This window comes from Rhinolophus hipposideros, assembly GCF_964194185.1.
Source record: "Rhinolophus hipposideros genome assembly, chromosome: 15".
Lineage (NCBI taxonomy): Eukaryota > Metazoa > Chordata > Mammalia > Chiroptera > Rhinolophidae > Rhinolophus > Rhinolophus hipposideros.
Window position 1 is genome coordinate 23,742,318 of NC_138061.1, and position 143,463 is coordinate 23,885,780.

Here is a 143,463-nt window from a genome sequence, read left to right on the forward strand (position 1 = left end):
AGCAATCATGCCTCCTGCAATCTCTGAGCAACCCTTATCTCCTCATGACTTTCTTCTCCCCAGCAGAATTCTCTAGTTCCTCCTCACCCAAACGCCATGCCTCCATCCTGTTTTCTCAGGCCTCCTTCCATAAGCCCCTCACGTCCATCTCTGAACAGCTTCTCTTCACTCCCTCTGCCTCCCACCCTTTGCCTTAACCAGCAGGCTTGTCCACAGCACTTTGCCTGAAAAAACCTTCCCTTTCGCTCACTGACCACATCATCTTCTGGCCCTTCTTGCATTCCCTTCTCTTCCAAACCTTTCAAAAGAATGATTTACACTCTGCCTCCTTCTATTTCCTCAGATCTTAGCCACCCCTCCCCTCTAACTCCCAGAAGCCCTCCTTCCATCCTTCCACTTTCAAAAATCACTAGCTTTCAGGTCACCAAGTACACCCTGTTCAGCAACTCCAATGGTCTTTCTCTCAGTCGTATAACAAAACCAGTAAAATTTGGTTTATTCATTAAATAATTACGCTTGTATGTGTCAAGGATATGATTATCTTTCATCTCTCTACGTTTTTTAATTTAGATTTCATTTTTCAATAAACTCAAAATTACATTAAGAAAATATACTCACAGAAATCTCAGTCTTACCTGGTCTCCATCCACACTGTTCCTGGCTCAGAGAAACCATTTTCATTGGATTGTTGTTTATCTTTTCAATGTTTATGTAAATATAAGCAAATGTGATAAAATTCTGATTTCTTATACAATGTGTCCACTTTTCTGCACTTTTTTCCCCACTTAAGAATATAACCTTGCCATGTCTCCATGTCAGTGTCCTTCCTGAGCTATTCCTCAGTGTAGACGCCACCATTTCTAGCCTGGACCCCTGTAGTGGCCTCATACACGGCTCCCTGCACCCATTGTCTCTCTTTGTATCCCATTCCTCACATTATGGACACAAATGTCCTCCAAAACTGCAGATCCATTACACCATTCTCTCTGCTCAAACACTTTCCACGGCTCTCACCGCCTTGAGAAAAAAAGCCAAAGTCTTTAACAGGGCATGCACGCCCTCCACAAATGTTTAAGTCAGAAACTTTTTGGTTGCAATGGACAGACATTCAACACATTTGCTTAAGTGAAAAGAAGAATGTACTGGCTTATGACCCTGGAAGTCCAAATGTGATCTTGTTTCAGGCCTAGCTGGCTCCAGAGGTTCAAATAATACAACCAAAGCTCTTTCTCTATCTCTTAGCTCTGCATGTCCCTGCCAGACTTCGCATATGACTGCACTCTCCACATGGTGAGGGGGACTCCTTAGGGGCCCGGAGCCTTCATCATTGCAGATCACAGTCCAAAAGAAGAGAAGACCCTCTCACTTCCTGTACTCAATAACAAGCCTTCTGAGAAGACTCTGATTGTTTCTAACTTGAGGTCTATGTGCTTTGGACAGGGACATGGGGTCCCCATTGGCCAGTTGTGGGTCTCAGGCCCACATCTATGGTTGAGAGCTGATGGCTCTTCTGATTGATGTAGTACTCTGATTGACAGTCCTACAAGGACTACATAGGATGGTGGGGGGACAGTTTCTCAGTGGAAGGAAGGTGCACACTTGATGACCCCATGGAGACTACGGTAGGTGCTTTGGGGTATAAGGAATAGAGAGTCACCCCAGGTAATGGTGGAGTTAGTCAAGGAGTTCTGTGCTCGTGATCTCGAACCACTGGGCTGCAGCAGAAGTAGGAACAGCATTTGCCCTCTTTCTTCTCGTTAGTGACTCAGCTACTCTCTGTGGGTCATCCACTTCTTCCACGTGTTTTCTCTGCTCTGCCACAGCCTCTGGCTTATTCATTATTTCTTCTTTCTCATCACTCCATTTTTTTTTGCTTGGTCTATCATATATTTGTTGAACATCTTCTGTGTGACAGCCACTGACCCAGGCAATGGGGACACAGCAGCAAACAGAACAGAAAAACAATCTGTCCTCATGGAGCTCAGATTCTAATGGCAGAAGACAAGACATAAACCAATAAAACATAATCTGTCAGGTGGTGGTAAAGTGTGGAGAAGCAAGGGTAGGGAACAGAGAGTGGTGAGATGTATGCTATTTTATTTAAGTTGATGAGGGAAAGCCTTCTTGATAAGGTAACACTGGAGCAGAGACCTTAAGGAAGTGGGGATCCAGTTACAGGGGTGTCTGGGGGGAAAAGCACATGAAGTGCAAATGTCTTGGGAAGACTTGTGGAAGGTCATTCTGCTGGTATAACTGAAGCACAGAGGCCAGTGGGCTCAGCACAGTGAACTGGGGGAGGTAATGGGAGCTAAGAGTGGTAGTGGGAAGCAAGGAGAGTGGGGATGGTAGGGCAGATAGCCAAAACATGTAGGACTTTGTAGATTAGTTTTGGCATTTTGACTTTGAGGGGGAAGGGGAGCCACTGGGGGGCTGTGAGCAGGGGACAGACATGATGTGCTGGACATGTTGGAGGGTCACTGCTGCTGGGGGGAGAATAGACTGGGATGGGTGGGGCAAAGGTGGAGACAGGAAGACCAATTAGAACTTTTGCAAATCCAGGTGAAGGATCATAGTGGCTTGGACTGAGATGGTATAGTGCAGGTCGTCAGAAGTGGTTATATTCGGAAACTGTTTTAAAAGTAGAGCTGTCTAGTTTTGCTGGTGGATCAGAGGTGGGATGGGTAAGACAGGAAGAGTCAAAGAGGATTTGGGGTTTTGGGTCCAGAGACTGGTAGACGGGACTGCCCTTGTCTGAGATGAAGAAAACTGGGGGATCCCTTCAGGGTCTCCATTGGGCTTTGCCTACCACGGTTAATGGCCTCATTCTCTCCATACTTCTTAGTGCTGTGTCCTGAGAAAGGCGGACTGATTGGCTCAGATTGGAGTCATGGGCATAAATGTGGTGGTTACATGGGCAGGAGGGGCTATGAGTGGAACAGCTTCCTTAAAGGAGCTATGTAATTGGTAAATCCCATTTTGACATTTCCAGCACTCTGTCATGGCTCTCAGCTACTTTTAAGCTTGATCTCCTGCTACCTCCCCCCATCCCCTCTGTCTCTCCCCAGGCACTTGATGCTCTAGCCACATTTTATCTGGTCTATTTCCATGTCTCCATGTCTTTGTTCCTGCTGTTCCTTCAACCCAGGACACCTTTCTTTACCTATTTCTAACTGTCAAACTTGGTGTACCTCAGCTGTGGGGGGTGGGGTGGGGACAGGACTAGCAGAGTCAGAATTCGGTGACTTCTGGAGAACATTGAAGCTGGAGAACAGGCCTTATTTGTGTTTGGGGTATGTATCTGGGGCTGCAGTTAGAACAGGCAATTGGCCAAGGACTACAACAAGCCAATTCCAAGCAGAGACCAGCACCCCAGGAAGGATAGAGCATGAAAGCTTCTGGACAGAGGTGGTCACTGTCAACAGTGGGACCTATGCTGTTCAAATCAGTACGAAGTAGACCAGAAACAGAACAGATGGTAAGGAGCTCTGGTGAGAGGCCCTGGCTCTCAATTTGATGTATTGAGAAGAGCAATTCTCCCAGTCTGGGGGCACCTGGAAGCAAAGCGAGGCAATGGGGCCAAGTAGCCTGCTACATATGATGACGGCAGCATTGACTAGGCCAACCTAGTTGCCCTTACAACTTGCAAGAACATACCTGGGCATGAGGCAATAGTCAGATGTTCTGCTATGCGGGGTTTTGATGGGTTCTGAGCAGGATCTCCAATGGGGAGTGTACATCTTCTGGGGGTGGGGGCAAGATAATCCATTTAGGCATGAGAAGAGAACTTTAGAATTTCTATGTTTATGCATTCCTCATTCATTCTTTTTCTATTTTATGTCTTAAAAATTAATAATATGTTAGTTCAATAGCACATTTATGCAATTTATAAATATTTAACTATATAAATAAATACATAAATATTATATTGAGAGTACACATTAAGAATTCTTTTTACTACCATGTTTCCCTGAAAATAAGATCTAGCCAGACAATCAGCTCTCATATGTCTTTTGGAGCAAAAATTATTATAAGACCTGGTCTTATCTTATCTTATCTTATCAAGATTCTGTCTTATTTTAGTATAAGACCCGGTCTTATATTAATTTTTGCTCCAAAAGATGCATTAGAGCTGATTGTCCGGCTAGGTCTTATTTTCAGGGAAACATGGTAGGAGACTGATGTTCAAGAGGGGGAGCACTGTGCAGGGTGGAAGCTGAAGGTGGGACTGTCATTTACTGAGATGGGGAATGGGGAGGGGACACAGGTGGGGAAGAAGGAGGAAGGGGATGGGCTTCACTAGGGGCTTGCTGATTCATTGGAGATGCTGGTATCCTCCTGCAGTGACATGATGGGGGTGAAGCTGGGCAAATAGGCTTGGGGAAAGAAAAGCCTCTGGGATCCTGGTGGGAAGGAGGTGTCTGGGACAGACTGGCCCCAGCCAAGACAGAAGGTCACTCCTTAGTCAGCCTGCAGGTCCTGTTTGCAGCCCCCCATCCCCAGCCATCCCTGACAGCTCAGAGCGCCAAGAGTCTTCCCAGTGGAAGGAGGCTGAGCTGGAAAATGAGCTGGGAAGTTTTCCCAGGGGCAGAAAAGGAAAGTCTCCTAGGGCAGAGACTAGGTGGAGGCTACGGCCTTTTGGGGAGGGCTGGAGTTGGGAAGTGAAGGGATAGAGAGGGGACCCCTTCCAAGTATCTCAGATGCCGCCTGGACAATCCTGGACAATCACTCCATTCCTCCCAAACAGGAACAGAGACACAGGACATACAAAAATCCTTCACTGAACACGTGGGCACAAGAACAGTAAGAGTGTCTGAAAAAGCAAACAGTTCCCCAGTTCCCCACCCCCAGAACCACCCAGGGACATATAGACCTTGAACCAGTAGAAATGGAAGCACCGACTGACTCAAAGACAGGTTCCTGCTCTGCCTCTCGAGGACACACCCAAACCCACCAATCCTAGCTGCTGCTCTCCGGGGCGCCGGACTCCGCAAGACACAGGGGGCGCGCGAGGTCTCGGGAACCCGCAGGTTCTCCCCGGGGCTCCGCGGGGCAGGGCACGGTCCGAGCCCGGAACAACATGCGCGGCGAGGGAACTAGTGACAAGCGTTTGCGGTTTCCGCGGTCTCTTTGCGGACTTGGGGGATAAAATTGCGGCTGCGCGGGAAGCGGAGGAAAGAGACAGGACAGCAAACAACCCCCCACCTACCCGGAGAGGGCCTCCGAAGTCGTCCCGAGAGCCTGAACCTGAATCTGGGTGCGGGTGGAGAGGCAGGGCGACCCATCGGCCTGGTGTAGACATGTAATTCGAAGTTACTCTGAAGTTTTGGAAAGCTCGTTGCCTCAAATGAGAGGCAGGTGGGGGAGGGTGGTTTACTCATCTCGACCTTCGCCTGGTTTCAGCTGCCCCCAAGAGGATCTTGGAGAAGGGTTGGGATGGGGGTCGCAGTGGGAAAGCAGTTGGGAAGCTCATTGAAGGGGTTATTTGGGATCGACCAGTGTGAGGGGAGGCCTGTCCCAGAGACAGGGAGAGACAAACCTGGAGCCATGGGGAGTGACATACAAAATTTTATTATTATTATTATTTATTATTATTTATTATTTATTTATTATTATTATTTATTTATCATGTGCACAAAAAAAAAAGAAAGAAAAAGAAAGAAAAGAATAAAAACGAACCGACGCGCTCAAAGTGGCCAAGGAGACCAAAGCTGCCAGGGGCTCTCTCGAGGGTTCGCTGGGTCCTGGCTCTGAGAACTCTGACCCGCCAGCCCTGCGAGGCTGGGATGGGCTGGCCCTCGGAGTTCGAACCTCGGCGCCCTGCCGTCTAGCTCGGGCCACTGGAGCCTGGCTGGGCGCCGACAGTTCCCTTAAACTATTCTCTTTTCTCGTTTTCCTTTTCAAATAAAAAGGCTCGAAGGGGAGAGAGATCTGGGCGAGGACTCCAAGCCTTTTCGCATTTGTTCAAGGATTTTTATTTATTTATTTATTTATTTATTTTCACTTTTATTGAGTTTGTTTCTGTTATTTCGAGTCGTCACGATCCACGGGTGAGGAGACATGCAGGGCGCATCGCCGCTACCAAGAGAGCAACTACGGGACGGGGCTGCCCGGCCGCCGGCGGCCCAGGGGCGCGTGGCACGGCCGCAAGGGGACAAGCCCGGGGGTGGAGCTGCCACCTCTGATCTAGGCTGCGAGGGCAAGGCGGCCGGGGCAGAGCTGAGAGAGGGACAGAGACAGAGGGACAAAGACCGAGAGACATAGAGATAGACGGGGAAAGAGAAATGGAGAGAGGGGAGAGATGCGCAAGAGAGAGATGCGGAGGAGAGCGAAAACACGGAATCAGAGAGAAATAGCCAACAAAACAGAGGCGAGAGGAGTACAGGACCATGTTCGTCATTTTGCATAGAGATTTCTTTTGTAATTTTTTTTGTAACATAAAAAATGCCACCCTCCCCCAGGACGTGCTGTGCTTTAGTGTGTGTATAGCTGTGTCCCCCCCTCCCCCCCAGCGAGCGGCGACTCTCACAGCACAGACAGCGGGGCGCATCTACAGGCAGGGCTGGCGGGCAGCGGGACTCTACCGGGCAGGGCGGGGCGGACGGGGCGGGGTTATATACACGGGTTCGCCTTCACACGACACACACCGTCTTTCTACAAAGCAGCAGCCTGTTGGGTTTTTGTTTGTTCCTTTTTGCAAAGACCATCATATTAAATAAATGTAGACTTTTTTGCGGTTCTGTTCAGTTTCTGCGGGAGGAGGAGGCTGGGGGGGGAGTGGGCGACCTCCACTTCCACCCCGCCGCAGCTCAGACGCCAGCTCAGAAAGAACCTGCTCCTACCACCCGCAGATGGAGAGTCTGTGTCGGGGGAGGGACAGCAAGTAACTGCTGGGGAAGACCAGTGCCCCATGGCCTGGGGGAACCGGTCCTGCGGCAGGCACCGGACAGCCTCGGATTGGGCAGCGAGTTAGGGAGGAGAGATGCAGAGCGATGGGAAAAGGACCGGCATGAGGGGAGACTGGGAGGTCAGCAGATGGCTGAGACGCTGAGGTAGGGGCCAGGGGGATTGAGAGTCTGGTCACTAGAAGGAAGTGCCTGGGCAGTTCAGATGGAGTAGGGAAGAGCCAAGAGTCGGGCTCGGTGGCTGCGGGGTGCTGGGGCCTCCTTGCCTCGGGTCCCAACCTTGGAAAGACCTGAAAAACCCAACCTTTGTCCCTAGAGCCCAGTCCCCACGCCCCCATTCCCTTCCACCTCCTGCCTGGGCCTGGGCACACTCGGAAGGTGGTGGCAGTCCAGTGGCGCGGGGGTAAGGACTTTTCCCCGAGGGTTCGGCAGGAGGCTCTTACTCCTTCTGCAGAAAATCGGTTTGTTCTTTTAATTCCCTGTGCCCAGTCCCTCCAGCGAGGCCTCCTGGCGCCGGAGCGTCGGAGGCGGGATGCTCCGGGCTGGGCCGCGCTGCAGGCCGCGCTGATTGTGTGTCACAGAAACGTGTCCCGCACGCAGCGGGCCTGGCCAGAGTCCTACGCTGTGGATGGTGCTCCGGGCCGGCTCTGACGAGGCCGAGGAGCTGGGTCGGGCCCTCCTCGCTGCGCCGCGCAGTCCAGGCAGGCGGGGAGGGGCGGCGGGCGGGGTTGCGGGCGGTGGGCCCAGGCCTGAGGGTCCCGCCCGCGGCTCCACTCGTCCTGTCCGGCCTTCGATGGGGTGACGTGAAGGGCTGCAGGCTTCCTGGGTGGGGATGGGGCTGGGGCGGTGGCGAGAGGCTTCGCGTCGCATCGGTCCTCCCTCTCTCCGGGACGGGCGGTCAGACAGGGACGATGTGGAGGCCGAAGCTATCGGCCTGAAGCTTGATGTGGTCCCCGCGGTAACTAGTGGCGGTCATAGGCAGCGGCAGCAGCGGCAGGGGCGGAGCCCCGGGGGGCGGCACTATAATAATAAGGGGAACCTGGAAGTTAACACAGGAGAAGAATGGGCTGGGTGAGAGGACAAACAGGAGAACAAAAAAGGAAAGAAAAGCAAAGCAAAGACCTCCCGGGCCAGGGGTCTGGCGGGATCCCGGCAGGGAGACTTTGGCTGGGCTGCAGGCCGCTCGTCTCCTGGAGAGCTGCATCACTGGGTGGGAGGGGGACTCAATCGGCGACCGCCGCCGCCCTACTGTGGACCTCCCAGGAGGGTGGGGGCGGCGCAGGGCCTCCCCGGGAGCTGGGAGGGAAGGGAGGAGGGGGGGAGGGGAGGGGAGGGCAGGGCGGGAGGCGTGGGCATCCTCCAGGGGTCCTGGCCCTCAGTGATGCACTAACGAGCCCGCCCGGCCAGCACCCAAAGGTCGGATGGCGGGGAGTCGGACGTGTCCGGAAGCAGCCCCGCGGAGCCCGCCGGCGGGCGGACGCGCTGAGCCGCAGGCCAGCCAGGTGGCGTACTCACTTAGTAAGGCGGGGTTGCTGAATCTCCAAGCCTCGTTGTAGGCGGTGTACTGGGGGTGGCTGTAAGGGTTGCCGGAGAACTCGCTCCCTGCGAGAGGGTGGGGGAGTGCGGATCAGACACCAGCAACACTGGGACAGACCCGACACCCCGACCCGGGTCAGGGGCTACCCCGGGTCCAAGGTGCAGGTGCAGCGGGCAGGGCAATGCCTGCTACCGACGTGCGGGCCGGGCGGAGGTGGAGCAATCCACTGAGTCCACGTGGGGAGAGCCTGTGGTGTGTGTGTGTGGGGGGGGCTGATGCGGAAACACACACGCGCCTCGCATAGTCGCACGGAGGCAACTGCAGGGCAGTGCCCGCCGGGAGCTCCTCTGTGGAAGCGCTCCGGGCCACCCAGGAAGGGTTTGTTTCAGGTCTAGGCTCCCTGCCCCGTTTCATTCGAGGGCCAGAGCCTTTTTAGTGGAGATTCTGGTTCTGGGAGCCATAGCACCAAGGGGTGGAAGAGGGGGAGGGTGGCGAAGAAAGGCCCTCGGGACACTTTGTCCCAGAAAGTCCTAAGAATAGCATCTCAGCACGGTGCCAAAACAAGGGTGGGGGCTCTGCTGGGAAACACCCTCTCCTGCCTTGCCCTCTAGAGATTCAATTCTTGGGCCACGCAGCAGGGGAAGGAGGCGGCGGGGAGCAGGTGGACTGCCTGCTGGTCCTCGAGCTGTAAGAGAAGGGCCTCGTGGGCTGGAAGCCGTCGGAAGCGGCTTCACTCCCTCCGCGGGAGAAAGGCCAGGCCTCCGGGTTTCCCCCTCGCCCTTTCTCCTGTGTGATGACCCCAGACTGTTTACAGTGATCCCTAACCGCGGGTTAAGTAGAGGAGAAGGGGCCCCTCTCAGAGAGAGAGCTGGGGTGGGGGTGGGGGATGCAGCCACTGGAAAGCCTGTTTATTGACGAGGAGGGAAAGCATGCGTGCAGCAGGATAATGAGCTTCTGAGCTCAACTGTGACCAAGAGGAACTGAGCTATCTCCTTCCCCATCGCTAATGAAACAAGTGTAATTTCCTCATCAGCACTAGATTCTGTTTAACGACTCCCCCCTTGCCACCGTGAGCTCTCTGCGGCTCCCCTCATCCCCACCTCCTTGCAGACTCCCCCTTCCCTCACCCCCACCTTTCTAAGACCTTCTTCAGCCTCCACCTGCTCACTGCTGGGACCTTCCTGGAAGAATCTTCTTGCCCCCAATCCTTCTACTCCCTCTACCCCACATCTGGGTAGGACTCCCCTCACCCTCACCTCTCCTTACCCAGTTCCTCTAACTCCCTTCAGCCCCTATTCTACCACACCCTGCAGCAATGCCCTCTTTATCATGCTCTCCTCCCCAACTCTGTTTATCCAGGGCTGTCCCTAGTTGGACAGTCCAGGAATGGGGCCAGTCACCTCATCTATGACCCCCCACCCCATGAGAGTTGAACTTCAGGGAAGGGGCACACAAAAAAGCAGCCAGCAGAAGTGGGTGTAGGCCCAATGAGTCTCACTCTCTTTAAGACAAGAGGTTTTTTTTGGTGTTTATGTGAATAGGAGCTTCTACTCTCTTTGGCTTCATGTCTGGCTCCCACTCTGGGAGCCAGGGTTTGGGAAGAGTACAAGCTCCAGCTGCCATCACCAGAGCCTAAATGCGGCCTCTGCCTCTCTGATCCACTCAGCCCAACCCAGCTCCTGTCAGACCGTGGGTGGAGCAAGGAGAGCCTGATTCCTCTGAGGAGATGTGGCAGTGCTCTATCTCATCTCTCTGAGGTCAGCCTCTCTGGTTCCTGCTATAGCCTTCCTCTGTTCCTCTTCCTTAGGGACTAGCTTCCTCCTGTCTCTGGGGTGAGGTGGGTTCTCAACACTGGTCTTCCCTGTGGGTTGGTGTGGACCAGGCTTTGTCTGAGTGACTGACATGCCCCTGGAAATGGTTCTTGGCTCCAAGTTTCCATGGAAACCAGGGCAACTTCTTCCAAGCAGTGTCAGCTGGCTGGGGGTGGGCTGGGGCACTGAAAGCAGAGCTGAGGCTGAGAGCTCCCTGGGCACAGGCTTAGGTGGGTGGACTTTGTGGAAGGGCCATGACATACAGCGGGGTGCACGTAGGAGCACTTCCGCAAGCTCCCTCTCTGGGTTGCTTATGAGGGAGGATAGGGGACCTATTGCAGGCTTTAGGGAGAGGGATAGAATAGCAATGGTTTGGGGGAAGGGATGTTGGGCCTCCCCGCACCCCCAGCCTCAGACTATAGATCACTCAGCAGCTCACCCACAATTTCGTTACCCCACCTAAATTAGGCAGCTGCAACATTGTCACCTACCAGGCACCATTCCTGCCAGGGTGGAGGTGGGGTAGCTTCCCTGGCCAGTGGGGGGCACGTGAGGGGGGTAACCAGGCAGAGTGGTGCTCGCCATGTCACGACCTGGAAAAACACAAAGGGGAAGGGGTGAGGCCTAGAAGAGAGGGGGCTGCCTCTACTCATTTCATGGAAAGAGAACCCCTAAGAGAGGAAAGAGCCGTGTGCAGACACATGGGGTATGGATGATGAGCAGGTCCAGGTATGCCTTTACAAGTACCTAAGTTCGTTACCCAAATATCTGTCCTATGATAGCTGTGCGTGTGCACCTCTGTTCTGCTAGCTCTCTCTGCATGTATGTGCATATGTGTTTGCCTTTGCTTGTGTCTCTGTGTAACCCAAACCCAGAGGGGGTGACCTGGTTTTACTCCTTTCCAGCAAGACATTTGGCTGTGGTCTCTCCAGTAGCCAAATGGACCTCTATTACCGTACTTGCTGACCTCCCCCCTCCCTAACACTCCATCTTTCCCTTCAGCTTGGAAGACACCCCACCACCATCCACACAGGCTGATGGGTCTTCCTTGTCCTTTCCAAGTGGTGCTGCAGGTGCCGGATCTGGCAGGTGTGGAGAGCAGGGGGCCAGCCAGTGGGCTATTTTGCTGTTAGTGTTTATGGCATTTAAATAGAAAACCACCCCTGAAGCGAACCAGGAGCTTTCGAGCCAACAGTGCAAGTGGATCAGATCAAGTTCCAACGAGCAAAATCTGCTCCCCGCACTAACTGCTGGACTTCTATCCTGGGAGGCCTCTATTAGCGAGAGCCTGGAGGGTGGGAGACAGGGATTTCCTAGTTGCCTGGAGTGAAGGCAAAGCCAGTCAATATTAGGAAACACCCATAATCCATAGACATCTCTGGAACACAGCTGCACCCGAGTGGCCTCCCTTCCTTGCCTGTCCCCTCCATCACCATGAAGGGGTCACCACCTCCTTTTGCATTTTAGCATGCTCCATTCTCTAACGACAATAATTTGACCTCCTTCCTCTCCCACACTTCCATGCCCTAGAGACTACTTTATGCTCTCCTGGGTCCCATTCATCCTCTCCAGATTCCTCTTATCCTCCTCTTCAGCCAGTGCCACTCTCCCACTCTAGTGCCTCTGTCCAAACCTGGGAGGGCAAGGTGTGGCGGGAGGAAGCCATACAACTATGCATATCTGGCCCAGTTCAGTTTCCTTTTATCAATCACACTAATCCTCATCCTCCTGATGGCTAGTCCAAAGTACCTGTCCCTCTCTGTCCTTGCCACTCTCCCCTTGGAATTGACCTCACCTCCTCCTTTTCTGAGACATGTGAGTTTCCTCACCCTCACCTTAACACATCTGAGGGATTCATCCTTCCTTCCCTCAGTCTACAGAGATACAGCTCCGATTTCTGTATTTCCAGTTGCCTGCTGAACATTTTCATTAGGTGTCCCACTGTCACCTCAAACCTGACAGGAATAAAAGCTGATTCATCTTCCCCACAATCAGTTCTACTGAAGAACCCCTTGAAAACCATCAGACCAAAAATATTGGAGTCCTTTCCTGACAGCCTTTTTCCTCTGCCTCTGTATGAAGTCAGTCACCAAGTGTGGTCAGTTCCTCTTAGCAATGTCTGTCACGTCTGTCCCTTCTCATTTCCGCTACCACATCCATAGCTCAGCTCCTAAGACCTGCCCTCAGTTTCTCACAACAGTTTTCTTGCTTATATTCTGTGTCTCCACATTCTTCCCCCTCTGGTGTCTCCCACATGTGACTGCTTGGCTAGACCTCGTGACACCTTGCTCTCATCACATCACTTCCCTTGTGAAAACCATCATTGATTCTCTGTAGGCTACAGTTTGAATCTAAACACTGCCAGGCTTTCACAACCCCCCCGGTACTCTTCCCCACCCAGCTTTCTCAGCTCTGATTTGCACCCCCCTTAGTTTAGTTTGACTGTTTTCACTGACTTGTGTGCTGTGAAACCTCTATGCTTTTGCCATATAGTTTTCATCTTCTTACTCATAGTTCCCCTCTCCTTCAGGCTGAAGTCTTACAACCCCTACTATTCTACTTATCAGAGAAGTTACTCTCTTCTAAATTTCTATAGTATCTCTGCTCCATGGTTTATCACGTCATTATATTTCATAATGGACCAGCCCTGTTGTTTCATATCATGGCTTGCTTCCTCAAATAAATCAGAATCAAACTGAGGGCAGGACCCTGTCTTCTGTGTTATCTTGCACAGTTGAGAATATGGTAGATGCTAAATAAATACTTGTTACTTAATTTTCTATCACCGTTGCTTTTATAGCCAACTCCAGGTGGGTTATATTGTTGTTTAATTGTTTCCTATGTGTTGGTCTCCTTTGAAGTGGTAAAGGCTGGGGCAAAATGTAAATGTGTGAATCTTTTTCTCTAAAAATAATTTGAACAATGGATTATGAATTTTTATAGGATCGTGAAAGATTTACAGTGAGGGACTCATCTTGTGACTTAGCTTTATCATGCAATAAAATGATTTTCCTCTACATTTATCTGATATAGCTAATATCTTACATTTTAAAACTCAAGAATAAACAACAGAGTAGACCTGTAAACAAGAGATCACAGAGAGACAGAAGAAGCTGTGTTTGCTGGGTTTGTGGGTTTTCTTTCATTCTATTATCAATAAAAGGTACACTCCTTCTGACCACCTCTCATAGGAGTAGACATGAAGTGGACGATGACAGCAATGTCTATGAATTCCTAGAGAGATTAATAATATGGCACTTACTGGTTAAAACAACAACAAAAAAAAGGCCCATGACAGGAGAGTTAGGGAGGATGTAGAAGTTTTGAAATTAGAAAGACATAGAAACCTAGTTCCGCTTGGCCCCGCGATCTTAATATCTACAAAGCAGCCAGGAAAACGCTTCTTTCTTAATAAATAGGAATTTAAATGCATCTGAATTCTGATTTTCAGCTGCATGGTTTCCACAACCTGTCACACATGAATTCCTTGTAATCTAAGGTTTTGTCACACAATCCTCTACCTAGCTTCAGGGGAGAGGAAGAAAGGCTGGACGACTGGAAAGGCGTTTCCGGGTAACCTGCAGGTACGTCTGCTGCAATGTTTATTTTCACTTGCTTTTCCTCTTGCAAAATGGTAAGTCCAACTTATGGAAAATTTGCATGCTGAAAGTCACCCACAGAATTGTTGATTGAAAGACACATTTCCAAATTCCATGGATTTTTCTTATGAAGGTAACATTGGCTTATAACATTATGTAAGTTTCAGGTGTACAGCATTATAATTTGATATCTGTATTTATCCAAAAAATATGAAAACACTAATTCAAAAAGATATATGAACCTCTGTTCATTGCAATATTATTTAAAATAGCCAAGGTATGGAAACATCCTAAGTGCTCATCAACTGATAAATGGATAAAGATGTGTTATTATCTATGTAATGGAATACCACACAGCCATAAAAAGATGAAATACTGCCATTTGCAACAACGTGGATGGACCTTGAGGGTATTATGCTAAGTGAAATAAATCAGACAGAGAAAGACAAACTGTATGATTTCACTCATATATGGAATATTTTTTTAAAAAGAAAAGAAACAATGAACAGAACAAAACAAAAACAAACTCATAGATACAGACAACATATTGGTGGTTACCAGACATTTTTAAAATGTGAGAGAAGAGACCCACGGTGAGGAAAAAGCATGCAAGCTTCCTAATATTCAGCTACTCATATGGCTGTGCTTCTGCTGCTGCAGATTCTGGAACACGGGTATCACCACAAAAAGGTGTCTGTTCAGGACCCCTAAGCCAACAAAGGTGCAAGCCACTGCATACAAAGCACTCTCAATGGCTTCATTAGTACACAGGTGACACCTGATGAGCAGGAAAAAAATTGACCAAACTCTTGCCAGAGTCATATATTCTCTAGAACACCATTGTCAATAATGGAAAACACATACTACAGGAAGTTTTCAAATTACTAAGACCATCATACCATTTGCCCGGCAGCATTCTTTGAGCAAGCCTCTTTTAGTGAGAGAATATGAATGGATAATGGAATCTGTGCAAGGAAGAATCGACAGAGCACTGGGCCTTGCATTACTATAGACAGATGGACATGGGAGCGGAGACGAACTCTAAAACTGTAAGCACAGCCATGTCCTCAAAGAAAGCAAAAGTGCAGAAAGAGAAGAAAACGGCTATACAGCAGAAAACACCAGTTATAAAATATGTGCCATCCAACATGAGATAGTAAGCGCTCAAGTATTTGCTTTGCTCACTGACAATGCCACTAACATGAAAACAGCACCAAGAATCACAAATGGATAAAACCCCACATATTACAAGAGGATGGGCATTTCATGTTGGATACTTGCTTCCTAAGGTTACAAAGTTTTCAAAAGTAGAAGGGCCTTTGAGATGATCAGCCTAACTTGCTTGTTTTGAAGTTGAGAAAATGGAGGCACGGAAAGCCCTAATGACCTTCCTATGGCTACAGAACTAGTAAATGATAGAGCCAAAGTTTGAAGCTATGTCTATGCCACACTGCCTTTTAATGATAACACAAAGCCAGGTATTTGCCAAAAGAGCCAAAGAAAAGGAAAATAAGTCATCCAACAAGCAAAATCTCATATTGTCACTGCCATCGTTAAAATGAGGCAAGAAAAACAGGTACAAAGAATAAAATTCCGACACCAAAAGTCTGTAGTAAAACTCCATGGGGTGGAGTATTAATCTCCTTTGAGAGTTTTCTGAAAAACAAAGAGGCTCTTCAAGACACAGTAGTAGCTGAGAATCTTAAAGTACCCAGAAGTGTTAGACGCACTGTACTTGATGAGGATATCTTCTCAGTTGAACTGCAGAAGTCCCTGAAGATTCTAAAGCCAATTTCTACAGCAATCACTACATCTGAATCAGACAGTGCACTTTTGTCAGACATTCCTTACCAAATGGGCCAGATCGAATCAACTGTTCTGGAGAATCTAAGTGCAGTGCCTCTTACAAGTACAGAGAAAAGCAAAGGGAAAGACTATTAAGAAATTGGAAAATTTCAGTCACCAGATAATTTACGCTATTTTTGTCAGGTCTAAGAATCAAGGATAAAGTTGTGTTTCTGCTTGCACCTAGACTAGCTAGCACCTATTATATGGTAGGCACTGTCCTAAATATTTTCTATGCGTTAGCTCATTTAATCCTCATCTCAGCCTATGATGTTGATCTGTTTTTAATCACCGTTTTATAGATGAGAAATTGAAACTCAGAGGGGCTAACTAAGTATTATGTCCAAGATTTCACAGCTAGTAGATGGCAGAACCTGGACTACAGAACAAGCAGTATACTGGGTGATTCTAGAATGACATTCTCAAATACTGTAGACCCAGAAATAGATAGGTATTTGGTCCAGGAAAGTGACCTGGGTCTAAGCTAAGTGAATCCCTCCTATAACAGAACATCTTGTACTTTCTTCTTTCTTGCATGTTTCAGGTTCTTCCATTTTCTACTGCAAGAGGATTAAAATGGGGTTCACTGGTCCTGTAGGACTCCACAGATGTGCTTCAGGGAGTCCGTATAAAGCCATACCTAAAATATTATAGGTACACATAAATAATATCTAGATGGCTTTCATCATATTCTCAAAGGTATTCATGACCCAAAGATTAATAAGCACTGTTTATAAAAAGCAAAAAGAACCTCTGTTCTTTGGCCTAAGAGACACTGATTTGTTTGAAACCACTTGAATTGTACCAATAAATAAGATCATACAAAGACTAGCAAAATAACATGTGAAAGAGCAGAGCAGCTTATCTCAAGTCAGGAAAATGTCAACATTCAGAAGACCAAGGAAATAATAAAAAGGAGCAGAGATGCTTTGGCTCAGTGATGGCTCAGACAACAAGACTTATTAGACATAGATTTATACAGCAAAAGTTATATTCAATGAGTTTAGAGATGCTTTTCCTCAGCATCTTTCTCTGAAAATGAGCACTTTCGGTATCCACTTGACACTGTGGAGGACCCTAAGGCCAGAAAACATAACTCTTGTTTTACTATCCTACCCTCAAGTTTGTCTGCTTCTCATAAGGTAGCGAAAATGAAGACATTAGATTGCTTCAAGGTTGGCAGTCTGTGGCTGCATTTGACACAAGCATTTATATACTACTTCCAAGAATACACAGTTATTAAATTTGTAATTACTGCCTAAATATACTGTACACTTACATTTACTGTACCAATTATGATCACTTTATGACCAATCCAAGTTACATAATAACCTAAAGTAACACACTTGAAATCTGTAAACAATGCTTTAAAAGGAGAGGGGAAGAGTTTTTTTGCATGTTTCATTTTGTTTCTTATTCCACAGGTTTCCAAATCCTCCCCAAGGTTTCTACTCTAAGGCAGAGGTACCTGTGTGAGGGCCCCCAGCCTTAGGCCGGTCTTGGCCCCATAGCTACTCATCCTGAGGTTTGCCTTCTCTGGGCTCCAGCAGAGGGGGCTGTGGCTGCTCTCCTAGCTGATCTTGCTTCCCACTGACAGTTGGCCCTTTCATCTAGTCCCTGGTATGTCCTAGGCAGGGACGCTGCCCAGATCTGTGTGGTCTCAGTGAGGTCTGCACCTCCACAGCCAACCAGCTGGACACAACCAGTTATACTGTTGCGTCCCTTCCCACAGCACACAGCCTTCATCTGAGCATGGTAATCTGCTGACCTAGGGCCCCACAAGAGCAGACTTCCAATTCTAACGTGGCTGGACCATGGATGGAGCTGCAGCCTCAAGGTCCTGGAATATGGCTAGGAGGTACTGGGGAGAATCACGTTTTCAAAGGGCCGATAGGGAACTTGGTTATCTTCTAGTTCAACTTTCTCAGTTTACAGAGGAGGAAACTGAGGCTCAAAGAGAGGAAGACATCCTAGCCCTCTCCTCTTTTCACTTCCCCACGCTGCCTTCTCTGGCTCCATTAGCAAACCATAAGTGAAGATGGGAGTTGGGCAGCTGCTGGCACTCTGGAGGCTGGGCTCAGGCTCACTTATGGGCTCAGAGTAAGAGAGGCCCTCATGCTGGGTGGGCAGAGGTTAAGCCTGTTTGCACAGTTTCCCGGTACTCCAGCTCTCCAGTTCCTCTCTGGCTTTATTTTGTTCTCGGAGAGCACTGAATTGTCAGCTCTAATCCTTCTGAAAGCGCAGCGTTTTTCAGGCGCTCTGTGTAAGTGAAACCCTAATCCCAAGGAAAACGGCCACTTAAGCTGCTGGAGCATTAGGCTGCTCTCTGAGCCTGCCCAGGATTTCCTCCCTCCCTGCCTGCCAGCCCCTCCGCCACCAGAGAGGAGAGGGGGGGATTCCAGGCTGAAAGCGCTCAAAGCCTTCTTAGAAGTAACAATAGTGGCAGGGCTTGCCTTCCAAAGCTCAGGGCTGAAAAAGTGCTGGCATGTTTGTCCTGAGGCTACAGCTAATGGGAGGGAAGGCAAGATTCTGATCACCCTGGGGAGGGAGTATGAGGGTCTTCCTGTCACCTGTGGGGTGGGGGGGCTGGCTATCTGGGGGAACAAGCTTTCAGGTCTTGCCTAGGTGGCTTTGAGGCCACCTGGACATTTCTGAGCCCTTGGTCCCAATGCATACCTGTAACATTCATTGGGATACCACTATTTACAATTTCTGGTCATTCAGAAAAGGTTAGGTTGACTGTCTTTACTTTTACTTAGCCGAACTTTACTTCGTAGGAAGTGCCAAATAAGGGAGCAAACAAGCTTAGGGCTGGGGTATTCCCTCCTATGGAGGACTCTTTTTTGGGACAAACCAAGCATCTCTAAACATCTACAGCAACCAGAATGTTCCCTATAACCCAGGTAATCATGAAAGCAGTGCCCAGTGTTTTCTTTTAGGCAACCCTTTGTTAGCCTGACTTGGCTACTATATGCACTTCAAATACAGATCCTTGATTTCTTGAAAATATTGTCACTAAGATTCAAACCGGCCTCTCTCTGAGTTCCAAATGAATTGGTGAGACCAGGCTGTGGAGGGCCAAGCACAGACCAGAGAGCGTGGGTCTTCTGGATGCAGGGCAAAGATGAAGGGAGGAGTCAAGAATAAAGGCCTGGGGCAATGGGTCAAATTTGAACTCAGCTTAGAAAGACCATAGAATTACATCTTTGCTAAAATGCCTGGGAACCGTCCATACCGTCTTCATCTTCCCCAGGGACTCTCCTCCCCTTTGCAGCTCCATTAGCACCCCATGTGCTTCTGCCTAAGGCACCCTGCTGGGGAGGGCAGCAGATCACCCCTGGGAGGGCTGGTGGGCACAGACATGGGCGTGGGATTGCGGCTGGAGACTGAGGTGGTACAGCTTTTATTCTGCTCAGATTTGACCTGATTCTCCCAGTCCTGGAGTAGACAAATGCTCTTCTTTTCAATATCCTTTCCCTCTAGAGCTGGATGGGGTAAAGGAGGAAGAGAAAGAGCCCTGATCCAACGATTCCCTAGGCTGCAGGCCCAGGGCCCCCGCCTTATCTGTCAATGTCTCATTGCTATGGAAATGCCCCCATAATTAAATCAGAACTGAGGTCTGGTGGCTGGAGGTCCTGGGGGATGTGACTGGAGGCCTCAGGGATTTGGGGAGGAAGCTAGACTCTTTCCATGGGGCCTTCTCAGCTCACATGAAGGGTGTAGGGCCTAGGGGTGCTGAGGAGAAGCCCTCGGGCTTGGTTCAGCCTCCACAGTAAAAGGCTCTCTGACTTGCAGCATGTTGATGTTGCCCTAGTCTTCTCCTTTCAAGGTTGGAGAGAAAATCTGATGTCTGTGCCCTAAATTCCTCTAGCTAATCAGAGGCTTTGAGCCGACAGACAAGGCTAGGAGACTCCCAGCCTCCTTCAGAAACATTTCTCAGCTTTTATTGCCCTCTCCTCCCCCAGGGGCTGGCCAAGGGCTAAGCTGTTTGTTTTATGGAGGGAAATGCAGTCGCATTGGAAGGGGGTTGTTAACTACAGGAAAAGAGCAGTTCCTGCAGGCCCTCAGGACTCCCCGAGTAGTAGGAGGGCTTCCCAGGGTCCACACCGCTATCTGCTAAAAGGCCACTTCTCTGACCATCCCAGATGTGGGCAAGGAGTCTGAGCTTCTAAGGATTTGCAATCCTTTCTCAGAAGTTGAGCCCACACTGCTCTCCCTGGCCTCCAGGCCCGAGGGGTGGGGGTGGGGGGCAGCCCATTGCTTTTTTTGAACTTTGCCTTACTGGCACCCCCCCCCATCTCTGCTCAAATTTGCTGTCTTCCAGGAAACCAGCATCTCTGGCTCCCTCTCCCTGTCCTGGGTGCAGCCCTCTTGGGCAACATGCACTTCTCCTCCTTGCTCTTAGCTATCGGTTCCTTCAGAGCTGCAGTGTCCAGGCATCAAGAGAAGTTTCTCTCAAGCTTTTGAATCAAACCACCTCCTCTCCACCAGGGTGGAGAAGCTAACAAGGCTTTTTATTTTTTAACCACCACCCCCTCCTCGTTGGGAGGAATGTACTGCCCTTGTCATAGTTCTCCAATGTTCTGACATTTTTCCAAGGTAAAGGGAAGATTCTCTACTGAGACTTAGCCATCTGGGAGCTTGGAAAAGCAGGGACAGGCTCTACTTTCAGGGCTGCCTGAGTCTTATCTCTTTCCATGGCTCCAGAACCCCAAAACAATAAGCTATAGGTATGGTCTTCATTCTTTAGCCTTTATTATCTCCATTATCTTACAATTTGCTCAGCCGTGGTGGGGAAGGGGAGGTGGGGTCTGGATCTGTGATAAACACAAAACTATACTTCTCTTTATCTTGTTTAGAATATTAAACATGCATCTTTCATAGTTGCTTTTGGATTGTTCTATGATCTCCAGTTCTTGGGGGTGTTAATTGTCCTATTTATTACTTCTGCCAACTCTCCCTCATGACAGTTTGTGTTCATATGAGGTGCGTAATTTTTTATAGTGAGCTCATCTTTAGTAGTGGATTTTTTTTTCCCCTGTGGGAGTCCCAGTGCCCTGGATTGTGGGATGTCTCTTCAGAGAAGGTCTGCTCTTGTTCCTGCTGGGGTTTCTGAGTGGATTACTATCCTGGACACATTTTTATGTAAGTTCTCGGCTGGGGGTTCCTGTCATATATTCATGGTATAAATTCGAACTCTGAACCAGGGTCAGGGTTGGAGTCTCCATTTCTCCTGGAGATTCCCCTCCCTACCCTCACTTGTTTCCCTGGGCCACTGGGATGAGTTTCTTGTGTGTCCCTTTCATGAATAGTTGTCCTGCTCTGTTCCTGGCTTTATGAAGGGTAGTACTCTATTCTAGCTTCCTGCTTCTCTTGGGCCCAAAGTCACGTCTCCCGTCTGGTGGGTTCCAACCTCAGCCTCCCCCAGTTAGGGTTTACCTTCAGCGTGATCCCAGCAGTCTCTCACACACTCTGGCTTGGAGTTTCCCTCTATTTCTGGCACCAGAGAATGAGGTTTAGTTGTATATTAACAATTCTTGTTATATTTTACACAGCTATGTTTTGGTGAGTTTGATCTGCCTTGTTTCTGGACCTCAATTTCATTCCTCCAATAGCTGTCTGGGACTAAAGTGAGGGTGGCGAGAGCTGCACTTGCATGAAGCTCGCCCAGTGTGTGGCAGAGATGCCGCTCGAGGCCAGGGAAGCCTGTTTGGCGCAGCGGCTCTGGGGGCTGGTGTATTCTTCTGCTTCTGGAGTGAGCCCAGAGAGCCTCTGCACACTGTCTGACTTCTTCTAGCATCATCTCACTCCATTCAGGCTCCAGGGTAGGGAACCTGCTCTCACCTTTAAGGTGGACTTTCACCAGGTCAGGGGACTCTCTAATTGCTCCAAAACATCTCCAAAGGACTTTGGGAATCCTGCAACTAGTACTCATCTTCCCCTCCCAGAGCAACATTACTGCCAATGTCCCCTTATGTTCTTCCATGGCTGCAGACCTGGCCAGACACAAGAAGGGAGGGGCTGAAGGGAGGAGGTCATGGGGAAGAGGGGCTCTTTTCTACCAGTGATGGGAGACTTGAAGGAATGAAGGCACTAACTCGCTGAAGAGGCCCTGACCCAAGCGGTCCCTAGACTACTGAGGGCTTGATGGAGGCCCCCTGTGGGGTCCTTTGGAAGGGTAAGAAGTTGCTAGAAGGTACCAGCCACAGCCAGCCAACCTGAGGAAGCCTGCGGCCAGAGTGCCACCAACCCACTCTCTCATCTAACTGGTCCCTTTTTCCTTATCACTTAGGAGCGACTCGGCTCCGTTCCAGACCAGCAGCCTAGAGCAGTGGGCTGGAGAGAAGGGATGCCGCTGAGCTAGAGCAGCCCAGCAGCGGAAGGGAAAGTGGGTGATAAATTTAAATAACCAGCTTGACTTGGCAGCTTGCTGAGTTGTGATGCAGTGAAATTAAAATCTCGGCAGAACTTGCAAACACTACCCAGAAAAATCGGTCTCTCTCCTTGGTTCCATGATGGAAGGTGGAGAGAGGAAGCTATCGGCCGAGCTCCAGCCTCTGGCAGCCACCCTTCCTTGCAATGTGATTAGCTACGTCCTGGCCCACTGGGCCCCACACTCCCCTCCACACAATAGTCCAAGCTCCTCTCTCCTCTCAGTCTTGACCTTGTGGAACAGATGTATCAAGTGGCTGGTGAAGTTTGAAATCAGCCTCTAGTGCCAGGAGATGGCAGGAATATCAATAAGGTCAGCTCTTCAAGTTAGGCTAGGGCATTCCTGGGCTGGTTTCCTCAGGACTCATCCCTGGAGGTTTGCAACCTCAGCTGCCTGTCCCCAGAGAAGAGGATAAGCTGCGTGCCTGAAATGTAGGGGATGAAGAGGGCTCTTTGAACCGCTGGGAACACCTAAGCCAGGCTGTGGGCACAGGATGACCCCCTTGCACTCTCACTTGGAGTACACACCTGGCCAGCATCATCTACCTGAAAGGGCCTTCCTGGTTTTTCCTCTAGCAAAGCCCTTCCTATTTTCCAACAAAATCACCTTTTTAAGAATCTTTGAGGGAAATTTCTACAAATACACCAAAAGCCTTTAGCACACGGCAGCCATGCTTAGAGCCTGATTCTCACAGATGCCCACATCTTTCTAGAAGAACTCTTGTGTCTGTTCTCCTTGCATCACTGTTCACTGCTCCCCAAAAAGTCCTGGCCTAAAGGCCAACATGCTGGCCCCACTCCTGAGATGGCCCATGAAGTCTCTGGGCACTGCCCCATTTCTCACCTTGACAGTACCTCCAGCAAATTCTGTTTGTCCCCATAATAAACACATCATGAATCATTCATCTTTAATAGATTATGCAAATTAGGAGGACATAAAATCAACAAAGATCAATAACTGCAGCCGTTTAATTGCCAGCAAAAACATTTTAAGAATGAGCAGCCCTTTCTCGAGTAATGGCACCATTCATCCAAACATTGGATCTTGGCCTAAGTGTAGAAAAATCATTTCGTGCTCCCGCCCCCCACTTCCCCTCCCCCACCTCTCCACACACTTCTCTCTTTTTTGGTAATTTCCAGTTTCTGAGCGAGTTTCCCCGTCATTACCACTGGTGAACAGCTCCGAATGTTAATGGTTCTGCTTTTGTTACTCCTCGCTTGATTGAAATGTCGCATACAGATTGAGATGTTAGTGCTAACTTGCCACCTGGGAATGTCAAGCTGGGTCTGAAATGAACTTTTCTCACACTTGGATCCAGATGGATCAGCCGGAGATGTTCCCAGGCTGAGCTGGGACCGTTCCAGGGCCATGGGGGGGAGGCGGGCGGGGGAGGCGCAAGGTGGAAGGACTTTTCTGCGCCAGTCCAAGTTCTCCTGCAGCAGAAGCTCTGCCCCAAAGTTCCATCTCTTCACCCCAGGAAGCCCCTCTGCCTTCTGGACTGGACCCAGGGATGGACAGCTGGGATTAGAGAAAAGCCTCCTGGGCTCTCTTTAGGAAGAGACCACTGTCACTCTCTGCAGGTCAGGAGAAGGGTAGCCTGGCCTAGGCCATCTCTCTGTCTTGGGTCAGAATACTCAGAGAGCTTCCAAGGTGGGATAAAGTGGGCTCATGCCAAGGGCCAGTTGATAATAGTCAGTGTCCTGATCCAGCTAAGGTTGTCACTCCCAGAACTGGTCCATCTGACACTTCCAGTTCTCTGACACTTCCAGAACTCAACCTCTGATTGTCTAGCCAAAGAGCTCTACTCTGTCCAAGCCAGAAACAGTTGTATCAAGACACTCCTTGAGAAGATTCTGGGAAAGCTAACGCAGGGCTCTCCAAAGACCCGAGGTGGAGGCTGGGTGGCCACTTGCATCTACCTCAGACCTGAACCAGACTTGGATCAGCGTCAAGTCAGAAGCAAGGCCCTATCCTACAGCAAGGCCAGGTCTGCTGCCAGTCTTTGCCACTGGCTGTGATGCTGGCTGCTTGCAGCCTTGCTGCGAGGTCCCTAGGCCGCCTCCGCTTGCCTTGCTCTGCAGGTAACGCCTCAGTGTCTCCCAATCCCCACCGAGACCCTTCTCAATCATTCTGTCTCCCAAGGAACAAACGGCACATTGGCTTTAGTGTCTCTAGAATAATTAGGTGAATTTTAATAACACCTCAATGTGTGTCTCTCCCACTTGGGCACTTTCCTGGCCTGGAAACCCTTCTGCAGTGCCAGGCGCCTTCCACAACCGGGCAGATCGGAGGCCTAGAGCTTCCTCGGCTGGGCTCTTCACTGAGCCACACCTCGGCGTTCTTCCACTCTAGCTGCCTCTGCTGCTCCTAATCCATGGGAGCACCGGGATTAGGTGCCCCCTCCCCCTGCGTTTGACTGTGGGACAGGCCAGACCCTGCCTGGCCTTGAAATCAAGTCTTGGTCTCTGTGATTTTTCTGGGAAGCAGAAGGGCTGGGATCATTGTACTTAACTATAACCACAGAGCTGGATGCCATGTCCTGAAGCCCAAAGCCACAGCGACCCAAACTGCCCAGAAGGAAAGGAAAGCAGGTTCCCACCAGCCTTGAGGAAACAAGGGCATGGAGACTGGACACTGGGCATTCATGCTCCCTTCTTGCCATTCTGGCCTCTTTACCCTCTGAGTTCTCTCACAACAAGTCCTAGCAACAGGCTTACAATTCTGGGTCTTGATGGAGGCAAGAAAAAAATGCAAAGAGAGAGGCAAGAGGATTTTTGCTGGGCAAAAAGAGCCAGCAATAACCCCCTTTTCAGGCTGAAGTACCCAGAGACCCTGACCACAATTTTTCCTGCTCACATCTGTACACATCTATTTGGGAAGCACCCTGGTTTTTAGGGGCTCACTCTCTCTGCAGATATCATGGCAGGGGGCCCACTTGTCACACTGGGCCCCAGATGGCATGGGCTGAGGCACCTGCATTGAAAGCTGTGCCCCCACCCTCCTGGAAGCCCCCTTACCGGTCACAACGGGGTATGTCTGCGTGCCTGACACGTTGCTGCCCAGCTCGGGGTTGGTGGACGCAGATAGACTCGATTTGACTTCATCAAGCCCAGGGGTCAGGGCTGGGAGGGAGTACTCGTTCCCCTGGGAGGAGAGAGAAAAGCGACAGCTCTCTATTGATGCGCACACGGAGAAAGGGCTCAGTGCGCAGATGGGGAGGAGGACCGAGGAGCCCTCCCAGAGGGGGTGGAAGGAGATGGCCAGGCAGACGGAGGGGAGAGAGGGAGTGGCGGGCCCCACAGATGATGCAGAGCTTTGTGTGGGTGGGGAGAGCTGACCTGTGAAGCTGAGGTGCGGCCTAGACTTTATCAGTGGTCATCTAGCACCCTTTACATTTCTGTAACAGTTCCTGCCTAAGAAGCCCCAAGAGTGGAGTGTAGCAGTGAGGATCCCACTGCTGAGAGGCAAGGGGAGTTTTAAGGTCCCCCTGGGGTGGGGAACCTTGAGGAGGAGGGGCGACCATGACATGATGGCAGAAGCAGTAGCTGGGGGGAGGGCCTAGTGGGGCCTCCAGCCTGGCACTGCTGGGCCAGCTGAAAGGGTGCTGGCGCCCCTTTTTAAAAAACAAACAAAGACAGCCCCACAGGCCCCTTGCTCTCTGCCTGTGCACTGGGGTATGAAATTGGGGAGGGGGAGAGTCCACATGGCTAACAGAAGGGTGGGAGGGGGCCAGTCATTGACTCTGAAAGGGTGTCCTGCCCGAAACACTCGGGTAATTGCCTTTTTATTGCAGCCACCGCCAAGCCAGACCCCAGAGCTGGGCAGGCCAGGAGCCTGCACAAAGCAGGAAAAGTTGCTCTGATTAATATTACGTTAAATTAAAACTGATTTTCTGCTCTTTCGGGTCCGTTTTTTTCCCTTCCGCTTCCTGGCCCCCCCAGAGAACCCCCTCCCCTCCCTGGCTGGACGGGATTGCCTCGTCATTTCCAATTCCTTCTTGTATTGATCTTCCTGTAGAAATCAGTTTTGTAATTAGCTGCAAATTAGGCCTTCTACTGGGGGTGAAGCTGCCCCCTGATTTATCACCAGAGTAATTCGCTGTGATCGGAGAGAAATTAAAATGAACTCAATTAGGCTTCGGATTTGCTTTATGGGCCCTGCTCCGAGTTTCAGGGGGAAAAATGACTGTGCTGGTGTTTAATAGTCTAATGAAAGTAAATAAAGGTTATTCATTGTAATACAGCCGGGGACTCGGGGAGGGTGCACCAAGCCGCCCGCCTCAGCCAGCTCCTCCTTTGTTGGTTTATGGCTCAGGGCACCTTAAAAAGACTTTTGATTTTTGTTTTATGAAGACAAACAGCTTATGGGATAAAAGGACGGGCGGGGAGAAAGGCGAGTAGCTGCAAGCTGTTGGAGTCCTAGAGCCGAACTGTGCTGTGTGGAGCCACGGTAGCTGTGCTCGCCTGTGTGTGCTTGTATGTGCATGCACACGCTTGCATGTATGCACTGTGTGTGTGCGGGTGCGTGTGCAAGCAGTGTGTGGTGCTGCGGTTGTGGGCCTGGCCTACGCCATAGATCTAAGAGGAATGGGGGTGTGCTCCTGTGTTTGAGCACGTGCACTACAGGCTGCACTGAGGTGAGGGTAGAGGTGAGTGCTGGAAGGTGCTGATCTGGTGGTCTGGGGAGTACTATGGGCTGTGGGGGGGGAGCAGGTGGGTGGTGGTGGTGTGTAAACATGTGCCCTGGGGTAAAGGTGAGGACTTAGGAGATGTGTTTCTATGCTGCATAGTGTAGAAATGTGCTGTGGGATACGTCCCATGCTGTGTGTTCTGAACTGTTCTGCATCTGTAGGACTCATTAAATGCCAGTATTGGGTCTGAGAGGTAGGCAGTCAGCCTGCCTGGGGTCACTTTGTACAGTTGGGAGCAAGAGGCAGACAGCTGGGCAAGAAGAGTGCCACAGGCTTGCACAGACTTTCTGTGGGACCCTGGGGGGCATTTAGGTAAGGGACACAGCAAGAGGACATTTCCCAGTACTCTATGCCGGAAGCAGGGAATGGCAGGGCCAGAGGAGACCTGTTAGATCATACATCTTAGCCCTTTATTCTGTAGACAGGGAAACTGAAGCTCTGAAAGGGATAAGACTTACTCAAGGCCATACTCGCACCAAGAACTCACCATTTCTAACTAGCACATATCATAATGATTTGTCCTAACTCTACTATCATGTCCTATGTGAGCCCATTCACATGGCCCACACACGGTACGCCCATATGCAATGCTGGGTGCACATTCTCCAGAGGCCTGTTCTACCCAATTCCTTTCTACTTGTGCACGCAGAAAGCGCCTTCCTCACCTGTTCTGATTTGATGTGCTCTGATGCCTGGAAGACGTCAGGGTAGGAAGGACGCTCAAAGACCCGATCCAAAGCTTCCAGCTGCTGCTGGGTGAAGGTGTCAGCTCGCAAGTGCTTCCGCAAACTGTCCACGCCACTCTGGGAGTCTCCATTGGGGACTGAGCCCTCGGACACATCTGGAGGACACATGGACACTTGGGGCATCAGTGTAGGCCAGCAGAGGCACAGAGTAGTGCAATGGGCGAAGGGGGGGGGCACCTGGCTTGATCCCTAGGGCTTTGTGCCTCTGCTAGGACACCTTACCCCCAGCTTTGAGGCTGGAGGGGCTGGCCCAGGAGCTGGCCATGCCTCAGAGATCTGGCTGATGAAGCCAGAGCCTCTGAAAGACCTAGGAAGAGACAGGGAAGTTGTCCCAGCATGGATGGCGGGGGGCAGAAGGACTAGACAGAGGTAGAGCCGGAGGGGCTCCCAGGGGCCATCTCCCCTGCACCCGTGCTGTCCCCTGGCCTGGGTCAGCCTGGGGGAGGAGCTGGGTGTCTCAGACCGGTATTACCCAGCCTGTGGAGAATTGAACTTGGCTCTGAGATGAATTTCAGTTCCACTGACTCCAAGGGTGGAAAATCATCAAATCTCCGAGGCTGAGTGTAACAGAGAGACTGAGTGAAGTAATTAACTTCACCACCAAGGGAGGAGGGACTTGAAGCCAAGCTGAGGCATTCTGTTTGCATTAGGCCAGGACTGAGACCAGAGCAGGACAGCAGGTGGCAGGTGAGCAGTAAAACGCTAACTTGGGCAGAGACTGAAGACAGTGTCTTTGTGGATGCTGTCGTGCCCAGTCCACCCTCTCAGCCTCTGTGCCTGGCCTGGACTCTGGCTAGGCCTCGATCACAGGCCAGTTCCTCAGCCACCTGGGTCCTCCTGCAGGTCCCCGTAGGAAGCTGAGACTTGCTCCATGAAGGAAAGGCCATGGGGGTGCCACACTCGTGCCCCTCCCTGGGCCGCAGGCCAATCCTGTCCACGTCCTGCCCTAACCAGTCTCTCTCACCATTCTGTTCCCCTCCCGCCCCAGCACTGCCCTTCTGCATCGGGTCCACTGTAGTTTCATACTATACAGTGGGCCGTCCTGCCACTTCTCACTGAACCCCCCCAACAACTCCCCTGGACTAAAGCTGGATGGGTCTTTCCTAGACACAGCTTGGCCAAGACCAGCTGGGGAGGCTTAGGCCTGCGGCCAGCTCATGCCTAGAGTGTTTCTCTGTAACTGTTATATATATCAGTTTATAGGTGATTATACGATATGATATAATCAATATTGCATTATATACAGTAACACCATACAGTATCATTCGGGAGACCATAGAAAATATTACATATTGATTAACCTCAACCTGCAGCCATCCTCTCTTGCTGGCCTCTCAGACGAAGCATGGGGGTCTGCTTTTCTAATGGGACCTCTTGTCTTCCCTCCACTGTAGTCTGGAGGGGGTGGGAAAGCAAAGAAAGTGTGCGCGCGCCTGTGTGTGTATGTGTGTGTGTGTGTGTGTGTGTGTGTGTGTGTGTGAGAGAGAGAGAGAGAGAGAGAGAGAGAGAGAGAGAGACAGAGAGAGAGAGACAGAGACAGAGACAGAGAGAGAGAGAGAGAGAAATGAAAATCAGGATCAAGTCTGAGGAGGACAGAGAGAGACACGGGGACAGTCTCAATGGTATTTCTGTTCTCTGTTCCTATGGACACAAAACTTGGTGGTTGTGTATTTTTCTGTGTAAGCCTCTGCAGTGATTTTCTGTCTGAATCACTCCATATGAGTGATATACGCATCTCCCCATATGAGTTTGAGTTAGGGTGTGGCATATTTATTTTTCCCTTTTGTGTGAGTATTGTCTGTGTAGATACATTTCCACACACATAAATATTCAGATAAGTAAGTGTCTGGGCATGTATAAGTGATAGAGAAAGAACTTTTTTGAACAGATGTGTGTGATTACATGAGGAGCAGGCGCCCACGTCTCCCATGTTTCTCCTGTGCTTGCTCCTCTTTCAAGGATTTGCCATCATCTCGATTCCACCCCTTATATCTATTTGCCCATTTCATTGTGTCTAATTCTCTCTTGCTGGATTCCTCCTACCTTTCTGGGAAGCCCTGCTGTCAGGGTGGAGAAAGGCAGTGAGTGTCGTTGTGTGTGGTTATTGTCGTGTCACCAGTGGGTTCTGGGGAGTAAAGTGTGCATTTATCTGTGAGTGTGTGCTCACAAACATATTATGTACACGGGTGTAGGCTTGTGTGGCGAGACTCATACCATACCTCTGTGTAGATTTGTGTATATGCCTGTGTGTGCCTTGGCTCAGCCTGTGCATGTGTGTGTGTGTGCGTGTGTGCGCGTGCATGCGTAGGGACTGAACTGAAGCTTTGTCCTCAGGTCACTGGCTGGAGGAGTCTCTTTTCCTTCATTTATTCAGGGGCCCTTCAGATCTTGACAAATCTGTCACTCTAAATTTGCGAGAGATTATGGTGCTCTCTCCCCAGCCCGCAGAGAGGTGATATATGATATCTGCTGCCCCTATTGATTGCCTGATCTGGTGGCAGAGGCCGGCGAAATGAACTTGAAATGAACACCATGCCTCAACTCATTGTGCGTATAATACACTACTTAATCCCACATTTTTCAGCCGCTATGGAATTCAATTGATCAATCATGTTCCACTGATAGTACTGTTTTAGGGGTTATTGCTGCTCCCTCCACTCACTGACCTTTTTATTTATTTATTTTTGTGTGTACTCAGGCCCTGGTGATAAGACAGGTTACAGAGGCAGCAATGGAGAGAAACAGGGCGGGAGGAAGGAAAGGCAAAAGGAATCCTGCTACTGGAAGAGGTGGCAGATGGAGGCGGGGAAAGGGAAAAAGAGAAGGAAGGGGGTGGGAGAGAAGAAGAGAAAGAAGGTGCTAGAGGAGCAGCAAAGCAAACGGGTGTGATGAAAGCATGCAGAGAACACCCGAGAGAGGTTATGGAAAGCTTGAGGGAACTCCCAAAGGAGAAAGAAGGTGATAAGGAGGCGGGAAAGGTGGCAGCAATGATGAATGGTGAAGGAGCACAAAGAAAGTTCTGGGAGAACAGGGAGAAGAACCACAGGGGCAAGGAGAGGGCAGTGACATGATTGGTGGGGGACAGGGAGGCAGGCCTCCCAAATCAGGCAACAGCCCATGGGCTCTCCCAGGCTCTATCCAGAGGACCAGATGGCACAATTCCTTCAGCTAGAGAAGGAAGAGAGGAATGAAGGTAAGGAGGAAGGGTGGGAAAGGAGTGAGGAAAGGAGGTTGGGAGACGCCTGAGGAAGGGCAGAAAGCAAGAGGAAGGAAGGGAAGAATATTTCCATGCTAGGAGCCCAGGGCAGCATTGGCTGGGGAGAGAGCACTTGCCACAAGAATAAAATCAGCTGGCTCTGCTTCCCGGGAAGCCTGGGTATCCAGCTAAGGAGGGCAGCCCAGAGTCTGGACGGGGGTGGGTTTGGAAAGTAGGGGATAGAGGAGGAAAAGGAGACGAGAAAAGACAAGAGAACACAGAAAAAAAGAAAGAAAAAATGAAGTAGTTGACAGTGCCAACCACTTGGAGGGACCTCCTCAGGACAGTGGAGAGAGAGCTCAGAGTGGGATTTCTCAAGGGTGGAGTCTCAGAGGTGACAGGCAGAGGGTGGAACTGCGCTGTGACACCCCTGAAAGGCTTTTGTTAGAGGAGGAGGCAGAAGCAGGACTTCGTAGAGGCTTCTGAGTGAGCAGGGAAGGAAAGTGTGTGAGTAATTGGATAACATCTTCCCCTCGTGAGCTCCTTGTGGGCAGGGACCATGACAGACGCATCTCCGGGGTCCTAGTGCCAGGCACAGAGCTGGGCATACAGTAGGTACTCAATGAATGAATGAATGAGGCTCTCTGGGGAGCATTCAAAGCCAGACCCCTGGCAGAAGTTCTCTGGACTGGCCCCTGACTGGCTTGGCATCCCAGGACACCCTTTCACTTGTCAGGCAAGTCCCATGCATCCCTAGCTATCAGAGGACATGGGAAGACCCACAGAAGGCCCCTGGGTAGACCTAAGCTCCTCTTCACTCACCCCCACTGCTTGTCAGCTTCTGGAAGCATTGACTCTGGTCCACAGGAAAAAAAGACCATCCTGCCCACCTATAGTGCCTCTACCGAAGGGACGGAGAATATTGTGTTCCCAGTTAAGAGCAGAACTTAACCTTGGAGTTCAGAACTGCCATCCAAAGCAGCTGGGAGAGGTTGCTTGAGAACAAGGTCCAGATGACCTTTGCATTGGACCCCCCACACCAAGGCTCCAGTCAGAGAGAGCAGGGTTAGGGTAAAACAGGCCTATTTGCCTATGGTGGGAGCTGGTTCCAGGGAAGACCTTTCTTAACTGATCGGAGGAGAACCTTGGCCTTCACCTTGATGGGATAAGAAGCCCACTCCTTGCCAAGGCTCCAGGAAGAGGCTGGAGTATGGTGGTCATATGCCCTGGGCTTTCCGGAACAATTCTAATTTCCAATATCCTTTCCTACTCTCAGGCCACGTTTTTTGACTGAGGTTGGAAAATGTGGTTCTGTAGGTTTAATAAGACCGCACAGAGCAAGGAGCAAACCGTGTGCTAGTTGGTCTCCATATGTGGAAAGTACAGCCTTGTTTTCCTGCTGTCCCCAGCCTCCGTCCATTAGCAGCTCACAGTACTAAGAGCTTATTACATGCCACTGCTGTACTTTGTACAGCTCTTTTTTAATCCTGCCCCCAACAACCCTGGGAGATAAATACTGATTTAAGATACCTATTTTAAAGATAAGGAAACTGAGGAAAGAGAAAGTAAGTAGCTTATCCAAGGCCATGCCGCTGGTAAATACAGTCAGGATTTCAATTCAGGTCTTTCTGATTCCAGACCTGCCCCCTACATCATTTCACTTTGCTGCTTGGGTGCCAAACACAGGGTCCCAGCTGAGGGCCACTTGGCGCCATCTGAGCCACGGTTTTCAGCATCCCCATTTCTCTGTCTTGTACCTCTCCCTATACTGATGCTGCAGCCCCTGAACTGACTGCCCAGAGTGTTTAGAGGACACCTGGTCCGAAGTCTTCATTTTACAGTAATGAAAACTAGTGGGGTGGGCAATGAGGTGGAGGAGGGGAGGTGACAAGTTCAAGGTCACACAACTAGGTAGTAGACTCCAAGGACTGGAGCCCATTCCAGAAGCTTTGTCCACTACAGCATGGAATGAGGCAGATATAAGTAAATTAAATTAAACAAACTGCTGAGTTAAAACTTTGCCGTACATTACTCTTCCAAGGGGAACAAAGGTTCATATTGTCTTCCCCTCTAATTGCTTCATATTTGTTTAGCAGTTAATAAAAAGCTTTCAAAAACCTTGGGTTATTTGGGTGGGGATTATAATCCCTTTTTTACTGATGAGAAAACTGAGGCTTGGAGTAAATGAGCTGCAGCTTAAATGAGAAGTGGCTAGCTCAAGGACATGTCCACCAGGGAGCGTGGCACAGGGAAGGTGTCCTGTAATCAGCTGTGGATTAAACCAGTGAGCAGCAGCAGCTGCCTGCCCAGCCAACGTCCTGAGCATGGGCTCCAGCAGCAGGGCCCCAATCTCCATGCAAATGAAGACAGCTGCAAAACCAAAGATCATCTTGACCGGCAGGAGAGCCACCCACATGGTAACAGTGGTTACTTCCTGATCATGAGCAAATTATTTTCTTCTCATCTAAGTTTTTTCATATCATCCAGGCTTTGTACAAAAAGCACGTACTACTTCTAGAATCATTAATAAAAATGTCTTTTACTCCTCAATAAAAAGATCTGATCTCCTCATTCACTTAGCCTTGTCACTCCCCATCTATTTATTCCTGGGCTTCTCTGGAGCAGAGCTCTACCTTCTACTTCTCTGACCCCAGACTAGAACCTCTCTATGGCCAATCACAAGTAAGGCTGTCCAGTGAGGTCTCAGTAGCTTGGAAATGGGGAAGTCACTGAACGCCATGTTTAAAGGATGAGAGCTAGGGATGAGGGACAAAATAGAAGTGTTCTGTCCTCTTCATGTGCGGATCTTCTGCCCAAATTCCCAAAGCTGTGACTGCGAGGGGCAAGAGAAATTCTCCTGCACTGACCAAAAGGTAGGTGGGGGTGATGGTAATAGGCAGAATGAAATAATGCCATTCCTTGGTCAGAAAGTGCCAAAGTCATCAAAGTCTACAAAACCAAGATGGGATGTGCAGGAGCCGCCCACCAAACCCAGGCAGTAGGAATGAGGCATTTGAGGGGACTTTTTAAAAGTATCGTAAAAAAACTTAACTTCAGTTTCATAAATCCAAATACAAATATTTACCTGTCTATGGGGAAACTGATGATATTAGGGCTTTTGCATAAGCTAATTAAACCCATTCAAATTTACAAAATTATTATTATTGATATTATTCTCATTTTTCAGATGAGAGGCAAAATTATTTGTTCAATATCATCCAACTAGTAAGTAGCAAAGACTGGATATTTGAATTCAGGGATGTCTGAATCCAAAGCGGTCTCCACTCTATCAAATTTGCCTTCTTTGTCAAAGATTGTCATTATCATCATTTATTGAGCACTAACTAGGTACTAGGGAGACTTGAGATGCTTTACACACGCTCTCTCTAATCCTTACAGAACACATGCAAAACAGATACCATTAGTTCAATTTTACCACAGAGGAAACAAGCTCAGGGAGAGTTAAAAGCATGTGCAAGATCACATAGCTGACAGAAAGCAAGTTTGGGGAAAGTAAGTCTTATTTCATCCACAGACAGAAAATGACCTGAAAGAGTGATACAGGAAGAAAAGAGAAAAGCGTGGAGGAAGTGGGAGCAGTGGGTGATGGGCGGCAGGCCTCTGGGGGGCTGGAGGGAGCAGGAAGGATCAGCTGTGGTTGGCGTTGGGGGCTCTGTGTAAATGTTTATTCCATACCATTCTGACCAATGGCCTCTGCCCCCCTCTCTCTCCTCCTTAGCTCCTCTAACACCCCTTTCCCCTTCTGAGGGGTTCACACCCAGGCTGTCCCCCAGTCTCCCCAGCTGCCAGTTGTTGCAGTTTCAAACTCAATTGTTCTCCTCGGTACTGAGGCAAATGGAGTCATTAATTACCTTCTATCGGCTGGGCTGAGTTCAGAATGCGATCAATATCTCCGCTTGTCATTCAGGGCAGCCCGCCTGTGCAGCCCCAGCCCCACCCCCACGGCGGCAGGATGAATGAGGTCTGGGCTGCCACCCTGGCCCTCCCATCTGATTGAGAACAGGGAGTGAGGTTTGGGACCAGGAATGGGGCTGCTTTCCCGACTGGGAGAAGAGAAAGGATTCATGGAATGGGGAGAGGATGGGGAGAAGGGGAGAGGGAAGTAGAAAAGAAAGGGAAAGAGCGTGAGGGAATGAGGAGAGAAGGGCAGGTGACAGGAAAGGGGGAGGGGAGAGGAAAGAAGTGAGGAAGAGAGGGTGAGGGGAAGCATGATGGAAAGGAGAAATAGATACGAAATGGAGGAGAGAGCAGGAAAGCAGGTGCTGCAGTGTGCTAGGAAGAGGCTGGGCTGGAGACCATGCTGGCGGAAACACTGTCTAAGGAGCTGGGGTAACATATCCCATGGCCTCCCATCCTTAAACTGGACAATCTGTGAGGCTGCCCTGGCCAGGAAACCCAAGACAAGCTGAAGCAGAGGCTATGAAGAAGCCCTTGGAAATCTGGCCCCAAAAGAAGGTTCTGGTCAGCCTTTCAGCCCTGGCAACCCATCACCAAGGGGCTCTCCTAGACCAAGCCCAGCTTCAAGCACTCCATGAATTCACGATAGAGTGAAAGGTGGGCATTGGCATGACTATGTTCCTGTGCCTCTGTGGGCACCAACTGCATCAGTGACCCTAACTTAAATGCTGGATTGTCAGTACTATCTACTGGGTTGAAATCCTAGTTTTGTTGCTCATGTGCCATATGACCTTGGCCAAGTCCCTTGAGCTTTTCTGGATTGAGTTTCCTCAGATGTACACTAGAGGGTCGCTAGTTCCTCCTTCAGCATTACTAATTTCTCCTTTCTCTGTGTTCCAATAGCCATCTATCCAAACCTCTATTGTAGAAATAATAATAATAACTAAAATCGATCCAGTTTCTATTATGGTGCCAGACACTCTGCTTAATGTACATCCTTACAATAACAGCAGCTAACATTAAGTGCTTACTATATATTAGGCACCTATCTAAGAATTTTACATATATTAACTCATTTAATTTTCACAAGAACTTAAGCAGGGAGCTTCTATTATCATGCCCATTTTGAAGGCAGGGACCCACCTCTTTCATCTTTCTAAGCGTAACATTGGGTATGACACATAGTAGGTGATAAAAAATGTTGGCTGATTTGTTGAATAGGACTGCAAAAGCAAAGACTAATAAACTCTTAACTTGCCTTACTCAATGTTTTACCTTTTAAAAGGAAAAAGAAGCAACAAAGGAAATTGCTCTTCTGGAGTCAGTGTCATCACATTTTACAGCTGGAAAGTATAGAGATCACTTAATCCATTCCCTCTTAGAGATTAAAAAAACAAAGAGGCCCGGAAAGGTTAAGTAATTTCTCCATGTCACACAGCTAGTCATTGTTAGGATGGGAACAGAGGTTCTCACCCCAGAGCCCTTTCCATTATTTCAAATTGCTTAATTTTGACCAAGATAGAAAAACTGATAAAAGGGAAGTGATGAGGAGAAAGCAACCATGTCTAGAGTTGACAGTAGCAAAGGAAGGGGCACTGGACAGAATCCGATTGAGGAAAGCAAACTGCTATGTGTTAAGGGAAGGAATGGTCATGTGATCCCATGGCAAGAGATTCTAGAAGGGAACATAATTCCAGAAAGATAGGATGCTCTAAACATGAAATTCCTCCTTTACAAGCTCAAAGAATCAACCTGACAAAGTAGAGAGAGGAAGAGTGGGGGAGGGGCGGAAAGAGAGGACATTTAAGGAAAATCACTGTTGTTGCACACGAATAAGCTTTAAAATATGATGAGCCTAGATTTTAAAAGGACATGTACACCGAACAGTGGAAGATTATGCGGCCATTAAAAAATCATGTTTTCAAAGAATATTTAATGATATGTGAAAATGGTCCTATATAATGTTAAGTGAAAATAGCAAGACAAGCTGTATATACAATATCATTCCAATTTTGATAAAAAATTATATGTATAAAATTATACATGCATAGACAAAAAAGACTGTAAAAGAATATACCAAATTCCAACAGTGGTTATCTCTCAGTGATGAGATTATGGGTGATTTTTTAAAAAATTTACTGTATCTTCCAAATATTTTATAATGAGCACATATCACACTTTTTATCAGACAAAACTTATTTTTTTTCCTCTTGTAAAGGACACACAACCGATAGATGGAAGGAGGAGACCATAACCAAGGTGGGTATAAGAGTAGCATGAGCCTGTCAGGAAGACAAAAGCTGAGACAACAAAAAAGGGCCTTGGTAGCTCTCTTTGGAGAAAGAACAAAAACGAAGGCAGGTGTAGGCTCAGTGCTGGGGAAGAGGATGTAATACTGAGAGAAAAGAGAGAAGGCAGAACTTCTCCAACCTCCAGCTTGCCTTTGTCTTGTCCACCAAAGAAAAGAATCTTCAAAATGGGACCAGGAGGAGCTGCCCAGGTCAGGAAGGGGCAGGCAGGTACTCCTAACCATTTGAGTTCACTTTCCTAGGTCCAGATAAATCATATAGCAGGACCCTAGGGACAAAGGTAAATAGGATCCTAAGATTTTTGTTGATAATCCTTGAGAAGTCACAATGAAAAGGTGAGGCAGTGACAAAGCCCAGTGCTATCCTGCCTTGCAAAAAAAGGTAAGCTTACACAAATAACACTCTGATAAATTTAATGGTAAGGTCTGGAAATCTTTTAGAAGAAATTGTTATAATTTATGGGCACTAGAAAAGAAAATGGTGATACCCTGGAGCCTGCGTGTATTCACTAAGAATAAGTTACGTCACATTAACTAGAGATCAGTGCTTAGATCAAGTGCCATCCCCGCTAAGACTTCAAGGGCCCTGGTTGGAAGCAACTGCCCTTTAAAAAACAAAAACAAAAACAGAAACATTCATCATAGCATTTTATAACTGGATCATAGCGCCTATCACATTCTGCTTGTATAATGATGTGTACATCTATCTTCCTACTAGATTAGAAGCTTCATGAGGTCAAGTACTGTGTCCTGTTTACCTTTGTAAATCAGCCCTGCCATGCTTCATACACAGTAGGCACTCAATCTGCATACTGACTTCAACTGGAGTTTTTTATCGATTGACTAAAGAAATGCTGTGAATGTAGTGAATGTTAACATTTGACAAAGAATCTCCTTCCTAACTTTATGGACAATATGAAGAAAAGTGACATGGTTATGGCTGCTGGACTCAGTAGCACCTAAAGCATTCATGTATCGCAACAAGGAAGGAGGTCTCCACCAGTGGGCCCTGCGGCTCTCCTTTACTTTAAAGGAAAATAACTCTTTTAAAAAACTACTAGGACGGTGATAGAGAAGACATGCTTACGATTTTAATCGGGTGGAATTAAGAGCCAAACCAACGAGATGAAATGGAATACCCTATGTGTAGGTTTTAAAAAAATCAATCACACAAGCGCAGAACGGGGTAGACCTGGCTTGATAGCAATTGACGTGGAAAAGATCTCAAGGTTTTAGTTGACCACGAACTCAATATGAGTTTGAGTCTGACATGGCTGCTAAAAAAACACACAAAAAATCAGATGTCATATTGTAAGTTTGTGGAGATTCACATCCTGGTTCTTTGCTCCTATCATACCTTCTAACACAGTGGACACTGGGGCCCACATGATACAAATATCCCCCAAGAAGTAAATGTAAGTTTTCTCAATAGTTCACCTATTTACACACCAAAGCAAAATCACAGACTTTCAGTTTATAGGAAATCTTCCCAAGGACAGAGTGATAGGTTGAATAATCATGTAGGGTCCTCGTAGTTCCTAACGAACCAAGATAGAAGAGGGAGGTATGGGGGAGCCCTAGAACCCCAGAGAATTATACCAGTACAGTTCCTTTCCCTGTTTTGAATGTTAGCTCCCTCCCTTCTCCCGAACCCCTAGGTTACCTAGGAAAGAAGGGCATGGGCAACCCACTGCCAACACGACCAGCCTGAGTGTGCACCACCCATACTGGAAGAAATACAAAGCAGATGAGCAAGTACAGAGGAGGGAGGAGGAGAGGAGGCCAGAGGCAACACAACGGCAAGGGGGCGAACAGGTAGTGGCAACAAGACAAATGCACAGAGAGAGGGGAGGAGTGAGCAGTGGGTGGGTTTAGGTGAATTCCCCAGAGTGATCAACTTTCCTGCCTGAGAGCATGCGCAGTGTCTTCCCGCTGGCCTGCTGGCAGGCCACTCCAGCCACTGGCCGCTGGTGAGGAAGAAGGGCTGGCTGAGGGTCTGTCTGTGTAGGACCTGAGTCCTCCTTCAGCCCTCTGTGAGCTCTCAGGGATGGGCTGGAGCCTTCTGCAAGGTCCTGGACTCCAGCTGGGGCCAGAACCAGTTAGAAACCTCTCTGGAGCCAGAAGGAAAGGGGGCTTTGTTAACTCAGAGGACACAAGCAAGACGAAAAATTACATACCAGGCCGCTCTAAGTATGCTTGTTTAGAGAAACTGCTTGCATTTATGAAGTCTTTGGTGCGGAAAGCAGGGTTGCAAATGACTGCATCAGAGCGACAGTAAAGGCCATTAATTTCCTGTTATGTTTTCCTGTGTTGGGGGCTTTATTAATTTAATTTTACACTGTCGAACAACAGCGAGAGCTGACACTGCCACACCGCCAAGGCTGGGGTTTTCTTTTTGTGTGTGTAGCAAGGCTTTGCCTGGCATGTAAATCAACGCTATTACCGGAACCAATAAAGATGTGTGGAGGGAAGAAGGGAGGGATAAGGAGGGGAAGGAAAAGAGGGGAAAGGAGAGAGAAGGGAAGAAAAGGGCAAAAGCCATCCCTGGCCAGTTTCAGCTGCCCTCCATGCCGAGCATTTCCTGGCTTCCCAGAGTAGCCTCCACAGTGGGCAATATCTGCCCTTCCTTCACTTTCCCTTCTGTTCTCTTCTTCCCTCCAATCTCTGCCTTCGGATGACTCTACCTCTGTTGCCCTCCTCTGTTCCAGCTCCTCGCAGAACTTGAAAAGGGACAAGAAGTTCCCAGGAAGAGGCGGGAGATCGAGTTCTCCCACTGCCCATCCCCAGCGAAGGCAGGTCTCGGAAGCACAGGGGCAGGAGACCAGATGTTGCCTACCCGACAGGCCTGAGCAAAGGCCTTTGCTACATCTTACTGCCCTCTCCAGCCATTTTTCTCCTCCATACAACCCTTTCCTCTAAAGTCAAGGATCCTTATCGCCCATTTAAGAATTATTGGTACACATACACATGAATCCATGTGCTTGTGCACAGGAAGAAGAATCTAGAAAGCTTCTTCCAGCTTGCTTATAAGTCCCTCTAAGAGCTCCCATATCCTAACGTTCTCAACCATTTATTTCTTTTGAATTTCCAGGAAAGAAAAATACTGTCTCTTATTGTTTCTCCTGAAGAGAGTCCAGCAGCTGTCTTCAGCAGCTGTAAGGTATCTACTCGGTCTAGTCCAAGGTGCCAGAGAAAAATGGATGCCCAGCATCAGAAAAAAGGCAGGTTTCTGGCAGACCACGTCCTGATGTCTTTTATTCCCTAGACCTCATACCCACCACCCCAAGAGCACCCATACTGCCCCTCATCCAGAGTACTTCCACAAGCTTGTTGCCCCAGTGGTCCACACTGCCCTCGGCCCAGCTTACCACACCAATAGTCCACCAGGTGTCCACACTGCCCATGTATCTGGGTTGGCCACACTACCAAAGGAGATGGGGGTAGGGGTGGGAAGGGAAGTGGGAGAGAAAGGGAAGCTCCTGGAGTCACTCCTATCACACTGTCTGCGTCCCTCCATCCCAGTCTTCGAAGTCTGTGGGGCCTAGGGAGATCTGTGTGAGCCAGTGAAAGAGAGAGAGAGAGAGACAGAGAGAGACAGAGAGAGAGAGACAGAGAGAGAAAGACACAGAGAGAGAGAGAGACAGAGAGAGAGAGAGAGAGAGAGAGAGAGAGAGAGAGAGAGGTGTGTGCCCGCACACACGTGTGTGTATGTAGGTAAGCACACGTGTCCATGCATCTCTCCCTCTGTCGCTGGCTTGCCCACGCTCCTGCCTGCACTTACTGCTTCAGGAGCCGTTTGGCAGGCTCTGGGAGGCTGTTGGATAGAATCCAACTCTCCCTGGGAGGAAAGCATAAACTTCATAAACTACATTTACTTTAATGCAGATTGCTGGGGCAGCTTTCCTTAGGCTTTTCCTCCCTCCCTCCTCTGCTGTGTCTCGATCACATTTTATCCCAGCCCCTGTGTGCACTCAGACCACACACACACACACACACACACACACACACACGTGCAAATAAGCACACACGCGCGCACACACACACACTCTGTAGCCAGTACTGAAAAAGGTGAAGCCTGGGGCAGGAGGAGCCTGGGCAAGATGTACAAGCTCTGTTTAAAGGAGAAAGCCTCCGCTGACCCTGGAAAGGCCCCTGTGAGATGCCCACGCACTTGTCTCCGGGTGGAGATGAGCACAAAGGGTGCTGCTGTGAGGCAGGTGCCTCGGGGAGGGAGGGATGCTGACATTTCCCGGGGATGGCCAAATTAGAAGACACCTGGAGGCTGGGCTACAGGGCTCCAAGAAAGGGAGGGAGAGAAGGCGAGGCCTCCAGGAAGGTGGAGGTTTGTGAGGCCTCCCTTGTCTAGTGCTGTCAAGGTCAGCAGGTTCGGGTTCACTGAAGGGTCAGGATGGTTTGAATTACTGGCTCTGCTGCAACTCAGCTCTGAGGCTCGAGCTGTCTCCCAGCCCTCCCCCAACTCTTTCCCAACCCTCCTTGCCTTTCTACCTCCAAGGGGCAAAATGGGGAGGGTCCTGGAGAGCCCTCCAGCCACCATGGCCCTGGGGAAGGCAGGCAGGGGAAGCGTCCTTCCCTGGGCTTCAGGGCTCCTTGTGCAGCCACAATGGTCAGTGAGGCTGCTGAGACCCGGTCCCCTGGTAGGCAGCACTCCTGGGTCTCCCCAGCCTCCCTTCTCTCCAAACCCTTTCCCTGAGGGGTCCCCCATGCCCTTGCCCTTCTCAGCTGCCTGCTGGCCTGCAGAGGAGGAGGTGCCCAGGGAGGCCAGTCCACAAGCAGCAGCAGGGCCTGGGGGACAGCCTCAGAGCCTGGCTCCTCCCTCCTGTCCACGGCCTGCACTTGGGGGAGAAGGGCAGTGCTGAGGCAGCGGATTTCTCGCTTGGTGCCCTTGCCGGGTGGGGGAAGGAGAATGATGCCTACCTGCAGGGCTGGAAAGTAGATGCCAAGTGGAAGACTAGGATTGGAGACGTAGTGTGACAAGATGGTGTGCATACAGGTGCGCAGGCGCGTATGGATGCGGTGGGGAGGAGGACCTGAGGCCTTTGCGGAGAAAGTTGTAATACTGTGCTACACCCACCTCAATTTCCAGTGGTAGAGGGGCACACATAGCCCTCTCTATGGCAACTCTATACGTCTCTCCTGGGCTGTGGGGTCGACTATTTATTCTGACTTTTGGGCACTTCATGAAAAAAAAATTATTTTGTGCTAAATCACAACATATTTCTTCATACAAGCAAATATAACTCTTTATCCACAACAGCACGAACTGGCTGGGAACCTGAGGTAGTTAATGATTTAGCTATCGTCTCTGGTATAAACGCAGGGATTTATGGACAAATTCATGCACCCATGTCAGCTACCCACCACCATGGCTAACCCCTGGTCCTTCCCCACAGAAAAAAGTAAATCCACGTATACACAGGGCCCAAACGAAAGGTCTTAATAAAACATTGACATTAACCTACACCTACCTCTGCATAACGACACGGTCAGTGTTTCACAGGCTCACTGCCAACAGTGCCCAGAGTTTGGCTAAAATATGCGATCCAACTAAGATAGAAAAATTCTCCCCTCAGTATGAACGGTCTGATTTCCCAGGTTACTGGGAAGATATAATCATAACAATGAATGTGTGTTCATAAGTGGATTTTTTTTTGGTGTCTTAGCAAATGCTGACCTTTGAACCTTAGCTCTTTCTTGGACTGGAGTGGACATTAGCCAGAGTTTGAAAATTTGTTGGAGAATGAACATAGGTTGAGCTTTGTTAATGTAGTTAAACTCAGGCACTTGTCTAGACAGACGATTACCTTCCTGTAGATTTAGTTTCTGGGCTTTCATAGGACCTGCCTCATGAGGGGCAGTCTAGTATGTGAGAAATCATATACTTCTAGCAATAATCCACAGAGCACCTCTCCTTAGAGAAACTCAAACTCTGCTCGGCTTCCCTTTGCCAATATGTCTTCTTATAGAGCCTGGCCAGGGCCTGGAGGAGAGTGAAAGTAAAAAGAGGCTCTGCGATTCCCTGCCCAGGACGTGAGCTCACTTCACAGCTCTGAGGGCAAGTGACCCCAGGTCTACACTCCTGGGTGGGGGTTCTCTAAGAAGGGAATCGGATGGCTCTGTGTGTGTGTGTGTGTGTGTGTGTGTGTGTGTGTGTGTAAGGATTAGGCAGTGACCAGATAGAATGGTGCCCAAGTGCTAGAATCAGTGCAACCTCGTTCTGGTTACCCAACATGGTGCAACCTCACTGTGTCTTCTGGGCCCTCCATGGCACCCCTCCTAGGTCCTTCAGGCTGAATCTTGTCCCACTAAAATGGTGTGTACTCAGCGAAACCTCCCTAAGCTCTTCCCATGCAGGCAGCACTCAGATCCCTCTCTGCTTCTGCCATCCCCTGCATCTGGACCAAAAAGTCACAGAGGTCAGGCGCTGTGGGCCTGAGAGAGTCAGTCTCCAGCTCCTCTCTGTCTCTAAATGTCTGCCCATGCAAACCTACCAGGGAGCCCTCACCTGCAGACTTCCTCCATCAGCCTCCTCTGGGACCGCAGGCTGTGTCCAAAGTCCCCAGGCCTGGCAGTGGGGCCTGGAGCAATCTCTCCTCTACCCTGGGGTCCTCCCTTTTCTGCCACCAGCACTGCTCCCAATTCCTCTCCAGAAAGAGAGCGGGAAGAGAGACTGGTGACCAGGGCATGCCTGGTTTACATTAATGAGATGCCCCGTGTGTAATCCAGCACGGATGCAGCCTACAAAAGGAGGCGATCCCGGGCGGCCAGGAGCAGAGCTGCTCAGGTAATTGGTTTATCTATCTGGAAGCAGGGGGAGCAATCTCAGCACAGACAGACTAGCAGTAAAGTCTCTTCCTTAAGGCTATTTCCTTTGTCTTTTCAATTGCTTGCACATCCATGTGAGAGAGGGAGAGAGTGTTAAAGAGAGAGGGAGAGGGAGAAATGTTAATTTGTGAATTAATGGCTTTTCTCAGCGGAATTGTAAATTCAAATGTCACCTCACACGGTGACACCACGGCTGGTCTGCTGAAGAAGCAATGATAAGATCCCCCACCTCCCTCAGTGCCCCTCCCTCCCCAAAGATAGCTGTGGAGTGGAACATGCTACTTTTAATTTGCAATAACAACACAACAGAGGTATGCAGTAATGACTGCCTTCTTCCACCCTCCTCCTGGTTTCCTTCCCCCAGTCCAGTTGGCTCTCCATTTCGTCCCTCCCCACCCTTTTTGCTCTTCTGAAACAACACCTCACCCCACCCTGGCTGCCCCACCTCCCCACTGCACCCCAGCCACGGCCTGATCACATGGGGGGGGTGCCTTTGGAATTGACGATGCTGTAACCCTCTCTTCTCCTTCAATAATCAGGGAATTAATGACCCTGAAGTTAAAGTGAGGCTGATACCAAGGCCCTACCCAGCGTTGGGAAAAAGCCTTCATTGTTTTCAAGCAGGAGGCGGGCAGCAGTGAGGGAGATTCATGGATGGAGATTGAATATGCAATTTTCTTTCACCTTGCCAAGAGCTGCCCCTGGGCTGTGCCTGGCCTAAATTTTTCCTTTTACCATCTCTGCCTTATCCGGCCCTCCCACCTCCCTTCCATTCTTTCCAGAAAATTACCTTCAAAATTGATTTCCACTTTTACAAACAAATATAATGGGAACACAGGAAAAAACTTGGGCCGTGATGAATTAGGGCTGTCAGGTGCTTCCAGGTCTCCTTTGCTTTTGTTTTACTACCCGATCTACTCTTTGTTTTTCCAAGAGCTAGAAAAAGTGCCCCCTTCCACTGAGTGCCTGACCCTCCATGCCACGGGGCCTCAGCCCCCAAACCCAGCAGTGGCCCGTGGTGGAAGTGATCCAGGCTCTGAGACTCTTGTTAGCCTCTTGGTTTCCCATTGGAAGCCTGAGCCACCTCCTCCTTTTCCGCTCGCTGGCCCTTAGGAACCCACTCTCTGAATAGTCTCTAACCGCCACCCCCCAGCTATTTCCCCTGACCCCCACACCATGTTCCCTCTGGCCCCCATACCTCTTAAAGTCCAGACCAGATGCAAACCTCCACCTCCTCTAATGTGGGCAGGATCAGTGTATACCTCGACTAGAGCAAATGAGAGACAGACAGACACTGAGAGATCCCGCAAGACAGGCAGGTAGAAGACGGGGGCAAGACTCCAAGATTGGGAGTCCAGGCTCCTCTTCAAAGGGCGTGTGAGGGTTCTGAGTGGCAACTCCCACACAGCCTGAGGGCGTAAGGGCTCCCAGCCTCAGTCTCCCTCGCCTTGGACCCAGGCCACCCGTGGAGGCAGGTTCAGTACAGTCCATCCATTTGCCAACAGAGTGCAGGGTGATGCCTATGGGGCCCTTTGGGCGAAAGTCTATATACACACCTGTGCCTCAGGACCATGGATCCTAACACACTCAGGCCTGGCTTGAGTTCTCCCTGCTCACGGGCACGGGTGGACACGTACCTGCTCACATCTGATCACTTCTTCAAGTATATACACTACCTAGAAGACGGAATACCTGCCCGATGCATGGCATTCCACATCCCCTTTCACCCAAAGACCTCAGGATGGCAGAAAACACACATATACACACATTTTCATAAACCATGCAAAATTACATATGTGTCCGTAAACAAACATACGTTTCCCAAGTAAAAAATAAACTTGCCCTTGGGAGTGGAAATGCACAGCAGTAGATAGAAAGATGCCTCCATGTTAGAGAAGAAGGAGGCCTTATATTTATTTACATGCAACCAAAATGCTTGCAGATGCTAAGGGAGGATATGTGGCCCAACCGGGTAATTGCAGAGCAAATGAGTAAGCAGAGATGGCCCAAGGTCCTCCCAATCCCACATGGGAGGTTGACATCTTTCCCCCACTGCCCTGGGCCCTCCAGGCTAGCTTATCCCAGAATCAGCTTCCCTCGGCTGCCCTACTTAAAAGGGGCCACACCAAGATTAGGGAGCCTATGCCCAAATAAGTTTCTTTCTGACACAACTCCATTTCCCCTCAAAATATGAACTTGCCAGTTAGGCCTTCCACCCCAGACACACAGCAACCCATCTTCCAAGACAGAGTTGGCTCAGCACCCTACATCCATGAGCTTGTTAGTCCTCTCCACACTCCCTGCGAAGTGAGTGCTGTTACCATCTCCACTTTTCAGACAAGACTGAGCTGATGAAGGTTAAGTGACTTGCCCAAGGCACTAGAGTGCAAACCTGGCTATGCCTGACTCCAGAGCCCACACTCTTCCCCACTGGGCCGCACTACCCATTCATGCCATACTCCAGGGACTGCCTGCTGGCCCCCAACCCGAATTCTCCTTCCTGATGGAGGTCTGCAGCCTTCTCTTGTCTGAAGCCAGGGCTCCTGGACAGGGTAGGTGCCACTCATTTCCACAGTCTCGTCCCCTTATTTGCTCCAAGTCTAACCTGAGCAACACACTTAGAGACCTCTAGGAGTGCGACTAACTGAGGAAATAAACCACTTCTTCCAGTTATGGCTCCATCTAAAGCAGAAGGGAGCTATTGAAGGCAGGACTCGGCCATTTGCAGCCTTGCAACCTGCCCTGCCTGCAAACGCACAACTGCACCAGTTTGGCACCACTCAACTGCACAACTCATTGTGCACCTAATTAATGGAATGCAAAATCACAGCCCCCTGCAATCTCACACATCAAAGGATGCGACCAACACACCTCCCTTCCGCAGATCAACAGACTCAGACCATATGACTTCATTTAGATTTTTGGACAAGTTACGTAATTGCTCTGTGTATCAACAACACCAATGGGCAGCAGTGCTTTGGGCCACGGCTGAAAGCAACTTAGGTGAAGCCAAAGGACTTTGGTTTTTCAGCTTGAAAAAAAATACAAGCATCTCTATCCTCCAGCCATATAAGCCAGGGCAAGCAACATTTAGGGAAGCACTATCCCTTCAAAGGACCCCAATATACTCACCCATACTTGTAGCCAAAAAGATATGAAGCTTTTAGCAGGGTCCTGAACCGGGGTCTACCCTCTCAGACAGCCTTTCGGGTGCTTCGTGACATAATTTCCTCATTTATCCCTGGTCTGCCTATGTGTCTCATTCTGGGAGCTCCTGGACTCTTGGGAGTTAGGGGTCAAAGCTTCCTGACTAGCACATTTCTCAGAGGAAAGTCTGGGGATTCTTCCATAACTTCCAAAGGCCAAGGCATGAGACGGCATCTCAGGCCAGCTCACAGTCACTGTCAGGTTCCTTTCTTCCCAGAGTCACAGCTGATCAGCCCTGTACTAATATCCCCACAGATATGATTGCTGCAGATACTAATAACACTGTCCATATTCCGAGTGCCAGTGCCAATACTGCTCTGGGTATTATCCCTGTGAACACCAATAACTACTGCTGAGATTGTCTCCAATAACGCCAGCACACGGTGCAGTGATTGTCCTCGCTAATGCCCACCACCATGACATTGTTAGAGCTGAAGAATAGGCCGAACTGTACCCAAAGGCAGAAGCGGGAGTGGCTTCCTTGAGGACACAGAGGCTCACAGCTTGCCCTTGGGGTATGACACTTCTAGGTAGATACCACAGTACATGGGGCTGAAGGAAAGCCAGCCAGGCAGGGCATCAGAGCTCTCCTGGAGGAGATGTGCCCCTCGAGGTCTAGGCCCTGGACACATACACCTGTTCTCATCCCAACATACCCCTCCCCACCCCAGTATCCCACTCCAGTATCCCACTCCAGTTTTCTCCTTTGCCTGCAGTGCTGGCCCAGTAGCTAAAGGACACACCTGGGTGTCTGTGCAGCCCCTGCCCGAGGCTGCCTCCTGCGACCAGCCTGCCAGCTGCTGTGCTACCTTGGCCCGACGGCAGAGTTGGGCTACATCATCTTGACACATAATTATCTCCCCTGTTCTTAATCATCTGAGCTGCTCCTTAATGCAAACTGGGCCTGGCTGCTTGGAGGCACCCAGAGTGGGGGACGGGGGAGGGGCTATGAAAGGTCTGCCTTTGGTCTTGCCTTTCTTTTCCTCTCCTTTCCCACCTGGGTCTGATGGATCAAGTGTGTGTGGTGTGGGTATGAGGTGTCAGAGAGAACAGGCCTCCCTCATAGGTTCTGGCCTCTACTAGGGAAAGGACGGCATCATCTGATCTGTGGTTGGTCAATAGGAGGGGAGTCCAGGGCCAGAGAACCCTCCCACCTCCCAAACTGAAGTAAGGCTTCTGATCCTTGTTGCTGCCTGGCGAGGCCCAGGAAGTAAGTATTCAGCAGTAAGAGGAAACTTAGAGACCCCCCACTGTCCCTTACCTAGAAGACTTCAACTGCTTCCTGAGACATCTATCTCCCTGCTAATGACTGATCTTTCCAAAGCCAGCGTCCTTCTCCCTTCCTGCTCAGACACTTTCAGTGGCTACTCATGCCTGCAGAAAACAGTCCAAACTCTTTATATGGTCTGGTCTTGACCTGATCTCCTGTGACCCTCACCCATCTGCTTAGCCTGAGTTCCCACGATGTGCCCTCCTGTCCATTCATCCCAGCCAAAGCACCCCTGCATTTTCTCATCACAGTACCTTCTGGCCATAAGGCTGGCTCCATCAGCTAGAACTTCACACCACCATTGTCTTTGAACATGCCCCTCGTCCATCCCTCGGGCCCCCCCCTCACAGAGCAGCCCTTCCTGGGGTTTATTCCCTCCCCACTCTAAGTCGTCATGGTCAGCAGCCCAGACCTCCACCACAACACAGATATCTGATGGGACTTTCTGCTCTCTGGGCTCACATGTTTTATACACCCCACTAGAGTGTAAGCTCCTTAAGGACAAGAATCATGTCTTGTTCTGCTTTGGGATCCAACAGCATGAAGTCTTTCTTGTGAATGACGTCTAAGAATGGTTCACTGAATGGAACTGAATTGAAACAATGAATGGGATCAATTGCTTAGAGAAGAGAGCACTCTGTTCTGGACCAGTTGGGCCCAACCTGGGGGGAGGCACAGCCTCACACCAGTGCGTCCCCATGCCCAGCCTCCTTTCATGGCCCACAGTAGCTCAGGAATCAGAGGGCATTCTTGTCCCCAACCTCAGACCAATGGGGAAGGGTAGAAAGGGGGTCCTGTGGCCTCCCTTGAGCCCCTGGACATCTCCCACTCTAAAAAATGCAGGGGCTGGTAGTTAAAAGAGAAACCCTTAGAGTTTGAGGCCAAATCTTCCAAACCATTCAGGGTGACAGGAAGCTTGGCTAAGGCCTCAGTGTGGGAAACCCCCAGGGAGAATTGGGACTTAGGGCCTTTCATTCAGCCTCCCCCTGCCCATCAGGGGCTGCCGCCAAAACAACCACAATGAAATTTAGTGAGTGGCAAAGGCCGTGGCAGCCAAATGGGTTTGGATATTTTGGAAGAAGGAGAAATAGAGCCAGACAAGCTGTTTCCCTGTGAAACGAGGCCATTAGGGCTTCTGGAAGGAGGCCAGCACCAGGTCATCACTGTCTTGCCAGGCCCAGGCCTCTCCTACTCTGTCCCTTCCACTGGAGGCCAGGGTTCCGCACTCTTTTTCCCTCAGCCTGGGTCCAGGGAATCTCAGCTTTGTCCCCTTTCTCTGTTCCTTACCCTCTAAAGCTGCCCCAATCAAGGGCTTATCTAGGCTTCGGATGATCATATACTTTATTGTCTAAATAGGACATTTTTGAGAGAAAAAGGAGATGTTAACTGGCCAAGATGCAGGGACAAAAGGCATAAATCGGGACCGTCTGGGCTAATGGGATATATGGTCACCCCCTTTATGCTTATCTTTAGAGGATTCTATATCATACTATATGCCCTTAAAATCATACACCCTCCCTAAACCAGGAGATTCCTGCTTCCCCAGCAGACACCATGAGCTTGGGGCAGGAAGCAGGCTCCAGGCATGGGGTCTCTGTTTGTCTGGGCCTGCCAGCCCTGTAGCCTGGCCTCATGCATCAGAAGAAAACCAGATGGTCACCAAGGGACATTTAATGCCATACGTCTGAAAAACACCTTCTCCCAAGCTCATCACTACCACTCTTTTCTCTTACTGCCTTTCCCCTCTCCTCCTCCGCTTCACTCCCCTCTCTCTTTACCTCTCTGCCTAACAGCTGGCTGCACATTGAGGTATTACAGGGAACGAGAGGAAGGCCAGAGAGGAGGCTCCCATGAGGGAGCACAAAGAGGGGCCCATATCCAGCTCCCTGAGTGGTTTTAATGGGGCCAGTGTCCACGTGTCACAGAGAAAGGACACCAGGGTCAGCTGCATGTGACATCACTTCCTTATCTCCTGATGGGTTGGGATCAGGTAAGGACAAGGCAGGTTGGCCTTTCATCCTCAGGTCAGAGACCAGATGTCCCCCAAGCTCCAAAATCTTCCCAAGATACATAGTTCATGCTTCTCTTCCTGGCATCCCACAGGGATATTGGGGGTGAGTCCCAGTGGAAGGTAAGGCGGTCGGGGCTACAGAGCAGATGGTGAAGCTGATGGCCCCACCAGCAGCCTGCCTGCCTCTCTCCAGGAGCCAGCAGGGCAGTGGGGGGACCTGGGCTTTGCGACTAAAACTGATCTCATAGCAGAGCAGCTGCGAGGCCAGGCCGAAACCGGAGCTCTGAGTCCAAGGACAAAGCATGCACAGGGAAGCCAAGCCTCTTCCCTCCTCCCTACCTTCATCACGTTTCCTCTTCTCACCATTGGAGCGAGGGATCCCCAATATCCCGTTGATGGAGTAGGATCCCACTGGATCATTGGAGGCGCTGGAAACAGGAGGGGAGGCCGTACTAGGAACTGGATGAGAGTAAGGAGGAAATGCCATCAGGATAGCAATTGTGATCACAGGTCAAAGCCCCAAGGCTGGGGGCAGAGAGAAGCAGAGGAAGTAAGGAAGGATGGGAAGCCCTTATTCCCCTTCTTCCTCTGAGGTTTAAGGGGGAAAGCATTGCTACATACAAAGCAGGCTATTCTCTTCTGTCCATTCCTGGGCTGAGTGGTGACCAGTCAACCCCAGGCCTTCTCTGAAGACCTATAGATTTCACTGGAGCCCCTGAAGATGGATGGAAACACCAAAGCTGACTCAATCTAGGAAGTGACTCAGCAGTCCTTTAGCGAGTACAGCTCCTAGGACGCCTCCTTGCACAGCTCGTCCAATCCCTCGGGCCAGGAAAATCCTTCTAAACAAACCCCAGCTCACTATCTCTCCGTCTCTTGGGCTGAGTCTTTACCAGTCTTGATTTAGAGTCTGCTGGTTTCTAAGATCTGTCTCTGCATCTCTGGGAGACACAAGAATGGTCCTAATATTCCCCAGGAATGCATAGCTCCTCTTTTCTAGTTGCTTCTGGTCTTGAAATCACTTGAGAAGTTCCTAATTTCCCCCTCAAGGCACAGACTAGTGAACACATTCACTCTGTAATGATCTACTCAGGTACAGCCAGGCCCAGTCCTCCTTCCCAGCACACACTGTAACACAGGCCTAGTAAACAACAGCCTCTGCCAAGTCCAGGAGGACTGGGACAGGCCATTCTACTTCCTGCTGGTCAAAAGAGAAGGGGACAGCTGCCAAGAGGGGAGAGGAAAAGTCTGACCACATCCCAGCCCCTTAAGCACTAGTATCAAACATGGTTGGGCCAAAGGGAAGACTATATGTGGGGGGTTAGGGGGCTTGTTAGAAGGTATTCTGGTAGACCTGGGTCAGGTCTCTGGAAGGCCAAGAGCAAGTGTACATAAGGAAGCTGGAGAGAGGCAGAGAGTTACCAAGTGGATGAGAAAGAGACAAAAGGATCAAGAGAGATAGGCCAAGAAGAAAGAGGCCGTGAAGAGGGAGGGAGAGAGACAGAAGAACAGACCTACAGCCATACATACAGAGAGGAGAAAAGAGAAAGGGGAAGGCAGAGAGAGGAGTGAAGAGGAGAGCAGGGAAGAAGAGAGAATGATCATTTTAAAAATTAAAAAAAAAATGGAGTAAGAAAGTAGATATGAAACAAAGAGGGATAGGTAGGGAGACAGGATCAGATAAAAACAAAAGATAGAGAAGAGGGAGAAGGGAAGGAGAAGAAAGGCTAAAGGGAAAATACTGATGGGAGAGAGGTGGGGGGAGGGAGAGAGGGAGAGGGAAAGGGAGAGGGAGAGGGAGAGAGAGAAGTCCTAGTGAGCTAGTCTCTCTTTAAGAGACCCCTGAGCCTCTAGGAACTCAGAGAGAACACAAATTGGGGGAAAATCCCTAGGGTGGAGCTATACATCTGGCTCTTCCAGGTGGGACGCCGCTTCCCCCTTCCTTGAGCCCCCTTACCAATGGTGTGGCCAGGGGCAGTCACGCCGGTCCCAGCCCCATCCGGTGTTGGGTGAAAAGGCTGCTGAACTTTGGTCCGGATGATCCTGCAACAACATCACAACAGCATCACACATCACAGGCCCCCTCCTGCCCCACCAACTCCAGCCCAGGCCAGCCAGGTTTTCCCCAACCCAGCAGCGACTTCCTCCTCCAACTGTTCCCTGCACCCCTGCCCTCACTGGCTGCTCCAAGTTACTAGCTTTCCCTCCTGTTTGCTCTGCAGATCATGCCTCGTGCAGTTCTGGGCAGAGGCCGTCTGCCTTCTGTCCTGCCGTGGGCATCTTCCAAATTGCAGCCTGATTTTTTTTTTATTAGTTTCAGGTGTTCAATTAATGTGAGACATCACATTAACAAAATGAAAAATAAAAATCATATAGTCATATCAATAGATGCAGAAAAAGCGATTGACACAATCTAACAGTGATTTATAATAAAAAACTCTTAGCAAAGTGAGAATAGAGGGGTCATATCTCAATATAACAAAGGCCATATATGATAAACCCAAAACAAACATCATTCTCAATGGGGAAAAGCTAAAAGCATTCCCCCTGCAATCAGGAATAAAACAAGGTTGCCCACTTTTGCCACTTTTATTCAACATAGTTCTGGAAGTTCTAACCACAGCAATCAGACAAGAAAAAAAATAAGTAAAAGGCATCCAGATTGGAAAGGAGGAAGTAAAATTGTCACTATATGCAGATGACATAATACTATATGTAGAGGACCCCAAAGACTCCACAAAAAAACTGTTAGAACTGATAAATGAATTTAGTAAAGCAGCAGGATACAAAATTAATATTCAGAAATCAGGTGCATTTGTATACACCAATAACAAACTATCAGAAAGAGAAATTAAGAAAACCCATTTACAATTGCTTCAAAAGCAGCTTGATTTTTTAATTTTTTGATTGTTTTCTTTTTTTAAGGAGAGCGTAGCTCACAGTGGCCCATGTGGGGATCGAACTGCAACCTTCTACCAGCACCACGCTCTAAGCAACTGAGCTAACCAGTCGCCCCCGAGCAGCTTAATTTTTGATAGCAAGGATTGGGGCAGCAGAGTGAAGGGAGCACAGCATCCTTCCCCTTTCTGGGGGTGGGGACTGTCTGGTGGCTTGCTGGCCACCCCCCTCTCCTCAGCCACGTGCAAATCTCCTCATGGGAACAGAACTCCCTGGGTGTAGAGGTCATTTTGAAGCTGACTTTCCTATTGGGACTGTGTCACACACCTCCAAAGTCGAGGGAGGGGGCAAGATTTCCCTATTTCCTGAGCTAAGGAGAAGGAGCCAGGGAAGGGCTGGGTCACAGGTGACCCTCTTGTCCCCAGGATTCCAATGCAGCAAGACATGGTGCTTTGGCAGATGTCAGGCCCTGAGCAATTTCTTGAGTCTATATACTGCTTTCAAACCACTCAAAGCCCTATCTCTGTCCAGCTCACTGGCCCGACAGCCTCCTTTTCTAAGGCCCTACTTGAATCACGGCTTCTTTTCCAGCCTAGTTGAAAAGCCTGGTGTGCCCCCCACCATGCACTGGAGTGGGGGGAGTCAAACAGCTCAGGGCTGAGTATGAGCTGGCTTGCCAGTGATCCAAAGGAACCAGGGCTCAGCGATACAAAAGGTCAACCCAGGGACCAGGACCAAGCAATGCTCCTCTCCACCCACTGGACACAGTAGATGCCCTTGGAAGCAATTTTTCCAACAGCATTACTCCTCCCTGCAGAGACGCGAGAGACGTGTGTGAACCACGTTCACTTCAGCCAGCAGTTGCGTCACAAGCCATGAGTGGACTCTGCTCTAACCAGCTTTTACTGAGCGCTGCCAGGCAATAGAAAGAAGGCCCCTGCCTCACAGTGCTAGAAATAAAGTTGGGGAGGAAAGACACCCCCCCAGACAAACCTAAGTAACCCCAAGGGAACCAGGCCGTAAGTGCCAGAAGGAGGCAGAGGAGGAATCATTCCCCTTGTAGGTAGGGGAATTGGGAGAGAAGTCACTGAGGAAGTGGAACTTGATAGAGCTCTTCAAAGCAGAGTAGGGCTGAACATATAGATATATATATGTAGGAACCAGAGGCATGGAGGACGGTGGACAGGGCACTGGGCTACATGGCAGGGGCCCTGAGTCCTGCTTCTGACTCTGCCTTTAAGCGGCCACATAGCTTTGGGCTCAGCATTCTATTTCTCCAGGCCTCAGTTTCTTCAGCTGTAATGTATAGAGATTGGACTACAGGATCTCTAAGATTTATTTCCCCAATAAATAACATAATTGTAAGATGGACAAAGAAGTGGAGGCAGGGCTTTCTACTCAGGTACTGGAGGAAGGTAGAAGCAAAGCATGGAAGCTGAATAGACATGATGTTTTAGGGGCTTGTGCCCAGACCACTCAGCCAGAACAGGAGGTGTATGTAGGGAATGAGAGGAAATAAGGCTGCAAACTTGGAAGCAATGATGATAATCGTGATATTCCCATTTAGTAAGCATCTATTATGTGCCAAATTATACGCAGTTTATACCACTTACATATACTACTGTTGATTCTCACAATGTCTCCAAAGTAGATACAATTATCCTCATTTTGCAGATTGAAAACCAAAGCTGACAGAGGTTAAGTGGCTTACTTGAGATTACACTGCCAGTTAGGGCAGAGTTACAATTCAATCTCTAAAACGTGTGCTTTCGTTATTTTGTCACACTTCCCCCAATATATGAGAAACAGGCTTAGAGGGTCTTGAGCCATGAGCGATTTCTAAACTAGAGGGGACATGTACAAACTGATTCTGGTAAATCAATATACATAGGCACAAGGCAAGAAGGGGTTGGTCTCAGGAAAGGAAAGAATTTGCAAGACATTGTGAAGGCAGAATGGCCAGGATTTAGCAACTAACTTGAGTCAACCATGGCTCTAAAACCCCAAATCTGTGTAACTGGAAAGCCGGTGGTTTGTACCACTATCAGGAAGAGGGATGCAGGGAGGGGACTGGTTTTAGAGGGAGGTGGCAGTGTTGGTCCCAGACACGCAGCATTTGAGGTGGTTGAGGAGTGTCCAGGTGGACATGCCCATGCACCAGCTGGCACAGCAGGTACGGATTTAGGGGACTGTCAAGGAAAGGAGTGTTGAAAAGTTCAAGAGGCCTGAGGAGTGGATACCAGAAGACCCACTTTCAGAGACTGGGGAAAAGAACCTGACCTTGTAGAGGGGTCAGAATTGGTCACACAGGAAATGGCATGTTCACCTAACTCAACCAAGAGCAATGTTTCCAGAAGGAAAACATAATCCAGTGTCAATAGCGACATAAAGACTGAAGGGAATTGGGAATAAGATTTGGGAGTTCTGGTGACCATGAGTGACCTTGGGAGAGCAGTATCAACAAAGGGAAGGAGCCAGACAGAAAGAGGTTAGGAAGTACACAGGAGGAAAGAGAGGCACTGAAAGTGTTTTCAGAAGTTTGTAGAGAAGGAAAAGAGAGAAAAGTGTGGAAGCCAGGAGACAGAACTGGCAGCTGAGTGGACGGAAGTCTTTTTAAGGTAGGGAAGACCTGAATAAGTTTATAGGCTAAGGAGGAAGAACCACGGAAGAGGGAGCGACGGAAGTTGCCTGAGAGAATGTGGGTGACTGTGAGAGCAAGACGAAACAGAGAACAGAACGGTGGGGGGGGGGGACACGGGGGAAGAGTTAGGGGGAAACGGCATATTCTGAGGTGGCCAAATGCTTTGAAAAGGAGTTTTTATGGCTTTTATCTCTCAGCAAAGCAGAAGTCAAGGGAATCTCCCAAGAGTTGGGGAGGGGCAGAGGTTTGGAGCATAGTCACAACAGGGAAGTGTGGCCAGTAGCTAAGGGTAGTATAGACTGGTCTACAGGAAAAGTCTAGGAGGCTGAGCAGTTCAGAGCAGCTGCTCCTAATTCATTGCATCGGAAGCTTCTGGGTTCTCCCTGACATGCGGGTGGCTCTGGCTAGAGGGCTGACGGGCTCTGAATTAAGGAAGCCCCAGAGCTGGGGCTGGGTGAGATGGCCTTGTGGAGTTTCTGTCTTTGTTACCCAGAGCCTTTGACCCTTGGGGCACTGGTGCAGATTTAGCTGAGACAGCAAGTGATGGAAAACCACTACTCCCTGACAGTCGCTCGGTGGTACCTAGGAGAGGAGCTGGGCAGGGTGCCTGCTGCAAGTTACGAACGCTCTTGGTGTCCATCCATGCCTCCCTGGGTGGTGGGAACTTGCCAGTCCCTAGAGCTGATCTCAGGGAATTTAAGAACTGGGATTATAGAAACCTGATGGTCATCCATTGCCTTCCTGAATCCTGCATACAACCCAACAACTCATGAAAATATCACTAGGGGTTGAAAGAAGAAAGGCAGTTGCTTTGGGAGATTTCCCGATACTATTTCCCCCAGTTCCACCTCCAGTTCTTTTTCATTCTTGGCCCTACAGACAGCCAAACATATCTATAGCCTCCATAGTCACAGGCAGGTTTGGCCTAGAAAGTGAAGTCAGGCATATACATTCTTGGAGGGTGCAGTTGGGAGCCCTGGAGGGCACATCTCTATTTGGGGGCTGGGAGGTGCCATTTCCTGTTTCCAGAAAGACTGTCCTGTCAGGGTGTCTGCTTACCAGTTCTCTTTCCAGCATGCTTGCTTCCACAAGGATGTTCTTTTCCCCCCAACTTTCCTGGGAACCTCCAGAGCTTTGCTTGGGCCCAGCATGGGGACTTCAGGTACTTAACTTCTCTCACACCGACAAGGGTGTGACTAAAGACAAGGGAAAAAGGGCTCCGTCTGAGCCCCAGCTCTGTTACTTATTGTCTGTGAAATCCTTGGCAGTTGCTCATTCCCTCATCTATACAATAAGATAATACTACTATTTACTTCGTAGGACTGTTTTGAGGTAATCCATGGAAAATGATTAGGATGACTGTTGGCTCCATAAATGCTAGCCATAATAATAATAACAACTAGCAGTCATATTATTGCTAGGGGTGACCTGGCTGCTTTCTATTTAGGGGCTAAGCCAGGCACAGCCAGGAGGTCTCTCAGCCCAACATGCCCCAACCTGGTCAATGCAGCTGCTATGGAGACCCTGGGAAGAGCATGGAGAAGACAGGAAACAGCAGCAGCAGCAGGTGTTACAGCCTGACCCCAAAAGAGGCTGCATCGGAGAAGACAGACTGGGGCTCCCTGCCTGGAGGCCCTGGGAAGGATCTGCAGACAGTATGAGCAACAGCTCTGCCTGGAAGGGAGAGATACCAGGGAGCGTAGCAGAGTTTCAGAGTAAAGGATGACAAGGCAGGTGGAGTCACTCCCTCATTGGTTAAATCCCCAGGAGGCCTTCACCTCCCACCAAGCTGGAGAGGAAAACAGTCTTGTGGCTCTGTGAGTTAGAATGAAAGCATGTAATGAGTCTCCTAGTAATAGTTTGTTAAACTCCTGAGGAAACAGAACCCCTCAACTTTCTAAGAAAGCACTGGGGACATTCTTACTCCTCTGGGTCTATGCCCTCTCCCTCTTCTTCCTTCTCTCATTCCATCCTTCGTGTTTCATTCTCTGTCTTTCCTGCCTCTCTCTCTGTCTCCCTCTTTGTCTGTCTGTCTGTCTCCTTGCACCCTGAAGTCCCACTGTGGCCGCGTGAGTTTATCGATTCCTGGGAGCTGGGGAAAAGCGGGAGGCAGGGCTGGGGTGCAGGCTCAGGGATGGAAATAGAAGGCTATAAATTATTTGTGACAGGAAAGCAATAGTGGCAGAGTGCTGAGCACAAGTCCTGTGTCACTATTAGATTCCTTTTAGCCTGATGACACTGTAAAAAAGGTTAAGTGTCTGCTGGAATCGTACACCTGGGGGGCCGGGGCAGCCTGGGAGCAGAACAAGCCAGTGAGAGCAGGTATATCAATTCTCCAGGCCAATAATATTCCTCTCATTGATCGCCACGCAAAGTTCAAAAATCTCATTACAGCCAGGCAGACCGGGAACTTTTTACAAATCAATAGAATGATATAATGTATGTATACTTAGTACAAATGTATCTATTCATCTATCCATCCATCCACGGTCAGCCTCAGGGTTTCCAAGTTAACCTACCCATCATATTATGTTATGTTATGTATGATATTATATTGCATTATATTATATGATAATAAATGGTGTGCAAAAACTCCCCCTGAGGTGGAGACAAGAGGTCCTATTAGCATTGAGGTGACCTCAGACAGCTCACCTTGGAGGGAGTGAGGTAGCAGCATTTCCAGGACTAGGCTGGTCAGGATTTCTAGGAGCAGTGCTTCCTTAGTGGGGGCTCTAGTAATAAAGACTATTGTCTACTAAATATTTACTAGGAGCTAGGCAATGTTCTAAGTGCTTCAAACAAACAGTTTACTTAATCCTCACAACAACCCATCTTACAGATAAGGCATATTTTAACTTGCCCAAGGTCACCCATTTAATAAATGGCAAATCTGAGGTTTGAATTTAGGTAAACTAACCCCAGAGCTATACCGGAGTTAACCACTAGGCTATACTACCTCGAGGGTAGAGATATCCAAAATCCCCCAAATCCAAACTCCTGGATTCTAGTTCTCTTGTTCTGTTGTGTCCTGAGAAACAAAGGCTTCAGTATTCCCCTCTATAAAATGGGAGTAATAACACGTGCTAGAACCAGCTGCTAACAATGTGACGAATACATGGGATCCTCAAGCATGTCCCAATGAAATCCTATCCTACCGCCTAGAACAGGCTGCTTTCTCCACTTTGGAATTAAGCCTTAGTGGAATGGCAGGCTGACACCAGGGCTGGTCATGTCACTGGTTTGCTCAAAGAGTCATTGGGGCAAGATGTCAAGTATCTACATACATGTGTCATATACGTGTGTAAATCAGTTTACATTGTTCTGGGGTAGACTGCCCACTTTAGAGTTTTTGTAGAAAGTATTTAGTCTCTGGTATACAGAAAGTCTTTTCCTGATTTGGATAATAAAAAGAACTCCAAGGGTGGAGAATGTCTCAGACTTGCTGGCCCCACTGCCCACTGAGCCAGTGACTTCAGGCTGCCTGGGTATTATTCTAGGCTGGATCGTACCGGAGGACAAAACCATATTTGCTTCATCAAAGGCTATTTTGCCCAACGAATGCAGGTAATTGTTTCACCTCAGGTCTTTCGGAGCTGCCAACATCAGGCACGTGTCCCTGGTTCAGCCCCGAGGCAAGTCAGAGAGCAACATAAACATCTGGAGACTTTTCACCGCAGAACCTCAAGTGAGGTATCATAGATCATTCGGGAAAATTTCACTTCTCCCAAAAATTGTTCCTACCTCTCCCCACTCCTAAGGAACTCTCCCCTCTAAGGAACTGGAACCTCCCCCACCCCCCTGTATATCCAGGAACTGAAAAGCTGAAATGTACTACCTCCTCCCCACAGAAAAAACAGCATCCACTCTGCCTTCTCCCCTGGCAACTCAGAAGTGCTGCACATAAACTCGGTTTTCCTAGGCTCTGGCTTTGCAGTTTGTGTAGAGTTTAGAGTCGTTTGCCCACACCCACTCACTTGCCCTGCAGGCTTCAGTTTGGACAACTGACCACATGTCAGGCAGGGTTCTGTGCATGAGAATGGCCACTGATGAGCAGGGGGCAGCTATGGGCAGGACCTTCCCTTCTGGCAGTAGCAGGATGTAGCTGGAATACACAGTTTCCAAGGTTAGCAGGGTTCTCCCCAAATGTGTCAAGAGCTTCTGCCTCTTTTGTTGCTTCTCAGAAGTCATAAGTGAGCTCCAAAAGATGAGAGTCCTGCTAAAAGGCTTGAAGAAATGTTTCCTCAAACTACAAACTACCGGTACTGTCCTTGACCCATCTGCATTAGCGTCCCCTGGAGTGTGTGTTAAAATGCAAATCCTGGGGCCCACTTCAGACCTCCGGATTAAAATTTCTGATGGTGGTCTGGCCCAGGGATCTGTATTTAAGCAAATTCTCCAGATGATTCTTAAACTCATTCTTATTCTCATATTTGAGAAGAGTAGCTTCAGCCAGGGGATGAAGAAACCAGTCTGGTGGTTATACAGGGGAGGCTTGAGAGAGCTGGGAGAAAGTCTTAGTGAGTTAACAAGTTTCCTTACTCATACTCTATCAATGCATATTCTCTCCATCTGCTCATCCTGACTCCAACTGACACAGTAACCGAAATTTAAGAAGCTATCAGTTCCTCTGTGTGAACTAAACTATAGGTTAAAAATAAAAATAATTTCAGACTAGCTTTTGGTGCATTCCAGATTTAGCGATTCCCTGTGGGTTCGTTAGACACCAGACATATTTTCTGCATCAACGTAGCCTTCTAAGACTGGCACTGAGGGCGATAATCTCCCACCACGTGTCCCCAGGAGCCCAGGCCAGATACAATTCACCGGGCTAGATGGGCCATGGGGCTGGCCCAAGGGGGCAATAGTGATGGTTTAGATGATGAATGGTAAGCATATGGATTGATTTAACTTCAAGATAGGCATAGGTTTAAAAATTAAGGGGCAATGTGCTTAACTAACCATTTGGAAACCAGTCTGCGGTGCGTGCCAAGCCCAGAGCGTGACCAGACTAGCTCTTCTCACCAGCGTCCCTGCCCTCATCTATGAGGGCTTCCAGTGTAGAGCTGGGGTACACCAGCTGTGCACCCCACAGTCCTGCCTGGGAGGCTGAAGAGGTTAGGAGACTGCCTGATATGATGGTGAAAGGGGTGCTGCTGTAGACTCATTGCGGGGACCAAGTCCTCCCTGTCCACGGTCCCTGCCCCTCCACAGGCACACCTACCTACTTCAGAAGCAGAAGGAAGCCTGGAGGAAGTGCCCCTTGGCAGTAGCAGACAGGGGGCCTCTTAGAGATTGTCTGGCCTCCCTCCCTGGTTACTCCAGTATTCAAAACAACCTATGGTTTCTTTCTGTCTCCTCCTAAAAGAATGTGATGTGGCTAAACCCTCCGATTGCTTCCTATCACCTACAGGATAAATTCAAAATTCCTCAGCCTGGCCTTCAAAATCCTTCCCAGTTCGGCTCCACCAGGCTTTCCAATCTATTTCTCTGTCTCCCTCTTCCCCTTGGGGTCTAGCACAGAGCTGAAACCTTGTTTTCTTGCTTACTCAATTCACACTGAATCTTCCCCTAGACTGTGAACTCTAAGGAGCAGAGGTCATGCCTATTTTTCTCACCATTGTATTTGTAGCACCTAGCAACAGTGCCTGGAATAATGTAAATATTTAAAAACTATTTGTTGAATAACAAATGAATGTTATTATGGTTAATAATAACAGTAACATAATCTTAAGGGATATAGTGAGCTAATACATGTTCGTTATGTACCAGGCACTGTGCTAAGCACTTTACATGGATCATTTAATTGATTTCTCACAACTTCTTTTTTTTTTTTTTTAAACATTATCCTCTAATTTTATTTTTTATTTATTTTATTTTTTTATTTTTTTTTCATAAATTTATTTATTTATTAGTTTCAGGTGTACAAAACAAGGTAATACTTAGACGTTCATCATCCATATCCCTCACACTGTGAACCCCCCTCCCCCCAACAACTTCTTATAAAGATTATTATTTCTATCTGATAGATGTGGAAGTTTAGGCTCAGAGAGGTTGAGTCACTTGCCCAAGGTTACACAGCTGTTAAGTAGCAAAGCTAGGATTTAAACCTGGAAGCCTAACTCCAGAACCCATGCTGCTAACGACTGGTCGAATAAGTCAATCACATCAATAACAGGTGGTAGACTCCATGAGAGGCTGGGCCTGAGTAGAAGAGATGCATATGATAATAGGAAAAGTAACAACTACCATTTATTTCATATTCACCATATGACAGGCATTGTAACAAATACGTTTTCTCATTCAAATGCTAACTACAACTCTATCAAACAGGCATGTTCTCTATTAGACCAAGGAGACAACAGAGAGGCTAAGCAACTTGCTCAAGATCACATACTTACTAGCACTGGAGCCAGACTCTGGGTCCAGGCCTGTGACTCCAATGTCTGTAGGCTGAACCATATTACCTCTTCTGGAAATTTCTATGTTAGCAGTTCTTTGTGTTTATTACCTGTTTGAGCATGAATAAGTTTTCCCTTCAGTCTCTTCACATCCATGATGTGGACAACTGAGCACATGTGTATGTAGACAATTAACAGAGATTGCATGTAGCCGAGATGCTAAAGATGCTTACCCTCTCCCCTGCATGTGCCAAAATTGTATTTGATAAGCATCATGTCTGTGTTATAAATGAACCGCAATTTTAGGTTAAGTGGTTATGGTTGCAGTGTATTTTATATGCACCGGTAGGTTTCGAGTACAGATTTTCCAAATTCTCTGTGTGTATCTAATGTATGTATGTATGTATCTATCTATCTATCTTATCTATCTATCTATCTATCTATCTATCTATCTATCTATCTATCTATCTGGTTTTCAAATCATGTACATGATTATGTGGAGATACTGCATATAGACGTGTTTCTCAGTTTCTATGTTTCTAGAAACTATTTCTATGATTAGTGTATCTTTATATTCATGTCTGCTCTAATGCATTGATCCAAGATTTATAATACTGGATATATGCAGCAAAACCTACTTAATGAATTTCTGCCCAGTTATGCCTATTTCTGTCAAATATGTAAGCCACCGTCATACATGACTCCACACTCACCACTGTTCCCTTCCCAGGGTATTTGAGACGGTCACATCACAATTGTGTTTTTGTATTGGTCCATGCACCAGTATTGATGTGCATAAATGTGCATTTGTATACCTGTGTATCTTTCTGTCTATGGCCAGGATGGGGTGGGGGTAGGGCGATGTGGAAATGAGAGAATTATTAAATGCCAAGTAGATGTGCAATAAATTCCATTGATTTTATAAACTCCAACTTGTCTTCAGTCTCCTTCCATTCTTTATCCTGGGGGCATTGCAACAAAAACCTATTTTAAATACCTTTACTTCCTCCCTCCCCCTCCCCAAAAATGTGTCAATATTTTATTTGGATTTTTAACTTCGCTCCATAACAGTTGTTTGACCTCCTGACTCGTGCGAGTCACATAAATTCTGGGACTTTATTCAGGAGCCATGTTCCTGCTATTGAATAAGCAATTTGGGAGGGTGAATTAATGACTTGTGCTGTTGCTGGAAAGTCCCTGAAGAAATATTAAAATTGCTTGCAGACTGAATCGATACTCAGTGAACACCCAGCAAGAGGGCTTCAGCTCTGGAATGACCACACAAGGCAAGGCTTGGTGGAGGAAGGGGAATTCCTGCACCCAGCTTGGCAAGCCCCCTCCTAGCCCACCCCCACCTTTACCTCCATCCCTGGAGTGCTGTCATTTTCAGTAACAGCAAAGTCTGATTAAACCCCAACCAGGACAGAGCTGATTTGTCCTGTCTCAGGAAGCAGGCTCAGGGGACAATTTATTCTCTTACTAGCAATGAGAGCCCGGAGGCCATATTGGAGGTGATAATCTGGACACATCCACCTGCGGAAGAAACAGGATGGTATTGCTTTCTGGCAAGCTGCCCCATGCTTGGGGATCAGGAGAGCACTGGCTTTGGAAAAGCTGGGGCTGCGACCATTTTCTGCTGGGTACACAAAAGGGGTGGGTGTTGCATTGCTGGCTCCATCTCTGTGTGTGTGTGACCAGTGCTTATTATCACTCAGGTGGCCACACGATTTCAGCCTTTGTGTATGGGTGTGCCTGTGGGTTGGAGAGTTGGAATTGTGTTTTGTTACCACGTGGTGCATTGTGCCAACACATTCCTCCGGCAGCTGGCTTAAGGTTTGTTACTTGGTGTTTTGTCGTATTGTATCGAGGTGACTGCACTTTGCGTAACACTGAGTTGGAGGAATTTGAGTATTGTTTGGTGGCATTGTCCATCTTTCTGCTTTGAATTATTCTGTTCGTTGATCATATCAGCATCTTTTTCCCCCCATAATGTATGTCTCGGAGATTAGGTTAAGGAGTGTCTCCTTGATGATGTGGGTTGCGTAATGATGTTGGATTAGGTGGTGGTATGTAATCTGGTAATTGCTTTCTTGGTGTGGTTGTGGGTGAGAGGGCCCATCCTTTAGCTTTTTAAAGCTTATTCTGACTTAGTTATTTGCACTGCTCCTTTCCAGAAGGAAGATTCTAGAAATGTAGAACAAATCTCTTCTTGATGACCAAATGCCCAGTTCTCTTCTTTTTAGAAGAAACGTCCCCTGCTCAACATAACAGTTATGACCTTACCTCACTGACACATGTCCTGGTGCCACCCTCCTTACATCTGCCTAATTTGGAGGTTTAAGTCCCTACACTAAACCCGATACCTGTCAAGAGTCTGTATCTCTGATGGGGTGAGAGGAGGATGAATGAGAGCAAACTCCCCAATTCCAATGGGAATAACAACATGAACTCTAGTTCCAAGAAACCCTCATTCGCTTCACTCTGCAGCTCTGGCCATAAGCATCTTTTTCCTTCCCCGTATCCCCAGATGATGTGGCTCAGCACTCACAGAGACCCCCCATCACACACACACACACACACACACACACACACACACACACACACACACCATGGAACAGTGCGGGAACACGTGCTCGGCGTGACTTTCTACTAGGGTGGAGGGTCTCTGTTTTGAGCTTGTAAGTAAATGTATGAATACATCACTGGGCATGAGACTGCAAAATGTACAGACCTCCCCAAGTGATTACACAGCCTGCACTTGCTTTGACCAAAAGTTGATACAAAACACGGAGTAGAGGATAAGCACATGGGTTTCAGAGCCAGCACTGCATGGGTTCAAATCCAGTTCTGCTACTTAGCCTGTGACCTGAGCCACTCATTTAACTCTTCTGTACTCCTCATATATACACAACCCCATAAAGCCCTATGGGGTTGTTTACGAAAGTTAAATCAATTAATACATGCAACATGCTTATAACAGTTCCTACTGCAGTAAGCAGTTGTTAGCTATTATTATTATGGCTATAAGCACTTATCAAATAAAGCATCCATACGGTTGGACCAGGCATATGTACAGACATGTACAAATGTGTGCTAATGCACAATAAAACCCTAAGATAAATCAAGGTGTTTGTGTGATTTAAGCATAAAAGTGTAAAAAACTACATCAAAAACTACAGTCAGGTGGGGGCAGGGGTAGTTCTCTTCTTGGCCTTCTGGCCCATTGGGACAGTGGTAGGACTAGGGGTTCATCGAGTTCACCACTGCCCATCTCCGTACAGAGGGCTGCATCCAGCACTGTGGCGATGAAGAGGCAGAAAGACAGATGTTGGTCCTTATATATTTACTCTTATAAAACATGTTTAAGGGTGCCCGATGGGCACTGGACTTATTAGGGAGACCACGTCATAGACTGCGTAGATGCCTGAGCACTGCGCTGTACACCTGAAGCTGAAGGGGAATAATATGGAATGTCAAATATTTCTTTTGTTTTTCATCCCATGGGATGAGGAACACAGCATAGGGAATACAGTCAATGGAATTGTAGCAGATCCATACAATGTCAGAGGGGTAGTAGATTGCGGGGGTTATCACTTTGTGAGGGGTGTAAATGCATAAATAGCACATTGTTTTGTACACCTGAAACTAATAAAAAAATAAAATTTTAGGGATGCTTTGAATTCTCAGGATTCACATTTAGCTCATTTAAAATATTTGTTTTCTAATTTAAAAAGTCAGGACATTTACTAGCTAATAGGTATAAATGAGGAATAGTACAATCTAGGTATTAAATTTGGGAACTAAGGAAGGGGTAAGAAAGGAATCAGATAAGTGAATGTGAAGGCATTTGGGTGTGGATTTTACGGCAAGTCCATTGAGCTGAACTTGGGTACCTCAACAGGCCAAAGGGGCGGGGAGAATTTGGGGTCTCAGTCTCATTCCATGGGCTTTCCCATAAAGATGGGAAACCAGAACACATCATTTTGGGAAACTTTGGTTTTTGTCTTTGCTCTTGCTGGGCACAGAGGAAATATGAAAACTTGTAGTTGTGCAGTTACTGTGAGCCATTGCATTGATTACAATAAGCCCAAAGTAAATTTTTTTCCCTGAATTGTTTTCTTAAAATCTTTTATCCCTCAGCAACGGAAATAAATGCAATGATTATCAACCTCCCATGCTTCCTTGGAACACGTAGGTATGTGGGAAAATAGTGGACAAATTTAGTTTGAATTTGTCAAATATTTGCTCACTTCCTCCTCTCCTCTTTCTTCATCCTTTAATCTTATCTCCATGTTCTCTCCTCTCTTTCCCTCCTCTTCCTGTTTCCCTTCCTTTTTCTTCCCTTTATGACATTTAAGAATCAGAGGAACCCTTCAAACCTATCAAATAAGGATTTTTTTTCCATTGCCATTTCATTTTATCTTTTTAAAAAACCTACAAAATGCAAAACACCACAACAAATGAAAATGCCGTGAAGCCCAGAAAATGCCGACCTTCAACTCCTCAAGTAGTAGGCACATCCCAGAGATGGAATGTGCAGTCATACGAAGTACACACACAGAGACGGGGGGTGGGGGGGACTCTCAAAGTGGACAAAACAGCACTTATATGATTAATTCTGTTCAATGGTCAGATAACTGAGTCATAGAGTTATTGCTTTTTTCTGGACAGATACAGAGCAGGCCCCCTTCCTAAATCCAGCTGGGCTCATAGTGGACCACAATTCTCATTGGCATTCATGATACACAATTCTGCTCACAGAATATCCTTTTTGGCTCCTCAAGCATTTTTATTTAAAAGATTTCAATGTTTTGGCACACACAAGTCAGAACTCACATATGTTGACAGAGATACAAAACAAGAAATATACACTTGATGATTACTATTGCCATAATAATAACTAACATTTATTGAGCACTTGATATCTGCCAGGTGCAAATCTAAGCTGGTTTATGTGGACTAACTCATATACTCTCACAAAAACCTATGAGAGAGCTATATGATTATCCCCATGTCAGATGAGTGAGGAAACTGAGGTCCAGGGAGGGTATGAGATTTCCCTCTAACCACACAGCCAGTGAGTAGGAAAGCTAGATTCAAATTCTGGCAATCTCTCCCATTTCTTACATGTTCTATGCCACAGAGGTTTATATGAATTGCTTGGCACATAGCAGGTGCTTAGCGAAGGTTTTCTGAATGAATGAAAGAATACATGAATGAAAGACCGTATATACTAACAGCACTGATATTCTCCTTTAAGATAGCAAAGTGTATTTTCTTATGGAAGCCAGGCCTAATAGACAACTTAAGCTTATGTGGACAAAGTGATTTGCCCTCCAGACCAACTTTCAGGACAAAGTGTCCATCAGCTGTGCCTGTTCAAATACTAAATGCTCTAAGCCCCAACTCTCCACTTCACTTTCAGGCCAAGCCCAGCCTCCCTTCAAATCAGAAATGAGATGCAAATGCATCAAAGATGCTTTCTAACCACAACACTTTGTTTCTAGAATCTTTTCTTCTGAAAACAGGTGTTTCCCAATGAAATGAAACACCAATGAAATGAAAATGGGAGTTGATACTGCGCCTGGATAAAAAAACTAAGAAATTCAATCAATTACGTAGACATTTCTAAATCACCAAATACTTGGTGTCATATCAACAACCTTTATAGATGATTGACTAAAGGTTTTGGTGTTCATCCAGATGTTTGGGAGTTGCCACAATCATTAACCTGTTCGTCTGCATGTCCTCGTGGATTTCCAAGAGACATAAGTGAACACTAAAGAGAAAAAGAATAACCCAGAATAAAGCAGACTAAAAAGGACAGGGATAGCAGCTATTCCACGAAACTAGTCAAGCAGATTCCATTCTGGGAATGGGTTGCTGCCTTGGAGATCCATTAGAACATGGATCCAGCTCACATGTGCTTAAGGACCTTTAAAAACCTTACAAGGCTGAATTCTTGAGTATCTATAGAACCAGACCCAGTTAGACCCCTGCATGACGGAGCAGATGGATTAGTCTCAGCGTCTGGCACACAGAGCCTACGTTGTGGCCAATCCACCCTCTTCATATTGACACAGTCTCGTCCACTCCTTGGACACCTGCATGCCTGTGTGCTGGTATCTCTACGTATTGACAAGCCAAGCTGTAGATTTTGCAAAGCTTGGCGTAAATCTGGTTTGTGCCTTGTACATGTACTACTATGTGTGATTTAGTGCTCTGCCTTTTATCATCTCTCTTACTTCCATTTTCTTTCCCTCTCTACTTTTTAATGCTATTTACAACTTCCTTATCCATAGAGCAGCACAGCAATCTTTCAGTGTCTCTACTGATATACCCAAATGATTTTTCTTACCCAGGTTTTCTCTCCACTTGACTTAATTTATGTTTTAGCAAACAGGAACTTTAGATCGTTCTATTCAATAGTATTTAGGGTTATCACTTTTATCAAAGGGACCATGGCACTAAAGGACTCCTTGCAAGGGACATTTGTTTATTCTTATAAGAGACTGGCTCTCCCTACCTGAGAGAAGGCTGTGTGCGTGTGGGCGTGCATGCACAGCGTCCTCAGTTTGTGCCACTATGCTCCGCTGCCCTGTGTCAATGCTGCTGGGCACTGGCAATAGGAGCCTGGTGAAACCATGATGTGGACAGCAGCAGACCCTAAAACTGCTGGGGATAAGTCCAGGCCTTGGGCCCTCCCTGCTGATAACCACTCAGTTCTTTTAAGAGCAGGCCCACATATGCCTGGCAGGGCTGCTTCCTCCAAAATCTCTCTCCCACACACACCCTTCATCCCAGAGCTGCAGAGGAGGCTGTGATGACATTATTCACAAGCAAGGTTTGCGGGGGTCCGGGGGGTGGGGTGGGGGGTCTCTTCTCCTAGAAGTATGAGTTGGAGGGTAGGAAACCAGGACAATACATCCTGATATTTCTGGGGCATCTATTGCCTTTTGTCCCTCTCGTCAATTCTTTCCACACCTTCTCCTCATGTTTCATTCTATTTGACCTTGAACTCTGGCCTCTCTTTTCATACCAAAATGTGTCCCAAGGGGAACAGCACCTCCAAAAAACAGTTACCTGGCCTGACAGGCCTGGAGACCAGTAGACAGAGGGGCCAGCCCATCACTCCACTCCTGGAAATAAATCCCATTGTATTTGCATTTTAATTTTCCACATAAACAAAGGCCCAGAGTACTCGCTTGGGCAGCATCACTGGACGAATTTAATTAGAAATGAAAAGTTTATAGGGCCCTCTTTAATGCGATTAATGCTCAGTTAACATTTATCACATTCGTATGCTGGCATCGCCTTTTCTAAGCAGCCACTGGCCATGAAATGAATTTCTCTCAACTTTTTTTTGCACCTACCCTGGGAGGTCATCTCCTAAGGAGTCTGTACTGCCCTCCAGGCTGTCTCCTTGGGGCCAGAAATTAGCGGTTCCTCAGAGCCAAGTTCAAGAGAAGGGTGGGGTGCTGGGGTGGGAGGGCCAGGTTGTAAGAGTGAGGTGAACACTGTCTCTCGTAGGAGCTGGACCTGAACCAGGGCTGTACCGTCTGCAAACAGCTGCGTGCTCAGCCCACCAGGCTGGCTAACAGGCTTCAGAGCCTCTTCCCTAATAAAAAGAGACCCCCTTCCTAACACACACATACCCCCAGTGCATTTCTTTGGCCAAAAAGGAGGCTTTAGCTGGAGCTGGTCGACATCAATCCCATCTGGCTCTCACTTCTCTCCTCCTGTCTCTCGACGTCTCTCCGGACCTCTGTTAAGTTAGACGGTCCTTCTCAGGCCCTTGGTGACTGGGAAAGGAACCCAAGTCTCGACCCTGGGGAATGTGTCCTTTTCTCTGGCTCTCCCGGAGGCCAGACAGTCACAGTCAGTGGGAAGGCCTCCTGCCCTGGTGTCAACTCCTTAGGGAAACAGAGCGGAGTGGGGAACATGAAACCTCTATTGGTCCCCAGAGGAAAGACGGCCTTCCTTATCTCCTCAAATGATCTTCAGTCTTCAATTAGAGTCTACTGAGATTGGCCTCCTAACCCAAACTAGCTAATCTGAGTGATAAGGAGGGGGAAAGGAAGGAAAGGGTAAGGGATGGGGGGAGGGAGGAGAGGTATCCTCTCTGCAGATGATAAAAGGAGATAATAGCTTTCATCTTTGTGTCCACCTAAATGCACACTCCCTTTGAGGACCTCACCAGACACAAACCAAGCAGCTGCTACCAGTTTTACTCCTAGTACGTTACATATACCCGCTACCTCAGCATCACACACAACTCCACAGCCTCACCTCTAGCCCAGCAAACGCACGTGTGCATGCACACAGACAAAATGTGCTGTGATGTGGGACCTCTGTGTACCTGACAGGACCCCCACTCAGCAGCCCAGCAGAACATCTATAGTGCCTTCAACCCCACACTCTGCAGATAACATTTACTAACACCCCAAACAGGCAGGCTGTCCAAGTGATGGCAGACTATTTTGTTCTGGGGCCAAACAATCCCTTCATCTTGAAACCTTCTGAACAGTGAACTACCAGCTCCCTGTTCGACAGGACTGACTCCTTTGAAGAGCTCCCTGGAATGCCAGGGCCATTTAGACAGCTTCCCAGGGCATGGATACCAGGCTCAGCTAGATACCACCAGCCCACACACTCTTTCAAAACACAGCCACACCGAGCCCCCAACACATAATCACCAACTTCTTGGTATGACACACAAGACAGGCACCGTGTTGTCCTTAAGAATGAGGATGAAAGGTCACAGGCTAAGGGACAGAATGAGGGTGTCCTCCCTGACCATCTCTGTGGCCTGCCAGGCTGCATACTGCCCACAGGGCTCCTGGTTTCTTTCGGCTTCCTTCACCAGCACAGCAACGACCCGGGGCCAAAAGGGAGCATCAGGACCAGGGAAAGCTGTGCCCACTGCTAGCTCCGACTTGCTCAAGCTCTGGGGCCACTGTTGATATCCCTTCCCACCCTCTTCCCTTATCTCCCAGTCCTCTATGTCCTTCTTCCTCTGATTTCTTGACCCTACTGTGCCTACAAGGTAGGTACAGTTCCCCTTCCAGCCTGCTGCCCTGTTTCACAGCCTTTTTCCTCCTGCCAGAAGCTGCCGGTCATGTCCTCTGGCTTCCTCTGTTCCTGGATGGCTGCAGAGGGAGTTCACTGCAGAGGTACTTGAGCAGGGCTGAAGACAGGCAGAGGAGGAAGTCCACAGCAAAGTGGCCAGAGGCTCCCAGGCGGAAGGGGCTCTAATCTGGAACAGGGGACCTCTTTTCCTCTTGGCCTCTCTCCCATCTCCCTTCTGCCAGGGTCCAAGCTGGAGAAACCTCACTGCAGCAGCCCCACAGCCGTTATGACTGGCCTACCTTGCGGTGTGCCGCCTGGTGCAGGCGCCTGTGAGCTCCAGGTCCTGTGACTTTACCCCCACCCCGATGTCACCTCCTTTGCTCTGTCACCTTTCTCCTCCTGGCTGACCTCCTCCTCTTTCCTTTACCACCTCTGAGCTCCCTCAGTCCCCCTCAGCCTGGTCTACCAATTGCCCAGCGCTCTGGCTTCCTCTAACACCTCTAAGACCTTGCAGGGCTACCAAAGGCCCTTGCTCAGATGCATGGACCCAATCCCCCTTTTCAGGCTTCTGTTCCCTGTTCCGCACTCTCAGATACGCTCCATTCCCAAACAAACCTGCCAAGCTGAGCCAGCTCCGAGACCTCTCCCTTTTCTCTCTCAGCTTCATCCCCTCCTTCCTCACTCTTCCCATCCTCATTCTTACATTTGTCCTCCCCTTGCCATCCACATCTCACCCTCTCCTTCTCTAGCTAGAGAGAATATACTCTGTCCTCCACCCCCCTTCCTCGGGGGCTTCTGGACTACGGGGCTCAGGAAACGTCACATTCTTCTTCACCTGCACTGAGGTTACTGTCTGGTCTGAAGCAGGAAGCTAAGTTGTGTCCAGTTATGCAGACCAGGGGCAGCAGACCGCTGGCCCATGAACTGAATCAGGCCCAAAGATGGGTTTTATTTGGCCAGCACAGAGTTTTTAAAAAACAAATCTTACTGCCTCTGGGCCGGGCCTGTGGGCTCCAGCTCTCACTACCTCTGACTTTCCCTACAAAGATCCCTAAAGGCATTTGTGTTCTGACACTTACAGCTACATGGCATCTCCATCGCTGTTCCTGATTAACACATTCCTCGCCAGTCTGGACTTTTGGACCCTACTTTCCTCCCCCCACATCCCTACAATAAATCTGACCTCTCAGGAATGCCAGTGACTCTCAGTTTCTCTCTCTCTCTCTCTCTCTCTCTCTCTCTCTCTCTCTCTCTCTCTCTCTCTCTTTCTCACACACGCGCACACACACACACACACACACACACAATATCATATTCTCTCAAAAACCAAAAGAAAGGGTCCAGTTATTATTGTGATTGTTGAGGATGAGCTATAAGAAAAACCTGGCTCTATGTCCTCTCACATCTCCCTACCTCCCTCCTGCACGCCTTTTTCTCCTCCCTGAGAGTTCCCAGGTCTACACAGGTCCTTCTCCTCCAGTGCCAGATCATTTTCCTCTTGTTTCCTACATCCGCAACTGCTCCCTTATGTGCAGCCCTCCCCCGAAGGCCCCAGGCACCTGCCTCTGCCATCATGCTCCACATAGTCTCCCAGCCTTCTCCAGTTCCAGCTATGCTTTTCTCCCACATAGTTTCTTCCTTATTTCCCTGGCATCTGGACTATTGGGAAAGAATTTGGAGACTAAAACTTGGGCCTGGCCATTGGGAGAGATTGTGTCTCAGAGCCACTGCCATGCCTGCTGCTGGGGGCACCTGCACACTTGGTGGGTCACTGCGCCACAGATCTGCAGGAAGGGGACTCACCAGGAAAAACATCTTCTTGGCTGCTTATGTGGTTGGTCCCTAACCAGTGCTGCCAACTGGGCTGGTACTCAAGTTTTGAAGTAAAGATGGACAGCTGATTACACAGCTCTCCATCACAGAGGTAGCCTCACTGTAGCCAAGACCCTCTTATTGGGGACTACCTGGAGTCTACTATGGAGTGTTACAGTGCAAAAAAATAAAATAAAATAAAATAAAAAAGAAGAAAGCAAAATTTGGCTCCACTTTGCCCAAATTCTGAAATGAAGAATCTGTGGCCCAGCTGCATAACCACCCAATGGCCAAATCACTGCCTCTCTGATTGACCTGAAGGGCCCACAGACAAGGAGTCCAGATGTCATCTGTGACTGCAGGTCATGTCCTGTGGGCCTGCCTCCTTTTCTTCCTGTTGGCTTCAGAACCCTTTCACAAAATAGCAGAGACACGCTGGTGAGCGTGTGTGTAGGCACGCGCGCGCACACACATACACACCCCGAAGCTATCAAACTCTGTGCCTAGAAACCATTGTAAATATATTCAAGCTGCACCTTTACAGCACCAAAAGAAATAATCTGTTCTCCAGGAGGAAAACATCTCAACCCAGTAGTTGAGTGGTACACAGATAAACCCAAGGTGAGTTCATGTCCCACCTCTTTCACTTGTTATTTGCACATTGGTTGTGAGACAGTGTTTCCCATTCTTCAGATCTGTCAGAGGAGCTTCTCTAGACTCACCCACGTGTCTGGGTGAGCTGACTGGCCACAGTTATACCTAAAACTGCTTCCCCTGCAAGAATCTGAACTCTGAACACCTGGCTTAAGGGCGGAGGTAGTGAGAAGAAACAGCAGGGTTTCAGAGAATTGGCAGGCCAGGTTAGCACCTTTTACTGCATTCTTTTAAAGAACAGGAAGTGAAAAATAAATTATTTCCAGTATACACAGTTCTTTTACTATAATAGCTGTAGCTTTCAACCTCAGGTAGCAACAAGGAGGGGCTAAGAATAGACCTGAGCATTAAGAGGCAAAGTTGCAGCGAAGCTGAGCTGAAGATCTAAAAAGCTGGGAGGAGATGATGGCTTAAGGTGTTCTTTTCTCAGTCCTGCTGAGAAGGCTGGGAAGCAAGACCCCTATCCCACTTGAGCTCATAAGGAGCCTGCTCTTCAGAGTGCAGGCTCTTGGTCGTGGTGGTGGTGGTGGGAGGATTGATTCATCTTCTGCACCAGTTACTACTATCACTGCTCTTCTCTGGAAGCTTAATATTCTAGCCCACAAGCACATACTATCACATAAACAACCACGTGATCCCATGTGTACCAGAACAAGTCCATTTCCCAACTGTTCCCTCCCACCCCAACTTCCAACGGTGCCTCTCGTCTCCCGTATCAACTCTGCACAGTAATTCTCCCCTTGTGTCAATATGCTCACATATCCTGCTCTCAGCCAATCTACTGCTCTCCCCTGCCACACCCCACCCCCTCCCCAGTACTCACTTCTCCTGGCACCCAGTTTCCCTGCTCCTGCCTTTCCCATCTCCACTTGGCTAATTCCCCCTGTGGCCCCTATATTGAACTGTTGTGTTGTCCATTTCCCTGTGACAAGGGCTCTGGTTACAGAGTTATTGATTGGTTTTCATGCAGACAGATGGGCCCTTCCCGAGTTCCCATCGAAATCCCTGGCTGTATGGGTTGATTGTTGCCTCTCGGGGTGTAGGATTGCACTGGAGACCACCCTCCACGTAACCTCCTTGGCCCAGCCTATGGACGGTAATAAATGGAGGCAGCCTGAGCAATAATAAAAGCAATTGAGTAGGTTACCTGTGCAGACACAAGATTTATGCCTCTTCATTTTGATGTGATTGTTTTATTGAGTTCTCAGAATAGTTGGGACACCATTTGTTTATTTAGGGGTTTCCTTCTCTTTCCTTCTTTGCATAACCCTCCAAAATCCACCTGGAACTTTCATGGAGAACAACCCCTCCTGTCTTCCTCTCCTCAAGAGTTACCAGCTGAGGTAAGAACTCAGGGAAACCAGCCATTGCTCTCATCTGAAAGCTATTTTGTGGCCTGAACACCCACTCTAACCCAGCCAGCAGGGAAACAGACCAATATGACTGCTGGCCAAGAAGTCTAAAATAACTAAAGGAACAAAACTGGCTTTTTAGGAGGACAACTCCAGCTCATTTTAAGGAATAAGAGAATCAACAGTCATACCTGTTCAAAGTGATTTTAATGATAGGTGACCTCAGCAGCAAGAGACCCTCTTTGGGAAGTGACAGGTAAGCAAATGTTTCTCAGACAAAAACTGACATGTGTATTTGCTATCTGTGGTCCGGTCTGGTAGGCCCAGGGCCACAGAATGCAACTTCTCTGTCTATATTTCTCCCATTCCTCTGAGGGTAGAAATCTTCTTCTAAGCCCATCAACTTGCCTTGCCTCTTTGCCATGAGACCAATAGCCTGACCAGCAAACAGCAGCAAGTGTATGGAGATGTGGCAGGAAATGCTACCCCTCTGGCCTAGCTTCATGCCAAGCTAGATCCAAGTGTCAAACATGCAGTGTTCTAGAACCTCAGTTTCAGAGGGGGAGACACAGACCCTAAGCCCGAACACGTCCTCAGCACTCCCTTGGCTAGGATGAGTGGCTCGCAGGTTATTTGGAAAGGTCTTTCAATGAACAGCTGGTAGACCACTGCCACTCCACTGCCAGAGCTCTGATGAAGACCTGAGAATAGCACTGGGGCTATAGAGCCTTCTTGAAGCCAGTGCTGCCCCTGCTAGAATGAATATGCTCTCTTAGAGCCAAACAGGTGAAGAGAGAGTGTCGGTAGCAGGTGATCTGTGAGAAATGGACTCTGGAAGAATCCACTCCAAAGATCTAGGGACAGGGAGTGCCCTGATCCCAACGAGTGTAGGGCAGGCTCAAAAAGTTAAGACAGTGATGGCCTTCTCGTCAGCTCATTCCAAGAGAGTGCCCTGAGGGAACTTCAGTAACCCTAGACTCTTTCTGGAGTTTGTGCCTGTTCTTTCAAGGAACTGTATTCTCTTGTTCTCAGAGCAACAGCTAAACCAGAGACTTTGGCATATAATCCGGAAAATCTTTCCTGCCTAGTCAGTTGCTCTGGGATGTAACTAGGTGACTTTTCCCCATTCAGTAGCACGGATCTCCCTCCATCTCTTCCCCCCTGCAGGCCATTTCCCACAGCAGGTTTCAATGTCAAATCACCTGTTTATAAACACCTGCCCTCTACCACCGCAGTGTACAAGCTGAAGAACTGGTAACTCCATGCTCAACGATCAGTCACCCAATTGAGAATGATTCAGATAAATTCCATAGACTAAGCAATCCAGTCAACCCTCTGGATTTTTGACAGTGGTCTCTGAGGGTGAGGGTGAGGGTGGGAGGTCTCCCTGACCTACTCCTTTGGTTCACAGAGGTATTTCTATGAAGATTTGCCAATAGAGAATGTGGGTTGGCTGTCCAAACCTTTATCGTGATGGGATCAGAGAAAGCCAAACACATTTTTAAAGCATGAAAAGCAATTTCGTTTATAAACATAACAGCATATTTCAAGTGCGGCGACAGCATCTGTTTTGAGGAGGAAAGGATGAAAAACCTTACAATTTGGCTCAGGTGGGTGAGCATGTGTGGACTTCCTTTCTTGCCAACCACCGGCACGTGCACACGCTCACTCATAACAGTTATGAAGTCCCCGACACACGTGGGCAGCTCACCAATAGTTAAGCTCTCGTCTCAAGAACCACCCGTTCCAATGCATCGCACTTTCTGCACAGGGGAAAATCTCCAGGCTCTTCCCACAGAGAGTGAGATTTCACAAACTTTCTGACATCATAAGCACCAGCAGAAACACCCGCCTTTGTTAGGCTTTAGGGTGAAACAACACACCTCAGACAACCCTTCCCCCTACAGGGATGAAGCTAAGGGCATTAGGCCCAGATGCATCCCTCCAGCCCCGACTCAGCAGCACACTGGGAAGCCCCAAGAATTCTTTCCAAAATATGAACCACCACGGTAGGATTCTCTCCCGAAGCAAAATTGAGAATACGCTGACTACTCCTTGTTGTCAAAGCAAGCTGGGACGCCTACCTTTGGACCTAGGGCTGTCTGCACATGCTGTCAGTGGCTTCCCCATTCCTCTCTTCCCACTTTTTCTCCATCTACAGCCACACCTGCCCACAGATGGCTATTTCAGTCTCCTTGCCCCTCAGGTGACAGGGCTCCACACTGACCAGATTCTGCAGCTGTTGGAGATTGTCAAGCTGAGGCCATTCTTTCTCCCACTCTCATTTCACCTAAGACTCACTTCTGTACTTTCTCCCAATTCTAACAGATGCACTTCAAGGCCTCTGGAGCTTGATCCTGGGGTCACCTGTCCCCTGCTTTTCAGGATTAGAGCATCCCCAAACTTTTACCTAAGCCAAAACCATCTCAGCCAGTGAGGGGTATATGTGGGGGAGAGGGAGGCAAGGGGTGCTGCCACCACAGCTGCCTTGATTACTCCAATCCTCCGCCCAACAAGAGGGGCAAACCGTCTTAACCACACATGTCATGGGTTCCTCCAAAGCAAATCCTATCACGAACAACGGCATGTTCTCCAGAACGTCAGCACCAGTCTCAGCACCATGGCTCCTCAGCAGGGCTGTTCACCTCCCAAGACCCCAGTTCCAACTCATTCCCAAAACCAATAACCAGCTAAGAGGATAAATCTCTGGAAGACTCAGAAAACAACGCTTTGTCCCCTTTCCTTCCCTAACCGCCACTCCAGCTTCAGCCCCAAAGCTTCCCCAGCCGCCTTTTCTGGCTTTAAAATGCAAAAGACTCATTACCCCCACCCCTCAAACCACCCAGTGTCTTTCTCCAGCTCCTTTGGAAGGTGTCTGAATGTCAAACTGCTATGCTTTCAATACCTAGCTGAGCCAGGCCCAGGGAGCTGGAGGGTTTTCTGAGGGTGTATAATTAGCTGATCAGTATTATGTTACCCTGTTCATAACTGAATAACCATTTTAATACAGATGGCACACACCGGGATAATTTCTGGGGTAGCCTCGCAGTACGTTACAGCACGAGAGTGGCAGAGGGAATCTTCTTTAGCCAAGGTACATTCTACCAGCTAATTTTACCTGCTGTTTTCAGGATGATTTGGGATAATTCCATATCATTTGCAAAATATTAAAAAAAACACACCTTGATACGTGATGCCAGTTTCAGAAAAAAAGCACCATCTGAATTATTAGTTATCCTGATAATGAGCCCATGAAGAGTGCAAAGAATAACAAGGGTATGAAACCCTTAACCCTCATCTCATTTGGGGATTTGCCTTAAAACGGGGGGCAGGGGTTAAAAGGCTGGCCAAGGTTATCTGGAACTTGTACAGAGTCTCTGCTGATGTCAGGTTGTACAGTTCTGTGATGGTAAAGCTATCCTGGGTTCCTGCATCCAACTGCTGCTTATGTGTGCTATACCCACCACAGACAGACAGATGCATTTGCACATTGGCCAGGTGTATGTACATGGAATGTGTAAACGTGTTCTCCCTGGGGGCATTTTGGAATGGCTTGGGGAGTGGGATACTAACTATCTTCTGCTATTATATGTTGAGCTGACTCCAGCCTATGTTACCCCCATGTGCCTGAGCTTGTCATCAGTGCACACTTAGGCTTGGACATAAGGACCCAGGTGGTTAGAGGCATCTCCTGAAGTTCAGCCTCAGAATCCAGAGTTCTCCCTCCCTGCCTGGCGTCCCTCTCCTTGTCCAGCCCCTCTAGTCCCTGCCAATTGCTGGCTGGAGGTTGGCATTTGCTCTGCAGGCCTAGATATTCCTGCTTGCAGGCCGGAAATTTGTGCAGAGCTGGCTAGCAAGGTCTGGGCTCCGGGGAGGCAAGCTTTGTGGGAGTTGGCAGGGAGGGTGGGGGAGCCAGTACAGGCAGCTGCCCCTGGGGAAGGGAGCATGCCTTTAGAAAGGGAAGTCTGTTTGGAGGCGATGAATAGACACTGGTCGTTTTAAAGGCTTCGGCTGTGGGCTGTGATTGTCTCTGGATACCAAGGCGCGTAATCTTGGAGTCTTAATTACCACAAACACTTGGATTCATTTCCAGTACTCCGGCGGGAGAAGCCTGGCAGGGAATACCCAGCCCTAAGCTGGAGACAGCCCTGTCTGTCTGTCTGTCTGTCTGTCTGTCTGCCTGCCTGCCTCCCAGGTGCCCTTTCCCTACCCCAAAGACGTTAGAGCTGGAAGTTGGGGAGGAAGGGCAGAGGCTGAAGAAAGAACCAAGATTCTAATATCAGGTGCTGGGGTGCCCTAATGGGCAGGAACTGGAAGCTGGAGTCCCACCCTATAGCCAGGGGTGGCTTGCTCACCTGTTGATAGAAGAAACGCTGGGCACGGTGTCATTGTCGCAGATGCCCTCAGCCAGGAGCCGGTCGCGGATCTCCCAAGCAAACATAGTTGGGTTCTGTCGCTTGTATTCAGCAATCTTGTCCACCACTTTGGGCGTTGCCACTTTGGGCTTGGAGCCGCCAATCACTCCGGGCTTGATGCTGCCAGTCTCGTAGTACCTGCCCCGGGAAGGCCGGCGGAGTCAGGGAGAAGCGACCACGGCAGGGGCAGGGGGGTGCAGGCTCCGGAGCCGCTGAGCCACTCTCCCGCCTGAGGCAACCACGCAGAGGAAAAAGGTCCAGCGTGGTTGAGCTGGCTTCCAGAGGGCGCCTGGCTAGGGCAAGGGCGCATTAGAGGATGAAGGGGAGGGTGAGAAGGACACTCCCTCCAGGAAGGCGGTCATGCCAGGGGCTGCCAGCACACCCGCTGGAATAGGCGCCCCTGGGAGTGAAAGCCGGACCTTTCATTAGGGAAGAGCAGGACGAACAGCGTTTCCAGGCCTCCAGGCTGACAAGGGCTGAGGCACCACCTCCAGCCCTTTCCCATTGAGTGCAGAGTCCCTATGAGAACCAAAACCCTCCTTCTGTCTACCCACTGCTGATTTTTCTGCTCTTGGGGACCCGTTCGCTCCTCACACTATTCTTCCAACCCCTCACTCTGCATTAACTCTGCTAGAAGAGGTGTCCCTCCTTTACTGAAGACCGCAATCAAGCTGCCTCCCGGTGAGGACCCTAGAGCTGGGAAAGCGCTGTATGACCCTGCTCCACCCTCGCTCCTAGGGCCTCGGCCACCACCTGAGCGCCCTCTCCAAAAGGAGCAGCTCTCCAGATACCTCGGGGTCGGGCATCTCCCTCTCCCGCTGGCATCCTCGACTTTTAGCTAAGTCCTAGGGCTGGAGACCCAGAGCCGGCGGGGGGAAAGAGGCAGGGCGTCTCCCAGGGGCAACTAGAGGCCCTCACCTGCCCAGGATTTTGCTGACACAGCCGTGGCTGACCCGCAACTGCCGAGAGATGTCACAGGGCCGCACACCCTGGTGGGCCAGCTCCACGATGCGCTGCCTCACCACGTCGGGCAGGGGCCGGCCGTTCACAAACACCCCCCCGAGCTGGTTCACACCCCCGTGCCCTGCTGGGGAGAGACAAGAAAAAAAACACAACACCCCACACACAGCAGGGACGAGCCATTAGACAGGGTCCGCGGCCCAGGACGTGCGAAGGAAGCAGGCAGGGCGGAGGGGCATGTTCCCGGAGCCGCCGGAGAACCGTGGCCCGCAGACCACAACGCGGAGGATTGGGGATTGCACCTGCTGGCGGGGAGGGACGCGGCCGCGCAGAAGCTAAATGGAGGGCTGGGAAAGAACGTGGCCACGCAAGGGAGAAAGGGAGGGGAAGAATGGAGGCGCAGCGCAAGAGAAAATAGGGGAGCAGGGGGTGACAGCAAAGGGGGAATGAATGTCAGCAAGAAAGAATGTAGGAGGGAAAAGGAAGGGCCAGGCAGAGGACGGAACCTGCAGCGAGCGGGATCCCGCCTGAGCCGCACGCTAGAGGGAGTCGTCGGTGCGTGCGGGGCGGCGCGCTTGGAGGCGGCTGATTTTGGGGGGTCTGGGTGACTCCGCACACAGAGGGACATCTCTAAGTCCCTGACATTCCCCTTTTGCACCCTACCTTCTTCCTTGTATTTATTTTTAATTGAATTGGGGTTTTCCCACCTCTTTCCCTGTGTTTTTGTTTTGTTCTGGTTTTTGATCGAATTGTCCTTTCCTTTATGTTTTCTATCTTCAGGTATTTGGAGGGTCCATATTTTCTTCTCGCCTCCCTAATGTCTAAAGCTCAGAGAAAGCCGGGTGGAGGAGGGAAGACAAGACGTAGGGGCCCTGAGTTGGCTGCGCTCAGGCGGGGAGGCAGAGCCGAGCAGCGCGTGGCGCGGAGCAGCCAGAGGACGCAGGCTGCTCCGGCTCGCGCGTCTGCAGCGCTGCGCCAGGCTCGGCGCCCCCGCCTCGCCCAGGTCGCCTGGTACAGACCGCCCGGGAGAGTTGAGGGCTCACGGGGCACCCTGTGCAGCCAGCCCAAGCCGGCTCTCGTCCCTCCGACCTCTTAGATCTCGGCAGCCGCCCAGGACACCGCACAGCCAGGGCGTTCGCTCGCCTGGCCAAGAGGAGGGCGCTGGGTCTCCAACCCGACTCCAGCTCTGGCTTTCCCCCTCGGAGGCCAGGTGGTTACCGGACGCCAGGCCTGAGCGCGCTGCCCGCTGCCCCATTCTCTCTGGCCTAAAGCGGTCCAGAAATCCTGCACTCAGAGCGATCAACCCGCAGCCGCAGTTACTGAGCCATCCAAGCTCAGACACTTCTAGCGGCCGAGTTGGGCCGGACCGAGCCGGCAACCTGCCGCCCCTGCCCTACTGGCCTCAGGCGACATTCGGAGAAAGCGGGGACATCTGCGTCCTGCTCAATTCTTTCCCGTCCCCTTCTGGGGGGAAGGAGAGTAAGGGCGGTAGAAATCCCTGGGGAGAGGCGTCAGATCTGGAGGCTGTTGAAGGCCGGAATCTCTTATTTGAACCCCCATCTCCGCTAGTCTCCGCACCTCTAGCCCCACTCCTCACCCCTCCCTGCCCTCCAAACCCGGACCATCAATAATTTAGGCCTCGGGAGAACTCGCGTTACCGGTATGAAAAGGCGGCAGCTGCGGGCAGATTAAAGATGAATAATTCAGCTTCCCCGGGCTCCGGGCCCGGCCCCTCGTACCCAATCTAAGGGGTAGGAGTAGAAGGGGGCACGACAGGAGTCCAGGACTGGGGACCGGAGCCGGCGCAGAGTCGGGCCTGGAATGCGCCACTGCCGCGGGCGCCGATTCCGGCTTCGGCGACTTGCCTGCTCATTCGCAGCCAGCGCCGTGGTCTCTCCCTTCCTCCGACCACCTTCCGCTAGCCTTGGTCCTCTTTAGGTTTCAAAGTGGCACCCAGTGGGCGGCCGGGATTCGGCAGGTCCCCAACGGCATCGGCCGGAGAGGAGTGCGAGAGTAGAGGCAGCCGGGCCGGGAGGCCGGCGGGCAAGGCGAAGACGGCGTGTGGACCCGGTTCCACTACCTCCGAAAAGAAGCCTGGATTTCTGGCTCTGCTCGGGGAGACTCGCGGCAGCCCGAGGTCCCTGGCTCGGATTTCCCGTGCTTGGATATTATTTAGGAAAATATATTTTATCCCGGGAGTATTTTTTAAAGATCCTCCCTGTAACGCTAAATGTATACTTAGAGAAAAATTCAGCTCTCCCTCCTCGGCTCTTTTGTCCGAAGCACAGATCCAAGCCAGGTCTAAAAAGTTTCCCTGTGAAAAGTTACAAATTATCTTTAATTATTAATCTACAGAGGAGGAGATGGTTTTTATTTAGAATCTATTTATCTTTCTAAAAGTCTGGGGGAAAAAAATCTCTGAATTGTTTTCCAAGCTAAAGACATATGATATGAATTAGATAAATTCAAATTTCATCAAAATAATTCCCTCTTTTCTTATTTTTTCATTTATTTTTCTCCCGTCTTCTTTTTCTGTCACATCCTTTCTGTTTTCTTTTATTTCCTTTCTCTTGTTTTGATTTCTCTGTCCTTTCTCCCCAGCTTTGGCATTTGCCTTCCTTTTGTTCTCCCCCCACCCCCACCCCCTCACTTTCTCCCTTTTTGCCTACCCCCTGGCCGGGAGGCTGGCTAAACGGTCCTGACCAGAGAGTGGGAGGTGGGCAAAGAGCCTCCAGAACTAGAAGCAGAGCCTTGCTCTGCCCAAGGGCCGCCTGAAAGACTCCTCTACTCCATCTCTCACTGACTTCGATTTTTCCTTGGAACCCCTCTTTGTTTTTAGAGCACCTCCTGGAGAGAGGGGTAAAAGAGGACTACTACATCCTGCCAATCTCAGACTCCCAACTCAAGGAGGAGAAAAGGGGAAGGAGAGGAAAGGGAGATAGAGGAGAAAAAGAGGACAGAAGTATTGCAAACCAGCCTACAAGAAGCCTTGGCTGGGCTGGCAGGGCACAAGAGATGCTGGGAGCTGAGGGTCAGAAGGGGGCACCCCACCCCCCACACTCTTCTGCCTGACTGTTCTGACACTGAGGGTGCGTAATGCTGGGAGTCTTCTCCTGGACAACCACACTCTAAGTTCCAGAAAGGTAGAGATGAGGAGAGGGAGCAGGAGGAGGCAAATAGAAACGGGGTGGGAAGGGAGACAAGATAGAGAAAACACAACACAAGCAAAAAGCCCTGAAAACTGCCAGCGCATTAGTTCCCCAGCCCAAGGCAAGAGAGTGACCAGGGAGTAGGGTGGCTGGAGCCTGGATGGGGGTGCTGTGGATCCAAGACTTAAGAAAGAGCAGGTGGAAGGAAGGCAGGCAAGTGATGGGCACCAGGGAAGGTAGGAAGGTAGGTAGAAGAAGTATGGGTGACAGAAGGCAGAAGAGAGGGCAACTGGAGGCTTTAGAAGCAACTGGGAAAGGAGGGGAAGAGGAAGAACGAAAGGGGGCACTGGGAGAAACCAACGTGGCCTCCAAGATGGGACCTGAGCACAGGGGGCCAGGGCCGCGGCAGGACGGGACGGGGTTGGGACAGGGAGCCCCTCGCTGGGACAAGAGCCGGGCGCCGGTACTCACGGTGCATCGCGGAGAAGGGGTCTGCTTTGCAGTGCATATCCATGGGGAGGCAGAGGAGCGGGAGCAGCGCGGCCGCCGCCGCCGTGTCGCCTCTCAAACTCAACTTCAGGACTTGAGGAGAAAAGGGAGGGACGGTGGGGGGGTGAGCAGGTGCCCGGCTGCCGCGGGGCGCACAGGGGTTGAGGGCGCCGCGCTGCGCTCCCCGCGAGGACTCCTCCGGGACCCGCCGGAGTTGGCAACCGTAGCCGCCGCAACTTCCCACCGTCTGGGCTCGGGGCTGGGCGGTCAGCAGAAAGGCCCAGAGAAGGCGGGTCGGGCGGGGGGGAACTGGGGGCGCATGGTGCTGGCGGCCACTGCGGCCAGGGCTGAGGCTGGGAGGGGGAGGCGGCTCGTTCAGTTCCCCTGGAACCTGGTCATCGGAGAGGCAGCGGTCGGAGAGGACGAGGCGCTGGGGCGGCCCGAGGGCGCCGGGCTGGGAGCCGGGCCGCTCCAAGTGCCGGTGAGTTGGCGAAGTTGGCAGAGAAGTAGCAATCCTTGGGTTGTCCGAGCGGGCGCCTTCGGGAGGGGAGAGCGCAAGCTGGGCCCCCGCCCCCGGAAAAGGCAGGCGCACTCCGCCGCGGCCGAAGGGCCGGGAGGGAGGGAGGGAGCCGAGCGGCGCCGGCAGCACTGGGCTGGCCCCAGGTGGGTTGCGGCTGCGAGGAGACTCGGCCGGAGACTGGAGCCTCGGCTCCCGGTGTGTGTCTCTCTAAAAGCTGCAAAGCCCCCTCCAGACCCCCTCCTCCTCCCCGCGCCGGGAGATGGATGACTTGTCAGACAAAGGCAATAGATTCCACCACTCTGTGATTCGCTAGTGCCGGAGCCCCGAGCTTCGGTGAGGAGGGCCCCGCGCCTGTCACTCCGGGGCCGGCGAAGGGAGGGGGGGAGGGGGAAACGCCAGGGAGGAGGGAGGGAGGGGAGCGGGCCAGGGGGAGGGGGAACGGGAGCCCGGGATTAAAACTACACTGAGAAACGAAACTCGCCGATAAGATAAACGTTAGATAAGGATAAAGAGCTGCCAGTCTGATGAATATTCAGGCAACGACGCAGGGCCGCGCAGCGCACCGCGCTCGGAAGCCTGGCTCGCTGTCCGCACTCACCGAGCCCTGCGGTCCACCGGCCAGTGCCCGTGTGGGCCACGCCGCACCGAGCCGAGCCCACATTCCTAGTCTTAACCCCCCTAGTCTCCGCTCTGAGTTCCCTTCCGTGCCTTCCTGGTTTTTCCTTCCTCTCTCTGGTCCTTCCCTTTCGCCTTTCCTTCCTGAGGTACCTCTCCACCCACGCAGCCCCCAATTCTCATTCCGGGGCAAAGTGCCGGGCAGTTAGTCCTGTCCTGTCCCACGCGCGGCTAAGGGCTTCCCTCGTCCCCTTACCCCTAGGGGTCTGGGCAGCCCAGAACGCTCGGTTTAGAATCGAGCTGGAGACCTAGGGAGGACCCACCTGCCTCAGTGGGACCCAACGGACAGTGGGAGAGCCCGGGGACTTGGCTCCCGGACCCTGGAGTGGCCGAGGAGGAGAGCTTGGGGAGGGAGATAGTGCAGAACGGCTGGTCGCTGGCGGCAGAGAACGCGAGACACCAAGGCTGGCTCTCCCCGGCTGGGGAGAAGAGGCTTCGAACGAGGCTGAGAGCCGCCCCCGCCAGCTCCGCGGCTCCGGAGCCAGCGCAGGGGGCGCAGCGCGCTCGGCCGGGCCCCGCTCCTGCCGGAGCCGCTGGCCCAGCCTCCGCAGCCCTTGTCCGCACTCGCTCCCTCTCTCGCTCGGGTCCGCTCGCACGCACCAGGCAGGAGAAGCCCTTTGTCTCCTAACTGGTTAAGTACAGAATATCCGGGAGATCTTTATGAAATATTTTCCCTCGTCTCATAAATCATCTTGGCACTTCAGCTGATGTTTTAACTCTCTCTCCCTCCTTCGTCCCCTCCCCCTGCTTCTCTAGGTCTACGAAAGGGCGGCTCAGGGAAGCCCGCGCTGCGCTCCTGCCTCCCGGACTCGAGGCGCTTCCGGCCCCTGCCAACAGACCCTGGCGCCCGCGGAAGCGCCTCGGACTCGCGTCGCTGTCCCGCTGGCTGGAGCCCAGGTGGTAGCTAGGATGGAGGCCGCACCCGCCCGACTCAGCCAGAAGGAGACTCCTACTGGGTCTCCTACACCCGGGTTTTCTGGGCGCCCTTAATCCTCGGGCGGAGCTAGCACCAGGCTCAGCCCAACTGGGTTCTGAGCCTCCCACTCCTTAGGGGGCCGGTTCTGCTGGGATCCTAGCCTTTGCCCTACTTCCTGGATCCTCCTGAGCCGGATCCGCTTGATCCACCTGCGGGGTACCTTCTAGGAGGAAAAACCCCTTTCTACCTACCCCTCTCTCGCAACCCCTACCCCCACCCACTTCCCTTGGCGGCCAAGCTGGTTCCCTTGGGCAGGAGGTTGAAGGCGCAGGGTCCAGCCTCGAAGGTCAGTCTCTTCCTCTCGAGACCTGCAGATGGCGCTCCCGGGTTTGCTTTGGCTTCACAACCCCACGAACACGCACTCACTTCGTGTGGCAAGTGAAAAAGGAAAACAGAGTTCCCTCAGCCCAAAGGGAAAGGCTCCCAGGCCTGGAAGTAAAGGGCTCTCAGGTGGTATTAGCTGGTACAGCCTTGGGCTTCCTTCTGGGAGGTAATTAACCCAGAATTGGGGTGGGGGGAAAGTATCGAGGAAGGGTCCTTACTGAAAGGAGCTCAGAACTCAAGGAACCCTTTGCCCCACCTCTCCCTGTGTTGGTCCAGGAAGTTAAGTTTTGGGGAGTCTGAACTATTGGAGAAGCAAGACTGTGGGAAGAACCCCCTCCTCACATAGACTCACAGATTTTTCTAGAACCAGCTGGACACATCTCTGTATTACACATATGATGAAATGTGGATGCAGACCACAGGCATTAGAAAAGAGGCATCTTCACCTTTTGCAAAGATGGGAACTTAATGCACAAAGTATGCTGGAAGTTGTTCTTACACACCTGTCCTTCACATGTACCTCCGGAGAAGTGAACACTTCCTTCATGATAGTTCTAAGATTCTAAAACTCCCCCCTCCTAGGAACCTTCCTCAGCACTGCACTAGCTGGACTCTCACCTTCCCCCCAAGTCAGCCCCTGGCAGCTTCCTCAGCTGCAGCAGATTCCTAGGGCTAGAAACCTGCTCCCTGGGGATTAGAAACCCTTTCAGCCAGGGCTCTGCCTTCTCCTAGCGCTCCGGGCTGAAGGGCTGGCCTACAGATTTCTCTTTAGGCACTGTCCTCTCCCTGTGATGCTCCATTTCCTGTTCTCTCCTTTCTTCTTCTATAGAGCCTGGTAGAGGAGAAAAAAGCAAGAAGGAAAAAAGGGAAGAAGAAAGAAGAGGAAAAAGGAAAAGAAAGAGAAAAAAAGAAAACAACCCAACCCCAAACACAACCCCGGCTCCAACCTGTCAGGGTTGGTTGCTTTTCCCGTCTGCCTCTAAATGAACCTTTTCTCTCTGGTGTTTTCAAAGCGGCCCTTCCACCCCCCAACCTAGGGGCATTTACACTTCAAACAAGGCGCCCGCCTCCCTGCGGAAATTTAAAGGCAAATAAACTTTTGGGGAGTTGCTCTGATACCCATCTCGGGATTTGCTTCATTAGCCGCCTCTGTGCATCTGATCTGCCCAATAAATCTTCCTTGTGGATCTCCGTTTCTTTGCCTTCTCCGCTCCCTTCCCTGCCAGTCTTGCCTGGCGCCCGGCGCCCCCGCCCTCGCCTCCTTCCTCTAGTGGAGCTGCGGCCCGCCTGAGTCTCCGGTTGTCTGGAACCTACTCTCCCAGGGAGTAGGAGGCGGTGGTCTCCGTTGAGATCCTCTTTTCTCCCCCACAATGGACACATGCACAGCCCCCCCAAGCCAAAACAAAGCGCAACTAGATCCCCCAACTCCAAAATGCGTTTCTAGGCACATTGTGCATGAAGCGAAGTGCATGTGTAAACCCTGTCGCTGTCCCCAATTGCACCGGCTCCTTTCGCCACCCTTCTGTTCATTTTCCGGTGTCCCGGTCCCTGGCCCAGGGCCTTCTGCCCCCGCAAGGAAAGGCAGAGGCGTGGTTGCCTCCCCTCCGCAGGCAGGGCCCTGACCTCGAGTCCAGGCGCCCGACCTCGAGCTGTTCGGGAAGGCGGCTGGGCCGCGGGGGCCCTAGCGGGGGGGGGGCGGGGGAGGACTTGAGAGCCCCCCAGCTGCGCCCCGCCCGGGTGGCCTGGGCCTGCCTTCCTCCTTCTACTTCTGACACCTCCCGGGAAAGGCGAGGGGAGCTAGGGCCTGGGCTCTCAGGGAGGGGATTAGAAATTCCGAAATTAAATGTATCTCCCTAGGAAATGCTCCCCACAGCGCGGACCAAATTAAACGCATTAAAGTTCAGGGCGGGGGGAAAAAGCTGTTTAGAACCGAGGGGGGAAAAACTAGTCCGAAGGGAAGGGAAACAGAAATGGAGGAGGGTAGCGCAGTGCAGATGCGCCGCAGCCGAGCTCCTTTCCTGAATTATTCCCAGTTTTGGAAGTCACCACCACCCCCCACCCCCCCCCAAAAAAAAAGAAAAAGAAAAAAAAGAAAAGAAAAAGAAAAGAAAAAAGGAAGGAAATAAAAAGTTCGTCTAATCATCCAAGTCCGGGCGGCCGCGGCCCACTCGCCCCCAGGGTCCTGGCACACGCGGGGAAGCACACTCGGAGATCAGATCCCAGGCAGCGGACGCACGCACCGGCCCCCTCTCCAGCTCCGCCGGACCAGCTCCCGCCTGGCCTTGTCCCCTCCTCCTCCCCATTCTCTCCCCGCCCCTCCCCCTTCCTAGCCCTCTGGTCACGTTGGAGGATGGTTTTTTTTTTTTTTTTTTTGGAAGAGCTTCTGGTACAATATGGAGCACCATGGGCTGCAATTTCACACTCCACGGCACATTCCCCCTAAAGCTACTTTCCTTTTTTTTTTTATCTAAGACCCCCTAATTTCTGCTTCCTCGCTCCCTCCCTTGCTCATTCCCTCCCTCCTGCTTGTACTCTTCTTTTCCCGCTTTTGTTCCTAATATTTGGGCTCCCCGAGAGAAGCCCAGGGGGCCTGACTCTCGGCTGGCCCCGCCCGCTCGGTCTGTTGGTCCTTTGGCGGCCCCGCGCACGTGCTGCGCCTTTATCCTCCCCTGCCCCTCCCCCTTTAACCCGGCTTCTTCGCACTAGAGGTCCAAGCGACACGCCCGGCCCTTCGCAGCCCTTTTGAGGGGAAACGACAATGCTAGCCACTTGGCCACCAAAGCGGCCTCTTAGCGGCACGGGCCTGCCGGGTGGCTGCCGCCGGTGGGTCACCCGACTGAGGAGCCGAAAAAATAGTCAAGCCCGGAGGAAACGGGCCGTCAGGTCTATAGGGTAGGAATAGAGGGATCTGTCCAACAGAGAACAAGCTAAGGGGTGGGGCAAGAGGCCCGTGAGGCCCTGGTCAGACCTGGACACTGGCTGTGTCCCCACCCACCCACCCCGACACTCATGGACCTCTGTACAGCTAAAGGGACCACTCACCCCACAGCCCACGGGAAGGATCAGCTGCCACCACCTGCACCTTTGCCTCTTTGAGCCTCAGTTTTTGCGCCTGCAAAATAGGGATAATTACACCTGTCTTGCCTATCCGTGGAGCTAGCCACTAGGAAAGCATTTTGCAAACCAAACATTTCCATAGTAGATGAAAGAATAGGTGCCTAGCTTTCTGAACTCTTAACCTTCCACTGATAGAGAAGGGAGGGATCTGGGCGCTTAGGGAAGGCAGGGGATGGCATTTTCCATCCAACTTCCATCCTATAAAGGTAACTAGAGGGTTCCTCACCGCTTTCCTTCCTGTGTTCCTCTTCTTCAGGAATTTTTTCTTTCCACTAACTATACCACACCCCATCCATGTTTACCACTCTGCTCTCTATCTTTCTGCCACTCGTTCATTACCGCTTCTTCCTGCACCCACTCCCCACTGCAACAGCGCAGCTGCTACAGGAGCAGTTAAATTCTCCCCTCCCCCCAACAGCCGGGTTAATTGTGGCCTCAGGCGCGGTCCCCTTTGGGCCAGTCTGCCAAAACCGTCGGGAGGAGCTGGCCCGTTGGCGGAGACGTGGGGAAGGAAATCCCGTCCAGTCCGGTTCCAAACAAAGAAAGTTGGTCTTCCCAGGACCTGCAGTCAACCTGCCAAAGCCAGAGCAGAGATGAGACAGTGGGGAGAGGCCTGACCAAGGGGAGGCGTGGTAGGGAGGAGAGGCGTGAAGAAGAAAAGGACGTGAATGGAGTGCTGAGCGAATGGAGTAGGCACCTGTCTCTGGAAGGCCTGCAGAGGCAAGTTTGGGCGATGCCGAGGTCCCCACCCGGCCCAAAGTCCCTTCCCTTCCTCTCCAAGCCAGGGTGAGAGAGTCTGAGTGAGGTTGAGCGTCCGTGGTGAAGTAATGATTAACCCTCTACTCAGCCAGGCCCTGAGCCAGCAGCCTGACCTGGCTTTGGTGGAGGGAGACAGTGCCGGTGGGCTCTGGATGTCCCCGGCGCTACCCGCCACTGCCACCGCGACGAAGGGGGCTGCCGAGGAAGGGGGCAGGCGGTCGCAAGTGGCAGCCAAGAGGGAACGGAGTGCTAAAAGGGGGAGCGCAACTCCAGATTTGGTCTGCCAGGCAGACCAGGGGGAGCGAAATAGCCACAGCCAGTGTACAAGGAAAGGAAGGGGCCAAATCCGGGCGAGGGAGCTCGGCTCCGCAGCGCGAAGGAACAGTTGGAGAGGGGCGGGAGAAGCCCGGCGGGCTGACTTGTCCGGGAGTTGCAAGCAAGCACCAAATCCATTCTCGGATCCATCCGCGCAGCCTGCCCTCCCTTCCTCCTCTTCCATCAGCTGTGCGGTTGTGAGGAGCAGGCGGAGAACGCGTCAGAGCCGGGAGCGGGTAAGGCAGGGGAGACCCGCCAGACACCCAGGGAAGAGAAGCGCAGGGCCGCCCAGGCGGGGACGGGCTGATCGGCTCCGTGAAGTGGCAGCAGACAAAGGACCGGAGCGGAGAGGAGAAGGGGAAACGGGGGAGAGGGGGACTGATGAGACAGGAAGAGAACCAAGAACAGGGCTCTGGAGGACCCGGCGAGGTTGGTCTACTCCTGCCGCCTCCGCCCACTCCAGCCTGGAGCGGGACATCCCGGGAGCTCACTCCCGCTGGGGTTCCTGGCCCGCGGGCCTGGGGTCGGGGCAGGGGGTGTCGCTGTGGCTGCGGGGTCCGTGTAAGTGTGTGGGTTAGTCTGTGTGCGCGCTTGTGTGCGCGCGCCGGGTTAGTTAGGCGGGAGAGAGTTGGGAAGGGGAGGGCCTTCGCTGTCGGGTTAGACCTCTGCCCCGGTGGCTGCAAGCCTCCGTCCTTCACCCTCGCGGTCCATAGCCGTCCATGCCCCGAACTTGAGACAAAAGGGCTGAACTGAATCCCTCCGGAATCTGGGCAGTGGCTCTTTCTGGAAAAAGTGCTTTGGTTTGACACTTTAAGGGTTACCCGCATCCAGGAATGTTTCTTAACTTTTGGTAACTGTTCCTGAGGGACGGGGGCGGGAAGATGCAAAGTAAATCTCAAACAGAAAAAAACTCGGATCCCAGTACCCGCTTCGCCACCTCTTAACCAGAGGGGAGGTCTAGACCCGCGGCTAACGAATATATTGAAGAAACTGACTAATGGAGGGAGGAAGCCTCTTTCAATTTCTAAATCAATTAAGAATTTCTGTTGTGTCTCCTTGGGGGCTGACCGTCTCTTGGTGAGGGGATCATGGGAGTGTGTGTTTGAGTGCTGTAAGAGTGTGTAAAAGGTGTGTTTGTGGAGAGTGGGGGGTGGAGAAGCGTGTCTAGGCAAACAGCTGTGTCCCCGGCTGGGCTGAGGTAGGAGCTCAGGACCCAGATCCAGCACCTCCCCCTCCTCCCTCTGCCCTCAGCTGAGGCTGCTCGGAGGCCAAGGCCTCTGCAGCCTCTTCCAGCGGGGCCACCAATCAATCCTGCAGGTCAACACAGCAATTAATAATGGGGTGAGGAGGCCTGGCAAAAGAGGGGGGAAGGTGTCAGGCTGTGTCTCCCCCAGGCTCTGCGGGCCCTTCGGCAGGACCAGGGAGTGGGAGGGGTCTCCTAGGGCAGAAAGAACCCTGGGAACTCAGTGTGAACCAGGGAATGGGCCCAGGGTCCCAGGAGGGAGAGGCAGGGGACCAGCGACAGGGATCCTGAGAGCCAGCTGGGACAAGCCAGAGGAGTAAAAGGGAGGACATCAAATAAAGGTCTTGTTTTTATGGTTCTGGGGGGGTATACGCGCGATAGCCAAAGACCACAATTGACACTAGTTGCCTATTCTCTCTCCCTCCTCTTTCCCTCGCTTTTTCCTGCTGGTTTTCGCTGCTCCCGAGAAGGCTCAGCCGCACTAAATAAAACCCGTATCCTTCGCAAACCCGGCTGCAGCGGTTGCGCTCGGGAGTATTCCAGGCACGCTCGCTGGCTCTAGTGTGTCATTGTCATTTTGAACTAGCTGCACGGGGCCAAAAAAGGCGCCGGGGACCTCTGAGGACGCCCCCCCCACCCCCAAGCTGTGCACTGGCCAGACGCGTATAAGGTGGAGGTGAGGGCAGAAGAGCGGGAGGGGGCGGTGAAGAGAAAGAAAGAGCAAAGGCCGCTCGGAGGCTGCAGAGCTCGGTGGGGCTGCTTCGAAGGGAACAGTGATTTCCTTCTGATAGAAACAGCCCTGCCTCCTTCCCAGTTCCGCAGCTCCTCCCCACCCTTCCCCAAACCACGACTGGCTGGAGTGCGATCTCTGAACCTGCAAAAGCGGGGGGGAATGGGGAAGGGAAAGGGAGTGCGGTACGCAGCTAGTCTTCCCGGCCGCTCTTGCACTGAACAGCCGCTACTGGTAAGCGCTCTGGTCTGGTCTGGAGTGTCCTGAGCACCTGGAAACTTGGGATAAGAGCCCTGACAGGCGGTCAAGGATGTCCCCCAACGCTCTGCCTTCTTCTTCCAGCGGTGCTGGGGAGGGGGCCTGGCTGCGTCTTCTGGGAGACTAGCCTGGACTGGGAACCAGGTCCACGCACCTCAGGCCTGCAAGGCAGGGAGAGCCGCCCTCCCTTCGCGAAAATGGAAAGTGGGAGTGTAGGGAGCTTCAGCAGACAGGGCAGGGAAGGAAAGAGGGGTGGGGGCAGGAGGCAGCAGGAGGCAAAATAGATTCAGACAGAGGGAGAGAGAAGCCCTGTGCTGGAGAGGAAGAAAGGGGGAGAGAGGTTCCCAGGAAGGCCCAGCCATTAGGTCTGTCCTTGGGCTGCATATTTATACGGTCGAGGGGGTGCACAGATGGGCTCTCAATTGAATTCCATCTTCAACACCATCAGAGATTGATTTTGTACTCGCTTTTAATTTTGCCATAATTAATTAGATCATTACAACTGTTTGCTATTGATCTCCCTACTTAAACCTCTGGTGCGGAGGGGTGGCCCGGAGCCCTAAAAGCCCAGGAGGCCACAGTTGACACTCCTGGGGCTCCGGATCCCCCAGCGGGGACAAGGCCCCCAAGGGGGAATGGAGGTGGTCCAGGGACTGGGCCAAGAAACTAGAGGAAGGGCAGTGCTGAGGGTGGAAACTGGATTATCAGCTGAAAGAATTAGAACCTGAGTTGGTGAGGGGTGGGGGAGAGAGAGGGAGAGGGAGAGGAGGAAGGAGATTTGGGGGGGAAAGGAGGAGTGAGGCAAAAAGGGCCTAGACTTAGTCCTTGACATCTGTGAAATTATTTGTAAACTATTGGAAACCTGATCCAACCGTCTCCCTCCCCACCAATCCAAAACTAAATTTAGATCCCTAGCCCCCCAACCCTGTACTACTCTGGGGCACCTAGTGGGCAGGCAGAGTTGAGTTGGCAGACCTGTAGGAGAACGGAAGGAAGGGGAAAAGAGGGATTGTAGCCCTCCACTCCCTTAGCTTTTTGGGTCCCCAATTGGGTCCCCTGGGGCCTACCATCCCTCCCTGTGTCCCAGGCCTCCCTTGAATTGTTTATTTTGGGGGCAGAGCCCTCTCACCACACATATTAGGCATATATATCTATACTAGCACTTACACTTTGGCTTCTACTCAAATACACAAGATTCTCACACGTGCACACAGCATGTCCCCACCCACTAGCACACATGTACACACACCCACATGTCATTTCCACTAGAAACTAAAGCCTTCCCAGTGCACCCAACTTGGAGGAAGTTGTGCAAAATACTTATACAAACTATGTGTATGAACATCATGCCTTTGGGACTCTAGAAGCCTGAGTGAAAGTGGAAAGACAAAGCCCTAAATGTACAACAGAAAGGAGAGGCCAGGTTCCGCAAAGAGACCAAGAGAAGTTGTAAAACTTACATTTTCTGGGTGGAAAGTTTTTAGTAGATTTAGAGGACATTGGGAGGGAAAGCCCAGGAGGCCCCAGTGGTGGGAAGAGGCCCTAGAGCCCAGTCCCCAGTGGTTACAAGGGCCCCACCAGGCAAGCAAGGAGAGGAGTCCGCCCTCATCTTGGTCGCCCCCATCTTTCTCCGCCATCCCTCTTGCCTCTGTCACTCCCCTCTCTCACCTGCCCGGCCCGCGCGATGTTCCATACTCTGCTCCCCCTCGGTTGCCGTCTGGGCCTGGGTCTCGCTTCTCCGCTTCTCTGTGGCGGGACAGCGCGTCTCGCTTTTGCCGCGGCCGCCGGGAGATCTGGACGCAGCCACCCAAGACCGAGAGGCTCAGATAACCCAGGCTGCCCGCTCCGCCGGCTGTGCGCTCCGCTCGCGCCCGCGCTCACACAGCCGGTTGCGCGGCAGCACAGCCACGCGCGGGGGAGCCCCGGGTTCTCCGCCGGCGCACACGCATGCACACGCCCCCAGGCCCCAAGCCAGCCGCAGGCAAGCGACACCCGCGCTGCCAGAGGCATCAAAAGACCGAATCCCCAGCCTAGACGACAGCACACCCTCTTACCCCACCCCCTCTTCTTCACTGCCACACGCTCCCCGTCAGTCTACAGCCTCGCTTACAGGGACGCCTTCATTCTCATGCAGTCCCCAACTTTGTGTGGCTCCCCTTCCCCGCGACTCACAGCACTCGCCCCATCCTGCTTTCCCCACCATCAGGCTCCACAACCAGCCACACACACGTGCGTCTCAGCGTCAGGTTCCAAGATCCCTCCCTACCCATGCACCCAACTTTCTTGGTCCACACATTTGCTCCTTGGAGAGCCCTCTCACTAATACATTGCCCAACTGCTCACTAAATCCCTCAGAATCTCTTTTGTTCTGGATTTAAAAAAAACAAAAAACCTCAGAATCAAATGAAAAGTCCTGGCTCCCTTGCCTTAAGGGTCCTACAAGGGAGAATGCCCAGACCCCTGCTAACTCCTGCCACCCTCAGATGACCACCTGCTTGAGACACACCATTTCACAATATTCTGGTCCTCTCACCCCATTTCTGGGACCCTCAGATTCACACCCTAAGTACACTCCTGCTCTTTCATCCCCGATCAAAGTTTCACCTTAGCCTTGTCCCACATCATGTCCTTTCAATCTGGAATTTACACCTCTCACCACTTTGTCACAAATTCTCCCTCAAACCTCTAATACACACCACTTTCTCACATGCACCCTCTTGTACTCCTACTTATTACACACACATACCTCTCAAGCACTATTGCTCCCACTTCTACTCCCCCCCATGTACCCCCTTCTCATTGTCCTACTTTATACTCCCTACCACTTGGCCTAGGCCTTCCATTTTCACACAGCCGTGCTCACATATGCTGAGTAACACTGAGAGGCTGTCAAGGAAAATGCCCCAGTGTGCAGGCAGGAGGCTGTGGCTGGCCCCATCTCCATGTTGTATACACGCACCTCCAGGCCCCAGGCAGAAAGGCACCAAGACAAGGAGCAGAACCCAGGTCCATGGGGCCCCCAGAATCCACTTAGGCTAGGAACTGGAGTTCTTCATTGGAAGGCCCATCCACTTATGCTGAAGTTCTTCTAGAAAGATTGTACAACTAGGGACAGAAAGCTGGAGGGGCACAGGAGCCCAGAGGCAAAACCTATGTCATAGTTCCCCAACTTAAATTTTTAAAATCTTCCTATAGGCACATGAATTTCTGCCGTTTCAGGCAAATCATGGCCAAATTATCACCTTTCCAGCTACTTGTGATTTAAAACATCAGACTTTGCCAGTTCCCTCCCCCCTTTTTTTAATCAGTGATTTTCCAATCTAGGAGCACAAAAACTTAAAAGCACTCTCATGTGGTTCCTCCACTGCACACACGTGTGATGTTCACACACATAGTTAGCCTTTCTGTCACCTACTCAGAACCACACCCAGTCACACACAAGGGCCACCACCCCGCTGAGTCACACCTTCTCTGCAGAGCTCTTTGTGCCTTTGTTACCTCTTCTCTAAAGTAGTGGTAATAATCCTTGCCCTTCTCACAGGTTTCTCAGAAGATAACTTGTGTGGAAGTGATTTATAAAATGTGAAATGTGACCACAGACACATTTGTTACTCTTGCTCAGAGGCAGGAACTGAGACCCAAAGTTCGTGACACACATAGCAGAGAGGCACTCACTGGGGAACCAAGTGTTTTGAACTGGGGTCACACACACTCAGCTCAGTGTCCCTGCCTGCTCCTGAGCCAGCTCGTCACAGTTACCTGAACACAGGGCCCAGGGTTGGGGCAGTGCCAGGGCTGAGGCCTAGGCTCAGGGGAAGGCAGCTGAGGCCATTGTGCTAAGCAGCCTGTCGCATACCAGAGGGACCAAGAGCAGGAAAGAGCTTTCTTAGCTCTTGGCTCTGATACTCTTGGAGCCTTGGGGACTCCGGAAGCCTGCAAAGTGCTGCCAGTCACAGGGCTCAGCGCCATACCTCAGCCTTCCTCCAGCCTCCTTCCTTAGGCTCTGCGTCTCTTTGTCTTCAGCCCTCACCTTGTCCCACACTGTCTCTCGGGCCCTTTTGCTCATTGCCCGCCCCATTGATTGAAAGTCTCTCTCAGGTTCTCCAAGGAGTCCCAGGAAAAATGATCCGCCAGCCTATTGATTCTTCATTAGAATTACATTTTCACGTGTGCTAAATTGGTTTTAAAAGCTTTTTCTGTTGTTATTGTCTTGTCAGACCCTGCGGTCTAGGGCAAACCAAGTTTAAATGTTGTGGCTTCTTAGGGGGGAAAAAAATCACTGGACCTAGGTCTGTGATTACTTGCTTTCCTGCCTTATTGTTGTCAGGATGACAGTTGTGATTTGCTTTAAGTATCTTTAGGAAAAGAGCCTTGCAGGAGACTGCTGAGTTCAGGCTGGGCCTGGCGGGTGTGGTGGGTATGTGTGGAGAGGGCTCCGAAGCTCCTGGAGGAAGCACACCAGAGCAGTTTTTCTTTCCTTGAAAATTAAATTTAGCACTTGAACCTGTGTTAATTGCTTCTGGGACAAGAGAAAAGGTGAAAGTTTTAAAAATCAGTTTTATTTTCTCCCTATGCTTCCAGATTTAATAGAAGAGAAATAGAAAACCCAACCCCACTTATTCTAGCTTCCTCCCTTTTTTCCCTAAATAGCTGGGGAGATGTCAGCCCTTCATAAGGTGTTGAGGGAGAGGTGGCAGCCTCCGGCTTGGTAGCAGGGTGAAATCCCAGTCACAAGGATACTTTTAATCATTACACTTTGTGCTGGGGAGGAATGAACCCAAAAGAGGGGGAAGGAGCGGGAAGAGAGGTAGAGTTTCCCATAGAGATTGGGGTTTTGGGATTTGGGGTATCAGACTAGGGGAGACGGGGTTGGGGGGACAACCAGGGACAGTGTGAGAAACAGAGGACAGAAAAGAATGAAAGGAAGTGAGGAAGGCAGAAGAAAGAAAGAAGGAAAGAAGGGAAAAAGAGAGTGAGAAAAGGAAATGTACAGAGAAGGGGGAAGAGAAAGAAAGAGAGGGAAATAGACCAAGGCAGGCAGAGAAGTAAAACCCCAGGGGGCTGGCAGCCTCCAGCCCCCCACCCTCCTGGCCTGGCAGCGGGGCCGGACTTGCTGGGAAGTGGGCACTGGGCGGCGGCTGAGCCCAGGCAGGAGAGCCGAATGTCTCTATGATGTGTTTATCCCCTAATCAGTTCATTAGTTATAAACAACATGACATTAGAAGTTAGGAGGCAGTTGATATTAATTTTTATTTAACTAGTTGATGTTTAATCCGTCACGCCAGGCTGGGTAGCAGCGAGAAAGATCTTCCTGACACAAAACCAGTTAGAACTTCATAAGGCGCAATCAGTGTCCGCGCGTTGAAACAAACAAGAGAGACAGAGACAGAGAGACAAAGAGAGACACAGAGAGACCGAAGCAGCCCCGCCAGAGACAGAACGGGAGAGGCGAGCAGGGAGAAAGCTAATCCCGGGCGAGGACTGGGAGACATAAGCTAGAAAAATTGAGAACGCATAGAGGTCGGCTGGGCGAAGGGATGGCAGCCCCGAACTCGGGCTTGAGCCCAGCACGGCCCCACGCAATGGTGAGGGGCCGCGGCGGACGCCCTAGGGAGGCCTGGCCTGGGCAGTAGCAGGGCTGTGGGCCAGGGCCCTGCCAAGCCTCGCCGCTGCAACCATTAGCGCCTTCCGCGGTGACCGGCAGCCTGGCGGACCGCGGGGGGCTAACGCCCCAGCAAGCCGAGGCCAAGACTTTCGGAAACTGTCCCCTGAGGGCGCAGGTTCGAAGGCTGAGAACCCCGTCCGGTCCTGCTCCTGGAAGAGCGGGCGGGCAAGAGAGGGAAAGGGGAAGAGGCGCTGACTTTGTGCCCAGCGGCTCAAGTTTGAAAAAGTTTGCAGTGATCAAAAGCCAGAGCAGGATGTGTGTACTTGTGTTTTTGGGGTGCCCGGCAGTGGCGAACAAGGAGGAAGTGAGAGACAGTCTGGGGATTCTGCAGGCGGCAAAGACTTTCTCCCGAGTTTGCCAACGCCTCGACGAGCGTCCCCGAGTGCGGGGCTCCAACTAGGGACCAGGCTGTATTGGTCGCAGGCTCCTCGGTGGCCCTGCCCGGCCACGAGTCTGAGGTCCCCCAGGCTGGCCCGGGTTAGGCTCCTCTCAACCCCGCCCCCAAGCCCTGGCGCTCGGCTTTTTCCACCTTCACTCCGGGCACCCGCCGGGCACTGGCTCGGTCACGGCTTCCTGCGCCCGCACGGGGGTGGGGGCGGTGCTGTAGTTTTCCGCCGTCGCAAAGGACACTGTTTGGAGGGGAAGAGGCATCCTGGCCCGCGCGCAGACTCAAGCCGAGCATCTCACAATTTGCATGTTAATCTGCCTCCACAGCGAAAAGGAAATCGCTGAAATTCCGAAGAAAATTGCCTCTCGCCAGCGGTTAATAGTTAACTCAGACGGGAAAGTTCCCAGGGAAAAGCGAAAGCCGGGACAAGAGGTGCAGGGGAGGCCGGGCCCCGACCTCTCCCCTCGACCCGCGCGCTCGGCCCGGCCCGGCCCGCCTCCCCTCCTCGAGAGGCGCTTCCCTCACCCTATAATTAGCGTCGTTTAGTTCACAAAACCCTTTCTGGGAGAAATCTGTTCCGGGGCTCGGTTCAGCACCTGATTCTGCCGGGTGAGGCGAATAAATCACTGCCGCGGCGGAGGCGGCGGGGGAGCCGGACCGAGCCCGCCAGACTGAGGCCGCCGGGAGAACGAAAAAGTGAGAAAGAGGCGGAGGAGTCAGGAAAAATGATGTAGGGAGATGGCACAACCGGCCAGCGGAGGGCCCTGGAAGGGAGACCCCAAAAAAGAGAGGGACCCAGAGGCAGAGAAGGGGCCAAAATAGAAGAGGGAGACACGGGAAAAGATGGAGAGAAGAGAGGCAGAGAGTGGGAAAGAAAAGGGAACGAAAAGAAAGGGGAAATGAGGAGGGGATAGAGAAGTTAGAGAAGAAAGAAGAGCGAGGAGGGAGATTAAGGAGGAGACAAAAGAATAAAGAAAAGAAAACTAAAAGAGCAAACGCTTTGTTTATCTACAAAAACTCCCCTGCGAGGCTCAGCATGAAAGCGCGCCCGGCGGCGGCCAGGGCTCGTGCACAAGCGCCGCAGACTCGGGGGCCCTGGCGGGCGCGAAGCCTGCGTCCTGGGGGCTCCAGGCTGGGTCGGGCGCAGAACCCGACTCCGAGTACAAGTTCCAGGCGCAGGGCGCTCCTGTAAGGAATGGTGTTTGTGTGTGGGTGTCAGTCTGGATCCGTGGCTGGGGAGGGGGATGAGTAGATAAAAGGCGCGAAGCTTTCTCTTGGGAGCCAATTGGGTACCTGGGACTTCCTGCCCGGGAGCTAAGGCACGCGGGGAGCCGAAGGGCGGGCTTCGGCCGCCTTAGCACAGACCCCCCCACACACACACCAACGCCTTCCCCTCCACCAAAGCCCCCTCTTTTGCAGGGCCTCGGAGAACCCACCCCCGCCACCCCCTGCAAGTTCCCAGCACCTGGGGCGCGCCCAGAAAAAGCTGCGAGAAAAAAAGTAACGCAGCGAGAACCGCGACCGGGTGCCAGCGGAGGGCGCATTTCCTGAACCTCCTCCCAGCGGCGACAGAGAAGCGCGACGCAGATTCCGCTGGCTCTAGGGGCCAGGCCCCACACTGGGCTGCCCGGGCCTGAGACTGGGGAAGAGAAAAGGAAAAGAGAGGAGAAAGCGGGGAAGAGGGCGGGGGCGGTGCAGAAGAGAAGCAGAGAGGAATGAAAAATGGAAATATGGAGGCAAAGCAAGGAGCCAGGGTGAATGCGAACATCTCCCCATCTGATACGACGAGGTCTCTGCGTGGACAAGGGTGGGAGCGCCCCCTCCCTGGTCTCACTCATTTCGAGCCCCTGTGCTCTGGTTCTCCCAGGGTGCCGGGCTGGAGACTGAGACCCAACCTGGCCGAAGGAGGCCTCTGTGCCTGTGGGACCCATGGTGAGGAGCTGAAGGCATCTCTGCCTGTCAGGCAGCTCATGGGAGGACAAATGCCCCGAAATTTTCCAACCTTTGGGGCTTCTGGGGCAATGGACACACACTCTGTTTTCCTTTCCCCTTCTTCCCTCCCGCTCTTGCCTTGTCCAGCCACAGAGCTGGACTAGAGGAAGAGGGAGGGGGGAAAGGCCTCCAGGAAGGAAATGGGCAATCCAGTCAATTCCTACTTCTGCAAAAAGACAGAATGAAACTAATACCTAGATCAGAATCCTTTGGGCTGAGGAAATTGGGAAGACAGCAAGCGAGCTAGGCCAGTTCCCAGGGCACCAGTCAATAAACCTGGGTCAGCTCTGGGATGGACACTGGGCTTACAGAGGTAAATCAGACACTGGCTCTGCTTTCAAGGAGGACATTACCTGGTGGCAAAGAGAGCTATAAACCAAGGAACTCTGCAAAGTGTCAAGTTCCGGGCTGGAAGGGTGACTGGGATACAGGGAAGCACAAATGGGGAAGTCAGAGACCGCTTCATAAAGGGGGTGGGGTTTTGCAAGATGATTGATGTGCACTAAATGCAGGGGATAGCTGGGTAACATAGTCCTAGGCAGAAGGAAATCAGGAGCAAAAGCATGGGGAGGGGGTAACAACCCACCTAGTTGGGGAACTGTAAAGGATTCTTTGAGGCCAAAAGGGGGTGAGGCAAGGGAAATAAGGTTGGGAGGTGGGCATGGCCTAGATCAAGGAACACTTTTGCTAAGGAGTTTCAATTTGCTCCTCTAGGCCATGGGGTACCATCGAAGGATTTTAAGCAGAGAAGAGAAAAGATCTGGTTTGGAGGGGAAAGACCACTCCAGAGGTATGGACAGTGGGCCTGGAGGTAGAGAGAATAGCAGAGACTGGGAAAACAGTCTCAGCAAGAGAAGTGGGTCTTAAAACAAACCAAAAAAAGCCCGAGGGAGATAGAGAAGAAAGGATGAATATGAGAGGTGGAGGCCGAGTGGTCAGGACTAGGGCAGATTGTGTGTGTGTGTGTGTGTGTGTGTGTGTGTGTGTGTGTGTGTGTGTGTGTGGTGGGATGAGATGATAAATTAAGGTCCATGGTTTTTTGGGTAACTTTAGTATGAACTCTGGCCTCTCCCCTCTCCTTACATCCCCTCCCCTCGCAAACCCTCCCCTCTGTAGTGGTTACTAAATATGTCTGGAGGCAACACCTTCTTCCTACCTCATGCACCCTTACTAGGCCGTCTCATAGAACAATGCATACCACAGAAGGGGACAAGTTCTCACCAACCCCAACACGGAGAGAGCAGCACCCCAAAAGTGAAAAATGGAGTCAGGTATTCCTGAGGTAGACACCACCTTTCTCAGATCTAAAATGTACTGGTTATATGGGACTTTGGACACATCCCTTGAACCCACTGTGCCTAAGTTTCTTCATCTGTAAAATGGGGACAAGAATATCTGCCTTATGGAATTTTGGGGTGGTATTAAACAAAGGGTATATTAACCCCTGACACATAGGTATTTGACCACATCAGTTCATTCTCCATGCCCACCCCAGGCCCAGACCTCTGCATAGCAGATTGAGCGTTGTTTTCTGTGCAGGATGTCAGGAGAATAGAAGAACAGTAATAGAGAGATACTTTGGAGAAATCAACATAAAGAAACTGAGGCATACAGAGTTTCAGTAACTTGTCTATAATCACACAGCCAGTAGGTGGCAAAGATAGGATCTATGCCCAGATACTGCCTTCATAACCTACACTCTTAAGCACATGCTATACTATATATTCCTCATGCCCAAAGGGCCGTCAGAGGGAGAAGAGACTGGCTGTGGCTCAGAGGTTAAGTAGGTCTGAGAGGACTCCTCAGGGCATCCATTTGGTGAAACCCAGGAGCCTTCCTCCCCTCTCTCTCTCAGATCCTAACACCAGCCTCCTTTCACCACCTCTGTGCTCTTTTCTCTGCCTATGGCCTCTGAGTCTGGGAACTCAGACTGGCTCCGGTGATCAGCCACCCAGGTCTATTTGGCTGCAGGGCTCCGCCCTCTCCTGGCCCTGCAGGAAGTTTGGAGCCCCACCCTAAGAGCTGTCGTTTGTTTTGGGAGACTCTGATTTTGCCCAGTCGGGCCTTGTCCTTCTCCATGGGCCTCAGGCTTTTCCAGCTTCCAGGCCTGCATCCTCTCATTATGGAGTGGGATGGAGATTACTTTCGGGCCTCATCCCAGCTGGACTCAGCTTCTGATCAGGCCTGGATGGAGCCTGAATCCTCAAAACCAGCCACAGACAATAATTTCCTGGACTGATTCTAATGCCCCACACATGGGCCTGACCTGAGCTCTCCTTCCCCACACAGATCCATATGAGCTGGGCCAAGGTGTCCTGGGAACTGCAGAGGAGCACAAAGGACCCTACTTTTGAGTGCATTCTCTCTTCTGGCTGCTTGGGGTCCACACAACAGGCACCAAGGCTGTCTTCAGAATTGACCTCACTGTGACCAGAGAGCTGCTCATCCCCTGTATGCTGGAACCATCCTATAGTCCCTCCTTTCTCTAGGCCCACAGAGGTCTTTCCCCACTTTGGGTAGGAGTTATCTTTGCCAAAAGACAGAAGTTAAAGAAGTTCTGGAATGATCCAGGTCTGTGGAGACTGTCTGTGCCTTCTTTTAACCCATCCAGGTAGATAGTGCAGGAATGAATATGTGTGTGGAGGGGAGGAGGGATCTGGGCCTATATTTAGAGGGGTTTCATTTTGACTGGAATTTAACCAATTCTACACCAAATGGCCTCTTCTAAACGACCTGGAGTTCTTCAAAATAGTCACTATAGCCAGCACCATGGAGCAACACCATTTATGGGCTTCTTTTGGGTGTCTGCCTTCCTGGTTTGCAGCCTAGTCTTTTGAAAATCTTCCTTCAAGATGGACAGGGTATTAGGCAATACGCCAGATCATTCAGACAAGACACTAGGATGAAGGTGACTGGATGGATGTAAATTAGAAAGAGGAGCTTTCTCTTTTGCTGCCTCCTTCCTCCCCCAACTCCTTCCCCACTTCAAGGAAAGGTGTTGTGTCTGGGAGGGACGGTGCTGCCTGTGGCATCCTCGAAGCAAACATATTCCCTCCCAAGGACACATTACTCTCTAAATCGTAGTGTCCCCGTCTGAGAAGTGGGGAGCTCATCCCTTCTGTCTGGGGAAATGAGAGAATTAGAGCGTCCAGCACCGCGCCTGGCGCACAATAGGCACCCCTATGTATGTCCTTCTTAATATCCTATGCCTTTAAATGAGCCAGCACTGCGTCAGTCACAGCCTGGGGGATGGTGTTCAGGGGCACTCCTCAACACCTGTGGGAGCTGGGCGCTGGAAGGGTTGGCTTCCTGGGACACCACCGCACCTCTGGGTTCCGGGGCTGCGGATACACTTGTCTCTTCCGCGCAGAGCCGGACGCTCGGCGGCGCCGGTGCGAGGGCCAGGCCGAGAGGTTGGACTGCCAGTCGGATTAAGGGCAGGGGTGAGGGGTGCGGAACACGCGCAGGGAGACTCGGCGGCTTCCAGCCGGCGGCCAAAGAGCGCCTGGCTGCCGCCGCCGCGCAGCCCGCCGGGCTTGGAGCTGCCCCCGGGCCCGCGCGTCCTCCGCGCTCTGAGCGCGCTTGCCCGCGGCCCGCCCCGCCCAGCGTGCCCAGCGCCGGCGCTCTATTAATAATCATAAACCCCCGCTCACCCTCCTCTTAAAATTAATAACTCTGTAATTAGAGTCATTTCGGAAGCCTCCTCAGCCGCCGAGGCCGGCCGGGGCGCCGGCCGCCCCGCGCGACGGGCAAAGGGAGGTGGAGGCCGGGAGCGGTGGCCGCGGCATCTGCAGGTACAGAATGAGAATTAAAATCTCTCTCAACAATCCAATACACTTTTTATCAGCCATCTATCTGAGAGCGGGGCCCATTCATCATCCGAGGCATTCTCCCTGAAAACAAGACCCATTCAGATTTTATACAAATTATCATATTTATCATCGTCTCCAACTCAGGAGTAACATCTCCGCAAAGTGTCTGCCGTCTCCCCGGGGAGCCGCGCGTCTCGGAGCGCCCGAGTGCCCGCCCGGCGATTCCCCCGCCGAGCCCCCTCCCCTCACCCCTTCCCCCCCACCTCCATCGCGGCCCCGTCTCTGGCCTTTGATCCACTGTTTCTGCTTTCCCCCACCGCTCCCTCTGTTTTCCTACTCGCTATCAATCTCTCTTTCTCTCTTCTCTCTCCCGCTCTCTTCTCTTTCTCTCCCCTCTCCCCCTGGCCTTTGATCCAGGTCTCTCTGCTTTCTCCCTCCCTCCAACACGCTTCTCTCTCTCTCTCTCTCTCTCTCTCTCTCTCTCTCTCTCTCTCTCTCTCTCTCTCTCTCTCTCTCTCTCTCTCTCTCTCTCTCCTTCTTTCCTACCTCTCAACGTGGTCTCCTGGTCCTGATCAGGTCTTCCCTCTCTCCCTATCTTTCTCTGTTTCCATACCTGTCTCTCTGGGTCATTGCTTTCTCCCCACCCAGCATGCCCACTTCCCTGCCAATTCCAAGAAGCAAGAAGGGCTTTTTGTGACAAAACAGCTTGAGCCTCCCCCTCATGGACTGAGGAGGTGTTCCACAATGGAGCCCCCCAGGTTGATTCCAGGAGCCAGCTAGGGCCTATACCCAGTTTGAGGAAATGAAGCCTGGCCACACTAGACACACGTTCATGCCTTCACATACTACAAATACACACAACACACAACACATACACACAGCCACACAACTCTCCCAATACACAGAGCCCCCAATACACAGCCTCCAATACACTCCCCACACAGCCTCTTAACCATACTCTTGTAGCCAATCTCTCTATACACATAGCCCTCCTTATACCACAGAGCCCCCTAATATATACATAGCTACCTACCACACACATAGCCCCCCATACGTACTGATGAACACAGGTACAGGAAGGTGCACACAATCCAAACTCCCAGTGTACTGATATGCATTGTCTTCTTACGTCCTCTTACCTAATTAGAACCCTCATCTCTCTCCTGGCTTTCTCTCTCAGCACAGACATACACTTTAGGCAGGCATAGGTCAGGCACCACCACCTCTAGGACAACTAATGGCTTAGGTAGGGGAGTTTGTCTGGAACCAGCAAGATCTCAGCTGCCCCACCCAGCTACTAGGGGGCTCCATTTCCTCTGCACGGACACCAAGGGTTTATCTGGGTCTCCCCAGTTCAGGCCCACAGACACTGGGACATTTCAGAAGGGGGGTTTATTCAGATTCTCGGGAGGGTGACGTCAGAAAAAGCGACAGCAAGAATGCTCAGGACATAGACAGGCTTCTGACTCAAAAAGCCATCCGTAGGTGACTGCTTCCTTTCTAGAACTCAGTCCTGGGGGTGGCCCTGCTGGCCTCTCTGGGGGCAGCTAGACTCCAGCATTATATTGAAGTCCTCTCTGACCCATCCTCATTTTCCCCTCAAGAGCCTGCCTCAGTGGGTTGCTGTGGAGGAGCCTATGGCTGTGTTTCCTGTGGGCCGTTGGTCAGTTGATTCATGTATTCCTCAGTCATTAATTCAACCACCATTACTGAGTGTTTTCTCTGTGTCAGCTCTCTGCTTGACATGGAAATTACAGTGGTGGCAAAGAGCTACCCAGTCTCTGCCTCCACGGATTACAGTCTAGAGCACTGCTGTCCAATAGAACTTTCTGTGCTGGTGCACATGTTCTATATCTGCACCGTTCAAGATGAGGGCCACTGGCCACATGTGGCAAGTGAGCACTCACAATGCAGCAAATGTGACTGAGGAGCTGAATTTTAAATGTATTTATTGAAATTTAAATTAAATTTTATTTGATTTAATTATTTCATTGTGGTTAATAGCTACTGTGTTGGCCAGCACAGGTCTCATCGACAGGTCAGTCTCTATTTTGTTCACTGGGGCAGCATATACGTGAAGGAATTCCCTCTCCCTTCCAGAGCTGTGGAAGGTCTGCGAGTGTGAGTGGAGGTGGGGGTGTCTCTGAGTGCAGCTCCTCTTCCTGTTTGGACCACCAGTTCCCAACTGTCATAAGAATGCAACCCACCCACAGGTGCAAGAACCAAACAGGCTCCTTCAAAAAACTGTAGATGAGTAATTCCCCACGAAAGAGTAACAATAGCATTTCTTGAGTATTTCTTGGCTACCAAACACAATTTATATATGCTATATCATAAGTCTTCCCTGGAGTTTATGAACCTAGATGCCTCTGAGGGCAGGAGAGTTGGGGAAACAACAGGGAGGGGATTCTGGGGCAACTTGAAAGGGCAAGGCCTCTCTAAAGTTTGTGATTGTCATGCATAAGTGGGGGTCAGTGATGCCAAGTTGTCTGATTTTTAAAGAGCAACCAGGACTTTTGGTTTTTATTTGAAATGCACTGGAAACTATTTAAACATTTTTCTTTAAACAATCTAACCGGGCAGATGATCAAGTAATGACGTGCAAGGATAGTCATGGCAGCTTTGTTTGCAGATTAGAAGTAATCTAAATGTCCACTAGTAGGAGCCTGGTTAAATGACTTATGACACATCTATTCAACAGAGTACTAGGCAGCCTTAACCAAGAATGACGTGAATCTTCATATACAGATATGGAAAGACGTCCAAGGTAAATTAAGTGAAAAAGGAAGGCATGGAACACTGTGTTTAAGTTACCATTTGAGAGAAAAAGAGATACACGCATACATGCATGCACACATTTGTACCTCTATAGACTAGCTCTGGAAAGATATAGGAGAAACTGGAAACAGGGGTTGCCTCAAGGAAGAGGGCAGGGGTGGAAGGACGACTTATTTTTCCCTGTATACCCTTCAGTATGTTTTGACTTTTGCCCTAACTGCATGATTTATGTATTTACAGTGTAGGCCTAGCTAAAGGCCAGCTATGGCCTCTAGGCCACATGTTTATCACTCTTACCCTCATGGGGTGTCCTTTTGAGGTAGGTGTTACTGGTGCCATTATACAGATGAGGAAGCTGAGGCTCATTTGGATTAAAGTTGCACAGTTGTTCAAGTTTATAAACTGCTTAGTAGTGGTGGAGCTTCGATTCTAACTGACTGGATCCCTCTGGCTCACTGCTTCTTTCCAGAAGAGGGAGGAATAATGATGCTAATAAGATTATGTTGTCAACAACCATGTTTATTGGGAACTTATGTGCCAGGTAATGTGATAAATATTTCAGTTTATTAATCCTTCTAACACCCTTATGAATTAGATACCATTATTATCCCATTTTACAGATGAGGAAGCTGAGGCAGAGAGGTTAATTAAGTTGCCCAGAGTTACACTGGCCAGGAAGTGCAGCTGAGATCCTTACCTGGGTATTCTAACTCCAGAGTTCAGTGCTTAACCACCTCAATGCACATAGAGAACTCCACAATCGATTGTTGCACTCCCAGCGGCTCATCCAAGAATGCTCTAGCACACCTCTCTGTGGCCTGCCATGAGTGTGCACTGACCTGCATAGTGTGGACCTATGTACATGCCTATTTGTCCAAACACAGCTGCACAGCTCCAGAGAAGATTCCCTTGGGGGACAGACTTCCTGTGTCCTCTTCTGTGGTGAGAAGAAAGGGGTATCTCCCTGCTAGCAATGGGCCTTCAGATTCCTTGTGACCTGCTCTTTCTACCTATTCCCCTGCACTGCCCATGACTGAGAACAACCAGAGTTGCCTGTTTTCTCCAAGTAAATGTGAGAAAAGAGCCCAGGAACCCAGATATTAATACCAAGTGATTGTATGGCACTTTCTCTTTTGAGTCTTTTAACACCCAGTGAGGAAGGCAGCGTTACTATTCCCTTTTTGTGGATGAAGAAACTGAGGCTCACACATCACACACACATGTACAAACACGCACATACTCGTAAGAATTAAAAATACATTGTGGTACAAGTTAATCCGCTTATTCCATTATCTCATGGCAATGTCTCCAAAGTCCCTATCCCCATCTGGGGCGTGCACTACCCAGGGGCCCCAAGCTGGAGATGGAGAAAGACAGTCAAAGAACCACAGAAGTAAGGGCAGAACTATGGCTTTTGAACAAGAACTCACCCCACTGATGGCTTGAGTTCTATGGCTAATATTGTGGCTGAGTATGACCAGTGGTCTGGTGTAGCTCTTTGTGCACAAGGACATGTGTATACTCCACAGGTTCTTAAAACACCAGCTCCTCACACAGGTTTCCTTTCCCTCACAACAACTTTGAACTGGAAGTCCAAAGATTCTCAACCTGTCCCCAATCCCCTCAGCCACAGGCCTAGATCCCTGGTACGAGCCCCAACCCCAGCAAGTGATTAAGAAAGAAGAAGCAGGCAGATATTGAGGGAGTATTCCCCCCACCAATGTGTCCACGGTAATGGCAAAACATAGGCTCTGGCAGAATCCAGAATTTTGGAGGGCCCAGGGTAGCCAGGGGCAGCCTTAGATGGGAATGGCAAATCTGGCAATTGATTGACAAACTAGGCTTCCCTTAGGGCGTCAAGCATCACTTCCAAGGAATTTATTTAACAAATACTTATGTGGTACTTGCTGTGTACTTGGCACTGTTGTTAGCACTTTATATGTATGTTAGTTTCCTGTTGCTGCTATAACAAATTGTCACAAACGTAGTGACTTAAAACACCACATTTATTATCTTACATTTCTTGAGTTCAGAAGTCTAAAACTCTGGGTCGGCAGGACTGTGTTCCTTCTGGAGGATCTAGGGGAAAATTAGTTTCCTTGACTTTTCCAGTTTCTAGAAGCCATCCTCATTCCTTGGCCAATGGCTGCATCACTCCAATCTCTCCTTCTGTCCTCACATCTCCTTCTGTGACTCCAATAGTCCTGTTCCTTTTTAGAAGGACATTTGTGATGACATTGGACCTGCTTGGATAACCCAGGATAATCTTCTCATCTCAAGATCCTTCACACAATCACATCTTCAAAATCCCTTTTGCCATGTAAGGTAACATATTCATAGGTTTCAGGGATTAGAATGTAGACTTTTCAGGGGGAGGAATCATTATTTTGCCTACCACAACGAGTTTTATAATAACTCATTTAATTCTAATAACAACTCTATGTGGTAGGTACTATTATTGTCTCCATTTTGCAGATGGGGAATCTAAAGCAGTCACAGGTCGTTTGTCCAAGGTCATACATTTAGTACATGACAAAGCTATCATTCAGTCCCAAGTAGCCTGTCTCCAAAGTCTGTGCTCTTAACCAGCACACTACAAGTATTTGGGGGCCTGATATAAACAGATGCTCTGTATCTGTACCTGCAGACACACACCCTCCACATACTTAGACATCTCACATAATTTCTGTGTGTTTTTCATACACATATCATACATATATGCATGCCTTTCACATATATGTATTCTGTTCACCTACATATGCACCACGGATACTTGAATATACACAAAGTACCTGGACAAACCATTCATAAATATCCACCCTGCTCACATACAATCACACTGCACACACATACACATGCTCTAAACACACACATACACATTTATGCACTCTCTCCCAGAACCTATGCATAAATACATATTCTCTACACATAGCAAACACATTATACTTTCTATGCTATTTGCACACACAAACATCCTGTGTTCACAACCACATAATGCCCTGTGATATATTCACCTTGCATACTCATGAATAGAACCATGCAAACATATATTCCCTTTATAAACACATCTTGCAAAAAGATATATAATATGCCTGCAATGACATACATATCCTGTACATGAATAGACCATGTACACACATATACTCAGCAAATACCAATGTTGTCTAGACACGCACGTATTTTACCCACACATAGGTTCTATGTATATACGTATATACCCTACATAGAGACTCACTTGACATACATATATCATATGAACACACACGCACAATCCTTTCTCAATACATTTTATATGCACATCCTGCAGTTACAGAAATGAATATCCTATTCAGCAGGATGAATTCCATGCTGAATTATCTGATTTAATTAACACTTCACACACAAAAATATTCTTGCAGCCCTATCCAAGGTTTTGAGGTGCTTCCTCAGGCATTCCCCAACATTCGCTGGGGGTTCTCCCCATTTTCCTGGGGAGGAGGCTGAGGCCGGGGAGGGGGCGGGGCTACCCGGGGCCGCCCCTCCCCTCTCTTCCCGCTGCCCGCTGATGAGGTGTGATCAGCCCCCGGCTCGTATCCCTCAGCCCTAGCAGAAAAGTAGTTCCAATACCATGTTTGTTAACTAGGTTATCTAGGCTGTGGAAGATTTTAATGTTGAATTTTATAGCTTTACCACGCTCTGCCGTCCTTGTGAATATTGTAATATTGCATTTTTTACAAGTTACTCTTCTGTTAATGTTCCAGCTAGTAACTTTTATAATCCTCCTCAATGAAATTTTTTTGTATTCTTCCGCACCGTTAACCCCAATGGCGGCGCCTCGGCCCCTGGCAGGAGGCAGATACGAGATGAATTCCTCTTTAATCAGAAATAATAATAATAAAAACACACACGCGGCTCCGCTGCCTCTCTCTGGCTTTCCTCGCCGCTGCCTCTCAGGGCCGCTCGTGTGCCCTGCGGCCTGGGCCCCGGGTGGCTGCTGACAGCGAGGATTGCACAGGACCAAGGCCCCGCCCTCCTGGCCCATCTCGAACCCTCACATCTTGGGGTCTCCTTCCCCAACGCGGGGACTCCTGGAATCCGAGGTTTTCGCTTGCTTCAATCTTCAGCCCCCAGCGCACCTGCCCTCTTTTCCATTCCTCTTTCTGCCTGTGTCTGCCTGTCTGGGCCTCTTCCTCGGCCTCTGCCAATCACTGTTTCTCCCTCTTTTGTCTTTACATGGGTCTCTGTCCTCTTTCTCGTAGGAGCTCTTCTTTCCTCTCGGCGCGCCCATCTCTGCCCGACCTCTGCTGTGGATCTCTTCTTCCAAATGTCTACGTTTTCTCTCAGGCTGTTCTCTTTTACACCCCTTTATCCTCTGCATTTCCTGTCACTACAACTTTCCCTTGTTTTTTTTTTGTTCTCAGAAGACCAGAAGCCATTTGGGGTGCAGAGTGGGGAGTCCTGGCGATGGGATGGACCCTGCTTAGTGAAATGAGGCTTTGGACTATGTTGGGGGTGGGTTGGGATTGGGGGCACATTTGAAACCACTAGGGAAAGGGTGTTAGAGAGGGTCCTGGTGGCTGTGGCCATGCAAACAGAAAGGCTGGGGGTGGGGAGGAAGAGGAGGATGTCCACAAGAGTTGGGGGTGAAGGCTAAGTCAGAGGGGCCTACGTCCTGGGGTTTGGGGAGAGAAGCCAGCTGGCCAAAAGAGCCCTGGCTTAGTGTCAGACATACTCTTGCCCTGGTGTCCCCTTCTAATGTGAAAGACCCATCAGGTAAATAGGAAAAAATGGGCTGTTACTTCGAGAGAGGGGGCTCCAGTGTGTGCATGCTTAGGTGCACGGGGGGGGGGGGGGGGGGAAGGACCTGTCGTCACTGATAACTGCTCAAGAAAGTATGATCCAAGACTACCGCAGACCACATGAGTTCCTTCACTCAGTCAACAAATATTTATGGAGCCTCCACTATGTGCCAGGCCCAGTGCTAGACCCATGGAACATAATGAAGAGTGAAATCCAGTCTTTGATCTCGTGGAACTTATGGACTAGTGGAAGTGACAGATATTAATCAAATGATCACACAACTATATTTTTGCAAACTGCTAAGGATTTCGGAGATGGGGGAAGAGTACATCCCTGAGGCTTTCTGGAATCCTTTGTGGGTTGCGGGGTAGCAAATTGGACTCAGAACCTGATAAGGGCTCCATCTTCCTTCTCATGTTCCAGCTCCCAAGAAGGGGGAGGGACTCCTGCCCCAATTTTACAGAGGGCACAACTTCTCAACTGACGTAAGCTTTTATCAACTGTTTTTCAAGACTCCATCCGGTCAGATTTCCTGTGGTCTTCCAGATCTGACTACTAAAATACTCTCCTCCCCCATCATGCAGAGGGGCTCATGGTCCCACACGTGAGAACAGAGGTGCCCAACATCTGGAAATCGGAACCCCAGCACAGCTGAACATCTGGAGCGCTAATCGCAGGAACCGTGAGCGGCCCCGGAGGTGGGGTCAGGGAAGGGGATGGAGGGGTGGAACAGCTCAGCTAGCGGGGTACTCGATGCCCCTGCCCTTGCGCCCCAACCCCCAATCCGGACTGGGCTGGGAATCCGCCTCAACGCAATACTGAGTGCCGCCTCCGCCCCGCCAATGCCCTCGCGTGAACCCCCACCAGCAGAGCCCCAGGTCCGCTAGTAAGGGTTAATGACCCTGCGCCCACTCCTACCTCCACTGAGGGCCAGGAGCGCGCAGGAGAGGGAAAGATTTTTAAACGACTACCAGGGGAGGGGAGAGCAAGATGGACCAGAGGGGGAAGGGTGGGGGCGGGCGGGGCGGAGACGCCCGGCGCGCTTGTGCGGAGCGCCGAAGCTGCGAGCGCCCGCGACAGTAAAACATCTGTAATGTGCCATTCGCCGCTGCTCGCTGATTGCTCATGGATTAAAGATTAAAATCTCGGCTTTGGCAGATGGGGAGAGAGAGGAAACTCTTACGAGCACGTTTTGCATCTGCATTTCATTCTGCTCTGTTCCCTGCTCCACGCCTGGTGGCGCCTGCCCTACCCCGCCCACCCTTCTCCCCCTCCGCGGCCAGGCTGGGCCGGACCTCTCGGGCCACCTGTCCTCTTCCCGCCCTTCCTGTCGCTTGAGCCCTAGGCACCTGGACCCCCTCGTCTCGTTCTCATCTGGGGGTCTCACCTCTGATCCAGCGTTAGTCACTCCCCGCTCCCAACCAGACTCCAGGCACGACACGATGAACATCCCCAGAAAAGGGGTACACTGCATTCCACCGGCTGGGGGCGCCACCCACAAGCCCTCGGTGTTAGACTGCCTAACCCTGGCGAGTACCCAGGCCGGTTGGGCTGGGGTGCGGGAGGTGGATCCAATCTTGGTAATCCTGGACCTTTGAGATGGTGAAAGTAATGGTGGTGAGGCCTGGCGGGCTCGCCTCGGCGGATGTGGCCCCTCTGCAGTGCAGGCAGAGAGCTGGGGATAGGAAAAGAGCCGGGGCTCCGGAGAACTCTTGGGAACGTTTAGGGTCGGATGGGTACTCTTGAAACAGGGTCTGTTCTGGCTTTTAGACAATCCCTGTAAATGAGTCTGGTTCTGAACCACAGAAGATGAAACGTGTGCTCATGTACTGAGGCACCTGGGGGCAGATGCACTGGCTTCTTCATTGTCCTTACCTCCCAGAGTGTGTCTCTGGCATCAAACCTTGTTGGAGAGGGAAATCCAGAGACAAAGGACTGTCAGAAAAACAGACAAGTATTTGAGAAACGAAAAAAGAAACAAAAGCTGCAGAGTAGTGTGGCAGATGTGAGAACCTGCATCTGGTGGGGGGGGGGAGAGAAGGCTGGGGAGGTGGCAGGAGGGGGGCCCTGCCTTGGTTCTCAGGCCCCAACTGGGAGGAGGAGGTTGGTTCAGGGTGAGCAGAAGAAGAGCTGAAGAAGGATGAACAAGAGGAGGGTCGGTGTGGCAGATGTAATTAATTACTACATATTAAAATGTTTGTTTACAGAGATGAACAGCGGCCGGAGGTCTGATGGTAATTAATTCACCGCATTTCTCAGCCCTCTTTGAGCCCAAAACCCTCTGGGAGGTGTGGGGGTGGATTGGCCTAGGTGAGGCACTGGCTTGCTCTTGCCCTCCTCTCACCAGGGGCTGGAGCCCACATGCACACACTTGGGGAAACGGAGGCCAGAGATGATTGGTGAGTAGCTCAAGACCACCACTTTAGTCAGTGATGGAGCCAAGACTGTAGCCCCTTTCCTCCTGGAAAGGTATTCAAGGCCAAAGGAACACTGAAGAGATGGTGATCTTGGGCCGAGATGATAACAGAGAGGGCAGAAATGGGAATTAGAGCTGAAGTAAGGGCTTGGGAAGGAGACAGACTGAGGGCCCATCGCAGAGAGGGGACCAGAGGCCCCCTTACGCTGGAGAGGTGGGGTGGGGCAGCATGATTATCGGAAAGCAGCTCCTCCCCGCTGCACCATCCTGGGCCATGACAAGGGAGGCAGAAACGTTTAGTATCCCTGGCCTTAGAGGCTTACAGTCTGGCCTCTGCCACTCCCCGTCTTGTGACCTTGGGGAAATAATGTGACCTCTGTGAGCCTCTGTTTCTTTCTCAAATGGACACCTCCCACGAGGGGTAGTCGGGAGGAATACATTGGTTGTTAGTACTTTCATAGAGAAAACAGGCGGTGACACCCCCTGTGGCTGTCTCTGCTCCCACCTCCTCTTCATGCACACACAGTCACACTCAACAGCAGAGACACAAGCCATATTCACAAACATCCTTCAGCTTGTTCATTCATTCATCAAGGAATCAGCCGCGGACTGCTAGGCAGACGTGGGTAGAGGGTTGCAAGATGAAGTGCAGATCTGCCTGTTTTGTAGGAGCTCACAGGATTCACGACCATGCAGAGAGAATCAAAGGTGAAGGCACAGAAGCAATGTCACCTGATAAGGGGTACAATCGTGGGATAGGAGTGCCAGTGGGCAGAAGGCCTCAGGCTGGGGGCTCCAAGAGGGGAGGTTTCCTGAAGAATCTAGGTCCCAGGCTAGGCCACAAGGAATGAGTAGGAGTGAGGTAGGAATGGAGGAAGGGGGAAGCTCTGCGGGCAGGGTCAGTGGTTCATAGGTGGGAGGCAGGAGGGGCCCACCACAGACACAGGGATCCCACATAGACCTCTTATTGGGTGGTCTTGGTAGGAGGTCCCTCATTTTCTCCTCCAGGTCCTCCTCCTTTCATGCCAAACCTTTGTCTGAAGGCAGGTGGTAGAGCAGGCAAATTTTCCCTTTTGTCTCAGGACTGAGAAGTGAAGTCGGAGCCTAGGGGAGAGGGGCAGGAGAGGCCCATAACCAGGAGGAGGCTGCGTCAAGGTGAGCAGCAAAACAGCTGGAGAAGGATGAATGAGTCATTGGAGGTGAACGAGGCACTCACTCTCTGAAAGATCTGGGCTGGTGGAAGGTTGAGAGCAAGAGGCCACGATTAGTATTTGTCTGGGGCTGTGAGGGACATGCTGAATGTGTGAGTACAAGAGGGCTGCAGGTGGTCCTGGGAGCGTGTGGCTGGGAATGAGTGTGTTCTTGGGTGTGTGGCCATGTCTACAAGGATATGTTCATAGGTATGTGAATACGTGAAGAGTGGGTGTGAATGTGTGCCAGCGTGTCGGCGTGCCCCTGCATGTCTGAGGGTCCATGTGTGAGGAAATGTTGAGAGGTGACTTTTGTACTTCTGGGCTTTTCTCCTACAGCCTGGGCCCTGCCCACACATGCTTCACTTCTGCAGACAAAGTGGGAGGAGGGGCAGGGCCCCTGATGGTGAGGGGTCATTCCCCAGCCTGGTCTGACACCCACGGCCATCCAGACTGCAGCTGCCTGCCTCACTGTGGCTGAATCGATGACAGGGCCTGGAGTCCTGGTGGGAGTTGCCCTCCCAAGCCCCTTGCCCTGTCTTGGCTTTTATACCTTTGGGGGGAAGTCACACAAGCTACGTTTATTGTAAACAAACACTCAAAGACAAATAAGTACGTCAAAGGAGATCCAGATAAGCAAAAAGAAGAAAGGAAAAACCACCTGTCAATTCACACCCAGGGAGAGCCTCCTGTGCAAGTTGGTATATTTCTTTCCAGTCTTTTTTCTGTGTAAACACCGTGAAAACAGAGGCAGGGTGGTGGAAACCAGCCGTTCTGCTGCTGTCTGCTTCCTCCCCCCTGCCAGCACTGACTGCTGCCACGTGCCTCCCCGTGCCCCTCTTGTCCACACTCCCCGCACCCCAGCTCCTCCTCCTTCCCTCTCCTCGGGGGACAAACGGGAGGGCTTGGTAGCGACTTGTTGGGCTGGGTCGAGGGGACTGGGGCACCTGCTAGGGCATTCCAGCCCTACTGGGCCTGGAGCGGGGGCGCGTGAGCGGGGGCGCGTGAGCGGAGCAGGGGAGGAGCCGCGGAAGGGAAGGGAGCGGAGGAGGCGGAGCGGAGCTGTCGCTTCCCATCAGGAGGAGGATTGTTCCCGACACGCGCAGGCCCTGCGGCGTTTCTGTGTCAGGGAGTTTTGCCGGCGCTGTGACCCATGCGAGGGGGGTCGGGCTGCGCGCGGGGAGCGGCCAAGAGTGACCAGCGCGGCCGGCCGCATCATCACCACCTGGCCGGGTCACTGCTTCCCTCTCCTGCCGGGAGCGCCACGGTGTGGGGGGAGGGGTTCAGGGATGGGGAGGGGCGGGTTTCTCTTATCACTGCCCCTCCGTCCCCCTTGGGGAAGGTCAAGTGGGAGAAGCATTTCCCACGTAGAGGGAGAAGCAGGAGATATCACCACTTTGGGCCTCAGTTTCTTCCCTTTGGAATGGAGAGCAGGGGTCTTTTCTGGTCCTGAGCTGAGGATGTCCTGTTCCCTGGGAAGTGGAGAGGCCACGGGCTGGAGAATGCAATGTCCGAGGGTGGGCAAGTCCCCCAAAGAGGCCAGGGAAGGCCTCGCTAGGCCCGGGTTTGGCCCCAGAGCCACAGCTGCTCACATAGGACTGGAACCTGGACTCTCAGTGGAGTGAGGCCAGGGACCTAGAAGGCTGGGGGTGGGGTGTCTATGCAAATAAGATGCTAGTGGGGTGTGAGGGGCTGAGGTTCCAAAGAAAGGCTGCAGGGAGGGAGGGGTAGGCTCCTGACCTCTTCCCCCCACCCACTGGTCCCATCTGAAGTCAGCGGCTCCCATCTTCAGCACTTAATGATTTTGACAGGCCCCACCCGCGCACCACCGGGGCCTTTGTGTCTGCCAGACCAATGGCCCATCTCCTGGGCCCACCCATCAGTCACCCGGAGCTCCAGCTGTTCCCAGCCTTTGGAGCAACCTCAGCCGTCACCACTACAAATTGACTATCAACAGCCGCTCAGAGACCCCTTCTCTCCCATTGTCTCAGGACAAATGGCCCTTCCCCTGCACACTGCCCCACAGGCCCAGCCCAGGCTGCCTGCTGCTTCTGGGAAGGGGAGGAGAGCCCACTGAACTCTTTGGGGAAGGCTTCTTCCTTCTCTAACCCCAGTAACCTAACCAGGCTGGGCCATCAAACAGTCCCCACTGTCCCGTCTGGGCTAGACACGCTGTCATTTTCTCAGTCAGATCTGGCTTCATGAGGCCAGAACTGAAACTCCTGTTTCTCCACAGCCCCGTGAGCTGAAGAAATCTTACTCTGTACTTGTTGACAGAGGCTGACATGAGGGGTAAAAGAGGAGGGAGGGAAGGATTGGTGGGGGAAGCATGGGAACTGGGAGCCAGGGTTCCCAGGAGCCACCGCGGCCAAGCACAGAGCCAAGACAATTACATGCCTAGTTTTGCTGATTGCATTAAAATCATTAGAATGAGGGATCTGAAAAATCGTACATTAAGGGTAGAATTAGGAAGGGCTTTAGAGACTGGCACAGGCATCCCCAAAGTGAATCTGGTACAATTAGCTCAAATTGTGTTACACAAACAGACACTTTCACATATCATCTCAATGACCTTCTCACCATACCACCCCCAATCCTCCCTTTCCTTCTTTTTCTCCCACGTACAGGCTCTCTGCTCAAACCCTTTCTCCTCATTCTTCTTCCTCTTTTGCTCTCTTCCTCTTCCACACTCCACCATGCACCTTCTGCCCTGGCTTATTTAGGTTGTATTCATGAGTAGGCCTGAGAGGATACAGTGGGTGTGGTCTTCGGCTTTGAGGGTGGGAGGTAGGCAGACCAAGACATCCCCCACTGTGCCTGCCCTTAGTCAAAATGCCTGTCTTAGCGTCTGTCTCCATGTCTGTGCCAGGCCAGCAGGAGAGTTAAAATGGTCTGCTTTGGGGTGGGGAGGGGCATGGGCCTGCGTGCTAGTGTCTCTGTGAGAGAAGGCCTGAATGTCAGAGTCTGGATGAGATTGAATTTGTGGATGCCTTTGTGAGGATGTCAGTGTGTGTCCCCACCGAGTCTCAATCGTGTTGGTAACTAGTCTTCCTCCAATGGACATTGGTCAGAGTTCTGGGGAAGAGAGTGTCTCTCTTCTGCTCTTAAGGAGCAGTGGGCTATGCCCTGGGCTGCCACCCATGGGCTCAGACCTGGCTAGATGGGGCTGCTGTGGGGAGATTGTTGTAGCGCTGGCGAATGGGCCTATCTGGCTCGGGGAGTGGTGGAGAAAGGATGGGGCGTGAGTGGGGGTGGAAAATGGAATTGCCAGCCTGGAATGAATGGATGGTGGAGTTTCTCTTTTGTAACCAGGAATAATTAAGATAGATGTGCGGATGGATTAGCTGTCCTGCAAGGTCAGGAGCGCATTGCCGGATCACTCTATTATTTCGCTGCGCCACAGCTACCCAGCTAACGCCTTTTTCATGATATTTTGAACATCCGCACAGAAAAAAAACCAAGTGAGTGCACGAGAGATACAAATGGATCGTTTGGTGGAGAAATCCGTCTTCGTCACTGCCGCCAGGCTGGGATTAATGCGACTGAAGGCTCCTCCAGGCTCCGCCAGGGAGACGGGCTCGGGAAAGCAAGAGAAATTGGTTTGTACCCCTGGGAGCACGATTGATGGGCCTGGCCCGCCAGACTGGGCTGGGCCACTGAGTTCTCAGGCTGGGCTGGGGGCAGGGCATGGGTCTGGGGCCTGGCCTTGGCCTGGGTGGGGCCCTGCCCTGAGAGAGAGGACTTGACTGGGCTGGAACTTACAGGAGCTGGCTTGGGAGGCTAAGGGTGTGATGGTGGGGAAGACCTGATGTCCCAGGTGGGCTGAGAGACTTTAGGGGAAGAACGAGCCTGGAGGGGACTAATCCCCAGTGACACCCTCTCTCATGAGTGGTCACGGGGAGGCTGCTAGAGTTTGTCAGGAGATAGGATCTGTGAAGAAGGTCTGGACAAGAGTGATGTGGCCCATTTACCCTCAGAGCAAATATTTATTGAGCCCGGACCCTGTACCAGGCACTATGCTGGGTGTGATAAACATAGTGTAGTTCCTGTCCTCATGGAGCTTGTAGTCAAACTGGAAAGGCAAACACTGAGCAAGTCATGTCCACCAAGTATTATGGGGCTTGGCCCACAGCCAGGGAACAGGACCTCAACTAAGAGATTAGGGAAGTCTTCCTTCAGTAGTGACATGAAAGCTGAGTCTTGAAGGCTGGGTAGGAGCTACCAAGATAGGGAAGGGAGAAGAGCAGTATTTTATAGGCAGAGGGAACAGACTGTTTGAAGATCTGCAAGTTAGGGGGATGATGGAGAACTCTTTACCTGATGGAGGAGACAGAATCTACCACCAGAGAGGTCACATGACGGGTCCAAGGTTACACAACTAGCAAATGGCAGAGTAGGGCTAGAATGAAAGCCTTTTTCTTGGCCTTCATGTGACTGCAGGATCCTACTAGTCTGGTGAAAGAAACTTGTTTCTTTGGTCTCTGAAAATAGTTGATATGTGAGGCTCACTGAGAAGGCCGTAAGGGAAGGGAACAGGGCACACTCCTATACCCAGATGTTCACATACATGGAGTGGAGATGGGCTCAGTGAGATGATCGGAGGGAGCCTGGAAAATTCTGCTTTTGTTTTTCCTTTTTCATTTATTAAATGTATGGGTATGGTCAAAATTTAAACATTATACATGGGTATACAGTGAAAATTAAATCCCTTCTCACCCTTCATTTCAATCCCTATATTCTCCTTCCCAGAAGCAAGTACTGGTGTCATTTTGTGTACAGAAATACTGTACATATAGTAAAAATATTCTCTACATTCACAAATGATAGCAAACTATACACATTTTTTTAATTTAACAAATTATTTTACAGATTATTCCAGAGTAACACGTGAAGACCTCTCTCGTTCTTTAGAACAACAATGTAGTATTTTATTGTGAAGATGTAGTGTTATGTATAAAACCAGATTAATGTACATTTAGGTTGATACTGGTCTTTTATGACTACAAAAAATGCCAAAGTGACTATCCTTGAAGTAGAATGATTGGGTTAAAGGGAATATGTCCGAGGGAGTTGGGCTTTGGGTTTGAAGGGAGAGAGCAATGATGTAAGAGGAGTAAGAAATGGAGATAGAGAAGGGCCAGGAGGGATGATGGGTACAGCAGAGAAAGCAAGGGGCTGAGTCAGCAAGACTCAAGTCTTGGGATCCAGTCTGGGCTCTGTTCTTCACTAGTTCTGTGTTCTTTACTAGTTCTTCGTGATCTTGAGCAAATTATTAAACTCATCCAAAACTTTCTCTTTTTTTGGTAAAATGAGAACAATATGAATCTCACTGATTTGTGGTGAAGTTTCAAATTTTTCCATGATTATGTATGGAAAAATGGGTGGCGATACAGTAAAAGCAGCAATTATCACTGGGTAATGGGATTTGAAATGTTTTTCTTTATATTTTACGTTATCTGTGTTATCTAAAATTTCTATGATGTGCATGCATTATTTCACAATCAGAAAGAAATAATCCAAACTATAGACACTTTTGGTGGTGGTGGTGGTGGGTGGGGGGGAGCAAGGAAGGTAGAAGCCACTGCAGGCTCAAATAGTGGGCAAGATTACTTGGATTTACAGAAGAATAGAGGCAGGCAAGAGAGCATATCCGGTGAAGGGACATGAATGAGCAAAGGCGTGGAGACAAGGAAGCATCTCTGGGAAAAGCAATCCAGTTTAGCTGAAGCAGAGTCCTTGTGCTCATTTCATTCATTCATTCCTTTAACAAACATTTATGGAGCACAGATGCGGGGCCAGGCACTGTGCTCTGCCCTGGGGACATGATAGTGATCACAAACAGACGCAGGCCCAGTCCTTACGGAGCTCATGGCAATTAACTAGGTACACGAGGAGGTATACGTTACTCCTATGAGAAGGTCTACAAAAGGGCCTCTGAGAGCCTGTAATAAAGGGGTTTGGCCTAGTCAGGGAGATCAGGGAAGGCGTCCTGGAGAAAGTCCCCTCTAAATTAAGAATTGGAAGGACAAATAGGTGTTAACCAGGCAAATAAGGAAGGGAAGAGTGTTCCAGGAAGAAGGAATAGCAAGGTGATGGCCCAGGAGCAGGAGGGAGCCTGTTGAGTATGAGGGGCAAGTGCAGAGGGCAAGAGAAGGGAGCTGGAGACATTGGCAGGCCAGGCTGTACAGGGCCTGGCTCGTTGTGGGAAGAATTCCGGACTTTATGTTGAGAGCAGTGTGGAGTCATGGAAGGGTTTAAGCCCACAAGTAACATGATCAGGAGGTTTTCAGCAGTTCCTGTTGACCACCGAGAATGGAGGTATGTGAATTAGTGAGGAGACCACTGGGTGACAATGTGAATGAGGGGAGTAGCGATGAAAATGGAGGGGAAAGGATGGGACTCATGGAAGAGGAGTGGAAGAAACGGCTGTAGAGGGGTGTGTGTGTGTGTGTGTGTGTGTGTGTGTGTGTGTGTGTGTGTGTGTATTCGTGGCTTGTGGAGAGTGGATGTAAGCCAGGCTGAAGAATTTAATCAGTTGGACACCTGGAACCCTTGATATCCAAACCACCACCATTCACAGAGTGTAGTGCTTACCTATACTGCGCTATGCATAATTAATTTTTGCATGTGTATCCCACTTAACCCTTGCAACTACCCTGTGGAGATGGTACTTTTATTCCCAATTTATGGGTGAGGTTAAGCAACCTATTCTGGGTCATCTGCTTTTTTTTTTTTTTTAATTGGGGAATATTGGGGAATATGTGTTTCTCCAGGGCCCATCAGCTCCAAGTCGTTGTCCTTCAATCTAGTTGTGGAGGGCGCAGTTCAACTCCAAGTCCAGTTGCCATTTTCAATCTTTAGTTGCAGGGGGCACAGCCCACCATTCCATGCCGGAATTGAACCGGCAGCAACCTTGTTGTTGGGAGCTTGCGCTCTGATCAACTGAGCCATCCAGCTGCCCTTCTGGCAGCTCAGCGGCAGCTCGTTTTCTTCAATCTAGTTGTGGAGGGCACAGCTCACTGGCCCATGTGGGAATCGAACCGAGGACCCCGTTGTTCAGAGCTCGCTCTCTAACCAACTGAGCCATCCAGCCACCCCTGGATCATCTGCTTCGTAAAGGCAGAGCTGTACTTTACACCCGGCATTCTGGTTCCAAAGTATAACCAACCACCAAGCTACACTGTTATGGAAGCTTTTTGAGCAGGAGAAGGATGTGATCAGGGTTGTGACTTTGGAAAATTAATCTGCTGGTACTGAGCAGGATGGATGACGGGTTTAGAGAGAGAGAGAGGCCCAGAGACAAATATTTCAGTTGGGTAGAAGTGAGGTTAGAGGATCTAAGCAATGGCGGGACCAAAGTAATGGGAAAAAAGGTGGCTGCAAAGGCCACTGGGATTAGACAGGATTTAAGATCTGTATCAGTCCTCTGTTACTGCTGCAACAATTTACCTCAAACATAGTGGCTTCAAACAGCACCTATTTTAAAATCTCAGTTCTATAGGTTGGAAGCCTGCGTGGGCTCAAGTGGTTCCTTTCGTAGAGTCTCACAATGCTGGAATCAAGGTGTCAGCTGGTCTGGAGGCTCTGGGGAAGATCAGCTTCCCAACTCATCTTGTTGGCAGAATTCAGTTCCCCCCAGTTACAGGATTTAGGTTCCTGTTTTCTTACTGGCTGTTAGCTGGGAGTCACGTTCAGCTCCTTAAAACCACTCGCTGGCCCTTGCAGGTGGCCCCTCCATCTTCAAAGCCAACAACAGTGCAGTGTTCTTCTGCTTTGAATATCTCTGACTTCTTCTGCCAGCAGCCAGAGAAAACTCTGCTTTTTAAGGGTTCTGTGATGAGATTAGACAGCCCCAGCCCCATCATCTCCCTTTTGCTAATCTCAGGAGTAACACCAGGGGCTAACATCCCGAGGCCACCTTAAAATTCTGCACCACCAGAGGACCATTTGTGTTTCTGGGTTTTGGAAAGTTGTGTGAGGGGGGTAGAAGAAGGGGTGGTGTGAGGATAAGATGGCTCTGAGGTTTGGACACTAAATGATTTGGAGCATCGTGATGACAACACTGGGTACAGGCATTCAGGAGGAGAGCTGATTGGGAGGCTGGGTAAGATCATGAGGTGGGCATCTAGGTGGAGACATAAAGCAGTTAGAAATTAGGAATTCCTTCTCTGGAGAGTGGTGATGTGACATTATTTTTCACCTTTGTATTGAGATATACCACACATACAGTAAAGATATTAATCCTAAGCTTCCAGCTCAGCGAACTTTTACACATGCATATACCTGTGTTACCACCACTCAGGTCAAGATTTACAGCCCCCACCAAGTTCCCACGTGCTCCTTCCCAGTCATTATCTCCCCACACGTAACCAGTGTTCTGACATCTATCACCACGGATTCATTTCGCCTATTCTTGAACTTCATGTAAACAATCATACAATATATACTCCCATCAAATATTTTTGGGGTGCCTGCTCTGTGCCAGGCTCTGGAGATGTCACAGTGACAAGACGAAGTCCCAGTCCTCATGGAACTCAAGTTCTGCCCGGAAGGAAGAGATCAATACTCCTGGAGACAACAAGATGGCCAAAGGGGAGAGTGTGGACAAAGAAGAAAGAGGATGAAGATAAAACAATGAGAAATGCTTAAATATGGTGGCGGTCGGGGGAGGGCAGAGTGATCAGAAGATGGAGAGAAGCCAGAGTGTGCAATAGTGCAGACGCCAAAGAACGGGGCTTCAAGAGGAAGGGAATGATCAACAGCGTCACACGCTGCTGAGAGGTTAATCAACATATATTTATGGAGCACCTGCTTCGTACAAGGCTAGGCACGGACTAGAATACAGAGTGGCATAAAACTCCCTGTAATAATGATCTCTAACATGTCTGTAGAGGTAAGAGAAGGCCCTGGCTTGGGGGAAAACACCATAAAATTCAAATATGAACGTTTCATTGCCCGGCTTAAAATCTTCCTGTGGCCTCCCATTGCCAATGGAATTAAAATCAAAACCTCACCACTGTCTCCCAGCCCTTGTGGTCTGACCACTGTGGACATACTTCTATAGCTTCATTTTCACCCTTACCCTGTCGCTCTGACTCTCCAGGCATCCCGGACTCCTTTTCTTCCTTGTTCTGCTCCCTCTTGCTCCCAGGCCTTTGCACATGTCATTTCTTCAGCCTAAAACACTTTTCTCTTCTCCCCATCCCTTGCCCCTAGAAAGATGTAGCGAGCTCTACTCACCATTACTCACATCTCTGTTCGATTGTCATCTCTTCACAGAAGCCTTCCTTGATTTTCCTAATTAAAATAGTTCCCTATATTTTGCACTCCCACAGCTTGAGTTATGGAACTTTCTTTCCTAACACTTGTCATGGTGGGTAATTATATATCTGTGTGATTATTGCACAAATGTTTATCTCTGTTACAAATTGGAGGCCACGATGAGGGCAGAGACCTTATCTGCTTCTGATCATTAGTGACATCCCAGCACCTAGCTCAGGGCTGGTCCCATAACGAGGGCTTGATAAGCATTTGCTGACTGAATGAGCTTATGAATTTGAAGTCAGAAGGCCTATCTTTAAGCCCTGGCTGTGTGACCTTGGATAAGTGGCTTTCTTCCCCTTCTCTGGCACTCAGTTTCATCATCTATAAAATGAAGGGACAGACTCTGAAAGGGCCTCTATGGGCTGATGTCCTCAGATTTGATGACTCACGCTCATAAACATGTCACTGGGCTGCCCGCCAGCACATTAGCACGGAGATTGGTTAGTGCTGAGTAAGATGGCGAGGAACGTCAAGTACTGTGGAGACAGGACAGAGCTATGGGAGCCAGCATGATCAGAGAAGACTTCCTGGAAGAGGTGAGTACAAGAGAATTAAATAGACGGAGGGAACAGAGATTTTCAAGAACCAGAGAAGCGCAGAAACATGAGCCGTGACAGGAAACAAGGAGACTGGCCTGGGTGGCTCCCGTGTGAAGGATCAGCTTCCTTTAAATAGGAGAGGCCCTCTGTATTAGTTTCCTATTGCTTCTGTGACAAATGACCGCAAACTTAGTGGCTTAAAACAACGAAATTTATTATTTTATAGTTTGGGAGGTCAGAAGTCCAAAATCAGTCTCACTGCCAAGGTGTTGACAGAGCTGGTGCCCTGTGGAGGCCCCAGGGGAGAATCTGTTTCCTGGCCTTTGCCACCGGCTAGAGGCTGTCCTCATTCTTTGGCTCACGGCCCTGCATCACATCACCTTTTTTTCTGCCTTTGACTCTGTTGCCTCCCTTTTATGAGGGTCCTTGAGATTCTAGTCTACACACTCAGATAAGCCAGGATTTATAATCTCCTGATCGCAAGATCATTAACACGATCACATCTGCAAAGTCCCTTTTACCATGTAAAGTAACATATTCACAGATCAGGACATTTCTGAGGGATTATTTTTCAGTTTACCAAACCCTAGAGGCTATTCATGTGGTCTCTGGAGTCAGAATGCCTCAGTTCAAGCCTTGGCTTTGTCACTCATTAGTGGCTTAATCCTAGGTGACTTATTTAACCCCTCTATGCCTCAGTTTTCTCATTTGTAAAATAAGGAAATACTGTTGACCAGTGAGCAACACAGGGGGGTTAGGGGCACTGACCACCCACGCAGTCAAAAATCCGTATGTAACTTAAGTCAGCCCTCTGCATACGCAGATTCCCAACCACAGACTGAAAATACAATTGACTCTTGAACAGGGTTTGAACTGCATGGGTCCATTTATACTAGGAAAAATTGTTCAAGGGTCAACTGTTGTAGTACACACCTTATTTTTTCAGTTATCTACTTCTATATGACAAACTATCCCAGAGCTTAGTGGCTAAAAACAACAATGATTCTTTTTAAAGTTTTTTATGGGCCGGCCCAGTGGCTCAGGCGGTTGGAGCTCCGTGCTCCTAACTCCGAAGGCTGCTTGTTCGATTCCCACATGGGCCAGTGGGCTCTCAACCACAAGGTTGCCGGTTCGGCTCCTCGAGTGCCACAAGGGATGGTGGGCTGCAATCCTTGCAACCAGCAACGACAGCTGGATCTGGAGCTGAGCTGCGCCCTCCATGGCTAGGACTGAAAGGACAACAACTGGACTTTGAAAAAAGAAAAATGTCCTGGAGGTACACACTGTTCCCTCATAGAGTCCTGCTCCCTTTCCCCAATAAAATCTTTAAAAAAAATTTTTTTTATGCTGCAAGTTCTTCTGCTCTCCATGGTGCTGGCTGCATTCACTCTTGCAGCTGCATTCATCTGGAAATTCAGCTGGATTCAGAACATTTAAGATGGCCTCGCTGACATGTCTGGTAGTTGGTGCTGGCTGGCTATTGGCCTGCAAAGCCATAGATCTCCTCCAGGTAGCTTCTCATCCTCCAGGACCTCTCTCCTTCCACTAGCCTTTCTAGCACGATAGTTCAGATTTCTTTATATGGTAGCTGACTTCCAAAGAGGTGATTATGGAAGCTGCAAGGCCTCCTAAGGCCAAAGCCCAGAAATGTCAACCTGTCACATTCTATTGGTCGAACAAATCACATGGCCAGTCCAGATGCAAAGGGAGGGGAAACAGCCTCCACCTTGTGTGCAAAGTCATTGCACAAGTCTTGTGGTATGCACAATTTGCTACAGCAGTTATGAGAATCCCATGAATTAAAACATGTAAAAGGACTTAGAACAGTACCTGGTACCTAGTAAGTGCTTTTTTTTTTTTTTTTTTTTCCAACTGCAGGCTTTAGTGCTTGGCTGCCTAGATTCAAAACTCAGCTCCACAACTTGTGGTTTTGTGACCTTTGGCGACTTCTTCCCCACTCCAATCCCCAGGGTCCTCATTTGTAGATGAGATTTTAAGAGTAAAACTTACTTTACAGTGTTGATGCAAGGATGAAATGCAATCAGATATGCAAACCCTTAGCTCAGGGCCTTGCATACCGTTAGTATTCAGTCAGCATTAGCTTTTCATATTACCAGACTTGCCTGTTCTGTGTGTTGTTGTATGTATTAGTCATTTATATCTCTGCCAAAATCCTTTGTGGTAAGTTTCATTATCATCACAGTCTTGTCGTGGCTTCTTCTGTATGTCCTTAGTTACAGGACTTCTGAGTTCAGCTAGTCTTCAGGCAGTTCTACAATTTACTTGTAATTTTGTGGTGGTTGTGGGAGGAAGTGAGCACAGCATTTCCCTACCCTGCCATCTTGACCAGCAGTCTTACATATTTTTTATTTAAGACTATCATCGACCTTGTGTGGTCAATACATAAGCATGCACATATGAGGAAATGGAAGCCTAAAGTACCTAGGAAACTTGGGGAAGAAAGTAGCACTCTTGGGACTGGGACCAAGGTATTTGTGACTCTTTCCACTTTACTAATGATTTCTAACTTTTTTAGTAGAGAGCCCCCCTGCTATTAGTACATATTATGAAGCCTTGAATTTTAGCTTTCTAATTATTAGGGAGAAATATGTCAATTAGTACATCCTTTTTATCAATTGGTACATACTTTTATGTCAATTGGCACACACTTTTAACCTCTAATGTGTTAAAATTCAGTTCATAATATTTCTGTGAACATGTGATCTTTTATTAAGGTTTTGAAGAGTATATGTCTTTATACAAAAATTCAAATCAAAACTCTGTGGACCCTCTAAATACCTTTTAAAAAATTAGGCTTTCTTGGATCCCAGATTGAAAACGCCTCCATCAGACCACATTCTTTCACATGAGGAGGAAGTGGATGGGGCATCTGGGTTCTGAACAAAGAGGGTCTCAAGAACTCAGCTAAGGAGCTTTGAGTTTTTTTGTAAGCAATAGGGTATCATTTAATGTCTTTTAATTCATTATTTATTGGGTTTTTGAGGATTTGTGATCAAGAAGAATAAAGGCCGAGAAAAATAATAACAGCCAATATTTATTAAATGCTTACTGTGTACCATGTGCTACACTATACTCTTTCCTTACTTCTTTTTTTTTTTTTTTAAAGATTTTATTGGGGAAGGGAACGGGACTTTTTTGGGGAACAGTGTGTACTTCCAGGTCTTTTTCCAAGTCAAGTTGTTGTCCTTTCAGTCTTAGTTGTGGAGGGCGCAGTTCAGCTCCAGGTCCAGTTGCCATTGTTAGTTGCAGGGGGCACAGCCCACTATCCCTTGCGGGAGTTGAGGAGTCAAACTGGCAACCTTGTGGTTGAGAGGACACGCTCCAACCATCTGAGCCATCTGGCACTGACCCATGTGGGAATCGAACCAGCAGCCTTCGGCAGTAGGAACACGGAGCTCCAACTGCCTGAGCCACCAGGCTGGCCCAACTCTTTCCTTATTTCATCTCACTGAGTTAACTCAACGCTGTAAGGTAGGTGCTGTCATCCTTCCACTTCACAGATGATGAAACCGCAGCTCAGACTGAATAAGTAACTTATCAAGCTAATCAATAATGAAGCTGGATGGCAAACCTTTAAAAAGTCACTGAAACTTTTCTTATGGGGAGGTCACTGGTGACTCGGTTGTGGGAGGGAGGGACTTGGTGGTAGAAGGCATAAGGCAACAAGTATATATAATCAGTTGGGGATATTTGACAATGAGGGGTAGGGAAACGTAGGATACTAGATCCGGAAGGTGGTACACAGTAGGAAGACTCTCAAAGCTGAGAGGAAGGAGTTGGGGAAGAGGACAAGATTGGCAAGTCTGGACGGAAGAGAGGGTCACTGAAAGAGCATGTGCTTGGAGGACTGCCTCTCTCTGTGTGGCTGCTTCCCCTGAATTTCCAAGGGTGTTCTCAACAAGGCTGAGATTCTTTATGCGCCAGGCCTCCTATAGGAAAGTCCCAGAGATGGTGCAGGCAATGACCAACGTGGGGCAGAGTCCACTTCCCCTTCGCACACTTTATGCTCCATGTAAACCAGGTTGCTCCCTTTTCCCCAAACACAAATGGCACCAGAGGAAAGAGCATGGATTTCAGAGACAACAAGTTCTGGGTTTGAGGCCAGGCTCTGCTGCTTACTAGCTGTGGGATCTTGGGCAAGTTATTTAACCTCTTTGAACTTCAGTTTCTCATCTATATACTTGGGGATAACAACACCTATTTCGAAAAATGATGGCAGGGGTTAATGAGATAATAGGAGTGAAAGCTTACAGCGTATGCTTGGCACAGAATAAGTGCTCCTTTTTTTAAAAATTAAAGTTTATTGGGGTGACAATTGTTAGTAAAGTTACATAGATTTCAAGTGTACAATTCTGTAATATGTCATCTATATATCACATTGTGTGTTCACCACCTAGAGTCAGTTCTCCTTCCATCACCATATATTTGATGAGTAAGTGTTCCCTTAACACTGGTTTCTTCCTTCTCTGCATGTCTGTTCCTACACTCCTTTTCTCTGGCCAAGCTGTTCTAGGCACCACCTGTTGAAATTCTGCCTAACACCTGCCCAGCTCCGGTGGCACTTCTTGCATCAGTGCTATCCCTGACCCTGCCAGCTTGTGTAGATTTGTCCCTGGCTGGTATATCAGAGTATCTGTATTACTCACAGGGAACTTATGGCACTCACTGCTTTGTAGTGCAGAATATTTGTGTTTGGTTTCAGTAGGCATATAATAAATATTTACAGAAAGAAGCAAAGGATGTTAGGAAGAAAGTACAGGACCAGGTTTACATCCCTGATTTTTGTGTGTGTGTGTGTGGCATCTGAATTCTCCAGCAGAAGCTGGGAGAATTGGCAATATTTAGTTGACTTTGTGTGTGGGGAGTGGGGGTGGGGGAGTAGGCAGGCAGACCAAACTTGCCCTTGATCAATTCATCGGGGGAGGAAGATATTGGTATGAGTGAAACTTTGGTCTGGAGGAATCGATGATGCCTTTGGCTAGATTGAGGGTTCGCGAAGGCTTGATTAATTGGATTGGGGTGCCATGGAGGAGTCTGTGTTCCTAGAAATTAACCAGAAAGTTTGATGCTGAATTGAGTTCAAGTGGAGAGCAGATTGGAGACTGGTTGGAACTGGGATTGGAGATGACACCACTTATCCTCCCATGGGAGCACCTTCTGCATCTCAGCTAGAGCTGAAGGTTGTACCCACTTGGCCTCTCTGGGATGGGGGTAGGGAGTGACATATCTGGGGGCAATGGAGAAAGAGGAAAAGGGCCAGTGCAGCTGGATCATGGAGAAGTGGCTTCTAATTTCCCCACTCATCTCTCTCTTGCTGTATTCTCTTGGGCCACCCAAGACCATCACTCATGCAGCCCAACCCCCCTAAACCTCTCTCCTCCTGGACGGCATCCCCGTTTTCTTTCAGCGTCTCCAAATCTTCCCACTCTCCTCCCCCAACATTTTGAGACTGACAACTAGTCCATTCCTATTTCTCAATTCCTTTTCCAGGGGAAGGTTTGTTTTCTAATCCCTGATGCTGGTTTCCTCAATGGAGATAAACAGCAGGAGAATGTTTTCCTCTGCTCTATTAACAGGGCAGATTAAATAGTAAATCATATAACCAACACATCATTTCTTACTGACCCTTGAATAAGCTCAGAGTCTCCTCTGGGAGATGAAACTTTTCCTGACAATAAGCATACTGAAAGACGGCACAAGGCAGCCTGTGGGTGCGGAGCCAAAAACAGGGGATCACAGCAATAATAATGTTTCCCCGGGATTTTCTGCTTTATAGAACAATTTCAAATGCATTATCTCAGGTAACCCTCATAACAATCCTATGATGCAGGCCTAATTATCTAGATTTGACAGATGGGAAACCGAGGCTCACAGAGGTAAAGTCACTCACAAAGATCAGATAGCCAGTAGATAACAAAACTGGGATGGAGGGAGCAGGCTTATTTGGGAGTCTTCAGCTTGTTGAGTCCTTTCTGTGAGTGTGAGCTCTGCAGCTTGAAGAAGCCCCTCCACCTGAGAATCCTACCCTACTGCCAAGGTCCTAGGCTTGAAGGACAGGGGAGTCTCTCAGGCTTCCAGGCCTCCTCCTACACTCCCCAGCTCTACCCCCAGGTTGGTCCCTGTGGCTATTTGAGCCATAGGTGCCCTCAGAATCCCTATGCCTTCCTCCTGACCCCGGGGGCCAGTGTGTGCCGCTTGCCCATATCCTGAGACCCTGAGAAAAACCCTCAGCCATGCGTCTGGGTCCCCTCCCAGCAGCAGGTCAATGCTCCCCCCGCCATGGACAGGCTCCTGCGATGATGGATCACTGGCCCCAACGCACATATTATTATGAAATGGGTTTATTACACTCTAAATCTCTCACTAATGTGCCGCTGTTTAATCCTTTTATCCAATTCTCAGTCTCTCAGGCTCCGCCACAGCTCTCTCCACCCAGGACTAGGTCTGAATGGTTTAGTGGATGATTTCTGACTTGGGGGGACTAAGGTGGGGCTGTTTAGAGGAGGGGGGAGGACAAGGGGCCATGCAGCCCTTGAGAGAAGTCCAAGGGTTTGTGTGGGGACTTCTACCATGGAACCCTCCGAGGCCCAAGTTCACGAAGGGTCCCCTGCTGTCATGTCAGTCTGTCCACTCCACTTCTCTTCTCTGTCTCTGTCTCACGCCACCTCTGCCTCCTGGCTCTCATGACCTTCTCACTCCCTCTCTGGCTCTGTCTCTTTTTGTCTTTCTTCTCTTGAAGCGAGACAGTGGTCAGGATGATGGTATCTTGTTCCCCCTGGGGTGTGGAGGGTAATAATCCCTGATCTCTCCCACCCCACCTCTAGCCGCCCCTCCCCCTTTCTGGAAGTTTCTGTCATCTCAAGTCAGTTTACCCCAGCCCCACTGACCAGCCAACTCCCTCTTTTGGCACCTGCTCCTGATGTTCTCCTCTGGCTTCCCTCTTGTACCCCCAACTCTTCCAACTGCACTGCTTTTGGGCCACCTATGTGCCCACTGACACCAGCCGCCTCTGCGTCCCCACGATGGCTGACACCTCAGCTCCCAAGGCCCCCTCACTCTTGCTATGGCCAACGTCCTGCTGGCCTTCTCTCCTTCCTCAGTCTCTGTCTCTGTCTCTCCCTGTGTCTCTCCCTGAGCAGTCCCTCCCCACTCTGACACACCAGCCGGTAAGGCAGCCAAGGCTTCCTGCTGTCAGCTGGGGAATAGATAAAGATAAATGATATTATGTTAAATTCCACTTAATGACAAATTTTTAATTTTCTGAACATGGTCATTTTCTGGCTAGTGAATCAAGTGGAGGGAGCTAATTACATGAAGATCTGAACAAAAATAACTCCTAATTTTCAAGGATAATGGAAGAGAAATGTTGGAGATTAATGGCACTATTTATCTTTTTTAAATTTCTATCTTTCTCTGTGATAGCCGTGCTCCCCAAGGAAAATATTCATAAAATGAAATTGAAGTCGTAACTTAATAGGTTATTAAAATTTTTGAGTGCATATCACTTTCCTTCCGCAGCACTGTAAATTTAAATTGAAGTTTGCGGCTCCCCGAGTCACCAGCGGAGTTTTTTTTATGATGGCACAATAGAGAGAAACATGCATCTTTGTCAGGAGGTATTTGCTAGTCTAATTTTATGGCAGGCCGGATTATCAGACGGGAATGGCAGCGCCGGGGGAAGCTGACAAGCCCGCAGCCGGCAGCCATGTGTTTCCATTAGCGCCCCGAGCCGTCCGGGGTTTCTCTGGACTCTCATTTTCCACTTCAGTCTTTTATCTTGATTTAAAGTGAGGGCGCCCAATATTCAGGGCCTGTCATTTTTCTCTCTCTCACACTCTCGCGCTCTTCCTCACTTCTCCCCTCCCACTTCTGCTCCAGGGCCTGCTCCCTTTCATCTCTGGGGCTCCAGCATGGGATCTACAGGACACCCCCCCACACACCCCCATTGTCACCCAACCCTGTGGACTCCACTGTGGGAGACAGAAGAGAGAAGAGGCAGGAGAGGCCAGCAGGGCGGCCACTGCAGTTAGTTATAAATGTGAGTGAAGCCTTCTCCCTGTGGGCCCATCAGATGAACCCGAATGGGGACTGTCTGTGGATGAGGTAGGGAGGGGGCTCTAAGGCTGGAGCCCATCAGGCCCTCTAATTGAGTGTTAATGGAGTTGCGAGGAGGAGGGGGCGCAGCTGTTGGCTCTGGGGACCTGAGGGCAGGGAGAATTATGGACAGTTTCTCTTCTAGTCCGGCTCTGTCCCAGGCAGGTCTCTGCAGTGGCTTTGTCTCCCAACCACAGAACCATGGACCTAAAGGGAAACTTAAGGAGCCTAGACCAACTCCCACATTTTAGAGATGGATCAACTGAAGCCCAGACACAGGGCGTATCTTGTCCAAGGTTTCATGGCTAATTAGTGGCCAAGACAGAACAACAAGGCGGATATCGTAAATGCTGAAATGAAAGTAATTTCCACTGAACCGCATTGCTTCACCTCAGCCTCTTTCTGCTCTGTTGGATGGAAGCCCACATTTTTGTGTCTGTCTCAGCTCCCACCCAGTATTGCCTATCTTGTTATTGGCCTCAATGCTCTCCAAAGTGCTGTCCTTGACACCCCAAGGTCACTGTTTTCTCCTGTCCCATCCTCAGCCTCCACACCCTGTCAGTTACCAAATCCTGCCGTCTCTTTCCTTCTATCTGTCCCCTCCTCTCCTCCTCACCTGGGCTCATTCAGCCTATCACAACAGCCCCTTGTCTGCTCACATATTTCCATGTTCTCCTCCCATGTCTGTCCCATAGTCACCTTCCCCAAGTACCCCAAACCCTAAAACAGTCTGCTGGCCTTGTTCAGAAACTCACTGTGTGTGCTCTATCCTGGGTCTACACGTTGAGTTCCAACTTCTCTAGTCCTGCATACACATGGCCCACTGTTTCCCCCGTGTCCTCCCTCCCCTTTACCCACTGTATACCCATGTCGGGTCGGCTTGATGTCCCCACTAAGAACATCCTCTACCCTCTGGCTCTATCACCATTTATGACCCATCTCAAGCCACCTGCTTGCTACCCCTCCCATTCTCTGGCTTCCTTTAGGCCTCACCACCCAGGATTGGCATTCGTCGCCTGCACACCCACTGCTTGAAACTCACTGCATTTGCTCCGAGTTGGGCCAGGGACCCCAAATTCAGTTCACATACTTTATTCTAGTGTCACAAATACTCATCAAGGTCATACATCCTATCCTATATTTCGCAAGCATAGCAGCTGAGACCCCCGGAGAAGACCTCAGACAGGAAGTGCGCTTGCATAGAACCATAGCATATCGGAGCTGGAAGGGATCTGAGCCTTCAACTCCCTCATTTTATAGATGGGCAAACTGAGGCCAAATGAGAGGGGTGATGCCCAGGGTTCTGCCATAAGTTAGGAGGGGAGTTGAGCCTCATGTCCAGGTTTCTGGATTCATGTTTCAGTGCTCTCTCCACATCACCTTTCCGTTTTAGGGTTCAGGTCATCATTGTTACTCATGTGTAAATGCGCAATAGTTCTTTTCATCTCAGGGCCTTGGTTTCTCCACAATGGAGAAAAGCAGTCCTGGACCACAGTGCTTTCCTCAAAGTAGGGCCAGGGATAATTGGAGAACTCTGTGGCAATGGCAGCACTTGTCAATGGCAGTATGTACTTGTCCCTTTCACTCTCCTTTGCATCCCACACTGCTCAGTTCCTAACCTGTGCTCCGTCACCTGGCCATTTCCAATGACTGTGACTCCTCTTCCCCCTCTCTACCGGCCCTCCACTGGGCTACCCCCTATTGTATCCCATGTCACAGGCATGTTGTAGGCATGTTTAAGCATGTTTCAGACATGGCCATTTCCACTTGGCTGCCTATGCCACACAGGTCAGGTGGTGAGTGGCCCAGGCCGCCCCCACGCCGTGTTTAGCGGTGGAGCTGAGCGGAGGCGGTGCCTGGTTCCCCAGCCACAGTCTCTCGTTAGAAAGAAATTAAAAGCCACTCAATTTTGGCTAATATCCCTCTGAAGGCCTTTAACTCCACCTGTGACTAACCCATTCATAATCGCTCCGTTTTAGTGGCTCAGGCTGATGTAGCCTCAATTAATTTGGGAGGAGAGATAAACGGCCATTCCTCTTTGTCTCCCATCCCTTCCTCCCTTCCTGCCCTCTCTGTCATCTCCCCCACAGCCTCTCTGTCTCTCTGTGCCTCTGGCTCAGTTTTCCTTTCTCCATCTCACCTCTCTTTCTCATTCTGATCCTGTGGGTCTGTTTCTGTCTTTTGAAATTTCTGTCCCCCCAACTCTTTTTGTGTCCCTTTCAAAGTCCGGCTTAGTTTTTGCTCTCTCTCCACTTCCTTCTGTCTCTTTCACTCCCTTTCTGTGTCTGTCTTTCACTCTTCCTGTTTCTTTCTTTTTCTTCATTCATTTCTGTCTTGGCCTCTGTTCTTTCCTCTCTGTCTCTTCCTCCTGTTTCTTTGGGTCCCTGCTTTTGGTCACTTTGGCCATGACTCACTCATCTTTGGAGCGACTTTCTTTGCCCACTAGTGTGTACATGTTTCTAGTGCTATTTTTCTGGCCCTCTGTCTCCCCATTACTGTCTCTGTTCTCTTTGTCACAGCTGCTTTGTCTCTGAATCTCCTGTCCTTAGTTTCCTTTCATTCCTCCCCAGCCCCTCCTGTTTTATCCCTTCTACATCTTCTCTTCTCTCTCCCTTTCCCCCTTGTTTCCTTTCCTTTCTTTTCTTTTATTCTGCCTCTGTCTCTCCATTTCTCTCAGTTCTTCTGTATCTCCCTGAGTTTTCTCTCTTCCCTTCCTTTTTCTGTCACAGAGATGACTCTTGCCCGCTCCTCCACGGCTCAAGCGCCTTTCCTCTTGGTGCCTCAAACCCCCCCCCCCCAAGCCCAAGAGTCCTTTTGTCTTCCCCTCCCCTCTCGATTATTATTAATGATAAAAGCTCAAACATCACATCAGTAATTTCTGAGTGAGTTTTGCAATGAAACTGGGGCCTTCTCAACCCCTCCCGAGTCCCACAAATTTTACTTTTGTAATTTCACGCCTCTGGTTATCACCACGCTGCTCTGTCCCTCTCTGCCTCTCAGCTCCCCTCCCCTCCCCCCACCCCCCGGAGAGAGCACTTAAACTTGTTTTCATTCCCTTATTCTTTATTTTTTTAATGTCCACTCTCTCCGGAGTCAGTAATGTTCTTCCTCTCTTTCCTCTCCCATTTTCTGTTAATTCTGCGCCATCTGCCTTAGCAGCTGTTAAAAATAAAATTTCCCTCACACAATGAGAAGCCTCCCTGCTCCTCCCTCCCCCCTGCAGCCCCCCAGGTTTGGTACTGGGGCCGTCAGATGCCACTTCCTCTCCTGGGATCTTCCCCCCGCCTCCCAGTCCCTAGTCTGGTTTTCAGTGAAGAGACACAGCACTGGGAGGGCAGGCTGCAGGAAAGGAGGGGGCTGTCCAGGGGGCCTGGAGCTGGAGGGGGCAGCTGCAGAGGGAGCTAGAACTGGGGGTACAGAGGATGGAACCAGGCTCCACCCACTTACTTCGGGATCTTGCCCAGGCTGGAGCTCTGAGCTGTTGAGACAGAGCACCTGCACAGGTAGGTGACAACAGGTGGGGAGATTATTTGAGGAGACAGCCCTTGTTCCCCAGGAGCGATTACTGATCAATCCATTTGCCCTTTTCCAAAAGCTAATGCTGGGGCACGAGGCTGGGAATGAACTTGGCAGATGGGAGAATGGCCCCCAAGTCCCAGTGGCTGGCCCCAGGTTGGGCTGGATTTGGTGCTAGACAAGGTATCTTCAAGACTGGCTGTTTAGGGTCCCTTCTCATGTCTGCTGGAGGACTGGGTCCCTGCTGCCCTGGGCTCAGCAGTGAGAAGGGAGGAGAAGGCAGTCAATTGATCCCCATGCCCGGAAGACTTTAGGAGGCAGGAAAGTTTTGGGTTGAAGCCAGCTTCCCAGAGGGTTTGAGAGGAGACTCAGTGTGTATGTTTGTGAGCATGTGTGTGTGTGCCTGTGAGATTATGGTTCCCTATCTCTATTGATCTGGGGAATGTGTGTATATGAACTGGGTTTTGACTAATTTTCTCTCTGTGTTATACTATGCCTGGCTATGTCTCTTTAAGTGTGGATGTATTGTGTATGTTACAGTGAGTGTGGAGCTACACCTCTCCATGAAATGGTATGTGACAGTATGTGGTAGTGGGTGTCTCGTAACTATGTATCTCTGTATTTCTGTAAATAGTGTCTTGAAAAAAAAAAGTGTCTTCCTGTGTATGTGACTGTATGTGTAATTGTTCATGTCTTACTACCTTGGTGTATTTGTATATGGAAGTGTTATATATACTTTGCATATTTGTACATTACTACATCTGTCCTATGATGTTGGGTATAATTTTATATGACAATCCCCTTTCCCTTGTGACCAGTGGCAGGTAGGCACCTGTGTGCAGGTTGTGTGACTTCTGAGTGATGTGGTGAGTGTGGGAGCATCTTTCTGTGGGAGGGTAACCATGTATGACTGTCTCTGATGACGTGTGTGTGCACATGTGTGCACGTACTGCATACTTCCTTTTACTCAGTGCCATGCAAACATGTGGGTACCTGAGGTGGGCCCCAGACACGGTGGGGCAAGACATGCAGTTATGTTGGTGGGTCCATTGAGATCTGAGATAGTCACAGGTGGGAAACTGAGGCATCTCAGCCCCAGGATGGTAAAAAGTAAAGGCTTTAATACCAAACAGTCCTGAGTTCATTTCCTAGATTTGTCCCGATCAGGTCAGTGACACAGCAAGTTACTTAAACGCTGAGTCTCAGTTTCCACATCTGTAAAATGGGGATAATCATATATATGGCATATAGTCATTGTGAGAATTAGGGACAAAAGATGTCAAACAACTAGCCTGGCACCTAATAGTAACAAAACAGTAGTGGTAGCGATAATAAACCATTACGTGCTTACTATTACTTATCTATTTCCTTTTCTCCTCAGATCAACTCTAGAAGGGTCTTTTTAGAGATGTATTAACTGAGGCACAGTGTGTAAATAACCAATATCAGACAGCTAGTAGTGGCAGAGTACCTGCTCTGCAAATGATAGCTTTATTTGCAAAGTAGATGCTTCCAGCCACTACTGCTAATATTCATATGAATATGAGGGAGGGGGGAGTGCATTGGACAGACAGCACTTCCTTCCCCGATAAAGGTCTCCTTCCCAAGTCATTTCTCCACCCCCACCCCGGGCCCTGCAACGCAGTGGAGCTGACGGCTCCTGGGACTGTTTTAGGAGATTGGACAAAAGAGAGAGGCTGAGGAGGAGGAAATGCTGCGCGTTCCTGGCCGCCTCTTGCCAGCCTTGATCGACACCAAAGACTGTAATGTCTCTCTACCCCGAGGGGAGTAGCAGCGTTTGTGAAACAGATTTTTACAAAATGTTTTGACCCTGCTCTCCCCTCCCCCCGCATCCCTGCCTGGCACCGTGTCACCTAATTAAATCAGCCTTCGCGGGCGTCTCGGCTCCCTGCTAATTGTGTCCTGAGCCGGCTTCCGGAGGCCACCCCCTACCCCCCCACCCCCACCCCCTACCCCCCACCCCCCACCCCCTACCCCCCGACCCCCCACCCCTTACCCCCCACCCCCCACCCCTACCCTCCCACCCTCACCCCTACCCCCCCACTCCCCACCCACACCCCCTCCCACCCATTACCCCCCCACCCCCCCCACACCTACCCCCCCACCCCCCACCCTCTACCCTGAGGACGGCGGAGTCTGGGGTGAGCTCCAGCTGTGGGGCTGTGAGGGGGGCGGAGGTCCCCGAGGGGCCTCCTGTGGCGATTTCCGTAATGCTTCCCCCCGGCTATTCTGCAACCTGGGAGACTAGGCTTCGGCTCTAGCCCTCGCCGGGCCTGGCTTCCTGCTCAAGGACGGACGGGGGCCCAGGTCTAAAATGACCCGGAGCCTCGGGGAGGCCAGCCCGAGCGTATCCGGGTAATTGTCTCCGCCAGAAGCGTTGCCGAAGTAGGCGGCTCGGAAAATCCCGGATTCCTTTCCCCTTCACCGGTGGCGCGGGGCCCGCCGGAAGCCGGGCGGTTTTATTTACAGATCCTCCCGCGAGCGCGCGGGGCCGGGCCTGGCCGGGCTGGAGGCCGCCGCCTCTGTCCAGGGTGCTGAACGCTCACGGGGCTGGCGGCTCTTCTGCGGTTGCCCGGATAATAACAATGACTAAAAATCATTACAGGCGATTTGTATTGAACGATTACCGTGATTCCGGCCCTGAGCTAAGCGCTTCCAAGCTCTTTATAATTTAATACTCACAGCAACCTAAGAAGAGAGGTTTTCCCATATTAAAGATGAGAAAACCGAGACTTCCAGAGGCTAAAGAGCTGGAGTTGGGGATGGACAAGGGAGAAGGGAGACTGCTTTATCTGTCCTGTCTGATTTCCTCTCTCTTCTTCTTCTCCTTTTTTAACAATAAAGGATATATTCATGTATTACTTGTGATTCAAAATAAACTTTTAAAAACTTTTTTTTCTTAATGTGGGGCATTCTTCTGGACAAACGACTGAGGGTCTTCAAAGAGATGGGAGATTCATACTTCACATTTAAAAAAGACAAATAGAGATAACAGTCAAATACATTGCTGGGTAGATCTTTTTGGTTCCTTGTTTGAATAAGCCAAATGTAAAAAAAATGGAATATTTGAAACGGACGGAGTACTTCATGATATTAGGAAATCATTGCCAATTTTGTTAGGTGTGAAAATGACATTGTGATTGTTTTTTCAAAGTTCTTCATTGTTAATTTTTTTTCTTAAAATGAGATGTTAAGTGACGTGTCCAAGGTTATTTAAGAGTGCCTTCTCTCAGGCACTCTGACAGCCCACAACCAGCAGATCTGAGCATGTTTACAGCTTGGTGTGTTATATGGGCCTGTCTGAAGGTTTGTGTGACTGTCTCTGCTTTGCTTGATATGAATGCTGGTACTGTATCTCTGTAAAACTGTGGGTGGCAAATTTTGAGTGCCTAGTGTATGCCACATTTTCTATAATGATATCTTGCAGCATTTTAAACTCAGAACAACACTAGGAGGGAGGAATTTCTATTTCAGTACTGCAGATGCAGAAACTGAGGCAAAGAAAGTAATTTGCCTGTGGTCTTACAGTTAGTAAGGGATGGAACTAGGACCAAGGTATTTTGACTCCACCCCCTAATGGTCTTACAGTTGCTTAAATAACAATGGCCTTATTAGCGTATGTAAGACTTTTGCCTGAGTATGACCTCATCTAGTGGGTGAAAGTGAAGAACTGTATGTAGTCACAGCAGGGCTTCTCTTCCTATGATTCTCTGAGGTGGGAAATGCAGGAAATTACAGATCAGCGAAGGAGAAAGGTTGATTTGAAATTAACTAATCAATGGGAATGATCAAGTCCACTAAAGATTTACATGATCTGAAGAATTTACATGGTGACAAAATAAATCTAAATTTGATTTTGAAGTTAGAATCTTCTTCATAATGATAAAACCATCCATTGAGCACCTACCAAACCCGTCTTCTTACCTGGAAAGATACATAGAAACTATGCATTTATAGCATGGTGTCTGGTACAGAGTAAGGATTCAATAGAGAATGACTTTTGTTACCAAGGGAAGAAGCACAATATAATTCATGAAAACCAGACTCGAAGTCAAAGCTGGGCACGATATGATCTCAAAACCCAATAGCTGAGTGACCTTGGGCAAGCAACTTAACCTCTCTGGGCCTCACTTCCCCTTTCTGTAATATGGAGATAATCACAGTTAAAGAGATTGTACTCCTGGGTATCTATCCAAAAAATCTGAAAGCATTCCTCTATAGAGACACGTGTACTCCAATGTTTATTGCAGCTTTGTTTACGGTGGCCAAGACATGGAAACAACGAAAATGTCCTTCAATAGATGAATGGATAAAGAAGTTGTGGTATATATACACAATGGAATACTATTCCGCGTTAAGGAAAGATGATATAGGAGCATTTATGACAACATGGATGGATCTTGAGAGTATAATGCTAAGTGAAATAAGTCAGACAGACAAAGCAGAGAACCCTATGATTTCACTGATATGTGGTATATAAACCAAAAAGAACAAGACAAACAAATGAGAAAGAAAAACTCATAGACACAGACAATAATTTAGTGGTTACCAGAGGGTAAGGGGGTAGGGGGTGGGTGATGAGGGTAAAGGGGATCAAATATATGGTGATGGAAGGAGAACTGACTCTGGGTGGTGAACACACAATGGGATTTATAGACGATGTAATACAGAATTGTACACCTGAAATCTATGTAAATTTACTAACAATTGTCACCCCAATAAATTTAATTAAAAAAAAAGGAGATTGTAAAAATTAAATGAGATAATGTGTAAAGTGCTTTCATAGTGTCTAGGACATAGTAAGTGTCCAACAGATGTTAGGAGTTATTACTTTGTAAAGCCAGGGTCTTTACATACATTTTTCTCTGAATTCTGTCGCCACCCTACAAGTTATTTGGTATTCTAACTCATGCTTTTTTGTATTCCAAATTCATACTTGTTCCATTCACTTACCTGCCTGCCTCTTCAAGAGCTGTCTGTTTTATTTGAATGTTTCTCAGAGTCAGTACGGGAGATTAGCATAGGGGGTTGAAAGGGAGACTATGAGGGAGAGATATTAGCATAGGAAAAAGAGCACTAGTGTAGAAGGCAGGAGATTGAAGTTAACACCCTAGATTTGCCATTAACTAGTTGTATGACCTTAGTCAAGTCACATTTTTTCCTCCGAGTTTCAGCTATACTACCTGTAAAATAAGGAGGGTAGACTGGATGAGCTATTACATTGTAATAGCTCTGAGTAACTGTATGTGTTCAAGAAACTTGAGTAAGATATAAAAGTATGACTGAATTCTGTGGGACTCTAAGAGTGTATGGAGTGTTGGGTGGGGTTGTATGGAATCATGGTTGCAACAACATAAATGACAATGACTGGAAAGGACTTGTGACTACACTTCCTTAGGACAAAATATGACCATGTGAGACTATGTAGGAGTGAATATTGGGTGACTGGGTTTGTTTATATAAGTGGGTGTGTCTAAGCATTAAATTCCGTGAATGTATTATATGCAAGGATGTAGGTGTAATGGTATGAAAATGATTATAGTTAAATTATGTGAGAATGTGAGTGGTTATAAGAGAAGTATATGGGTTGTGGATTATATGTGAATGTATAAGTGCAAAACTGATACATGTGAGAGGGAAACTGATATCTATGGGCTGAGAAGCAGAGAAGAGTGGTGGAGGGGGTCTGTAAAGTAGGCATCACGTGCAGGAAGAAGCTGAGCCACATTACCCTCCCTGCTTTCCTACCCTTATAAGGCCCTTTAGAGTGATCTATGGCCAACTCAGACTTATTGATTTGGGATGACCTGCTCACTGTTTCCACTACACGGAGATGCAGACACACACTCTTATGCTGT

At 50.0% G+C, this 143,463-nt stretch overlaps 1 protein-coding gene across 8 annotated transcripts; it reads right to left on the reverse strand.

Moving 5' to 3' along the window:
* Positions 1-5,952: 5,952 nt before the first annotated feature.
* Positions 5,953-84,395, reverse strand: PAX2 (paired box 2; the record flags this gene model as incomplete). Of its 8 annotated transcripts, none has more annotated exons than XM_081074095.1 (11): positions 5,953-7,922; positions 8,418-8,504; positions 10,742-10,843; positions 25,145-25,271; positions 27,483-27,658; positions 45,027-45,095; positions 50,656-50,775; positions 52,274-52,359; positions 79,496-79,693; positions 80,474-80,639; positions 84,136-84,395. In XM_081074095.1, 11 exons carry the CDS (start codon positions 84,176-84,178, stop codon positions 7,801-7,803), a joined length of 1,296 nt encoding a protein of 431 aa, XP_080930221.1. In that variant the 3' UTR covers positions 5,953-7,800. The 8 variants fall into 8 exon arrangements, with proteins under 8 accessions (XP_080930221.1, XP_080930228.1, XP_080930225.1 ...); XM_081074102.1 differs by having other exon boundaries at positions 80,474-80,642; positions 84,136-84,193; XM_081074097.1 differs by having other exon boundaries at positions 5,959-7,941.
* Positions 84,396-143,463: the final 59,068 nt, after the last annotated feature.